The 144,179-nt window shown below is 46.1% G+C and overlaps 3 protein-coding genes and 1 long non-coding RNA gene across 5 annotated transcripts; 2 read left to right on the top strand and 2 right to left on the bottom strand.

Moving 5' to 3' along the window:
* Window positions 1-40,253: 40,253 nt before the first annotated feature.
* Window positions 40,254-42,483, top strand: LOC138670859 (uncharacterized). The gene is made up of 2 exons (XM_069758590.1): window positions 40,254-41,253; window positions 41,693-42,483. The coding sequence occupies exons 1-2, from the start codon at window positions 40,843-40,845 to the stop codon at window positions 42,221-42,223; spliced, it is 942 nt and encodes a 313-aa protein (XP_069614691.1). The 5' UTR covers window positions 40,254-40,842; the 3' UTR covers window positions 42,224-42,483.
* An 881-nt stretch (window positions 42,484-43,364) lies between these two features.
* On the bottom strand, window positions 43,365-47,963 carry LOC138670857 (uncharacterized). The gene is made up of 2 exons (XM_069758589.1): window positions 47,857-47,963; window positions 43,365-44,825 (listed from the first exon to the last, which is right to left on the bottom strand). The coding sequence occupies exon 2, from the start codon at window positions 44,817-44,819 to the stop codon at window positions 43,560-43,562; it is 1,260 nt and encodes a 419-aa protein (XP_069614690.1). The 5' UTR covers window positions 44,820-44,825; window positions 47,857-47,963; the 3' UTR covers window positions 43,365-43,559.
* On the top strand, window positions 46,923-47,411 carry LOC138670858 (uncharacterized). Its single transcript, XR_011319383.1, has 3 exons — window positions 46,923-46,996; window positions 47,074-47,148; window positions 47,286-47,411. It is a non-coding gene; the product is annotated as an uncharacterized lncRNA (long non-coding RNA).
* Window positions 47,964-52,322: 4,359 nt separating the features above from the next.
* Window positions 52,323-139,158, bottom strand: OS9 (OS9 endoplasmic reticulum lectin). Of its 2 annotated transcripts, XM_069758587.1 has the most exons (15): window positions 138,939-139,158; window positions 136,431-136,607; window positions 136,247-136,310; window positions 134,833-134,909; window positions 125,991-126,089; window positions 124,746-124,947; window positions 122,562-122,711; window positions 110,815-110,951; window positions 110,103-110,148; window positions 105,858-105,946; window positions 101,381-101,599; window positions 75,216-75,417; window positions 73,992-74,153; window positions 67,684-67,793; window positions 52,527-53,061 (listed from the first exon to the last, which is right to left on the bottom strand). In XM_069758587.1, the coding sequence occupies exons 1-15, from the start codon at window positions 139,089-139,091 to the stop codon at window positions 52,921-52,923; spliced, it is 2,028 nt and encodes a 675-aa protein (XP_069614688.1). In that variant the 5' UTR covers window positions 139,092-139,158; the 3' UTR covers window positions 52,527-52,920. The 2 variants fall into 2 exon arrangements, with proteins under 2 accessions (XP_069614689.1, XP_069614688.1); XM_069758588.1 differs by lacking the exon at window positions 73,992-74,153 and having other exon boundaries at window positions 52,323-53,061.
* Between the last annotated feature and the right edge of the window lie 5,021 nt (window positions 139,159-144,179).

Raw genomic sequence — 144,179 nt, 5'->3', positions numbered from 1 at the left:
GGAGAATTAACATCTTAGCCATCCAGGATAGACGAGAGCAGGCAAGCTGGTCAAATTCTTTTTTAATTTCGTGGAGGGTTGAATCACAGTTAAGGCGAACAATGTTTTTAATATGGTTAATTTGAATACCTAGATAAGTGAATCCGAGCGGAGACCATATGAAAGGGTAAATATTTTGGATTTGAAGTTGGAGAGAGGAAGAGATAAATAGGGGAAAAATTGTGGACTTGGACAGATTTAGCTTATAATAGGAGGCTTCAGCAAATTGAGTGAGAATGGAAGACACTGCAGATAGTGACTGTAGAGGAGCAGAGCAAGACAACACCACATCATCGGCGTAGAGGCCAATTTTGTGTTCCTGACTTCCCACCATTACCCCCCTAATGTCAGGGCATTGCCTCACCGCAGCCGCCAGGGGCTCCATGACTAAAGCAAAGATGATGGGGGAGAGGGGGCAACCCTGCCGGGTCCCATTTGAAATAGAAAATATACGGGATTTAAAGCCGGCTGAGCGAACTGAGGCACAAGGATTGGAATACAAAGCCATAATAGCTGAAAAAATCTGGCCAGTAAGACCAAATTTGTGCAAAGTTGATGCTATATAACCCCAGTGCACCCGATCGAACGCCTTTTCCGCGTCGAGAGACAGGAACACACTGAGGAGGCTTCCCCTCTCCACCACATCCAGCAGGTTGATCAAGCGTCTCGTACCATCTCTAGTTTGCCTACCCGGGACAAACCCAACCTGGTCTGAGTGAACCAAGGATGGGAGCACCGACAATAACCTATTGGCCCAGACCTTAGCATATATCTTTACATCACAATTTAGAAGGGCGATGGGACGAAAATTGCCAGGAGAGGTCATAGGTTTCCCAGGTTTAGGAAGTGTCGAGATACAAGCCTCCAAACCCTCTCTCTCAATAGTACCCATAGAGCGCCAGTAGTTAAATAAACGAATGAGAAAAGGAGAGAGGATAGTGAGAAATAGAGAGTAGTATGAGGAGGAAAAGCCATCCGGACCCGGGGCAGAGCGTTTTTTGGCCTCTTTGATTATTTGGGAGATTTCAATTGCTTCTATAGGGCCGTTAAGGAGCGACAACTGCTCCGGATTAACAGTAGGGAGATTCGCTTTATTCAAAAAAGCGTTAATTGAGTCCTGAGAAGGTTGAGGAGTATTTACATCAGAATCTAGGTTATATAATGAGGAGTAGTATGAGGCAAATTCTTCAGCGATATGGATTGGATTGTAAATCCGAGAACCATCCAACTTAAGAAGATAAGCAATTTTGGTTTGGGCTTCTTTTTTTTTTAACGCGCTTAGCTAGTAAGGCGCCTGCCCTGTCCCCCATGGAGTAGAATTTGGCTTTCGATTTTCTGAGCAAATTTTCTGCTCTATGGAGGAGGAGCTGGCGAAGGCGCAGGCGTGCATCAGAAAGATTGGAAAATAATTGAGGGGAGGGGCAGGCTTTGTGGCAAGACTCCAGCCGGGCCACTTCGGCTAAGGCAGATTGAAGGTTTAGGTTATACTTGCGTTTAGCTGTCGCAGCCATCTTAATGAAAAGGCCACGAGCCACTGCCTTGTGAGCGAACCAGAGGGAGTCCTCACACACATCCGCCGAGTCATTAAAGGCAAAGAATTCCTGCAAAGAGTTTTCAATTAGTGTAGAGTTCGCTTGCTCAGAGAGAAGGTGGTCATTAAGGCGCCAGTGTGAAGGGGGTCTGATTGCAAAAGGATCTTCTAGGGAGACTGACACAGGTGCATGATCAGACCAAGTGATATTACCTATATTTGCAGATATGCAGTGGGGAAGGGCGACGTCATCTACTAAGATATAATCAATTCTACTGTAAGAACCGTGACGAGGGGACCAAAATGTGTAGTCTCTTTCATTACAATGGAGATATCTCCAAATATCGTGTAAATTGTAGGAGCTAATCAGCTGGGCCGCATCACCCCTAGCCACAGCAGCCGACGAACAGTCCAGATTCTTGGATACTGGAATGTTAAAGTCTCCAGCAACTAATTTATGACCATGCTGATAATTACCTAAGATTTGAAAAAAATTATTTAGAAATTTAACCTGACCAAAATTCGGGCCATACACAGAGGCAATGGTGTAAGGGGTATTATTAATTAAACATAAAATTATAATGTATCTGCCCGCGGGGTCGGCTGTAGAGCTAATTAGCTGGAAAGAGTTAGCCTTGCTAAAAAAAATTGCCACCCCAGCCTTTTTGGTCTTCCCATTCGCAAAAAATTGGTGGGGGTATAAATTCGAATACATTCTTATATTATCCCGTTCTAGTAAATGAGTCTCGTGTAAGCATATAATATCGTGTTTGGATTTAGCGAGCTGACGCCAGACAATCGATCTCTTACCGGGGGAGTTAAGGCCGTTAACATTAATAGAATATAAAGAAACACTCATTGTAAAATGTTATACAATTTGCGGAAGAAGATATGCAAACCCATTACCCACAAAAAAAAAGCACAAACATGTCGTGGGGTACCTCGCAAACTCAATTTGAAACGAGGGGGGGGGGGGGGGAAGAGGGAAAGGAGGGGGGAGAGGGAGGGAAGGGGGGGGAAGGGAAAAACAAACATATAAAATCCAAACATTTAAACAAGGGAACATCCAGGGAAATCCTGAGTCCGAGGTGAAAATAGAAAACAGTTCACCAATGGGGCAATATGCTGAGGGGAGTCCTGCCAGGAACCAGCCTCAGCAAAAAAATCAGCAAGCAAAAAAAAAAAAAAAAAAGAGAGGAAAAAAAAAAAAAGAGAACTAAAACTGAGCGGGTAAAAGGAAAAAATAAATTCTTCCAGCCAGGAAATGGACAATAGAGACACTTCAGGCGACCTTCCAGTCAGGGGTAATACGGCGCCTCCGGGGACCAGATCCTCCAGGTTTGGTGGAAGCAGAGGCAGGCGTGAGCGCAGGAGGGTCAAAACCCCATTGGGACAGGGTCTTGGCTGCTTGCGACGGGGATAGGCACGTGGTAAACGAACCACCTTTACGAATGCAAAGCTTGGTGGGGAAACCCCAGCGGTATAATATACCCTTTTCCCTCAGGATTGAGGTGTATGGTGCAAAAGCCCTGCGGAGGGCTAGAGTTCCCGGAGACAGGTCAGAGAAAACTGCAATGGTAGCAAATCGTTCAGGTAGCGACGGCTTCGATCTTAGTGCTTGCAGAAATTCCTCCTTCATAACAAAAAAATGGATGCGAGCTAGTACATCTCTGGGGACCGCAGGGTCAAGGCCTGAGGGCTTAGGGATCCGATGAATACGGTCAATCACAACGTCATCTTTGGAATAAAGTGGGAGAACAGATATGACAAAGTCTTGTAGAAAGGCTCTGAGATCATCAGCCCCAATTGATTCAGCAATGCCTCTTAGTTTCACATTATTTCTCCTGGATCTGTCTTCCAAATCCAGGGTTTTAGCATGAGTTTTGGTAACAAGCAGCTGCAGGTTATCATGAGCTTCCCACAAATCATTGTGAGAAGCTACCAGTTCGGACATTTTATTTTCAAGATGATCCGTGCGGCCTCCCAGCTCCTCCACCTCCCCCCTGAGCTCTGCCATCATGGAACGCATATCCTCCTGCAGGGAGGCACGGAGGTCACCAAGCATGTCCTTAAGCAGCGCTGCTGTAACTGGAGCCTCTGAGAGATCAGCCGCTGCTGTGCTTGAAGACTGAGAGCCTCGGCGTGCAGCTCTGGAGGATCTAGGAGAAAGCGGCGCCATCTTGGGCCTCTGAGGCTGCTGAGGGGTGGCTGCAAAGAAGTCCACAATGCACCTGGAAGGGTCCCCTGCGCCAGCTTTAGATTTCCCCATGCACTCACCGAATGGTAAGGAGCAGGAGTGGGGAGTTCTGGAGGAGAAAGCGCCGTCTGTGCGCTGCTGTATGCCGCTTTATGAGTCCTGGGAACGGAGCTCCCTATTGTGAATTCTGTGGCAGAGCTCCCTCCTGTGGTCACAAGTGGTACTTCGGCTGATTCTCTCTGTGAGCTTCCGTTGGTGGAGGAAAGTGGTACTGCGGCTTCTGAGTTTCCTTCCTCAGGTGATGTGGTGAAGTCGTTAGGTGCTGCTCTATTTAACTCCACCTAGTGCTTTGATCCTGGCCTCCAGTCAATGTTCTAGTATTGGACCTGTTTCCTCCTGGATCGTTCCTGTGGCCTGCTGCTCTGCATAGCTAAGTTCTGCTTTGCTATTTTGTTTGCTGTTTTTTCTGTCCAGCTTGTCTATTTGTTCTTTCCTGCTTGCTGGAAGCTCTGGGACGCAGAGGGTGTACCTCCGTGCCGTTAGTTCGGTACGGAGGGTCTTTTTGCCCCCTTTGCGTGGTTTTTGTAGGGTTTTGTGTTGACCGCAAAGTTACCTTTCCTATCCTCGCTCTGTTCAGAAAGTCGGGCCTCACTTTGCTAAATCTATTTCATCTCTACGTTTGTCTTTTCATCTTACTCAGTCATTATATGTGGGGGCTGCCTTTTCCTTTGGGGTATTTCTCTGAGGCAAGGTAGGCTTATATTCTATCTTCACGCTAGCTAGTTTCTCAGGCTGTGCTGAGTTGCATAGGGAGCGTTAGGCGCAATCCACTGCTGCCTCTAGTGTGGTTGGAGAGGATTAGGGATTGCGGTCAGCAGAGTTCCCACGTCTCAGAGCTCGTTCTATGTTTTTGGGTTATTGTCAGGTCACTGTATGTGCTCTGACCTCTATGTCCATTGTGGTACTGAATTACCTTATCACAACAGTACTGGAGGCCGAAAGTACTAATGATTCTCAATAGAGGGAAAAAAGAAGTTCTTAGACCATTTTTTTTCCTCTGCACTGTGTTTTGCCTTTTTTTTCCCCTAGACATTTGGGTGGTTCAGGACACAGGTGTAGCAATGGACATTAAAGGTCTGTCTTCATGTGTGGATCAGCTCACGGCAAGAGTACAAAATATTCAAGACTTTGTGGTTCAGAATTTTATGTTAGAACCGAGAATTCCTATTCCTGATTTGTTTTTTGGAGATAGAACTAAATTTCTGAGTTTCAAAAATAATTGTAAACTATTTCTGGCTTTGAAACCTCACTCCTCTGGTGACCCAGTTCAACAAGTTAGGATCATTATTTCTTTTTTACGTGGCGACCCTCAGGACTGGGCATTTTCTCTTGCTTCAGGAGATCCTGCATTAAGTAATATCGATGCGTTTTTCCTGGCGCTCGGATTGCTGTACGATGAACCTAATTCAGTGGATCAGGCAGAGAAAAATTTGCTGGCTCTGTGTCAGGGTCAGGATGAGATAGAGGTATATTGTCAGAAATTTAGAAAGTGGTCCGTAATCACTCAATGGAATGAAGGTGCGCTCGCAGCTATTTTCAGAAAAGGTCTCTCTGAAGCCCTTAAGGATGTCATGGTGGGATTTCCTATGCCTGCTGGTCTGAATGAGTCTATGTCTTTGGCCATTCAGATCGGTCGACGCTTGCGTGAGCGTAAATCTGTGCACCATTTGGCGGTATTACCTGAGCTTAAACCTGAGCCTATGCAGTGCGATAGGACTTTGACCAGAGTTGAACGGCAAGAACACAGACGTCTGAATGGGCTGTGTTTCTACTGTGGTGATTCCACTCATGCCATCTCTGATTGTCCTAAGCGCACTAAGCGGTTCGCTAGGTCTGCCACCATTGGTACGGTACAGTCAAAATTTCTTCTGTCCGTTACCTTGATCTGCTCTTTGTCATCGTATTCTGTCATGGCATTTGTGGATTCAGGCGCTGCCCTGAATTTGATGGACTTGGAGTTTGCTAGGCGCTGTGGTTTTTTCTTGGAGCCCTTGCAGTGTCCTATTCCATTGAGAGGAATTGATGCTACGCCTTTGGCCAAGAATAAGCCTCAGTACTGGACCCAGCTGACCATGTGCATGGCTCCTGCACATCAGGAGGTTATTCGCTTTCTGGTGTTGCATAATCTGCATGATGTGGTCGTGTTGGGGTTGCCATGGCTACAAGTCCATAATCCAGTATTAGATTGGAATCCATGTCTGTGTCCAGCTGGGGTTGTCAGGGGGTACATGGTGATGTCCCATTTCTGACTATTTCGTCATCCACCCCTTCTGAGGTTCCAGAGTTCTTGTCTGATTACCGGGATGTATTTGATGAGCCCAAGTCCGATACCCTACCTCCGCATAGGGATTGTGATTGTGCTATCGATTTGATTCCTGGTAGTAAATTCCCAAAAGGTCGACTGTTTAAATTATCTGTGCCTGAGCACGCCGCTATGCGGAGTTATGTGAAGGAGTCCTTGGAGAAGGGGCATATTCGCCCATCATCGTCGCCATTAGGAGCAGGGTTCTTTTTTGTAGCCAAGAAGGATGGTTCACTGAGACCTTGTATAGATTACCGCCTTCTAAATAAGATCACGGTTAAATTTCAGTACCCCTTGCCGTTGTTATCTGATTTGTTTGCTCGGATTAAGGGGGCTAGTTGGTTCACCAAGATAGATCTTCGTGGTGCGTATAATCTTGTGCGTATTAAGCGAGGCGATGAATGGAAAACTGCATTTAATACGCCCGAGGGCCATTTTGAATACCTGGTTATGCCATTCGGACTTGCCAATGCTCCATCAGTGTTTCAGTCCTTTATGCATGACATCTTCCGAGAGTACCTGGATAAATTCCTGATTGTGTACTTGGATGACATTTTGATCTTCTCGGATGATTGGGAGTCTCATGTGAAGCAGGTCAGAACGGTGTTTCAGGTCCTGCGTGCTAATTCTTTGTTTGTGAAGGGATCAAAGTGTCTCTTTGGTGTTCAGAAGGTTTCATTTTTGGGGTTCATCTTTTCCCCTTCTACTATCGAGATGGACCCTGTTAAGGTCCAAGCCATCCATGATTGGACTCAGCCGACATCTCTGAAAAGTCTGCATAAGTTCCTGGGCTTTGCTAATTTTTATCGTCGCTTCATCTGCAATTTTTCTAGTATTGCTAAACCATTGACCGATTTGACCAAGAAGGGTGCTGATGTGGTCAATTGGTCTTCTGCTGCTGTGGAAGCTTTTCAAGAGTTGAAGCGTCGTTTTTCTTCTGCCCCTGTGTTGTGTCAACCAGATGTTTCGCTTCCGTTCCAGGTCGAGGTTGATGCTTCTGAGATTGGAGCAGGGGCTGTTTTGTCGCAGAGAAGTTCTGATTGCTCGGTGATGAAACCATGCGCCTTCTTTTCCAGGAAGTTTTCGCCTGCTGAGCGAAATTATGATGTGGGCAATCGAGAGTTGCTGGCCATGAAGTGGGCATTCGAGGAGTGGCGTCATTGGCTTGAAGGAGCTAAGCATCGCGTGGTGGTCTTGACAGATCATAAGAACTTGACTTATCTCGAGTCTGCCAAGCGGTTGAATCCTAGACAGGCTCGTTGGTCGCTGTTTTTTGCCCGTATTGACTTTGTGATTTCGTACCTTCCGGGCTCTAAAAATGTGAAGGCGGATGCTCTGTCTAGGAGTTTTGTGCCCGACTCTCCAGGTTTATCTGAGCGCGGGTATCCTCAAAGAGGGAGTAATTGTGTCTGCCATCTCCCCTGATTTGCGGCGGGTGCTGCAAAAATTTCAGGCTAATAAACCTGATCGTTGCCCAGCGGAGAAACTGTTTGTCCCTGATAGGTGGACCAATAAAGTTATCTCGGAGGTTCATTGTTCGGTGTTGGCTCGTCATCCTGGAATCTTTGGTACCAGAGAGTTAGTGGCTAGATCCTTTTGGTGGCCATCTCTGTCGCGGGATGTGCGTACTTTTGTGCAGTCCTGTGGGATTTGTGCTCGGGCTAAGCCCTGCTGTTCTCGTGCCAGTGGGTTGCTTTTGCCCTTGCCGGTCCTGAAGAGGCCTTGGACACATCTCTATGGATTTTCAGATCTTCCCGTCTCTCAAAAGATGTCAGTCATTTGGGTGGTCTGTGATCGCTTCTCTAAGATGGTCCATTTGGTACCCTTGTCTAAATTACCTTCCTCCTCTGATTTGGTGCCATTGTTCTTCCAGCATGTGGTTCGTTTACATGGCATTCCAGAGAATATCGTTTCTGACAGAGGTTCCCAGTTTGTTTCGAGGTTTTGGTGAGCCTTTTGTGGTAGGATGGGCATTGACTTGTCTTTTTCCTCGGCTTTCCATCCTCAGACTAATGGCCAGACCGAACGAACCAATCAGACCTTGGAAACATATCTGAGATGCTTTGTTTCTGCTGATCAGGATGACTGGGTGTCCTTTTTGCCTTTGGCTGAGTTCGCCCTTAATAATCGGGCCAGCTCGGCTACCTTGGTTTCGCCGTTTTTCTGCAACTCTGGGTTCCATCCTCGTTTCTCTTCAGGGCAGGTTGAGTCTTCGGACTGTCCTGGTGTGGATACTGTGGTGGACAGGTTGCAGCAGATTTGGACTCATGTAGTGAACAATTTGACCTTGTCCCAGGAGAAGGCTCAACGTTTTGCTAATCGCAGACGCTGTGTGGGTCCCCGACTTCGTGTTGGGGATCTGGTTTGGTTATCTTCTCGTCATATTCCTATGAAGGTTTCCTCTCCTAAGTTTAAACCTCGTTTCATTGGTCCGTATAGGATTTCTGAGGTTCTTAATCCTGTGTCTTTTCGTCTGACCCTTCCAGATTCTTTTTCCATACATAACGTATTCCATAGGTCATTGTTGCGAAGATACGTGGCACCTATGGTTCCATCTGTTGATCCTCCTGCCCCGCTTTTGGTGGAGGGGGAGTTGGAGTATATTGTGGAGAAGATTTTGGATTCTCGTGTTTCAAGACGGAAACTCCAGTATCTGGTTAAGTGGAAGGGTTATGCTCAGGAAGATAATTCCTGGGTCTTTGCCTCTGATGTCCATGCTCCCGATCTTGTTCGTGCCTTTCATATGGCTCATCCTGGTCATCCTGGGGGCTCTGGTGAGGGTTCGGTGACCCCTCCTCAAGGGGGGGTACTATTGTGAATTCTGTGGCAGAGCTCCCTCCTGTGGTCACAAGTGGTACTTCGGCTGATTCTCTCTGTGAGCTTCCGTTGGTGGAGGAAAGTGGTACTGCGGCTTCTGAGTTTCCTTCCTCAGGTGATGTGGTGAAGTCGTTAGGTGCTGCTCTATTTAACTCCACCTAGTGCTTTGATCCTGGCCTCCAGTCAATGTTCTAGTATTGGACCTGTTTCCTCCTGGATCGTTCCTGTGGCCTGCTGCTCTGCATAACTAAGTTCTGCTTTGCTATTTTGTTTGCTGTTTTTTCTGTCCAGCTTGTCTATTTGTTTTTTCCTGCTTGCTGGAAGCTCTGGGACGCAGAGGGTGTACCTCCGTGCCGTTAGTTCGGTACGGAGGGTCTTTTTGCCCCCTTTGCGTGGTTTTTGTAGGGTTTTGTGTTGACCGCAAAGTTACCTTTCCTATCCTCGCTCTGTTCAGAAAGTCGGGCCTCACTTTGCTAAATCTATTTCATCTCTACGTTTGTCTTTTCATCTTACTCAGTCATTATATGTGGGGGCTGCCTTTTCCTTTGGGGTATTTCTCTGAGGCAAGGTAGGCTTATTTTCTATCTTCAGGCTAGCTAGTTTCTCAGGCTGTGCTGAGTTGCATAGGAAGCGTTAGGCGCAATCCACGGCTGCCTCTAGTGTGGTTGGAGAGGATTAGGGATTGCGGTCAGCAGAGTTCCCACGTCTCAGAGCTCGTTTTATGTTTTTGGGTTATTGTCAGGTTACTGTATGTGCTCTGACCTCTATGTCCATTGTGGTACTGAATTACCTTATCATAACAGCTCCCGCACTATGCGACCTGCACCATCAGAAGTCAGGCCACGCCCCCCAATTCTTTCCAATTTGAAGAACACACCAGCTCTGCCTGATTCCAGGTGTTTTGGACCAGACTATCTTCCATATGTGCACCCCAACCCACAGGGCTGGCATCAGTGATAATTGTTTTAGAGGGATTTATCATCCATGGTACACCCCTTGAAAGGTGATCCATGTCTAACCACCAGCTTAGGGATTCAATCACGTCTCTGGAAAGAGTAATTTTGCTCTCTAAATGTTGTACTTTCTCTTGGATAGACAATATTTCATACTGCAATTGACGGGTATGATATTGAGCCCATGGCACAGCTGGTATACATGAGGACAATGATCCTAGCAAGGACATGGCCTTCCTCAGGGTCATGCAGGGTTTTGATATTGCCTCTGACACCTTTGATTGTATGATTATTCTCTTTGACTGCGGAAGAAAACTTTTCTGACTTACTGAATCTAGTTGGATTCCCAGAAATATCTGGATGGTGTCTGGATTCAACCTGGATTTTTCGTAATTCACGATCCAACCTAGATCCTGCAGGGATGAGATCGCATTAGATAACCGCATTTCACATTGGGTTATGGAATTTCCTATAACAAGAAAATCATCCAGGTAGGGTATTATGAGAGTGTTCTGCTGGCGTAAGTGAGCCATCACTTCTAGGATCACCTTTGTAAAGATGCGGGGAGCCATAGAAAGCCCAAAGGGCATTGCTACATACTGAAAGTGACGAACCTGTCCTGCCAGGATGACCGCTACCCTTAGGTACTGCTGGTGTTTGGTATGTATGGGAAGATGATAATAGGCATCTTTTAGGTCTATTCCGGCCATGACACACCTAGGAAACAAAAGCTTGATGGCAGAACTGATGGATTCCATTTTAAAAGTATGATTATGCAAAAAGGAATTTAATTTTTTGAGATTTATGATGGTTCTGAATGAACCATCTGGTTTTTTTTTTATCAAAAACAAAGGGGAGTAGAATCCCCTTCCTTTTTGATCTTGGGGAACCTCCACCAACACCTTTTTAGATAGAAGAGATAGGATCTCGGACTCTAGAGCCTCTTGTTGTTCTTGTCCCTTTGGTGATGTTATTATAAAAGAATCCCAAGGGATTCTAATAAATTCTAATTTTAGACCATCTCTTATAATGTCCAGAATCCAACGGCTGGATGTTATATGTTCCCATTTGAACAGAAAAAATTTTAGCCTGCCGCCCACTTCAAGGTTAGCGGTACTTGCCACGTTTCGAATTGTAGGATCGGCTAAACAGAGCTCCTTTTTGCTTAGGATCTTTCGCTTCCCAGCGATCCCTTTGCTCAAACGGTTTCCTGGTAAAGGGTCGTCTCTTGAATGCTCTCCTGTAAGACAGAAGATATTGATTAGGAAAACCCTTCTTCCGTTCTCCCGCTTTATTTAAGAGCTCATCCAGAGTCCTTCCAAAAAGGAACTCACCCTGGCAGGGGAGCGCACAAAGTTTTGCCTTTGCCTGTGCGTCCCCTTTCCAGTTCTTCAACCAGAGTGCTCGCCGGGCTGTATTCACTAGGCCGGCTGACCTGGCTGCTAGGCGTAGCGAATCCACTGAGGCGTCCGCTAGGAATGCTACAGCCTCCTTCATTAGAGGGATCTTTGGTAGAATGGAGTTCTACCTTGCAGTTCTACCTTTGATCTGCTCCTCCAGTTGTTCCATCCATACTAGCAGCGATCTCGCCGTACAGGTAGCAGAGATGGCTGGCCGGAATGCCCCTGTATTGGCCTCCCAAGATTTTTTAAGCAAGGCCTCTGCTTTTCGGTCCAATGGGTCAGTTAGCATCCCCGAATCCTCCACAGGCAAGACCGATTGCCTGGAGGTTGAGGCTACAGCTGCATCTACTTTTGGCACTTTTGACCAAGAATTCAGCTCCTCGTCACTGAAGGGATATAGTCTTTTAGAGGATGATGGTAAAAATCCTCTTGTGCTCTGTTTATCCCACTCCTTCTTAATTAACTCTTTGACGGTGGTAACTACGGGGAAGGACCTACATTTCCTTTGTCCTAACCCCACGAACATGATGTCCTGAGCTGATTTTTTCCCTTTTTCATCTGGACACCCCATCGTGTTTCTGACCGCTTTCACCAAGTTGTCCACACTGCTGTTAGGCAGACACAGCCCTCCTTCATCTTCGGATGAACTCGGCCGAGATTCCGATTCATCTGAGGACTTATGCATCCCCTCTGACTCTGGACTTTCTGGAGATGGGGACTTGCTAGGTTGGCGGGAACTGGTGCTACTAGCCTGCGTTAATCCCTGCATCTCTTCCCGAATCATGGCTCTGACGTCAGATGGAGTCATTATGTTTTCCTGACGTAGGGTCAGCATGATGCAATCCGAGCATAACCTCTTCATATAAGAATCTGGTAGGGGCTGTATACATAAAGCACATTCTTTGTGCTTGGATTTGTGTGCCTTTTTCCTGGACTAAAGGAAGGGGACATAGGAGGAACATACATCAGCATATGGGTAGAGAAGTCTTTAAACTCACCCAGAGAAGCTGACAGGTTCCGGATCTTGAGGGGGATTCTTTGAGGGATCTTTTGGTTTAGTGGAAGATCGCTCCTGTCGACCACCATCTTTAGTGCTGCTCCTGGCACTTTTCTCCTTACTAGGAGAGCGCTCTGGTACAGCAAGGTGCGTTTCGTCGGCCGGTGAAGCCATACTAACATCCACACACCGGCCGACAGTAGCGCTGCAGCTTTTGAATCTGGCGCCGAATCTCCTGCCTCCCCGGCCCGAACCCGGAAGTGCTCCAGCGACTTCCGGGTTAGACGCGCCGCTCCTCTCTCCATGCGGCGGCTGTGTTCATGTAGCCGGCCGCTTGAGCGCGCGCATGCCCTCATGGAGCCGGGCGGACCAGCGGTGACCGGACCCGGACCATGGCGACTGACCAGAGGAGGGGGGAGGCTGAACACAGTGGCTCCCCCGCCGCTGCTTCTGGACCGCAGCCCCTGCCGTTCCCACAGAGACCGACGCAGGCGGGTGCATGGCCCAGGGATCCTTCATCTGTAGGGTAAGCTGGGATTCCTATAGGAACAGGAAACCTAAACTGAGGAGGAGAGGGGACCGCCTCCTTTTATTCTGTAGGTTTCCTGTTCCTATGGGTGGATCCCTATCTCATGTGGGGTGCTGTCGTGGCGAAGAGTAAAACAAGCAATTATACAGTGTGAAGGTTTGTGCGGGGTCTATAACACTGTGTGGGTGCCATTTGCAGTGTGGAGAGGTGTGGGGTCATTATACAGTATGTAGGCCCATTATACTGCATGGAGGGCTGGGTGGGGATCACAGTCAGGGGATTATATTGTGTTGGGATCACCATGCTTTTCTGGTGGAGTTGAGTGGTTTCAGTACAGTAAAGAAATATAATATTTTGTAAGGTAATATTTTGTGAGTGTAATGTAAAGGAAACCAAGGGCTTCAGTAGGAGGAAAATTAGAGGGCACACAGTAAGTGCATTAATAAGGAAACATATGGCAGCAGTGGCTCAGTATTGGGGTATCAGCAAGATGAGGAGTTTGTGCAGGTTGGGGATAGATAGAGACAGCATAGGAAATGTGAGAAGTCAGATGTGTCTTTGTTGTAACCTCTGTAAATGAGTCATGGCTGGAAGAAGTTGCCATGTCGGTCTGGGCCAGATGGAAAAGACTGACTCCATCAGAAATAACGCCAGCTGTAAGTCACCAATTATAACTGTACTATAATCTCTTACATGTTCTGCAGCACTAAAAGGAACAGAAATCCAGTCTGGTGCCGGCGCTCCCAAAAACTGTAACATGTGATAAATTGGCTTTAGTGATGAGCGAATATACACGCTCGGGGGTCCTTCATCATTCAGCTGCGGCAAGAAAAACTAAAACTCAGAGCATTAAAAAATACTCGAAGGACCCCTGAGCATGCGCGAGGAATCTCGAGTAACGAGTATATTCGCTCATCACTAATCAGATTATTTAAAAAAAAAATTTTTTTAAAGATTTTTATTTTTAAATGTATGTATGTTCTGCAGCACTGATATCTACAACTACTGTATATGGTCACCATATGGCAGTAATATCAGTGTTTTGTACAAAGATTTTTTTTTTTTAGTAACAGCACGGTCACCTGCTGAGGTTCTCCTACATGCATTATTAGGGTGCGCCACCATAGTTGTAATCAGGGTTACCTGGTTAGGGTCGACTCAGAAGTTTCGCCTCTCTGAAACAAACGACTAGCTACGCCTCTGCTTGTTTCTATTCTTTTTATATATTCTATATCAGTCTATTTTATATACTCATTATTACATTTTCTGTAAAAGATGTCTGAAAAGGCATCACATAAAATGCTTAAGGAAAAAGATGCCACACGATCCTTCCCCTACCGTGGTAACAGAACTACTAGCATAGGAAGCCCTATCAATTGTTTTGTTAGGAAAAAGCATCTTATTCTTACTAAGAACAAAGAAAAATACATTAACCATTGGTGTACTTTGCAGTATTTTAATTTTTGCTCAAACTTTCAAGCAAAATATGAGGATAAGAACTGTAACTCAGGGAATTGCTGAGTTCATTAATATCACACACAGGGCAGGGTCACAATGACATTTATAGAACAGTACAAAGATTAATATCTGAATTAAACAATGAACAATTATTGCTGAATGAATGGACAGATTAAGCGCAGTCCCCATATTGTTGTAACATAGTAACATAGTAACATAGTTAGTAAGGCCGAAAAAAGACATTTGTCCATCCAGTTCAGCCTATATTCCATCATAATAAATCCCCAGATCTACGTCCTTCTACAGAACCTAATTGTATGATACAATATTGTTCTGCTCCAGGAAGACATCCAGGCCTCTCTTGAACCCCTCGACTGAGTTCGCCATCACCACCTCCTCAGGCAAGCAATTCCAGATTCTCACTGCCCTAACAGTAAAGAATCCTCTTCTATGTTGGTGGAAAAACCTTCTCTCCTCCAGACGCAAAGAATGCCCCCTTATGCCCGTCACCTTCCTTGGTATAAACAGATCCTCAGCGAGATATTTGTATTGTCCCCTTATATACTTATACATGGTTATTAGATCGCCCCTCAGTCGTCTTTTTTCTAGACTAAATAATCCTAATTTCGCTAATCTATCTGGGTATTGTAGTTCTCCCATCCCCTTTATTCATTTTGTTGCCCTCCTTTGTACTCTCTCTAGTTCCATTATATCCTTCCTGAGCACCGGTGCCCAAAACTGGACACAGTACTCCATGTGCGGTCTAACTAGGGATTTGTACAGAGGCAGTATAATGCTCTCATCATGTGTATCCAGACCTCTTTTAATGCACCCCATGATCCTGTTTGCCTTGGCAACTGCTGCCTGGCACTGGCTGCTCCAGGTAAGTTTATCATTAACTAGGATCCCCAAGTCCTTCTCCCTGTCAGATTTACCCAGTGGTTTCCCATTCAGTGTGTAATGGTGACATTGATTCCTTCTTCCCATGTGTATAACCTTACATTTATCATTGTTAAACCTCATCTGCCACCTTTCAGCCCAAGTTTCCAACTTATCCAGATCCATCTGTAGCAGAATACTATCTTCTCTTGTATTAACTGCTTTACATAGTTTTGTATCATCTGCAAATATCGATATTTTACTGTGTAAACCTTCTACCAGATCATTAATGAATATGTTGAAGAGAACAGGTCCCAATACTGACCCCTGCGGTACCCCACTGGTCACAGCGACCCAGTTAGAGACTATACCATTTATAACCACCCTCTGCTTTCTATCACTAAGCCAGTTACTAACCCATTTACACACAATTTCCCCCAGACCAAGCATTCTCATTTTGTGTACCAACCTCTTGTGCGGCACGGTATCAAACGCTTTGGAAAAATCGAGATATACCACGTCCAATGACTCACCGTGGTCCAGCCTATAGCTTACCTCTTCATAAAAACTGATTAGATTGGTTTGACAGGAGCGATTTCTCATAAACCCATGCTGATATGGAGTTAAACAGTTATTCTCATTGAGATTATCCAGAATAACATCCCTCAGAAACCCTTCAAATATTTTACCAACAATAGAGGTTAGACTTACTGGCCTATAATTTCCAGGTTCACTTTTAGAGCCCTTTTTGAATATTGGCACCACATTTGCTATGCGCCAATCCTGCGGAACAGACCCTGTCGCTATAGAGTCCCTAAAAATAAGAAATAATGGTTTATCTATTACATTACTTAGTTCTCTTAGTACTCGTGGGTGTATGCCATCCGGACCCGGAGATTTATCTATTTTAATCTTATTTAGCCGGTTTCGCACTAAATCTCATCTAGTGTGGTCTGACTGATTAACAGGTATAATACACTCATAAAGTACTCTAATCTTATATTCAGGGTCGGACTGGCCCACCAAGGAGCCGGAGGATTCTCCAGTGGGCACAGGCACTGACCTGCTGGCATACAGGGCCAGCAGCAGTCTAGGGCCCCCGTTGCTCCAGGGTCCCCCAAGCAGTGGCGTGTCACTAATGGCATACAAAGGAATTTTGTGGATATCATCCGCGCTGCTAAATAGAAGCCTGAACGTATTGAAGAAAAGGAATGGTGGCTTTATTCAACGCGTTTCAAAGTCTATATATGACTTCTTCCTCAGGAATTACCACATACATTTGAAATGGTCTGAAACACTGAATTCCAGCCTATTTCATAGGCTGGTGCTAGGAAGAGAGGGGGGAATATTTCAATGTTCGGTTCGGATTAAGATCACCGAATTTGCAATATTCGCAGATTAATTTATTGAATATTCACCGAACGCCATTCAGGTCAATGGGAGGCAAAAACAAACACATGCACAACTCCTTATAACAGCCCCATATGCTGCCAAATGCATCAAATGAGGGACAGACACCTGGAAAGTGGCCTCAATTCACCCACAGTACAAATTGTAGCATGGCACTGCAGCAATCAGCCAGGCGTGAGGTATCGGGGTCTGGGACAGCATTTACAGCTTTCAATTGAATGTCACAGTAAGACGAGGTTGGTGAGGGATCGGTGTAGGCCTCCTGTGCTGGGAGTCATGATACCACATGCAACAGCTCAACCTGCTTTCATACTCAGCCACACTCAGTTGGAACAAATATCATATAGTTGTGCTCAAAAGTTTACATACCCTGGCAGAATTTTTGCTTTCTTGTCCTTTTTTCAGAGAATATGAATGATAACACCAAAACTTTTTCTCCACTCATGGTTAGTGGTTGGGTGAAGCCATTTACTGACAAACTACTTTGTTTTCTCTTTTTAAATCATAATGACAACCCAAAACATCCAAATCGCCATGATGAAATATTCACATACCCTGGTGATTGTGGCCTGATAATATGCACAGAAGTTGACAGAAATGGGTTTGAATGGCTACTAAATGTAGCATCCTCACATGTGACCTGTTTGCTTGTAATCTGTGTGTGTGTACTTAAAAGCTGAGTGAGTTTCTGGGATCCAGACAGACTCTTGCATCTTTTATCATGCCACTGCCATTTCTGGATTGTGATTCATGGGGAAAGCAAAAGAATTGTCAACAGATCTACGGGAAAATGTAGTTGAACTGTGTAAACCAGGAAAGTGATACAAAAAGATATCCAAGGAATAGATAATGCCAGTCAGCAGTGTTCAAACTGTGATTAATAAATGGAAAATCAGGGGCTCTATAAAAACAAAGCCACGGTCAGGTAGACAAACAAAAAAGTCGTCCACAACTGCCAGGAAAATTGTTCGGAATGCAAAGAAAAACCCACAAATAACATCAGCTGAAATACAGGACTCTCTGAAAACTAGTGGTGTGGCTGTTTCAAGATGCACAATAAGGAGGCACTTGAAAAAAAATGGGCTGCATGGTTGAGTCGCCATAAGAAAGCCATTACTGCGCAAATGCCACAAAGTATCTTGCCTACTATATGCAACACAGCACAGCAACAAGCCTCAAAACTTCTGGAACAAGGTAATTTGGAGTGATGAGACCAAAATTGAACTTTTTGGCTACAGCCATAAACGTTACATTTTGAGAGAGGTCAACAAGGCCTATGATGAAAGGAACACCATTTTAACTGTAAAGCACGGAGTTGGATCGCTGATGTTTTGTGGATGTGTGAGCTACAAAGGCACAGGAAACTTGGTCAAAGTTGAAAGGAAGAGGAATGCAGCACGTTATCAACAAATACTGGAGGCAAATTTGCACTCATCAGCCTGGAATCTGGCTTGGGACGTACTTAGACGTTCCAACATGACAGCGATCTAAAACACAAGGTCCTGTCATTGGCTACAGCAGAAGAAAGTGAAGGTTCTGGAGTGGCCATCTCAGTCTCCTGACCTCAATATTATTGAGCCACTCTGGGGAGATCTCAAGCACTCAGTTCATGCTAGACAGCCCAGGAATTTACAGGAACTGGAAGCTTTTTGCCAAGAAGAGTAGGCAGCTGTACCATCTGAGAAAATAAAGAACCTCATCCACAACTAACACAAAAGACTTCAAGCTGCCATTGATGTTAGAGGGGGCAATACACGGTATTAAGAAATGGGGTATGTGAACTTTTGATTAGGGTCATTTGGATGTTTTGAGTTGTCATTATGATTTAAAAAGAGAAAACACAATAGTTTGACAATAAATGGCTTCACCCAACCACTAACCATGAGTGGAGAAAATGCTTTGGTGTTATCATTCATATTCTCTGAAAAAAGGCCACGGGGTATGTAAACTTTTGAGCACAACTGTATAAATTTTGTAAACTACTATTGTCAGAAAAATATAAGGATAGTTACAGGGGTAGTTGACTCCAAGGAAGTAGAGGCCTGAAGGTCTTGGGGGCCTACTGCTACAGGCAACACACATGAAGACGACCCAACCAGGAGTCTACATATTTACGAAAATTAGTGGCAGACACCAACAATGTGGCATCAATTGCAATAGAATAGAACTAGTATAGTTCTATACCTCTTCCACTACAGCCACCCCAGCAGATCCAGAATGTAATAGGCAAGGTGGTGAAATCACTTTTCCATATCTCTCTGAAAGCCTGGATGGGGCGTAACTAGGTGGCATACCCAATCCCTACTCGGACAAGTAGCAGCAGGCGAAAACTGCGACTCAAGGAGGGACAAAGTGGTGGCACCTGGTGCTACTCCATGGCTGACCTACAGAAGGTGGCAGGTGACCCCCTACAGTGGGTAAGCTCCTACAGCCCAAAGGGGGGGACGAAAAATACAGGCAGGCACCTTGGGAACTTTGGAACCATGGATGAAGATGGGACTGGCCAAGGAACAGAAAAGCACTGGCAGGTGTGGGCTGGGTCAGGTGTTGGACAAATGGACACTGGCAGGTGCGATCTGGACCAGCTGATAGACAGAAGAGCCCAGACAGGTAGTAGTAGATGGGCACAGACAGGTAACTGCAGATGGGTACAGGGTGGACAAGAAACAGGTGGACCTGGGGAATCTGACAACTAGCAAACATTCAAGGCAAACTAGGAGAAGCCTTAAATAGAAGGTGTCACCCAGCTATTGGCTGGGAATACCTTAGAGTGATGCGGGCGGTCTCTTTAAGAGGGAGTGCGCCATCTAAGCATAGTTCCCGATCCTACAACTAAACCTTGGTGGACACTGACACATAGGGGGCTAAGATGAGGAGGTTGTGTGTGAGTGGGAGACACAATATCCTGTCTGTTAGGTACAAGGAGATCCAACAAAGGGCCAAGTCTGTAATGTCAACAGGTCTGATAGTCTGTCGTAAGAAGAAATGGCCTACTGTATCAAAGACAGATGTCAGGTCCAGGAGGAGGACAAACTTGCGTCGCTTTAATTTGGTGGTTAGTAGGTTGTTGTTTAGTCAGGGCAGTTTCAATGGAATAGTATGGCCTGAAGCCAGATTGTAAGCAGACTGTAATGGAGTTAAAGGGGAGGTGTGAGGCAGTGACCTGTGTCACATGCGAGGGCCACTATGTGTCCCCCCAGGATGTGCACAGAGGTGTATTGAGGCCGTGGGAGTGCATTGCAGTCACAGGCATACAGTTGTGGCCAAAAGTATTGACACCCCCGCTATTCTGTCAGATAATACTCAGTTTCTTCCTGAAAATGATTACAATCACAAATTCTTTGTTATTATTATCTTCATTTAATTTGTCTTAAATGAAAAAACACAAAAAGAATTGTCCTAAAGCCAAATTGGATATAATTCCACAAATTGTGAGGAAGCATGAGCAATCTCAAGGCTACAAGTCAATCTCCAAAGACCTGAATGTTCCTGTGTCTACCGTGCGCAGTGTCATCAAGAAGTTTAAAGCCCATGGCACTGTGGCTAACCTTCCTAGATGTGGACGGAAAAGAAAAATTGGCAAGAGATTTCAACGCAAGATTCTGCGGATGTTGGATAAAGAACCTTGACTAACATCCAAACAAGTTCAAGCTGCCCTGCAGTCCGAGGGTACAACAGTGTCAACCCGCACTATCCGTCGGCGTTTGAATGAAAAAGGGACTGTATGGCAGGAGACCCAGGAAGACCCCACTTCTTACCCTGAGACATAAAAAAGCCAGGCTGGAGTTTGCCAAAACTTACCTGAAGAAGCCTAAAACGTTTTGGAAGAATGTTCTCTGGTCAGATGAGACAAAAGTAGAGCTTTTTGGTGAAAGGCATCAACATAGAGTTTACAGGAGAAAAAAAGAGGCATTCAAAGAAAAGAACACGGTCCCTACAGTCAAACATGGCGGAGGTTCCCTGATGTTTTGGGGTTGCTTTGCTGCCTCTGGCACTGGACTGCTTGACCGTGTGCATGGTGATATGAAGTCTGAAGACTGTCAACAAATTTTGCAGCATAATGTAGGGCCCAGTGTGAGAAAGCTGAGTCTCCCTCAGAGGTCATGGGTCTTCCAGATATATATATATATATCTGAGTGGACTGTATGTATGTGTGTTTGTGTGTGTGTGTGTGTATGAATGTATATATCAAACCTCGCCCACTCCGCATAGCCACATTCACTCCACATACAAGGCCCTGTTCCCACGTCCACATTGTTAGTGCACATGGGCGGAGACACATTCACATCAAAAACCACCCTGCAAAACTCACTGGCTGTGACATCCTAAACGCTGCGAGTTCCTATCAGGGCTGTCGCCTTCAGAGCATCAGTGCATGGCAGGGACAGGCCACATGTAGCTTTGTCGTGTCTGGAAAGGAGTTGCTCCTGTGAGGCATGACATCACGGGAAAGGAGGAGCCTCATGGATTATACCACTGTGCATTGCAGCATGGACGTCTGGGTGACGGCTGGCACACAGAGGAGAACACGCCGAGTGAAGCCGTGCAAAGCAGTCATTCAGGTGCAGGCGGCTGCTCAGAGAGACATGTGCAGAATTAAACTTTGTGGAGAGCTTCATCCTTTTGCTCGGCAGTAATATGGACTAGGGGCTCAGCGGGTAAAACTGGAGACCACCCACTGCCACCAGACGTGGCATTGTGTATAGGGCAAAAACGCCTGAAGACGCCTTGTTGACCGCCGCCGGCATACCAATACTCTTGGGACTCCCAGCAAGTGACAAGCTGAGAAGTCACAATAAGTGAAACTGTTAACAAAAGACTGTATACTTAACCACTTGTTATAACGTTTAACTGTTGCATTTCCATTTTTGTTGCCAGTTATCTCCATGTGAGCAAATCCTTACTGTTAAGAGATTAAATATAGTTAAACTCTGTTCTGCAGCATTTGTGTTACTGCATCCCAGTACCCCAGCACCTGCTTACATCACCACAGCACAAAATGACAAGGTGGGATAAAGCAGGCTGTTTCACATTTAGCTAGTGAAAAAAAAAATATTTAGAATGCTATACTCGTGCATGGAGCACAATAGAAGCGGTGCACAACACACTTGTAGGACATGTGCCCTGCTGGCTTTGTCTGTGGACCTCAGTAATGGCAAAAAAAATCCTGAAAGGTAAATTTAACAGCCACACTGGACACTAGCTAGCTACACTATCTGACTGGTATGCAACTGCCTAGCTAACTAGCTAAAATGTTGCTGCCAATAGTGACAGCGTCAGGAGCAGCCTCTCTGCGCTGTAACAGTGTCAAATTGGCGCTAAATCAAAATGTCTGCAATTTATGTGGTGATGGACATGTGATTTCAGCAGCCAATGACACAAGACATGTCAGGACATTGTGGGTGTTTCCTGCGCCCTGATTGGCTAGCCGCAATGTGCACACAAAGTTAGAAGAAAGAAAGTGACTGTTTACAAGAACGCCGCGCCTCTGAACTCTGCAAACCCCCTCCCCTCATCAAATACGTGCCAAACGATCAGGATACACCACCATTATTGTTGCTAAGCTGCAACGCAAATATTTTCACGCACTTTTTACCGAATGTTACCGATTTTTTTCAGATTTTATAAAATTTTGTTTGTGTTTCTGATCACGAATACGAATGTGTCATATGTGTGCCAAATTTATGTTTGATGATCGTTTACTGAACAAATTCACTCATCACTAGTGCTAGGCAACGGCAGCATTATCAGCCCCAGCACTGACTGGACAATGACATCCCATTGCGCCAATCAGTGAGCAGAGACGTGATCTGAACTCACAGTGATCGCTCTACACTTCCTCATTCCAGCTTGGTGACATTGCAGAGTACACTGTCCACTGTCATTCTATTGCACATATGCTGGGCCTTGTGGTGCCACAGACTTTTTGAAGCCTGTGACATCACTGCTGCTGAAAGAAGGAATTCCTGACCTGTCCCCTGTTTTTTCCTAATCCATCCAAATCCCTCTCTCCCTTTTCTACCCCATCACCCCTTATGCCACCGAGTGCTTATGAGTACTTGATCACCAAAAATACTTGATCGCTTGTTTTTTTCAGTCTTTTTGTGCGTACTGCAGCCGCTGAGCTTTTATCAGTGACGCACATCACTGATCAGCATCTGTGCTCATTTTTGGTCAGGACTTTTTATCCCGTACATATTTCTCCCCATTTTGCAATACCTATCTGCATTCGTCCTGCAGCCACAGATCAGGGGTGCATGTTTTTTATCAGCATCTGTGCTTGCTTTTGTCCATTACCTTTTTATTGTTCAATTACACCCCCCACCCCCCCTTTTTGCACCACCTCCATGCCTGCATCCTCCAGCCACTGAGCTGCAGAACAGTGATGCACAGCACTGATCAGCATCTGTGCTCGCTTTTGGCCAGGGCTTTTTTTCTGTTCATTTTTCACCCCCTTTTGCATCACATTTGTGCATGCATCCTAATGCCATCGATTGTCATCCGGTTGTAGGTTTTTTTCTTTTTTTTTTTTTTGTGAAAAAAACATTTTTTTAGATTAGTTGATAGGGATAAAATAGGGACAGTGAAAATATTCCGTAAAAATCAGCACCTACTGCAGTATTTTTACTGAATATAGTCAGGATTAATGTCAGATAGTAAAGTGTAAAAAAAAAAAAAAAAAAATACAAAAAACTAGTTAGATTAGTTGATATGGCTAGATTAGAGACAGTAAAAATATACTGGAGTACTTAGCATCTACTACAGTGTTTTTTGCTGAATATAGTCAGTATTAGCGTCAGATATTTGCGGGCACTCAGTAAGTTTTCTTTTATTGACGTTGTTTAGTAAGTTTGTTTTTATTTTACCACATTTTTAAATTCTTTCCATTTTATTTTTATCTTTATCCTTCTATTTTCCTCTACTCATTTTTCTATTCTTTTGTTCTAATAATTAAAAATGTTTGCACCAAATACACACACACCTGAATACAATTTGGTTACTTTGCACACACACATCATGCATGTGAAAAAATGTCCCAATCACAGTATTCAGCCGATGAGACATACACCTTCCTTGCCTTCGACACTGAAAATGAGGGAGAAGATGCCACCTTCCTTTATTTTGCCTCCTCCTCAGTTCTTCAAGTAATACCAAACCGCCACGCAGATGCTCCAGAACAATAAACGAGACAACACCCATCGTTAGTGACCTCCAATGGACCTCACCTCCCAAAGATTATGAGCCATAAATTCCTGATTTTGTGGCGCAATCAGGAATCCAATTTGACGCTATTGGCTTCACAAAAATTGACTTTTTCAAAGTCCTTTTCTCTGTGGATTTTGTAAACCTCATGGTGGCAGAGACAAATTTGTAGATCCAACAATTTTCAGCCCCAAACCCCACTTCATTATTTTCTAACTGGACTCGCGTAGATGCATTAGAAATTATTGGGTTTTGGGGCCTTCTTCTTCAAATGGTGATAGTGAAGAAGCCAGAGCATCGGCAATATTGGAGTGTTGATGCTTTATATAACACTCCAGTGTTTCTGCATAGCTATGACCCATAAACGTTTTGAGGCCATCCACAAATTTTTGCATTACAACAATAATGCATAGTGTCCTCACTGAAATTACATCAACTTTGACCAAACTTTCAATATTTGGCCGCTCACTGACCACTTCAGCAACAATTTGAAATGTACATTCCCCAAAGGGACATCTGCATGGATGAGTCTCTATTACATGTAAGGGGAGACTCACATTCCAACAATACCTGCTCAGTAAGAGGGCCAGGTACAGAAATAAACTCTGCAAGCTGTACAAGAGTACCTCAAGGTACACACAGATTTAAGGTTTATGAAGTGGACACCAGGATTCCACCCCCTGAATGCCCCCCCAGTACTGGGAGTGAGTGGGAAAATTGTGTGAGATTCGGTTCACTCACTGCTAATTCAATGTTATGACCTCTCTGTAGATAACTTTTATACCAGCATCCCACTCTTCACGACCCTCTCTGCCAGAGAGGCAAATCAAAATCCCTGCTTGACTGCAAAAGACATTCAAAAACTCTGGAGTTGTGGTACATTGTTCTGTTGTTCAGAGACACCTGCACAATTGCCTTCATGGAAGAGTCATTAGAAGAAATCCTCTTCTGTTTTCATCACCACAAAATTCAGTGTCAGAAATATGCAAAAGAACATCTAATCAAGCCTGATTGATTTTGGAAACAAGACATGTGCACCGAGGTTAAAATAGAAGTCTTTGGCCACAACGATCAAAGGTATGTATGGAGAAAAAAGGGCAATAGAATTTCAGAAGAAGAACATCTCGCCAACGATTAAGCATGGGGGTGGATCAATCAATGCTTTTGGGTTGTGTGGCAACCAATGGCACAGGGAACATTTCATGTGTAGAGGGAAGAATGGATTCAATTAAATTTAAATTCTTGACTCAAACATAGCACCATCTGTAAAAAAGCTGAAGTTGAAAAGATGATGGCTTTTACAAATGGATAATGACTTCAAACACATGTTAAAATCTACAATAAACTACCTCCAAAAGTGCAAGCAGAAAGTTTTACAATGGCCCTCACAGTCCCCATATTATTATAATTATTATTATTTATATAGCACCAATGATTTCATTGTGCTGTACATGAGAAGGGGTTACATACAAATTACAGCTATCACTTACAGTAAACAAACTAACAATGACAGACTGATAGACAGTGCCGGCGTTAGGGGCAGGCAGACTAGGCAGCTGCCTAGGGCCCCCGCTCCCCTAGGGGCCCCCAGCCATGGGCGGACATACCACTGGTGCCACAGGTCTGGAGCCGAGAGGTGGAGGGTGGTCTCTGCAGGCAGGCTCCTTTCACTCCCTCCTGTAATCATGCTAACACCAAGTGCCAGGGAGAGCGCGGCACGCGTAGTGCAGGAGTTCAAAATGGGGGCGTGTCATGCAGGGAGAGACGCTGGCCAATGAACATTTTCCTCACCGGACTGAGGAGAGCGCTCATTGGCTGCTGTCTCTCTGTTCTCCTGCATGGCACGTCCCAAAGGAGACTGGTGAGTACTCACCTACAGTCAGGGGCCTCGCCGCACAGCACACAGGGAGTCAGGGACAGCAGTGGAGGAAGAGCTGGACTTAAGTTGTATCTTCTGCTCCCTCCACTGTTCTGTTCCCAGCAGGCTGTGGCATCCTTACTGGGGGTGAAAAGATGGGGGAGGAGGCCCACTGCAGGGGACAACACGGCAGCACCAGGGGGCTGATATCAGTGCTGTCTGCTCTGTGCCCCATCCCCCACAGTGGGTTCTGCAGCCCTCCCCAACTGAGCTGACCTCCTCCAGGGCTCATCTGATCACCTGATATACAAGATTAGTATGTGTGTATGTATATGCTTGTAGATGTATGTATGTGCATCTGTGTATGTACAGTGTGTGTGTGTATCTATGTGTATGCATGTACAGTATATGTGCATGTCTGTGTGTATAATGTGTGTATCTGTATATGCGATATATTTGTATATATACGTATGCTTATGTGCATGTATGTACAGTATATGTATGTGTGTACGGTATGTGTATACAACTGTGTATGTATGTACAGTATATGTGTATGTATATATGGTATATGTGTGTATGTACGGTATGTGTATATGTATGTACGGTACGAGTATATGTATGTACAGTACGAGTATGTGTGTCTATGTTTGAACAGTATGTGTGTATGCATGTACGGTATATGTATGTGTATCTATGTGTATGTACGGTATGTGTGTATGTACAGTATATGTATATATGATGGTATATGCATGTGTATCTGTGTGTATGTATAGTAAATGTGTGTATGTTCAGTATATGCATGTGTGTATGTATAGTATGTGTATGTATGACGGTATGTGTATCTGTGTGTATGTATGGTATATGTGTGTTTGCATGTATGGTATATGTATGCGTATCTGTGTGTATGCATGTTGTACAGTACGTGAATGAATATATGTACAGTGTGTTTGCATGTACAGTATATGTATGTGGATCTGTGTGTGCGTATGTATGTACAGTATGTGTGTTTGCATGTACGGTATATGTATGTGTATCTGTGTGTATGTACAGTATGTGTGTGTTTACATGTACAGTATATGTATGTGTATCTATGTATGTATGTATGGTGTAACGCATATATATGTTTATTACAAACACAGTATTATATTATGTTGGGACTGCATTATATTCTATGGGGGGTGCATTATATGCTATAGGGGTTGTGTTATACTATATGAGGTCAGAATCATATTCTATATGGGGACTGCATTATACTCTATGGAGGACTATGGGAGTGTATTATACCCTATGGAGGACTATGGGGCGTGTATTATACTATATGGAGGACTATGGTGAGTCTATTATACTATATGGAGGACTATGGTGAGTGTGTTATACTATATGGAGGACTAGAGGGAGTACATTATACTATATGGAGGACTAGGGGGAGTACATTATACTATATATTGTACTATATGTAGATTGCTCTACTAGTGATTATTCTGTCCCAATCATTATTCCTCAGCCAGTGTAAAGGGGCCGGAAACAAGCGGCGAATGACTTCAATATTGTTAATCACACACGTTTAGTGGCCTGAAATCGGCGCATGTAACTACAACCGAAATGTTTCTGTGTGATGGTGCAATTTGTTAGCATTTGGGGACCCATTTTAACCCCTTCATGACCTAGCTTATTTTGACCTTAAAGACCTGGCCGTTTTTTGTAATTCTGACCAGTGTCCCTTTATGAGGTAATAACTCAGGAACGCTTCAACGAATCCTAGCGGATCTGAGATTGTTTTTTCGTGACATATTGGACTTCATGTTAGTGGTAAATTTAGGTCGATAATTTTTGCGTTTATTTGTGAAAAAAATGGAAATTTGGCTAAAATTTTGAAAATTTTGCAATTTTAAAATTTTGAATTTTTATTCTGTTAAACGAGAGTTTTATGACACAAAATAGTTAATAAATAACATTACCCACATGTCTACTTTACATCAGCACAATTTTGTAGCCAAAATTCTTTTTTGCTAGGAAGTTATAAGGGTTCAAATTTGACCAGCGATTTCTCATTTTTACAGCAAAATTTACAAAACCATTTTTTTTTAGGGACCACCTCACATTTGAAGTCAGTTTGAGGGGTCTATATGGCTGAAAATACCCAAAAGTGACACCATTCTAAAAACTGCACCCCTCAAGGTACTCAAAACCACATTCAAGAAGTTTATTAACCCTTCAGGTGCTTCACAGCAGCAGAAGCAACATGGAAGGAAAAAAATGAACATTTAACTTTTTAGTCACAAAAATGATGTTTTAGCAACAATTTTTTTATTTTCCCAAGGGTAAAAAGAGAAACTGGACACCAAAAGTTATTGTACAATTTGTCTTGAGTACACCGATATCCCATATGTGGGGGGGGGGGAACCACTGTTTGTGCACACGGCAAGACTTTTAAATGAAAAATTAGCTCCAATCATTAGCGGCCACCATGTCGCGTTTGGAGAGCCCCTGTGTGCCTAAACATTGGAGCTCCCCCACATGTGACCCCATGTTGGAAACTAGACCCCCCAAGGAATTTATCTAGATGCATAGTGGGCACTTTGAACCTCCAGGTGCTTCACAAATTGATCCGTAAAAATGAGAAAGTACTTTTTTTTCACAAAAAATTTCTTTTAGCCTCAATTTGTTCATTTCTACATGGGCAACAGGATAAAATGGATCCTAAAATGTATTGGGCAATTTCTCCCGAGTACACTGATACCTCACATGTGGGGGTAAACCACTGTTTGGGTACACGGTCGGGCTCAGAAGGGAAGGAGTGTCATTTGACTTTTTGAATGAAAAATTAGCTCCAATCGTTAGCTGACACCATGTTGCGTTTGGAGAGCCCCTGTGTGCCTAAACATTGGAGCTTCCCCACATGTGACCCCATTTTGGAAACTAGACCTCCCAAGGAACTAATCTAGATGTGTGGTGACCACTTTAAACCCTCAAGTGCTTCACAGAAGTTTATAACGCAGAGCCGTGAAAATAAAAAATCATTTTTCTTTCCTCAAAAATTATTTTTTAGCCCACAATTTTTTATTTTCACAAGAGTAACAGGAGAAATTGGACCCGAAAAGTTGAGGTCCAGTTTGTCCTGAGTACGCTGATACCCCATATGTGGGGGTAAACCACTGTTTGGTTACACGTCGGGGCTCGGAAGGGAAGTAGTGACTTTTGAAATGCAGACTTGATGTAATGGTCTGCGGGTGTCATGTTGCGTTTGCAGAGCCCCTGATGTGCCTAAACAGTAGAAACCCCCCACAAGTGACCACATTTTGGAAACTAGACCCCCCAGGGAACTTATCTAGTTATGTGTTGAGCACTTTGAACCCCCAAGTGCTTCAAGAAGTTTACAATGCAGAGCTGTGAAAATAAAAAAGCATTTTTCTTTCCTCAAAAGTGATGTTTTAGCAAGCAATTTTTTATTTTCACAAGGGTAACAGGGGAAATTGGACCCCAATAATTGTTGCCCAGTTTGTCCTGAGTATGCTGGTACCCCATATGTGGGGGTAAACCACTGTTTGGGCGCACGTCGGGGCTCGGAAGGGAGGGAGCACAATTTGACTTTTTAAATGCAAGATTGACTGGAATCAATGGTGGCGCCATGTTGCGTTTGGAGACCCCTGATGTGCCGTAACAGTGGAAACCCCTCAATTCTAACTGCAACACTAACCCCAACAGACCCCTAACCCTAATCACAACCCTAACCCCAACACACCCCTAACCACAACCCCAACACACCCCTCACCCTAATCCCAACCCTAATCCTAATCCCAATCCTAACCCCAACACACCCCTAACCATAACCCTAAGCACAGCCTAATCATAACCCTATTTCCAACCCTAGCCCTAATTCCAACCCTAACCCTAAGGCTATGTGCCTACGTTGCGGATTCGTGTGAGATTTTTCCGCACCATTTTTGAAAAATCCGCAGGTAAAAGGCACTGCATTTTACCTATGGATTTACCGCGGATTTCCAGTGTTTTTTGTGCGGATTTCACCTGTGGATTCCTATTGAGGAACAGGTGTAAAACGCTGCAGAATCCGCACAAAGAATTGACATACTGCGGAAAATACAACACAGCGTTTCTGCGCGGTATTTTCCGCACCATGGGCACAGCGGATTTGGTTTTCCATAGGTTTACATGGTACTGTAAACCTGATGGGAAACTGCTACGAATCTGCAGCGGCCAATCCGCTGCAGATCCGCAGCCAAATCTGCTGCAGGTCTGCAGCCAAATCCGCACCGTGTGCACACAGCCTAATTCTAACCCTAAACCTAGTTCTAACCCTAATTCTAGCCGTAACCCAAACCCTAAGGCTAGGTTCACATTGCGCTAGCAGCAGCCCGTTCAGCACATACGCTAACGGGCTACTGCTAGCGCAAGTGCCGACGTTTGCATCGCGCTAGCGTAGATAGAGCATCTGCTAGCTCTATCTGCGCTAGCAGTGACGGACCCAGAAATGCTGCAGCCCGCGTCTCCGGGTCCGTCACTCAATGACGGCACATCCCTAGCGTACGCCCATTGTGGGCGTGCGCTAGTGATGCGTCCGACATTGCTGTCAATGGCGGCCGTAACGGACTACGTTACACCGCGTTTATGCCGGAAGATGCCATTTTGGAAGATGGCGGCGCCCATCGAACAGATGGACGGACACCGGGAGGGAGGATTACAGGACGGAGGACAGGAGGGGAGGCGATCGGTGGCGGTGGGGGGGTCAGATCACGATCTCCAGCCATGGCTGATGCTGTTGCATCGGCCATGGCTGGATTGTAATATTTCACCTATTTTCATTGGTGAAATATTACTATCGCTCTGATTGAAAGTGAAACGTCACTTTCAACAGCCAATCAGAGCGATCGTAGCCACGGGGGGGGGGGGTGAAGCCCCCCCCCCCCCTGGGCTAAAGAAACACTCCCCCTGTCCCTGCAGGCTTACATTCTAGAGCAGGGGTCCCCAACTCCAGTCCTCAAGGCCCACCAACATGTCATGTTTTCAGGATTTCCTTAGTCTTGCCCAGGTAATAATTGCATCACCTGTGCAATGCAAAGGAAATCCTGAAAACATGACCTGTTGGTGGGCCTTGAGGACTGGAGTTGGGGACCCCTGTTCTAGAGGATGCACATATCTGATCATCATTGAAATTCTGTGGCTACACCTCAAAATAGCAGTGCATGCAAGACGACCCGGGAATCTCACACAACTGGAAGAATTTTCCAAGGAATAAGGGATGAAAATCCCTCAAACAAAAATTGAAAGTTTCTTGGCTGGCTGCAAAAACCTGTGATACTTTCAAAAGTGGGTGCTACTAGGTACTAACCATGCAAAATGGCCAAACGTTTGCATTGGCTCATTTTCATTTTTGTAATTTTTAAAATGTAAAAGATGAAGGCTTAAAATGTAAAAGATGTTTGTTTTGCCTAAGGTACAAAGGAAATGTGTCATTTAACTTTAGTCTTTTAGAGATTCAGCTTCACATTTTATCTTCAACTTGCTTAACCCCTTAACATCCAATGATGGAGAGTCCGCCATTGGACAACTCCCCTGTTTGGTGCAAGCTCCGGCAATGAGCCCACACCTATTCCGGCACATGACAGCTTCCGGCACATGACAGCTTCCGGCACATGACATGCACGCGCAGGAAGCGCATCAGTACCCCCATGTTAGGCTACTTTCACACTAGCGTCGGATTCGGCCCGTCGCAATGCGTCAGGCCGAGATTCCGACACTAGCGTTTGATGCGCTGCACAACGGAGGCAGCGGATGCATTTCTCCGGCGTATCTGCTGCCCCATTGTGAGGTGCGGGGAGGTGGGGGCGGAGTTCCGGCCGCACATGCGGTGTCGGAAAAAGCGGTCCGTCGGCAGCAAAAAACGTTACATTTAACGTTTTTTGCTCCCGGCGGTCTGCCAAAACACGGCGCAACCGTCGCACGACGGTTGCGACGTGTGTCAATACGTCGCAATGCGTCGGTAATGTTACTCTATGGGGCAAAAACGCATCCTGCAAACAACTTTGCAGGATGCGTTTTTTCCCCTAAACGACGCGTTGTGACGTATTGAAAACAACGCTAGTGTGAAAGTAGCCTTACTTGACTGCGGGTCGCCGATGGGTTGGTGCTCATAGAAAGTGAGGTATTCTGCTACAAACAGCTGATCTGATCATTGCTTGTATGTAGCAGAGCCGATCGATTTATGGCAGCTTCTAGTCTCCCATGGAGACCATTGTTGAAGCATGCCAAAAGTAATAAAAAAAAAAAAAAGTATTTAAAAATATAAAAAAAATAGAAAAAATAAAAAATTCAAAGCACCCCCCTTTCGCCCCATTCAAAATAAAACAAAAAAAATACACATATTTGGTATTGCTATGTTAAGAATCACCCAATCAATATAAAAAAATAATTAATCCAATTGGTAAACGGTGTAGCGAGAAAAAAAAAAAATCGAAATGCTAGAATTACGTTTTTTTGGTCTCTGCAACGTTGCAATAAAATGCAATAACAGATGATCAAAAGATCGTATACACACCAAAATGGTATCAATAAAAATGTCAGATCGGCTAGCAAAAACAAGCACTCACTGGCCCCAGATCCAGAAATAATGGAGACGCTACGGATCTCAGAAAATGGCAACATTTTTGGCAACATTTTTTTGTTTTTGCAAACATTGGAATTTTTTCCCCCACTTAAATAAAAAAAGAACCTAGACATGTTTAGTGTCAAGGAACTCGTAGTGACCTGGAGAATCATAATGGCAGGTCAGTTTTAGCATTTAGTTTTTAAAAAATCCAAAAAACAATTGTGGAATTGCACTTTTTTTTTTTTTTTTTTACAATTTCACCGCATTTGAAAGTTTTTTCCGTTTTCCAGTACACGGTATGGTAAAATCAATGATGCCATTCAAAATAACAACTCGGCCTGCAAAAAAACAAGCCCTCACACGGTCATATTGACGGAAAAATGAAAAAAAGTTATGGCTCTGGGAAGGAGGGGAGCAAAAAATGGAAACGCAAAAACGCCCCTGGTCCTTAAGGGGTTAACAGTTCACAATAACAATTATTTTGACCAAAGTTTTACATGCCGCTGTAACCCCAAACAATGTACGGTACCTTCCTGGAAATCAGTGGTGATCCGGGATCCCAGACTTAGGAGTCTGATGAAACATAAGGACATACCGTGCAGTGTACACGTGTTGCACAATCCAGGTGTAGAATAAATGATGTAGTTAAGAGGTCGCTTTGTGCCATGGATATTGCACAATGAAACAAAGGCAGAGCAAACATGACTCATTGTAGACGGAAAGGTTCTACAAACGTACTGTCCACGTGTAGAATTTATTAGACAAAAAAAAATTAACTACGCCAGAGTTGCCACACAAATACTGATAACAACTGGTTCTACCTGCTGTGTTTTGTCATTGAAGTCAGCAGAAAAAAAATCCTAAAATTAATCTGTATTTTACATTTGTATATGTTAGGGATCTGTTTCTGTAATATTGGAGCAAAATTAAAATGTTCCCTGCCAATCTCTGCTGCCCACGGATTCTCAATATCTGGGAAAATACCTGGTGGTCTTGATGAAGTGGTTAACGTAGCAATAATGTTACTTCTTTTGTTTTGAATTTATTAATTAGAGATATTTATTTTATATCTGCATGGTGGTCAGAGCTTTCTAGTAATCCCTATTCCCTAGAATCAGCCCGCGTTAAAGGTTATGTACGTGCAGCAAACTGCATCTAAAATGAAGACAGTAACTTGCTTATATTCTTCATGCTATAATATTCTTATGTAAATGCAGGAGTGAAAGACGCTTGTGTCGTCATTTTCTGAGACTCGTAATGCTTTCCATTTTCGGGATCTAGGACTGTATGAGGGCTGATGTTTTTACCGATACCTTTTTGGGCTAGATCGTGTTTTGATCGCCTTATTGTATTTTACTGAAATGTTGCGGTGGCCAAAAAACATAATTCTGGCATTTCAATTTTTTCTCATTACGCCGTTTACTGGCGAGATTACTTTATTTTATATTTTGATATATTGGGCGTTTATGAATGCACTAGCTGAAGAGCCCGGCATTGCCTGGGCATAGTAAATATCTGTGGTTAGTTATAGCACCTCACTTCTCTTATTTTCCCATCACGCCTCTCATTTTCCCCCTCACATCTCTCATTCCCCCTAACACTTGTCATTTCGACCTCACATCTGTCATTTTCCGATCACTTCACTATTTTCCCTCAGTCCTCTCATTTTGCACTCACACCTTTTCATTTTCACCTCACACCTCTCATTTTCACCTCAGTATATACATGTTTGTCATCTCCCTTATATATAGTATACACCTGTATGTTATCTCCTGTATATAGTATATACCTGTATGTCATCTCCCCTGTATATAGTATATACCTGCTGTGTGTCATCTCCCCTGTATATAGTATATACCTGTATGTTATCTCCTCCTATATCTAATATATACCTGTATGTCATCTCCTCCTGTATATAGTATATACCGGTGTGTCATCTCCCCTGTATATAGTATATATCTGTGTGTCATCTCCTCCTGTATATAGTATATACCTGTATGTCATCTCCTCCTATATATATCATATACCTGTATGTCATCTCCTCCTGTATATAGTATATACCTGTAGGTCATCTGCTCCTGTATATAGTATATACCTGTGTGTCATCTCCTCTTGTATATAGTATATACCTGTATGTCATCTCCTCCTGTACAGGTCCTTCTCAAAAAATTAGCATATAGTGTTAAATTTCATTATTTACCATAATGTAATGATTACAATTAAACTTTCATATATTATAGATTCATTATCCACCAACTGAAATTTGTCAGGTCTTTTATTGTTTTAATACTGATGATTTTGGCATACAACTCCTGATAACCCAAAAAACCTGTCTCAATAAAATAGCATATTTCACCCATCCAATCAAATAAAAGTGTTTTTTAATAACAAACAAAAAAACCATCAAATAATAATGTTCAGTTATGCACTCAATACTTGGTCGGGAATCCTTTGGCAGAAATGACTGCTTCAATGCGGCGTGGCATGGAGGCAATCAGCCTGTGACACTGCTGAGATGTTATGGAGGCCCAGGATGCTTCAATAGCGACCTTAAGCTCATCCAGAGTGTTGGGTCTTGCGTCTCTCAACTTTCTCTTCACAATATCCCACAGATTCTCTATGGGGTTCAGGTCAGGAGAGTTGGCAGGCCAATTGAGCACAGTAATACCATGGTCAGTAAACCATTTACCAGTGGTTTTGGCACTGTGAGCAGGTGCCAGGTCGTGCTGAAAAATGAAATCTTCATCTCCATAAAGCATTTCAGCCGATGGAAGCATGAAGTGCTCCAAAATCTCCTGATAGCTAGCTGCATTGACCCTGCCCTTGATGAAACACAGTGGACCAACACCAGCAGCTGACATGGCACCCCACACCATCACTGACTGTGGGTACTTGACACTGGACTTCAGGCATTTTGGCATTTCCTTCTCCCCAGTCTTCCTCCAGACTCTGGCACCTTGATTTCCGAATGACATGCAAAATTTGCTTTCATCAGAAAAAAGTACTTGGGACCACTTAGCAACAGTCCAGTGCTGCTTCTCTGTAGCCCAGGTCAGGCGCCTCTGCCGCTGTTTATGGTTCAAAAGTGGCTTTACCTGGGGAATGCGGCACCTGTAGCCCATTTCCTGCACACGCCTGTGCACGGTGGCTCTGGATGTTTCCACACCAGACTCAGTCCACTGCTTCCTCAGGTTCCCCAAGGTCTGGAATCGGTCCTTCTCCACATTCTTCCTCAGGGTCCGGTCTCCTCTTCTCGTTGTACAGCGTTTTCTGCCACATTGTTTCCTTCCAACAGACTTACTATTGAGGTGCCTTGATACAGCACTCTGGGAACAGCCTATTTGTTGAGAAATTTCTTTCTGGGTCTTACCCTCTTGCTTGAGGGTGTCAATGATGGCCTTCTTGACATCTGTCAGGTCGCTAGTCTTACCCATGATGGGGGTTTTGAGTAATGAACCAGGCAGGGAGTTTAGAAAAGCCTCAGGTATCTTTTGCATGTGTTTAGAGTTAATTAGTTGATTCAGAAGATTAGGGTAATAGGTCGTTTAGAGAACCTTTTCTTGATATGCTAATTTATTGAGACAGGTTTTTTGGGTTATCAGGAGTTGTATGCCAAAATCATCAGTATTAAAACAATAAAAGACCTGACAAATTTCAGTTGGTGGATAATGAATCTATAATATATGAAAGTTTAATTGTAATCATTACATTATGGTAAATAATGAAATTTAACACTATATGCTAATTTTTTGAGAAGGACCTGTATATAGTATGTACCTGTATGTAATCTCCTCCTCTATATAGTATATACCTGTGTCATCTGTTATGACCTGGTGGTCAGGACAATAATGGACCTGGTGGTTAAGAGCACACGGAATGACCTGATAGTTACAGATAATAAAGGACGAGCTCTGGGACGTGGGAACTCTGCTGACCGCAATCCCGAATCTTATCACACACACTAGAAATAGCCGTGGATTGCTCCTAACGCTCCCTATGCAACTCGGCACAGCCTAAGGAACTAGCTAGCCCTGAAGATAGAAAAATAAAGCCTACCTTGCCTCAAAGAAATTCCCCAAAAGAAAAGGCAGCCCCCCACATATAATGACTGAGTAAAGATGAAAATACAAACACAGAGATGAAATAGATCTAGCAAAGTGAGGCCCGACTTACTGAACAGACTGAGGATAGGAAAGGTAGCTTTGCGGTCAGCACAAAAACCTACAAAAAGACCAACGCAGAGGGTGCAAAAAGACCCTCCGCACCGACTCACGGTGCGGAGGCGCTCCCTCTGCGTCCCAGAGCTTCCAGCAAGCAAGACAACAATAAAAATAGCAAGTTGGACAGAAAAATAGCAAACAAAGAAAATACAAGCAGGAACTTAGCTTCTGCTGGGAAGACAGGTCACAAGAACAATCCAGGAGTGAACTAGACCAATACTGGAACATTGACAGGTGGCATGGAGCAATGATCTAAGTGGAGTTAAATAGAGCAGCCAGCTAACGAATTAACCTCGTCACCTGTGGAAGGAAACTCAGAAACACCCACCAGAGGAAGTCCATGGACAGAACCAGCCGAAGTACCATTCATGACCATAGGAGGGAGCCCGACAACAGAATTCACAACAGTCATCTCTCCTGTATATAGTATATACCTGTGTGTTATCTCCCCTGTACATAGTATATATCTGTATGTCATCTCCTCCTGTATTAGACCTCGTTCACACGTTATTTGGTCAGTATTTTAACCTCAGTATTTGTAAGCTAAATTGGCAGCCTGATAAATCCCCAGCCAACAGGAAGCCCTCCCCCTGGCAGTATATATTAGCTCACACATACACATAATAGACAGGTCATGTGACTGACAGCTGGCGTATTTCCTATATGGTACATTTGTTGCTCTTGTAGTTTGTCTGCTTATTAATCAGATTTTTATTTTTGAAGGATAATACCAGACTTGTGTGTGTTTTAGGGCGAGTTTCGTTTGTCAAGTTGTGTGTGTTGAGTTGCGTGTGGCGACATGCATGTGGCGACTTTTGTGAGATGAGTTTTGTGTGGCGACATGCGTGCAGCAACTTTTTGTGTGTCGAGTTGCATGTGACAGGTTAGTGTAGCAAGTTGTGTGCAGCAAGTTTTGTGCATGGCGAGTTTTGCGCGTGGCGAGTTTTATGTGTGGTGCCTTTTGAGTATGTGCAAGTTTTGTTTGAGGCAACTTTTGCATGTGTTGCAACTTTTGTGCATGTGGCAATTTTTCCGCGGGTCCAAGTTTTGCGTGAGCCTAGTTTTGCATGTGGCGAGTTTTGTGCGTGGCGAGTTTTGAGCGGCGAGTTTTGTGTTTCGACTTTTATGTGGCGAGGTTGGTGTATGTGTGATGAAATGTGTGCTGAGGGTGGTATATGTGTTGTGAGTTCCGTTCTGGAGCTCCCTCCTGTGGTTGCTAATGCTATTTTTGCGAGTTCTGCCCTTGGGCTTCCTCTGATGGTTTCAAGTGGAACTGCTGCTCCGTTAGGTAGTTGTAGCAGCTGCATTCACCAATCGCCTTGCCTGGGTTTGTTATTTAAACCTGCTCTGGGCTTTAGTCCTGGCCTGCTGTCAATGTTCTTGGTTGGATTTGATTCTTCCCTTGGATTTCTCATATGGCCAGTCCTTGTCTGCAAAAGATAAGTTTTGCTAGTTTTGTTTGTCCATTTGCTTGGACTCTATTGCTTTGCATTTTGTCTCTTTTGTCCAGCTTGTCACTATGTCTTAGTCAGGCTAGCTGGAAGCTCTAGGAAAGCAGATTTGCCCCTCCACACCGTGAGTCGGTGTGGAGTTCATTTTTGTAAACTCTGCGTGGATTTTGTAGTTTTTAATACTGACCGCACAGTTTCCTTTGCTCTCTGTCTATCTAGTTTAGTTTTGGCCTCCCTTTGCTGAAATCTAATTTCATTTCTGTGTTCGTCATTTCCCTCTCCTTTCACAGTCAATATTTGTGGGGGGCTGTCTTTCCTTTTGGGGGTTTCCCTGAGGCAAGATAGCTTTCTATTTCCTTCTTTAGGGGTAGTTATATCTGAGGCTGTGACGAGGTGGCTAGGGAGAGTCAGGAACATCCCACGGCTATTTCTAGTTGTGTTGTTAGGATTAGGGACTGCGGTCAGTAGAGATACCACCTTCTCAGAGCTCGTTCCATGTTGCGTTTTAGCCACCAGGTCATTTCAGTGTGGCCTCTTAACCACCAGGTCATAACATATATGTGTTCAAGCACGTGGTAGTGTGTGGCGCATTTTGTATGTGTGTTCATATCCCCGTGTGTGGTGAGTATCCCATGTCAGGGCCCCACCTTAGCAACTGTACGGTATATACTCTTTGGCACCATCGCTCTCATTCTTTAAGTCCCCCTTGTTCACATCTCGCAGCTGTCAATTTGCCTCCAACACTTTTCATTTCACTTTTTCCCCATTATGTAGATAGGGGCAAAATTATTTGGTGAATTGGAAAGCACGGGGTTAAAATTTCACCTCACAACATAGCCTATGACGCTCTCGGGGTCCAGACGTGTGACTGCAAAATTTTGTGGCTGTAGCTGCGATGGTGCAGATGCCAATCCCGGACATACACACAGACACATACAGCTTTATATATTAGATTGATACCAAATGTGTGCATTTTTCATCTTTTCTAATCGTTTTACTTTTAATGTATCAAAAAGGGGGTGATTTGAACTTGTGTTTTTTTATTTTTTCATGTTTTTAAAAACTCACTTTAACATTTTTAATAGTCCCCCCTTTGAAGATGCAATCGTCTGATCATTTGTACTATACATAGCAGTGCATCAATACTGCTTAGTATAGAGAATATAATGATCTCCTATGAACACACAGGAGGATCGTAATGACAGGCATGGGGGTCATCAGCAGACCCCTGGCTGTCATTGTGACCCATCAGCGCACTGCAATCACGTTATGGGGCGACAATGGACAGGTGGAGTGATGCTTCCCCCTGACTGCGCATGATAAATGCTGGTTTCAGCAGTTGACAGTGACATTTAACAGGTTAATAGACCCAGGCGGAACTCCACTCCACCCGTGGCTGTTAAGGTACCGTCACACTAGACGATTTTACAACGAGAACGACAACGATCTGTGACGTAACAGCGTCCTCGTTAGCGATATCGTTGTGTTTGACACGCAGCAGCGATCTGGATCCCGCTGTGATGTCGCTAGTCGGCGCTGAAAGTTCAGAACTTTATTTTGTCGTTCGATTGGCGTGTATCGTTGTGTTTGACACCAAAAGCAACGACGCCAGCAACGATCATAGGGGCCGTCGCAGCGTCTTGCTCTAGCCAGGTAGGCGTTGTACATTAAAAAGGAGACGCCTTTACAATACATTGCAGTGACGCCCGTAATAGATTTAAATTTTAAACGTTTTCGTGGAAAATATCAATTTACCACGATCACATAAACTTCCCATACTATGATAGCCTAGGTCCAATACATATCGCCTGATTAATACAATAAAATATGCAATTACAAAAGGATAGGGGACCGCCAAGTGATAAAGTATTACCTAAAATAAAAAAAAAGGATACGCTATTACAAAAGGTGACTCCCTCTGTCCTGATAAAGCCTGGGAGGTGGTGTGTACATTCCATAAAGGAGGTCTTTACAATACATAACAATTACAAAAGGAGACGCCTTTACATTACATTATAACATTAAAAAAGTGACCTCAGAACATGACTTTACAAAGGAGATGCCATTGTGTCGCAATAGTCTGTGATGTGGTGTCTACATTATAAATAAAGGGGGTCTTTATAATACATTACAATGACAAAGGGGAGGACATAATGACATTAAAAAAGGTGACGCCATAACATGACTTTACAAAAGAAGATGCCATCTGTCGCCACAGCCTACATGGGGATTACAACAGCCATTACAAAAAAAGGCTTTTACTTTATTTAATAAAAAAAAATGGTGACGCCATAACGTTATACAATGTAGTGGGTGTGATGTCTCCCTGTGAACTGTGATAGGCCACAGCGGGATCATCTATAGGTAGGTTCTATAGCAAAGTTCCGATATAAAAAGCTTGAGTCAACTGTTCAATCACTTGTGCGTATTTCAACTACGAGCATCTTGCAATAGGTTGGAAATCCACAACTCTGCATCGTGTTCATTCTCCATCTCGTAAGCGTACTGGTTGGAAATCAAGATCTTTGCAGCGTCTTTGTTTTATAACCTCTCGTGAGCGTCTTGTTTTGAAATCTGGAATTCTGCTCCGTATTGATTTAACATCTCGTGAGCGTCGTGGTTGTAAATCGAGACCTTTACATCGTTCTCTAGCTTCTTGTGAGCGACCTGGTTGGAGATTTTGAACTCATCAGCGTTCTTATTAAATCTTTCATGGTAATTTTTTTTTTTTTTTTTTTAATCTGCCATTTTCAAGCCCCAAAATTGGTATTAATAATATAAAAAAAGCATACGAACCATTCCATCCCTAAAATGGTGGCTACCAAAAGGAAAGAGCGCACGGCCCATCCCATACAAGAGAAGGCTGCTCACATTAGGAAAGGCACAGGGGCCACAACTTTCTTGCTTGATGTTGCTTCATTTTTTTTTTAGATGTCTGCCAATGAACAAGACTGTGTTCGGGCACTCATAGAGATGTACCGCTCCCTGCCCTGCTTGTGGAAGATAAAGTCGGCGGATTACAGCAACCGCTACAAAAAGAAAGATGCGTATGAGAACCTGGTGGCCATCTACAAGGAGCATCATCCCACTGAGACGGTGGATGAACACATTGTGCGTAAAAAAATCCAGGCTCTCCGCACAGTCTACAAAAAAGAGTTGAACAAGGTGGAAAAGTCGCTGAAGTCTGGGGCCGGAACTGACGACGTCTATGTGCCCAAGTTGTGGTACTATGACCTGCTGGCGTTCACTCGGGACCAGGAAATTCCTCGTCCGTGCCAGACTGTCACAAGCATATGTGCACCATCGCCTGAAGAGAACCTGCCCGAGTCTCCGGACGAGCATGTAAGTACCCCCTAGCTTCCCTTCTAGTAGCATGCCGTGTGTCTTGTAGGTTTATGAGACTGCATGGTTTCCAATAATAATGATTCACATTTTTCATGTTTAATCCCCCTGTTAATAACAGTTGTCACTTCCTGTTCTGAGAAGTATGTCCAAACAGTACTCCCCCCTCCTTTAAATGCATTTTTAATAATTTCCAAAGTCTATAACATAAAGATAAATACATTAACATATTGTGTCTTCCGCACATTTGTACGTACTGTATTGCTGCCCAATGTAGTTCAGCCCAGCTCTGAAAGCTCTGTAACCCCTGTGGTTTGCTACCTAGTTCCTCATAGCTTCCCATGAACAGGAATAGAGGTGTTGGAGAGGTGGGGCTCTAGGCTGAGTTGTTTGTATGTTATTGACTTTTAATTTTTTTTTCTTTTTGCTTGAATCGCAGGTGCCTCTTCAACAGCGGGAAAGACCAGAAGGGAACGATGTCCAGTCCCATCAGTCCTCCAGAAGCCCGTGTCTCGAGGATCAGACACGTCCACAGCGGCCATCTCGCAAAAGAAAGTCGACAGCGGGGACACCTGTGGATCTCCTGGCAATGGCTAACAACATCTTGTCCAAGCATGCGGCAACCCAGCTCTCCGCATTCCCAACCTTGGTTGAGGAACGGTTAAACAAATTGGACGTTACCCAACGATCTCACGCGGAGCGATTGATGTTTGACGTTCTGAACGCGGCAGCCGCTGGAAAACTGAGCGACACATCTATGTTGAACATCACCGAGCGTCAGCCCAGTAGCCAGTTTTATTTGGGACCACCACAGGAGCCCATGCACAGCACTCCTGTCCGCAGACCAGGCCCACATCATTCTCAGTTCTGGACACCACCTGCACCTCCTTCTTTTGCAGACTTTTCACAAGGACCTCCTACGTCCACGGACCGGTACAGCGAGATGGGCACCTACTATCAAAATTTGTAGGGATCTTGTCTTGAAAACACTAGAGACTTCAGTTTTATAACGTCCATAATCCACTCTGCCTACTGCCCTGCAGTCATTGGCCTGACGCCCGGTAATTAATCCTTGTGCCTATGCATCATCAATAGTTTAAAAAAAACTTAATTTAAGATAAAAATTAAAAAAAAGGCTATCACACCTGCTATACTCACCCTCCGTCGCCTTTGCCACTCCCAGGACCACTCCATTGAAAGCGGCAGCTTACGGTCCCTGGGAAAGGTGGCGTAGGGTGAGTATAGGACTGCTTCAACGGGACTTCGGAAGGTGAGTATACAAATATATTTATATGTTAATAAACTCGGCCAATTTATCCCTCCCCTACTCCGTAATCCCCTATGGATCATCAACAGTGAAAATGTCATGTGAAAACAAATAAAATATATATATTTTTCAAATTTGTCTCCATACTACGTGGCTCTCTGGATGGGCAAAATACTATGTGGGTGGGCAATATGCAAAGTGGACATGCTTACTGTACAATACCAAATGCATTTTAATCGGGATATATATATATATATATATATATATATATATATATATATATATATATATATATATATATATATATATATATATATATATATATATATATATATATATATATATATATAGATAGAGAGAGAGAGAACAGCACAATGCTCACCAATAGCGGGTGCCTAGCCCCCTGGATAGAATGGTCCAAGCATTTATCCAACATATATACAAAATAGGAAAAAGAAGGCAGCACTCCCAAAGTTTCATGTGAAAAAAATATGGAGATTTAATCGACCCACATCACTGCGCGACGTTTCGGCTCCCTGAGCCTTTTTCAAGCCTTGAAAAAGGTTCAGTGAGCTGAAACGTCGCGCAGTGATGTGGGTCGATTAAATCTCCATATTTTTTTCACATGAAACTTTATGAGTGCTGCCTTCTTTTTCCTATTTTGTATATATGTATATATATATATATATATATATATATATATATATATATATATATATATATATATATATATATATATATATATATATATATATACATACACACACACACACATCATGAAAGCGCTAGGGCAGAAGAGGTTGTTGATTCCCATGGTTCATATGTTTGATACAGAAGTAGAGTATTTTCATAGTTCAATATTTTAATTGGAATGGAATAAAAAGAACAAGACAATGTACATAAATCAATATATCGTTATGTTGACATTGTTACTTGACAAAGAAATTGGTTGGGTTCTAAAAAGAATGGTACACGAGAGCGGATGAACAAAAACAAATGTAATCCATAATAAATGGTAAAAGATATGCCTACAGTTGCGCTACAATTGTTGGTGCTGCCATGAGACAGCCCCTGGACCATTGAAAAAGTCACAGTATTTTTCCCTGCAATTTGTCGCGTCATCATTGTTCCTTCCGGATCCCAGACTTTCCAGGCCAGAAACCGTGTGATTGTCTAGACGCCATTCTCCCTGGGTTATATCCCCGTTTGCAGGGTCAACAGAGTCTACATACTGTGGAGGGCTGTATGCAGTGGCATCACGGCGGCGCAAAAAGTTGTGGAGGACGCAACAAGCAAGAACCACAGAGTCTATAGACGATAGTTTCATGTTCATTGCAGTGTGGAAAACACGAAATCGGTTTGCCATGATTCCAAACGCATTCTCCACAACGCGTCTAGCTCTCGAAAGCCGGTAATTAAATATGCGCCGCTCAGGTGTCAGAGTTTTCTGGGAGAATGGCTTCAAAAGGTTGGGATGCAGTGGGAACGCCTCATCTCCGACAAACACAAAGTTCAGGTTTTCAGTAGTGTCACTGTTGGGAGGCAAGGCCAGTTTGTTTTCTTTCAAGCGGTCCCCAAAATCGGTTAGCTCCAAAACTCCGCCATCAGATAATCTCCCATTGATCCCTACAGACACACTTACAAATTCGTAGTTCGCATTAACGAGGGCCATCAGAATTACGCTGAAATAACCCTTATAGTTATAATAAAAGGAGCCGGAGTGTGGTGGTTGGGTGATGCGGACATGTTTCCCATCCAAGGCACCCCCGCAGTTAGGGAACTGCCATTGCTCATGAAATCCCCTTGAAATCTCTTTCCAATCATCCGGGGTCTCCGGGAAAGGCATGTAATTTTGGTGTAAAGCAGAGATAATTGCTTTACATGTCTCCGGAATTATGACGCTGAGTAGGGTTCGGGAAATCGCAGCGCAGTAATGCAAGTCTTGCATAGACCTGCCAGTCGCCAGGAACCGGAGCGTAACAGCCAGTCTCTCATCCACAGGGACAGCAGCTCGCATCCTTGTATTTTGCCGCCTAATATAAGGTTCCACAGCTTCAAGTAGGAAATTAAATGAATCCTCGGACATTCTCAGGTAGTTCTTGAAATCATGCGGGTTGTTCTCCTTCAGTTCCCTGATTAGGCCCATGTGGGACAATTGATTCCTCTTCTGCAGCCACTGTCTGGTCCACATGCGGCGCTGTCGCTTTGCACGATTGTTTCGCGCTTCAGCCTCCAGCTGGTTCTGAGCTTCTAACAGCAATGCAGCCGCTACAATCGCAGGTACATCCGAAAGAGACATGGCAACCTGAAAAAGCACAATAAAAAATAATTATTACATATGATTTGCTAAAGTGACACAAGACAACCAATACTGTTAAATAGTGTTCACACATCTTTTTTTTTTTTTTTTTTGGTTAGAAGGCAAAGTTCACATTAGCGTTTTGTTCGGTGCAGCCACGGCAATGCATGTGCCACTATATTTTACCTAGGGGCCTGAAATAACATGTGTTGCCCTATCGTTTTGTGAATCATGCGTCAGGACACAGAGGACGATGCATGATGTTTTTTTTTCTGACCCTAAAACCATGGAAAAGTTAATGCATGGGTCACAAAAAGCGGCGTTGGGCATGTGCTCACATATCTGTTCAGCGTTGCATCTCAGACGCTGCCCTGTTCTACAGAAATGTGAACATAGGATTTAATGGAAATTTATATTTACATGTGTAATAAGCAGCGTTTAACACTACAGCCGCACCTCATTAACATCCCAAAATTACGATACAAGCTACTACAAAACTGAAAGCAAGACAATAAACGCTGTGACTTGGTAACAGGAACGCCAAAAAAAAGGATGTCTGGAGCCGGCGTCACAAACGCGACGCTGTGCATAATCAGAGACGCTATAGCGATGCCGATCGCGCCGCAGCTAGGACCTCCTCTGGGCGTGGTTAGGCGGTGCCGTACAGCGTCTATCTTTAGAAAATGGCGGCGAGACAGCGCTGTGCTCCTCTGGGGCAGGCCGAGGTGCGTTTTTTTGTGGACAAGATGGATGCCCTCGACTATGAGGGAAGGAGGAGCCGGCCTGCCCACCCAAATTTGCACAAGAATGCAGTGCTGGGCCGCATTGCAGAAATGATGGAGAGGAGGTTTAGCATCCGGCGCAGTGCGCTGCAACTGCGCAAGAAGTGGGCCGACCTGCGCTATAAGCAGCCACTCCATCTGGCACACTTGCGAGCGGAGGCAAAGCAAGGCAAGTATCAGAATGGTGGAATTGGAAGACGCACGGTACCGAGCGGGGGGAAATGGGAGACTCGTGCCCGTGGTTGCCAACTTGTCCGGGACTTACGAGGACAAAAATTTAATATTTTCTTTTCAAATTTCTATAATGTCCAAGCGCAAAAATGCGTTGTCGCGTAAAAATTGGTCAGGTCATGAATTCCATAATCTCCACCCCCCATATTTAATTTATACGGATGTCCGCAATTGTAATCACGATTGTCCTGAAATCATTACGTGGAGGTTGGCAACCCTGCTCGCACTGCCAGTAGGGGGAAACAGGAGACGTGCACTGCCGTGAGGTGCTTCCTATGTTCTATATATGTAATTACATTTAGCTTGTCAAAATTGATTTTTACTCCTTCCCGCAAATGGCCTCTTTTTTTTTTTTTTTTTCTACAGCTCTGTACTTTTGTTGTCTAAACATGGCGATTTCTTTTTTTTTATTTTTTTGTGTAGAGAGACGCCGCCGGCACCAGAGGGCACTGGCCTCCACCACAGCGGCCAGCAGCAGGCCACAGCCTGGACCGTCACGTAAGTTATCCATCATTCATTTCAATTTTATAACTGCATATGGGACTTTACAGGGGAGCAGAAATATAGAATACATTACAGATGCTGCCGAATTTCGATAGGCTCCTAACTTTTGCTGTCAATGTTGTCTAGTTTTATTGTGATGTCTACAGCTCTGTACTTTTGTTGTCTAAACATGGCGATTTCTTTTTTTTATATTTTTGTGTAGAAAGACGCCGCCGGCACCAGAGGGCACTGACCTCCACCACAGCGGCCAGCAGCAGCCCACAAGCTGGACCGTCACGTAAGTTATCCATCATTCATTTCAGGCTCCTAACTTTTGCTGTCAATATTGTCTAGTTTTATTGTGATGTCTACAGCTCTGTACTTTTGTTGTCTAAACATGGTGTTTCTTTTATTTTTGTGTAGAGAGACGCCGCCGGCTACAGAGGATACTATCCTCCCCCACATCTTCCAGCAGCAGCAGCAGCAGCCCACAAGCTGGACCGTCACGTAAGTTATCCATCATTCATTTCAAAATTATAACGGCATATGGGACATAAGAGGTGAGCTGAAATATTGTATACATTACAGATGCAGTAACCCCACCACTGGCCACTACTCCGCCCTTCCGCTACCCATCTTCCTCCCCCGGCTCGGCATCATTCTCCCCAGAGGCGAGCATTCGTAAGTGACGATAAACTGCGAGCGGTTCCCCACAGCGAGTTCAATTGTTAAACAGATATGATTTTGATTCCTTTTAGCTCCGGGAACTCTGGCCCGAGACAGGGGATGGGTGGTCAGCAGCTCCAGTGATGGACAACAGGCGTCCCTTTTCCGTAAGTATACAGACAGTGGGAGGGGTTATCGGTGGGATGTCACATTTGACAGCGACTAATAAAATGCAACCAAAAAAAAAAAAGACCTCTGGGACAGGACAAAAAAAAAAGACTTTTATTCTATCTTCTATCTACAGAACCGGACACTGTGAGAGAGCTGCTGGCCAAACAAGAGGGACTGGAGCGGACAGTAGCGCTCTTGGAGCGCACAGTAGTGCTGCTGCAGCATCAAGTGCAGCAACATGGACGCACGCTGCGACACCTTTTGGCGCGCGGGCGTTAAAAATGTTTTTTTTCTGTTTTTCTTGACAGATGTTAGTGTTTTGTTGAAAACAAAAAAAATCAGTTCAGTTTCTAAAAAAAAAAAATTTCGTTCCTTTAAGTTGTGTGCTGTTTTATTTACTAGCGGAGCACGCCAGGGCCAGCCAAGGCAGACACAAGAGAATTAGTTAACCTTTCCATATAGTGTGTGCAAAATTGGCAGACAGCTAGTTTACCTTTCCATATGGTGTGTGCAAAATTGGCAGACAGCGCAACTGAGTTTGCAAACCGCATAGTAATGCCTCCATCTTGTGCGTCTGCTTGCCAGATGCACAAGATGGCTGCCGGAGGTGTTTTATCCATCATTACACCATATACATAGATAAACATTATTGAATAGCCATAACTATACACAAAAGAAACAAACAACTGAAAGACATTTCATACCGTTGATGAGCAAGAAAAGAAACGATGAAGACGCCTGCAGCAGAATACGTTCTAGACAGAACGTCCACGGGAGAAGAGGATCGTAGCTGGCGAAGGATCGTTCCGAACAGGACGCTGTAAAGGCAGAAGACCGTGAAGACACAGCGCTCCAACAATATGAATCAATCGCTGTAGAGTTGCGGTTTATATTCCGGGACGCCGTAACGTCACATCCTGGGTGTCTCCCTGTGCATAAAACACACCTATCTGGCTACGTCTGCATCGTTAGATCGTTACACTCTTGCTGTGTGACACTGAGCAAACGACTAGCGAGGACGATCTGTGAGTCGCTGTTACGTCACTGTATCGCTCCAGCATCGTTCGTAGGTTGGTGTGTTTGGCATCTCTGCAGCGACCTAAACAGCGACGTTCCAGCGATCTCATTTTGGTCGGATCGTTGTCGTTCTCGTTGTAAAATCGTCTAGTGTGACGGTACCTTTAGACTACTGTGAAGGATGGATGGATGGATGGATTTATTGACAGCTTACCATCCTCCTGAAAATGTGCAGCTGTAACAAGACACCTGGCTCAGCAGGGGGGCAGCTTTTCAGCTTCAAAGAAGGAAATCAGACCCCTGCCAACTAGCCAGTACAGGAAGACCGTCTGTGGATCCATATCATGTAGTCTATTCAATGTTCTGTTACATCTGAAAGTCGGCAGGCTAAAATCCAGAATCTTGTCTCCAAATCCGACCTCAAAGAAAAGATTTGCAAACTTTAATTTCTCTTAACTGCATAATTATAACAGTATTTTCTTATAACCAACGCGGGCAATTCTGTGCTGCTCAGATGTGCCCTCATTTCTGCTGGTTTCTGAACACCTGCAGCAGCATTCCCCTCCTCCCCCGATTCACAATTTCATACATTTATTTATCCATTTCAAAGCTAAATATTATTGCATAAACCTTTTATCCTCTACATTTAACTTTACACATACTTGTAATGTCAACTAGCATTTACAAAGGGCTAAAAAAAAGAATGTATATGTAAAAGCATTTTTATTGTAATAAATATTTCTATTTGGAACACAGAATTTTCATAAATTATTCACAACCTTAGGGCAGCAAAAACACCATTTCATGTGAAAAAACCCCCCCTCAACACACAAAATTTGCACGTTTTTTTCCAGCAGTAGTGCAAAGATTTTTTCATTTCTCTCCATCTATTATAAGCGCACTATGTCCAAGTCAATTAATGGCTCTCAATTAGTGATGAGCCCACGAGCTCAGATAAGGTGTTATCCGCGTATGCTCGTGTGTTACCGAGTGATTTAAGCGTGCTCGAAAAATTTGTTAGGGTCTGCGCACCTGCATGTCTCATGGCTGTTCGACAGCTGCAACACATGTAGATATTACCTAACAAACAAGGAATCCCTGCATGTGTTGCGGCTGTCGAGCAGCAGTGAGACATGTAGGCGCCAGGACTCGAATATAGTTTTCGAGCACGCCGAAGTCACTCGGTAGCACACGTTCACTCATCACATCTCTCAATACATTTCTTAGGAGACTTCTGTAACAGTTTTAATGCACCACATATACCCCCGGTCTTCGGTAAGTCTTTGTAAAATCACAGAAAATAAAATTCCTGAGCTATACAGCAGCAAAGCTTACATTCTCCACTGATCAATAGCTGCAGTTTCCTCAAAGGAAAAATATTTTAACGGATAAAGGATTTTGCGGTGATCAAGCTTTATCTCAATAAAATATGATGAAGAATAGTGAAATTGCCCAAAAAGTAAACTGGAACATAGGAAGCAGTCGCAATAACATCTTCATACCTATAATCTGGTTACCGGGGACAGCAGTTTAAGTTCTCCAGTGCAAAAGTCAGCACTTATTCTGAACAATCTTAATTGTGGATAGAACTAAAAATGGAAATGTCAAGGTTATAGAGAAAGTAAAAAAAACAATTACGTTTAAAAGCTCTATATATGCCTTCAGTGAATGGAAATGGATCTACATTCAGAGGCTGACTATCTGTACAGAGCGGTCACTACCAATTTCCAGCTTGTGCTGATGCTTTGCTACATAATGTCTAAGAATGTACAGATTCTCCTTGAAGATCCAGCAAGAAATGGCAAAATATAGAGAAAATGCTTAATTGGCTCTAAACTAAACTATTTTGTATTTCATGAAAGGCAGCAATATAGTCTAATTAGCATAGCTAAACTGTATCCAGCTGGTGTGCAAACTATAGAAGTAGAGCAGTGGTTCTCAACCTTTCTTACCTTGAGAGCCACATTCAGTGACCCTCCCCCATCATTTCCCTTCCTACTCTCCACTGTAGTACCACACCCAGAGATCCTCCCCATCCCCTCCCTTCCTACTCTCCACTGTATTACCACACCCAGAGACCCTCCTCCATCCCCCTCCCTTCCTACTCTCCACTGTAGAACCACACCGAGATCTTCCCCATCCCCTCCCTTCTTACTCTCAACTGTAGTACCACGCCCAAAGATCCTCCCCATCCCCTCTCTTCCAACTCTCCACTGTAGTACCACGCCCAAAGATCCTCCCCATCCCCTCCCTTCTTACTCTCCACTGTAGTACCACGCCAAGAGACCCTCCCCATCCCCCTTTTTTACTCTCCACTGTAGTACCACGCCCAGAGACCCTCCCCATCCCCTCCTTTCTTACTCTCCACTGTAGTACCACACCCAGAGATCCTCTCCATCCCCTCCCTTCTTACTCTCCACTGTAGTACCACACCCAAAGATCCTCCCCATCCCCTCCCTTGTTACTCTCCACTGTAGTACCACACCCAGAGATCCTCCCCATCCCCTCCCTTATTACTCTCCACTGTAGTACCACGCCCAGAGACCCTCCTCCATCCCCTCCCTTCTTACATTCCACTGTAGTACCACGCCCAGAGACCCTCCTCCATCCCCTCCCTTCTTACTTTCCACTGTAGTACCACGCCCAGAGACCCTCCTCCATCCCCTCCCTTCTTACTCTCCACTGTAGTACCACGCCCAGAGACCCTCCTCCATCCCCTCCCTTCTTACTCTCCATTGTAGTACCACGCCCAGAGACATTCCTCCATCCCCTCCCTTCTTACTCTCCACTGTAGTACCACACCCAGAGATCCTCCTCCATCCCCTCCCTTCTTACTCTCCACAGTAGTACTACATCCAGAGATCCTCCTCCATCCCCTCGCTTCTTACTCTCCGCAGTAGTACCACACCCAGAGACCCTCCTCCATCACCTCCCTTCTTAACTCTCCACAGTGGTACCACATCCAGAGATCCTCCCTCATCCCCTCCTTTATTACTCTCCACAGTGGTACCACACCCAGAGAACCTCCTCCATCCCCTCCCTTCTTACTCTCCACAGTGGTACCACATCCATAGATCCTCCCCATCCCCTCCCTTCTTACTCTCCACAGTAGTACCACATCCAGAGATCCTCCCCCATCCCCTCCCTTCTTACTCTCCACAGTAGTACCACATCCAGAGATCTTCGCCCATCACTTCCCTTCCTACTCTCCACAGTAGCACCACATCAATAGATCCTTCCCCATGCCCTCCCTTCTTACTCTCCACAGTAGTACCACTCAGAGCCCACTATTACCGGTATCTTGCAGCCAAAAGTTCGCCACAGAAAGCACAATGAGACTTTTTGGCCAATCCTATATAGGCAGTATTTCGATATCAGGTGTTCCCACTGTACCTCCATTAGGTATTCCCGTATCAAGCACCCCTTTAACAGTATCATCCTATCTCTAGCTTACAATATTAATTCTCTCCTCCCTTCCCAGCCAAATATATGTAAATCCATATCTGCTCTCCTGTGTGAGGCGCAGTCACCATCTGGAGACTTTCTTCATAGCTGGTGCTAAACTCATCAAGCTTGGAGAGCTGTGAGCCACATAACGTGGGCCCACGAGCGACATGTGGTCCCTATAGGTTGGGGACCCCTGAGTTAGAGGATAAAATAAAGCACTCTGGAAAAGAAGGTCCTGGTGCTCCAGAAGGGTCCCAATAGGGGATATCCTATACAGTAGAAATAACTGCATTCAGTAGAGCATAGAGTTCCTGCAGTGTATTCATCTCACAGTGGGCTTTCAAAACAAGACACAATCAATTTCAGAAAAAGGCAGCACTTTTTTCCTGCAGACCTAATAAAATCCCTTTAAGCACTTTTTTTTAAGCATTTACAAAAGCTGAAAGAATTGATGAAGACCCAACAGTAAATCTCACTTGTTGGTGGAAGAGGAGCAGTCACAGTATCTGTCAATTTTATATTCCTCAAGTTCAGCAAAGCTAAAGGAAAGACTGAAATATACAGCTCTGGCAAAAATTAAGAGACCACCACATCAAAACCCTGTCAATCTCCAGACCTGAACCCCATTGAAAACCTCTAGAATGTAATCAAAAGGGTGATGGATCATCACAAGGCATCAAACAAAGAAGAACTGCTTTCCTTTTTTGCGCCAGAAGCAGTGTGAAAGACTGGAGGAAAGCATGCCAAGATGCATGAAAGCTGTGATTAAAAATCATGGTTATTCCACAAAATATTGATTCCTGAACTCTTCCCGAGTTAAAACAATCGTATTATTGTTTCTAAATGATTATGAACTTGTTTTCTTTGCATTATTTGAGGTCTGAAAGCACTTTTTTTAAAATTTTATTTTGACCATTTCTCCTTTTCAGAAAAAAAAAAAAAAATATTGCTTGGAAATTCGGAGACATGTTGTCAGAAGTTTATAGAATAAATGAACAATTTACATTTTACTCAAAAATATACCTATAAAGAGAAAAATCAGACAAACTGAACATTTTGCAGTGGTCTCTTCATTTTTGCCAGAGCTGTATAAACACTTTTATTCTCCTAGTTGGACTTTGCACATATCCAGCGTCTCATCTAACACTGCTTTAAACTATTGCAGGCGAAGCAGAGTCCTCTGCTGATCTTTCTAGGTTTGCAAACCACAATTTTCATGAAGTAGCGGTCAGACAAAAAGATTTGTTACAAAAGCTCGAATCCATAGGGCAAGATGACGGGTCTGGTTTGTATGTCAGTTCTTATTAAAAATCCACATCATCAGAGTCTGTGGACGCGCTGGAGCTTTTAGAATCGTCATTGTTCTGGTTCCAGACGAAACGGTAATTGTCCTCTAGTTGCTGTTGTCGCTTCTCTTCTCTGTGCGCATCTTCTGACCCCTGTATCTAGAATAACCAAACAAACACTGAGGTATACGCACAGCAGAGCTGATTTTAATAGGAAAAAAACAAAACAAAACACACCTTTGAAATAATTATTAATGTAAGAATGTACTGAAAATTATCACTGCAGAGGCTACATTTACATATGTTGAGAGATTTTGGAAATTGTGTGTTTCACCAGTTCAAGACAGGGGCGTTGACCGAGCACTTTTTTTTTTTTCAGAAATACGATTTAAAGAGCTATATATTTTTCTCTTGTGCGGATAGTCAAATGGTTCTGGTGTTTTTTTTCATGAGACACGGGGAATAATTTGTTATGTCGCTGACATATTCTGTTTTCTGGCAAAGCACCAGAATTGGCGCATATAATAGATGTGCCTTTTCTGGGCTGCTATTTTTAGGCTGGGGGGGGGGGGGGGGGAGGGAGTCAATATCCATGGCCCCTTACCAGCGTGAGAATATCAGCCCCCCCACAGGCTGCCTCCGGTGCACGAGAATATCATTAACTCAAAACCGAAAATAAAGATTACACAACTACAAGATGGATTTCATCAACCAGGTGTCATTTTCATCAGTATAACAGCGCCGGCCTGACACTGTGTGTAGGTTATTGTGCACAATCCTGCTGACCGGTTCCCTTTTACGTGATCGCGCCGGAAGAGCATCACTAATTCCGCCCATCTGTGCCAGTGTCCCATAACCTCAGGTCGCCATGACAACCCAGGGTCTGCAGACCCCTGTGGTTGTCATTGCTGGATTGCTATGAGCGCCACCCAGTGTTTGGCGCTCATAGCAAGGGAACATTTCTGCTATATAGAGCAGGGGGTAGGACAAGCGATCGGATGATCACAGCTTCTAGTCTCCCATGGAGACTATTGAAGAAAGTGTAAAGCAAAAAAAATGGTTTGGAAAAATATATAAAAATAAATAAAAATATTAAAGTTCAAATCACCCCCCCATTGGCCCCATTCAAAATATATATAAAAAAAAATTAACAGATTTGGTATCGCCAAGTCAAAATGCCAGAATTACGGTTAATTGGTCACTGCAACATTGCATTAAAAAGCAAAAAAAGGGCAATCAAAAGATTGTATCCGTACCAAAATGATATCAATAAAAACGACACCGAGCCCCAGACCCCCCAAAAATAAGACGCTACGGGACTTGGAAAATGGCGCAATTTATTTTATTTTTTTTAACACCACTTTGGATTTTTTTTTTCACCACTTAAATAAAAAACAACCTATACATGTTTGGTATCTACAAACTAGTAATGACCTGGAGAATCATGATGGAAGGTCAATTTTAGCATTTGGTGAACAGGGTAGAAAAAAAACAAAAAAAAAAAACAATACAGTTGTGGAATTGCACTTTGTTTTGCAATTTCACCGCACTTGGAAATCCCCACCCCCCCTGTTTTCGATTACACGATACGGTAAAACCAATGATGTCGTTCAAAAGTACAACTCGTCCAGCAAAGAATAAGCCCTCACATGGCCATATTGACAGTAAAATAATAAAGTTATGGCTTTCAGATACCGGTAGCGGCTCAATTTTTTGTGATCTGGGGTTGGGTGAGGGCTTATTTTTTACGCGCCGAGCCGATGTTTTTAATGATACCATTTTGGTGCAGATATGTTCTTTTGATCACCTGTTACTGCATTTTAATGCAATGTCGCAGATACCAAAAAGAACTTAATTGTGGAGTTTGTTTCTTTTCTCGCTACGCCGTTTAGCGATCAGGTTAATCTTTTTTTTTTTTATTGATAGATCGGGTGATTCTGAACACGGCGATACCAAATATGTGTAGGTTTGATTTTTTTTATTGTTTTATTTTGAATGGGGCGAAAGAGGGGTGATTTAAACTTTAACTTATCACATTTTTGTTAAAACTTTTTTTATTTTTTTTTTTTTATTTAAACTTCTGCCATGCTTCAATAGCCTCCATGGGAGGCTAGAAGCTGGCATAGCCTGATCGGCTCTGCTACATAGCAGCGATGCTCAGATCGCTCCTATGTAGTAGATTTACTGCATTGCTATGAGCTCTGACCACAGGGTGGCGCTCACAGCAACGCGGCATCGACAACCATAGAGGTCTCAAGGAGACCTATGGTTATGCCGAAGCATCGCTGATCCTCGATCACGTGACGGGGGTCAGCGATGCGTTCATTTCCGGCCCGATGGCCGGAAGCGGTAGTTAAATGCCGCTGCCAGCGTTTGACAGCGGCATTTAACTAGTTAATAGCGGCGTGCGGATCGCGATTCCACCCGCCGCTATTGCGGGCACATGTCAGCTGTTCAAAACAGCTGACAAGTCCCGGCTTTGATGCGGGCATCAAAGCGGGGGTTCAGACCTCAGACGTACTATCTAGTGAGGAGCGAATATACTCGTTGCTCGGGTAGTCTCCGAGTATTTATTACTGCTTGGAGATGTAGTTTTTCTTACCTCAGCTGGAGGATTTATGGCTGTTAGCCAGCCTGAGTACATGTGGGGGTTGCCTGATTGCTAGGGAATCCCCACATATAATCAAGCTGTCTAGTAGCCACAAATCATCTAGCTGCGGCAAGGAAAACTAAATCTCCGAGCAGTCACAAATACTCGGAGATCACCCGAGCGTGCTCGGGAAAACCCGAGCAACGAGTACACCCGCTCATCACTAGTACAATCCTGTGTGAGGTCAGTAAGGGGTTAAAGACTATCGCCAAAAATTGTTTTTTGTAAAAAAAAAATAAAAAAATTTCTAAATATAAATTTATAAAAAAATAAATAGGTGAGGCACATAGATCTTTATTTTAACCCCTTTACCCCCAAGGGTGGTTTGCACGTTATGGACCGGGTCAATTTTTACAATTCTGACCACTGTCCCTTTATGAGGTTATAACTCTGGAACGCTTCAACGGATCCTGGTGATTCTGACACTGTTTTCTCGTGACATATTGTACTTCATGATAGTGGTAAAATTTCTTTGATATTACCTGCGTTTATTTGTGAAAAAAACGGAAATTTGGCGAAAATTTTGAAAATTTCGCAATTTTCCAACTTTGAATTTTTATGCAATTAAATCACAGAGATATATTTCACACAAAATACTTAATAAGTAACATTTCCCACATGTCTACTTTACATCAGCACAATTTTGGAACCAAAATTTTTTTTTGTTAGGGAGTTATAAGGGTTAAAAGTTGACCAGCAATTTCTCATTTTTACAACACCATTTTATTTTAGGGACCACATCTCATTTGAAGTCATTTTGAGGGGTCTATATGATAGAAAATACCCAAGTGTGACACCATTCTAAAAACTGCACCCCTCAAGGTTCTCAAAACCACATTCAAGAAGTTTATTAACCCTTCAGGTGCTTCACAGGAATTTTTGGAATGTTTAAATAAAAATTAACATTTAACTTTTTTTCACAAAAAATTTACTTCAGCTCCAATTTGTTTTATTTTACCAAGGGTAACAGGAAAAAATGGACCCCAAAAGTTGTTGTACAATTTGTCCTGAGTACGCTGATACCCCATATGTGGGGGTTAACCACAGTTTGTGCGCATGGCAGAGCTCGGAAGGGAAGGAGCGCCATTTGACTTTTCAATGCAAAATTGACTGGAATTGAGATGGGACGCCATGTTGCGTTTGGAGAGCCACTGATGTGCCTAAACATTGAAACCCCCCACAAGTGACACCATTTTGGAAAGTAGACCCCCTAAGGAACTTATCTAGAGGTGTGGTGAGCACTTTGACCCACCAAGTGCTTCACAGAAGTTTATAATGCAGAACCGTAAAAATAAAAAAAATTTTTTCCCACAAAAATAATTTTTTAGCCCCCAGTTTTGTATTTTCCTGAGGGTAACAGGAGAAATTGGACCCCAAAAGTTGTTGTGCAATTTGTCCTGAGTGCGCTGATACCCTATATGTGGGGGAGAACCAGCGTTTGGGCGCATGGGAGGGCTCGGAAGGGAAGGAGCGCCATTTGGAATACAGACTTAGATGGAATGGTCTGCAGGCGTCACATTGTGTTTGCAGAGCCCCTAATGTACCTAAACAGTAGAAACCCCCCACAAGTGACCCCATATTGGAAACTAAACCCGCCAAGGAACTTATTTAGATGTGTTGTGAGAACTTTGAGCCCCCAAGTATTTCATTACAGTTTATAACGCAGAGCCGTGAAAATAAAAAATCTCTTTTTTTCCCCCAAAAATTATTTTTTAGCCCCCAGTTTTGTATTTTCCCAAGGGTAACAGGAGAAATTGGACCCCAAAAGTTGTTGTCCAATTTGTCCTGAGTACGCTGATACCCCATATGTTGGGGTAAACTCCTGTTTGGGCACACGGGAGAGCTCGGAAGGGAAGGAGCACTGTTTTACTTTTTCAATGCAGAATTGGATGGAATTGAGGTCGGTCGCCATGTCGCGTTTGGAGATCCCCCTGATGTGCCTAAACAGTGGAAACCCCCCAATTATAACTGAAACCCTAATCCAAACACACCCCTAACCCTAATCCCAACGGTAACCCTAACCACACCTCCAACCCAGACACACCCCTAATCCTAATCCCAATCGCAAATGTAATCCAAACCCTAACCCTAACTTTAGTCCCAACCCTAACTGTAGCCTTAACCCTAACCCTAGCCCTTACCCTAGCCCTAACCCTAGCCCCAACCCTAACCCCAGCCCTAACCCTAGTCCCAACCCTAGCCCTAACCCTAGCCCTAGCCCTAACCCTAGCCCTAACCCTAGCCCTAATCCTAGCCCTAACCCTAACCCTAGCCCTAACCCTAACCCTAATGGGAAAATGGAAATAAATACATTTTTTTCATTTACTTTTATAGCGGGTTTTTTAGCGGATTTTTATGATTGGCAGCTGTCACACACTGAAAGACGCTTTTTATTGCAAAAAATATTTTTTGCGTTACCACATTTTGAGAGCTATAATTTTTCCATATTTGAGTCCACAGAGTCATGTGAGGTCTTGTTTTTTGCGGGACGAGTTGACGTTTTTATTGGTAACATTTTCGGGCACGTGACATTTTTTGATCGCTTTTTATTCCGATTTTTGTGAGGCAGAATGACCAAAAACCAGCTATTCATGAATTTCTTTTGGGGGAGGCGTTTATACCGTTCCGCGTTTGGTAAAATTGATAAAGCAGTTTTAATCTTCGGTTCAGTACGATTACAGCGACACCTCATTTATATCATTTTGTTATGTTTTGGCGCTTTTATACGACAAAAACTATTTTATAGAAAAAAATAATTATTTTTGCATCGCTTTATTCTGAGGACTATAACTTTTTTATTTTTTTGCTGTTGTCGCTGTATGGTGGCTCGTTTTTTGCGGGACAAGATGACGCTTTCAGCGGTACCATGGTTATTTATATCCGTCTTTTTGATCATGTGTTATTCCACTTTTTGTTTGGCGGTATGATAATAAAGCGTTGTTTTTTGCCTCGTTTTTTTTTTTTTTTTTCTTACGGTGTTTACTGAAGGGGTTAACTAGTGGGCCAGTTTTATAGGTCGGGTCGTTACGGACGCGGCGATACTAAATATGTGTACTTTTATTGTTTTGTTTTTTTTATTTAGATAAAGAAATGTATTTATGGGAATAATATATATATTTTTTTTCATTATTTAGGATTTTTTTTTTTTTTTTTTTTTTTTTACACACTTGGAAATTTTTTTTTTTACTTTTTTACTTTGCCCCAGGGGGGGGACAATACAGATCGGTGATCTGCCAGTTTGCACAGCACTCTGACAGATCACCGATCTGTCTGAGAGCAGTGCAGCGTTACCAAGTGCCTGCTCTGAGCAGGCACTTGGTAAGCCACCTCCCTCCCTGCAGGACCCGGATCCGCGGCCATTTTGGATCCGGGACTTACTGCAGGGAGGGAGGTAGGAGTCCCCCGGAGCAACGCGATCACATCGCGTTGCTGCGGGGGTCTCAGGGAAGCCCGCAGGGAGCCCCCTCCAAGCGCGATGCTTCCCTGCACCGCCGGCACATCGCGATCATCTTTGATCGCGGTGTGCCGGGGGTTAATGTGCCGGGGGCGGTCCGTGACCGCTCCTGGCACATAGTGCCGGATGTCAGCTGCGATAAGCAGCTGACACCCGGCCGCGATCGGCGGCGCTCCCCCCGTGAGCGTGGCCGATCGCGCTGGACGTAATATTCCGTCCTTGGGAATTAAGGCCCACCCCACATGGACGGAATATTACGTCCAATGGCAGAAAGGGGTTAAACACTATTATTCATATCTTCTCTGCAGCAAATGCTGCTGCAGGGAAGATATGAATTGCAGCTTCAGCACCAGATGCTGGTACGTGTGGTACCCAGCACGGTGCGTGTGGTATCCAGTGGGCACACGGGCGGCACACGTGTGCCACAAACGTAGGGGCACACGGACACGGATAATTCCGGTACCGATTTCTTCCGGTACCGGAATTATCTGGACGTGTGAAACCGGCCTTATGGAGTGCAGGATCACAACTCCTGGGGACACACTGCTGCCTGTCTGCTGCTTCATCATCTATCATTGTCAAACTGGTCTGTGACTTGAGGGAAACCGCTCTTATCAGAGCAAAGACCAGTGTGATGGCGATAGAGAAGCTGCCGACAGGCAGGGAGCACTGTAATCTACATATCACTGTATCAATGTCCCCGGGAGCCGCTTGTATGATAATACTAGATGGTGGCCCGATTCTAACGCATCGGGTATTCTAGAATATGTATATATGTATGTATGTATGTATGTATGTATGTATGTATGTATGTATGTATGTATGTATGCCGTGCTGTGAGTGGGGGTTAAATTCCACGGCAATATCGCTGATTGGTCGTGCCCGGCTGGCCGATCAGCGAAGTGTGGATCAAATCTGGCGCCAATTCGCGGCCAAACTGCGCCTGTCGCTGATTGGTCGCAGCCGGCCGGGCACGACCAGTGACCGAAGCGGTGTTTAAATACCACACCAATATCGCTGATTGGTAACTCACAGCCGGCCGCAACCAATCACTGAAGCGTTGTTTAAATCCGTGCCAATATCGCTGATTGGTCGCGGCCGGCCAGGCGCAACCAATCAGCGAAGCGTGGTTTAAATCCTGCGTCAATTCGCGGCTGGACTGCGTCTGTCGCTGGATGTTGGGGGTTCAGGATATAGTACAGCCACATAGTATGTAGTATATAGCACAGCCACGTAGTATATAGCACTGCAGTCTCGCGAGACCGCCAAGTCATCTGGGTAATTTCGCAATGCATCTCTGGGAACGGAAACTGGCGACAGCCTTGCCGCTTGCACGCATCAGTGGACGGCGGAAGGTCAGAACAGCACCATTTTTTATTTTATTTTTTTTATTTTTAACATTATATCTTTTTACTATTGATGCTGCATAGGCAGCATCAATAGTAAAAAGTTTGTGACACAGTATTAACAGACTGCGTTACACCGCGTTATGCCGTGGTGTAACGCAGTCAGTTTAACGGACTGCTAAAACGCTATGTGGGCCGCGGGCGTTGACTGGGAGGGGAGTATGGCGGGGGCACTGACTGCAGGGGAGTAGGGAGTGGCCATTTCGTGGCCGGACTGTGCCCGTCGCTGATTGGTTGCGTCCCGCCGTCTGCGACCAATCAGCAACTTGGCAGCTGAATGATTTACAGCTATTAGCCAGCATAAGTACATGTGGGGGTTGCCTGGTTACTAGGGAATCCCCACATGTAATCAAGCTGGCTAGTAGCTGTAAATCATTCCGCTGCCGCGATGAAAACCATTTCTCCGAGCACTAAAAAATACTCGGAGGTCACCCGAGCGTGCTCGGGAAAACCTGAGCAACAAGTACACTCGCTCATCACTACTTGTGACATCTCAGTGAGAGACCAGCAAGCGTCATCGTACGAGCGGTTCCAGAAGACATCGCTGCACTTGTTCAGATGACCGATCACTGCCGCTCCAGCAGCCATAAGTCTATTATCACACTTGTCCCTGCCTATCATCAGCTTTATTAGCCATCTCTACCACACCGGTCTTACTGGAGTGTTTTCACACCGATCACATATAAACCGGTGAGACAACGATAGATAGTGACAGAAGACTTTTCCCTGCGTGTGACAAAGCAGCACTGTGGCCCTGGGAGCAGCATTGTTCTGGCCTCTCTGCCTGCGCTTGCACATTATAAGCATGTGTGGGGCAGTGGGATAATTGAAAAACAGGATTTTTGGTTGCTTACCGAAAAATCTGTTTCTTGAAGCCTCCATTGGGGGACACAGGAACCATGGGTGTATGCTGCTGCCACTAGGAGGCTGACACTATGCAAATAAAAAAGTTAGCTCCTCCTCTGCAGTGTACACCCCACCGACTGGCATTATACTCTTCAGTTAGTGAGAAAGCAGTAGGAGATAATGAAACAAGGTTGAAAAACCATAAACACAAACTTGAGAACTGTAACGTGAGAACAGTCATAGAACAGATAACAGCAGAAAACATTGGGAGGGAGCTGTGTCCCCCAATGGAGGCTTCAAGAAACAGATTTTACGGTAAGCAACCAAAAATCCTGTTTTCTTTATCGCCTCTCATTGGGGGACACAGGAACCATGGGACGTCCCAAAGCAGTCCCAAGGGCGGGAAAACAGACTTCCATCAGGTCAGAGGACTCACCACTGCCGCCTGCAGGATCCTTCTGCCTAGGCTGGCGTCCGCCGATGCATAGGTATGGACCTTGTAAAATTTGGCGAACGTGTGGATGGAAGACCAAGTTGCCGCTTTGCAAAGCTGTAGGGCGGAAGCCCTGTGGTGCACCGCCCAGGAGGCGCCGACTGCCCGGGTAGAGTGAGCCTTAATCCCAGGAGGGGGCACTCTGTTCTTGACCCGGTAAGCCTCCAAAATTGCCATTCTGATCCATCGAGCAATAGTCGCTTTAGAAGCCGGCTGGCCTCTGCGCGTGCCATCGGGAATGACGAAAAAGGAATCCGTCTTCCGGAAAGAGGACGTTCTGTCCAGATAAATCCTCACTGCCCTGACGAGGTCTAGCTTGTTCAACGATCGCTCCAGAGGATGAGTCGGAGCTGGACAAAAGGAAGGTAGAACGATGTCCTCGTTGAGGTGGAAGGTGGAAACCACCTTAGGAAGAAAAGAAGGAGGGGGTCGGAAGACCACCTTGTCCTGGTGAATGACCAAAAACGGAGGGCGGCAAGACAGTGCCGCCAGCTCAGAAACGCGGCGAATGGACGTGATGGCCACAAGAAAAGCCACCTTCCAAGATAAAACTGATAAAGGAATCTCCCTAAGAGGTTCAAAGGGAGAAACCTTTAAAACGTCCAGTACCAGGTTTAGGTCCCATGCCTCCACAGGGGCCCTGTACGGCGGGACGGCATGGGCTACCCCCTGAAAGAAGGTCTTAACCTGTGGCCGAGAGGCCAAGGTCTTCTGAATGAGGATGGAAAGCGCCGAGACCTGACCCTTCAGGGAACTAAGAGCCAGGCCCGAATCCAGCCCTGCCTGAAGGAAGGCCAAAAGAGAAGGCAGGGAAAAAACCATAGGCGGAACGCGGTTGGACTCGCACCAACGGAAGTAGGCCTTCCAGGTGCGGTAGTAGATCCTGGAAGAAGAAGGCTTCCGAGCCTGAATCATGGTGTGAATCACCCGGTCCGAAAGGCCGGACGCTCTTAGAACCGCGGTCTCAACAGCCACGCCGTTAAACTGAGCGACCGAGAATTCGGGTGGCAGATCGGACCCTGGGACAGCAGATCGGGCCTGTCTGGAAGGCGCCAGGGAGCGTCCGCGAGAAGGTTGACGAGCTCCGCGAACCAAGCTCTCCTGGGCCAATCCGTGGCGATCAGAATGACCGGCACCCCTTCCGCTTTGATCTTCTTCAAAAGTTTGGGAAGTAATGGAAGGGGTGGGAACAGGTAGGGCAGCTCGAACTGTGACCAGGGAATGGCCAGAGCATCGACGCCCACTGCGAGAGGATCGCGGGACCTGGAGACGAACTGCGGAACCTTCCTGTTGATTCGAGACGCCGTGAGATCCACATCCGGAGTTCCCCATCGAAGACAAATCCGATGGAAGACCTCCGGATGCAAGGACCATTCCCCTGCCGCGAGACCCTCGCGGCTGAGGAAGTCTGCGGCCCAGTTTTCCACTCCGGGGATATGCACCGCGGATATCACCGGAACCGTTGCCTCTGCCCAAAGGAGGATCTTGGATACCTCGGCAAGGGCCAAGGAGCTCCGAGTCCCCCCTGATGGTTGACATATGCCACAGCCGTGGCGTTGTCCGTCTGGACCCGGACTGGAAGGCCCCTGAGGATCCTTTCCCAATGGCGGAGGGACAGAAAGATGGCCCGAATTTCGAGGACGTTGATCGGCAGAGAAGACTCCTGCGGCGACCAACGGCCCTGAACCGTCAGGTGGCGAAAAACCGCACCCCAGCCGATCAGGCTGGCGTCCGTTGTCACCACCTGCCAGTGAACCGGAAGGAAGGACCTGCCCTGGGAGATGAGAGGTGACGTCAGCCACCAGTTGAGAGACCGCTTGACCCGAAAGGAGAGTCTGATCGGCCGATCCAGGGAGAAGACCGACCTGTCCCACTGAGACAGAATGGCTTGCTGAAGGGGTCGAGAATGGAATTGTGCGAAGGGAATCGCTTCCAAGGTAGCTACCATCCTCCCCAGAACCTTCATGGCCGATCGGAGGGAGGGAGGCCGAGGACCCTGGAGCAAGCGTATGTCCCGACAAAGGGTGGATCTCTTGTCCTTGGGAAGGAAGACTCTGGACTGATGAGAGTCGAAAAGCATGCCCAGAAAGATGATGCGCTGAGAAGGAATAAGGCAGGACTTCTTCCGGTTGACCAGCCACCCGAAACGGGATAACGTGTCGAGAACTATGGACAGGCTTTCGTGGGCCTGAGCAAAGGACAGAGCCTTGATGAGGATGTCGTCGAGGTATGGAAACAGGACCAAGCCTCTGACTCTCAAGATGGCCATCAGTGCCGCCATGATTTTCGTGAACACCCTTGGCGCGGTTGCGAGGCCGAACGGCAGGGCGATGAACTGAAAATGATCTTGTTGCACTGCGAAGCGCAGGAAACGGTGATGTCCGGGAAATATCGGAACATGTAGGTAGGCGTCCTGGATATCTATAGAGCATAGAAATTCCTGAGCCTCCATGGAAGCAATTACTGAACGAAGGGATTCCATCCTGAAGTGTCTCAGGTGAACCCTCCTGTTCAGCAATTTGAGGTCCAGAATGGGACGAACCTTGCCGTCTTTTTTCGGTACCACAAAGAGGTTCGAGTAGAAGCCCGTGTACCGTTCCTTTTCTGGGACGGGAACGATTACCCCGGATTTGAGCAGAGAAGCGATGGCTGCGAAGAAGCCCGGAACCAGAGCGGGATCTTTTGGAGGACAGGATTGGAAGAAACGATCCCTGGGTCGGGAGGCGAACTCTATCTTGTATCCCGAGGATACAACTTCCCTGACCCATGCATCCTCCACTGCGGAAATCCAGACGTCCCTGAAACGGAGAAGACGGCCCCCCAACCTGGGAGTTGGGCTGGAGTCTTGCCAAGAGTCATGCGGAGGTAGATCTTCCAGTCCTGGGCCTGGATGATCTACCCTGGGAAAAGCGAGGACGCCAGGACGGAGTGGGCCTGAAGGACACCGCCTTCCTCTCTTGACGTGCCTGTGGCCTCTGTTGCTGCTGGGAAAAGGAGTTCGACGCAGCGAAGCGACGAAAAGGCCGAAAAGAGCTAAACTGTCGTCTAGGAGGAGGGCGACAAGGTTTAGCCTGGGGGAGAAGAGAACTTGTACCCCCGGTGGCGTCCTTAATGATTTGGTCCAGCTGGGAACCAAAGAGACGAGAGCCCTGGAAGGGCAGACTAGTGAGGGACTTTTTGGAGGACAAGTCCGCCTGCCAGGCCTTGAGCCAAACGGTCCGGCGGATGGCAACGGCATTGCTGGAAGCCTGAGCCGCACAAGAGGCGACATCCAGGGAGGCGGAAACCAGGTATTCACCAGCGTGGGAAATCTGGTTGGCAAGTTCTGCCAATTGCGCAGGAGGTGCCCCGTCAAGGATACCTCGCCGTAGATCCTTGGCCCATTTTGAGATGGATTTTGAAGCCCAGGTGGAAGCAAAGGCTGGGCATAGCGCTGCTGAAGCCGCTTCAAAGGCAGATTTCGCGAAGGATTCTATAACTCTGTCGTTAGAATCCTTCAGAGACGCTCCGCCGGACAGTGGAAGCACCGTGTTGGTGGACAGCCTGGAAACAGGGGGATCCACCGAGGGAGAAACCGTCCAATTGGCGGTAAGTTCTGGTGAAAACGGATATAACACCCCCAGGCGTTTTCCCCTCTGAAAACGTCTGGTTGGATTCTCTCTCTCTCTGGACAAGATTTCCTCGAATTCCGGATGAGGAGCGAAAAATTTAGAAGGTGGTTTGGCCCGTCTAAACGAAACCGCCTGATCTGCGAGTTCCGTAGAGGGATCCTTGATGCCACAGGTTTGGTTTATTGCCCCAATGAGGTTCTGGACTGTCTCACTCATGGTGGCGATTTGGTTAGGATCCAGCTCCGAAATATCCTCCGAGGGCGCATCAGATAATGCCTCGCCTGACTCAGGGGAGGAGGATCGGTGGGACACCAACCGCAGGGGAGGGCCGAGCGGCGAGATGGAGCGCGAAGAGGACTCAGACCGACGTTCCTGTCTGGACCTTTTGTGGCTTATCAAGGAGGGCTCGGGCGGCGGTTCCTGCGACCCGCTGGCCACTGCAGGGGTCTGCAGGGGTAACCGATCCAGCGCGGACACTAGGGTTTGAGATACCCGTGTTAAATCGGCCACCGATTGTGACAGAGAGGCGGCCCAGCCTGGGATGGGGGGATCACTCTCGGGCGGAACAGCCGGGGGATCCTGGGCGGTGGGAACAATTGGGTTGCTGCAGGACTGACACAGCGGGGAGGACTGACCTGAGGGAAGTTTGCTGTTACAGGATGAACATGCAAAGTACGTGACTAAGGCAGTAGATGAAGAAGAAGTAGGGGGGCGAGAGCGGCCCCGTTTAGAGGTAGACATTTTGAGGGACCCTGAAGATGCCAGTGGGTTAGGGGACAGTGGGCAGAGGGGGGTGTCAGTCTGCAGTGCAGCTACTCACGGACCCGGTCCTGGGAGATGTCCCACTTGTCGATGAAGTGCCCTGAGGAGCTGAATTCAGCGCAGATAGAGCTGCCCACAGAGGATGGGACTCCTGCGGCGTACGAAGGTGCGGGTGCGCTTGCGAGGGCTGGTGCTGCTGCCGGTACAAAGCGGTGCTCACACCAGACGAGTGTCCCAGGAGGAAGGGGGCGGAGCCAGACGCAGGGGCGCCGGTAGGCAGGGCACAGTAAGTCGGGCGGGAAAAAGCCCGCCCGCAGAGCCGGAAGTGAGGGGCCCGAAAACCGGAAGTAGGCCCCGACAGAAGCCGGGGCCTAAATTAGGGGCCGGCGGCCGAGGAAAGGAGCCAAGGCGCCGGAATAGAGCGCCCTAAGAGACAGCTAGCGGCGCGGTCGCCCACCAGGCTGCGCCGCTGAGGGGCGCCCAGAGAAAGACCTCCTGCGGCGCCGGGGCAGAGCGCCGCAGGGAGAAGCGGCGCGACAGCCTGCAGGGCTGCCGCGCTGTGGATGGTGCCCCATGAAGAGCCGCAGCACCGAGTGGTGCGCCGCAGGGGGGAACGTATGGCAGCCCAACGTGCAGGCATACAGAAGAACGGCGCAGCAGCCTGTAAGGGCCCAGCGCCGGAAAGAAGGCAGAGGGCCCCCGTATCTGAATTGGACGAAGAGGTGCTGTGGGGGAAGAAAGCGCACCTACGGATGTCGCAGCGCGACACAACAATCCCGGCCGCGTCACTGTATGGACGCATCATGGTGTTGACAGGTATGAAAGGAGGCTGGGAGCCCCTAACAAGACCCCCCCCCTATAAAAGATGTGGGATGGGACTGGGGAAAATACTCACCTAAAACATCCCACGCCGAAACTAACCTGACAGGAAGGGTATGAGACGTCCAGGGAGCTGATGGACGTCCTCGTCTCCGCAACCGACAGGCTCTGGTGGGCGAGTGGGTGGGGGACGGAGCCAGGACCGGACTTCTGAGCACGCTTGTGTGCTAGGATCTTGGGCCTGGAGAGGGATCTATGAGGATACGGGGTGGCAGTACACGCCGTACTCATAGTCCGCTTGTGGGACTACAGGTGTGACTGCTCACCCTGTATCCCTCCGGAAAAACCTGAAAAGAAACGATGCACATTGAGGTAGATAAGGGTCTAATGAAAGACCCGTGTCCACCTCCTACTGACACTAAGCTAAACTGAAGAGTATAATGCCAGTCGGTGGGGTGTACACTGCAGAGGAGGAGCTAACTTTTTTATTTGCATAGTGTCAGCCTCCTAGTGGCAGCAGCATACACCCATGGTTCCTGTGTCCCCCAATGAGAGGCGATAAAGAAAGCCGTGCGTTTAGCTACATAAGAGAGATACTGACTTTGAAAGCAGTCAGTCTAATAATGAAAGTTTTTATCTTTAAATAAATCTAGATTTTTGGTGATCGCTCGTCTTTACCATATCTCTTATGCGTTAAAAATATACTGCATATCAATGACACACATGAGCGAAATACATACCAATATATTTAAAAAAATATCTTTCAAGTTCCTGGTGTCCTCCTCTGAAAGCCAGTGTCCATCATCATCGTCACCAAACCTCCCGGTAAGTATCTTGATCTCTATTTTACCTAATTGAGAAGAAAAATAAAAAACACAATTGCAGCTTACATTTAGACACTGGGGAGGGGGGCAGGAAGAAGTCATACTATTTCTTGTCAGTCTTTCTACTTGTATTCATAGTCTGCCACTCCAAAGTCAGTCCTGCTGTACAGGCACAGTGCCCCCTGCAGTATAGTGCCCAATCACATGAGCACAGTGCCCCATGCAGTATAGTGCCCAATCACATGAGCACAGTGCCCCCTGCAGTGTGGTGCCCAATCACATGAGAACAGTGCCCCCCCTGCAGTGTGGTGCCCAATCACATGACCACAGTGCCCCCTGCCGTGTAGTGCCCCATCACATGGGCACAGTGCCCCCTGCAGTGTAGTGCCCTATCACATGAGCCAAGTATACAGTGTCCGTCTTCATCAGGTGGATGACGGTTTAACCGTTGAAACGCGTTGTGGTTCAACACTAAAATCCTTGTTTTGGTCTCATTTCCAGCGCTCCTAGGACAGTTATTACTATTCTTTACGGCATTTTGTATCCTCCCAGAAGGTTAACGGCTGGAGCTGCGGTGGACCTTTTGCTTTCAATTTTAACTGTGACCCTCACAGCGCTCCCTAGTGACCGCTTTCTTTTCCCTTGAATTTCAATTTTGACCCTAATGACCAGGCCAAATTTTACAATTCTGAGCAACATCACTTTATGTGGTTATAACTCTGGAACGCTCCAACGTGTCCCACTGATTCTGAGACTGTTTTTTTGTGACACATTGTACTTAGGGATAGTGGTAAAGTTTCTTCAATATGACTTGCGTCTATTTGCAACAAAAAAAAAAAAAACAGACATTTGGCAAAAATTTTGCAATTTTCATGCCCTAAAATCAAGAGGTTAAGTCACACAAAATAGGCAATGAATAACATTTCTCACACGTCAACTTTACATCAGTACAAATTTTCAAACAATCATGTTTGTTAGGAAGTTAGAAGGGTTAAAAGTTGACCAGCGATTTCTAATGTTTCCAACAAAATTTACAAAAGTGACATTCAATTTTTAATTATTAATCAGACTTGGAAAAGCTATGAATTTTTGTAATATGTTGCATTCTTACTTTGCCTCCTCTCCCAAACACAATGCTTCAATCCTGTTGTAACTGCCCAGTTTAAATGGGCTTTCTGACAAAAAGTACATTTAATAACTAGATCTTGGAATAATAAGTTCCACAAATAGATGTACAAAAAAAAAATGTTCCTGTGCTGAGATAATCTTACATGTGCCCCTGCTGTGTACTGTATAATGACTGTTCAGGAACATGGACTGATCATACCACATCTCCTGCGAAGGGGAGGACACAAAAGAGTAAACAGATATTACAGCGGGTGATCACAGCTGATGCTTTCTAGGAGATACAGCATGTTTTTCAATAGGCAGGGAAACTCATCTCACAGCAACAAAAAGAAAAAAAAAAAACAAAACAAAAAAAAAAAAAAATCAGCTGCAATCCCTTGCTGCCCCTGTCTGTATACTCCATTTTGATTCCCTCGCCCAGGAGCTGTGGTATGATCAGACCATGTTCCTGTACAGTGAGACACAGTCATTACACAGTGCACAGCAGGGGCACATTTATAAGATAATCTCAGCACAGGAACATTTTTTATTTAACATACATCCAATCGTGTAATTTATTTTTTATCTCTAATCTGGTCTTTAAAATATACTTTCTCTATCACTTCATTTGGGGAGACAGGAAACAATGGGTGCATGCTGCTCCCCACTAGGAGGCTGACATTATGCACACACAAAAAAAAGTTAGCTCCTCCTGAGCAGTATATACCCACCAACTGGCACCAAGTTAGTCAGTTTAGCCTTAGTGTCAGTAGCAGGTGGACATGGGTCTTTCACTAGTCCCATATCGGCCTCGGTTTTCGTAATTTTTCAGTAACGATTTCCCTTTTTGTCAATAGGATTCCTCTTCTATGTCTTGTAGGCATACAGTGTGAACAGTCATTCTGTAAGTCCCACTTATACACCGTGAATATGGGTGGACTGACACCCCGCATCCTCATCTGTCCATCAGGCAGAACCCAGTCACCAACACATCAAGAGTGTTCAGGTGATTCGAAGATTGGTCCTGGCCCCCCTCCTGCCCGCTCACCCACCAGAGCCTGACGGCATAAGGAGGTACACACATCCCGCAATTCAGTGAAGTTTTGACTTATGTTTCTTACATCTGAGACATCTCCAGGGACGAAGAGGTACTCCCCCACAGATTTCCCCAACTCCAAGATTGCTTCAGCAATGGAGTGGAGCGTCTGGCCAGATCCCAGAATTAGAAGAGGTTTTTCCCGAAGGAGTTAACAGCGTCCCAAAGAATCTGACAGCATTTTCTATTTAAATCAATGTTCATATATGTGTGGGACTCTGTATTAGGGGGACATGTGTGTGGCGCTCTTTATTATGGGTGATTTTGAGTGTTATTTACTTTACCGGGCCTTAGGCCCGCTTTTCACCTACTCCCCTCTCAATCACCGGCCTCTTTTCATACTCTAGGACCGACTTTCGTGCGGTGCTCTGTTTCACCCCCTCACTTCTTCTATGCCGCGAAGACCTCATTCTCCCGCTGGCAGAGTCCACGTCCCTTCTGTGGAGCAGGAATCTGCGCACCCTTTTCTTTCCGAAGCCCTCATCTTCCACCTCCCGTGATCGCCATTTTTGGAGATACGGACACTGCATCACAGGAGCCTCTCCAGCCAGCCTTCCTGACGCAGAACGCTTTGATCAGCTTGTGGGATCAGTATTCCTGTGCGATGTTTCCCTGCGAGTAAGCTCTGCAGACTGACATTATCTTTTTTCTGTCCCCTTACCTCTGGCATTTTGTTAGTGAACCGGTCTCTCTCTTCTATCATGCCTAAATCTTTCTCTCCCAGAAGAGGCAAGCAGCATTCCAAAGGGTCAGAATAGGGATTGCTCTGGCCTTCACGTTGGAAGGCCTTCCCCACCCAGATAATTTAAATGCACACCCCAAAAGGGCTGTTTCCAGATCCTGGGCAGAGAGGGCGAATGCCTCTCTGCAGAGGGGAATGGGAAAAATAATGATTACTTACTGGAAATCTGATTTTTCAGAACCCACAACAGAACCCATTTTTATTCCCTCCTCTGGTGTATTGTGCATAGAACAGCGCGTGGGAGTCCAATGTATTGCCAAACTTGTATATATTTGTGTCTACTAAACTAACCAAATGGAGTTCCTCTCCTGCTATGTAAATCAAAGAAGTGTACTAGAGGACTTGGCCTTTTAAAGCTGTAGGGTTTCCTGTCCTTTGGGGGAGGATCCTCTCTCCATGGTGCGTTCATGGGTTCTGGAAAATCCAATTACATCATTTATACCGCACGAGGAATGGCATAAAAAATAAAACCAATTCTTTACCTGCTTTTTTTTTTTTTCATTCTGCCTCACAAAGATCGCAGTAAGGCTCGGCGCACATTTATCCTGCGCTCTGCACTGAGCGCTAACAACGGGATTTCTGTGTAAATCTCTGAAATACGTGATTCAGACAGAACTGCTGGCGGAAGATTCCCTATATTGAGGCAGATGGAGGCACTGTGGAACCCGTCTGAACTGTGACCCGGCAGGGACCGTCTTTTTAGAATTGCATAAAAGTGCCATCGGCCACAGTTTTGTTCACTTCTGAAAAGGACACCATAGAACAGAGGCCAGACGGAGTCCAGAGTAACTCTGCTGCCTCATTATAATGAATAGATCCCTTGGGGGTTTCATCTGAATCACGTCACTCAGAGATTTAGATGGTGGTCAGCATAGAGCCCCCGATAAATGTGAACCCAAATGTAATGTAAAATGTTCCCAACTAAAGCTTCAACTCAATCCACAAAAAAAAAAGCAAGTCCTCACTCAGAAATATAGGGGGCATCCAAGTTACCGGTAGTACAAAGGCTCTGGAAAAGCGAACTGGCTCCTCACCCGCCAAAAGAAATTTAGCAAATTCTGCACTCTCAAATCCAAATGCTGCTTTCCTTCTGAGCCCCACAGTGTATCTAAACCACATAATGCGTCCACGTTTGGCATTTCTGAAGCGATGAGAACCCGCCTAACTTACAGGTGCATATCTCCATAAGTACGGGCTGGGCATAGCGTACTGGTGACTGCAACGTACTGGTCACAACAGCGGCAGCATTCATTGCTGCTCGTTTCTGGAAAATACCCATGGTGTCAAAATCATCACTACACCTCTAGATAAATTCCCCAAGGGGTATAGTTTCCAAAATGGGTTCACTTCTGCTTTTCTAACAATTAGGGGCTCTGTATATGGAGTATAGGAAAATCTGCACTCCAGGAGGCAAATAGCGCTCTATTCGTCCCGAGTCTTTCCGTATGGCTAAGTAGTACTGTACAGCCACATATGGGGTATTGCCAAGTTCAGTTGAAATTGTGGGACAAATTTTGGTGCCATTTTTCCCCACTTGTGTGAAAATGTAAAATCTGGGGCTAAAACAAAATTTTGGTGGTAGAAACTTAATTTATTCTTTCTTCACCGCTCAGTGGTATAAAATTCTGTGATGCACATGTGGTGTCAATATGATCACTAACTTTCCTATGTTTACATCCAACCAGAGTCATGTTAATTACAGTGGTAGGTTTTCAACACAAAAATGTGACCTTTTTCGGTGAAGAGGAGGGAAATCTACAGCAAAATCCTTATGTTAGACATGCTGACAATAGAGATAATCAAATACATATTCAAGACCCTCTTCTGATTAGTAGGTCTGGTGCGATGCCATGTTTACTAACGAAAAGAGATGTTGGGGATTCTCTGCCGCATGTCCGCCTTTTCATACTCTACATACTAATATTGGCAGCCACTTGGTAATTCTGGCACATGTAGAAGTATATTCTGCTTTTCATATTGTATTTTTCTATGATCATTGACCTCTTCAGTGCCTTTAAATATACCTTTTCTTTTCCATAAAGGGCCCATTATCCTATTAAACGTTTGAAGCAGCTTGAAACTGGAGCTTCATGAAGCCTTGTGGTGAAACCAGTTGTAGTTAAAGCAGTGAAGCCATTACTATACTGATGTCTATAGATGAGAATGGTTAAAGAGGTTGTCCACAACTTTTTCACTGATGACCTATCCCTAGGATAGGTCATCAATGTCTGCTCGGTCAGGGTCCGACACCCCACACGGTCAACTATTATCGGTATCGGTGGCCGTCCTTGACCAGAAATTCTAACTTGAGGAGCTGGCTGGTTTTTTGTAGTGGCCGCGGAAGGGTACTGTACATCTGCCTCCTGTTCTTTTGAATAGGAGACGATGTTGAGTACCCTGTGGTGGCTTCTACTAGATTCTAGTAACTAGAAGACGGCCAGCTCTGCAAGTGAGCATTTCTGGCCAGCGGTCGCCACTTCCGACACAGAGAACAGCTGATCGTCAGGGGTGAGGCATGTCAGAGCCCGACCGATCAGACACTGATGATCTAGCCTAAGGATAGGTAATTAATGCTAAAGTAGTGGACAACCTCTAAGGGTACCGTCACACAGTGCAATTTTGATCGCTACGACGGCACGATTCGTGACGTTCGAGCGATATAGTTACGAGATCGCAGTGTCTGACACGCTCCTGCGATCAGGGACCCCGCTGAGAATCGTACGTCGTAGCAGATCGTTTGAAACTTTCTTTCGTCGTCTAGTGTCCCGCTGTGGCGGCATGATTGCATGGTGTAACATATATCGTATACGATGTGCGCATAGTAACCAACGGCTTCTACATCGCACATACGTCATGAAATTATCGCTCCAGCATCGTAGATTGCAAAGTGTGACAGCAGTCTACGACGCTGGAGCGATATTGTTACGACGCTGGAGCGTCACGGATCGTACCGTCGTAGCGATGAAAATTGCACTGTGTGACGGTACCCTAAGTTCACAATTTGCATGCCAATACTGGTTCCTGCAGACTTCGACTTAACGGTGTTAAGATGATCTGTGTAAGGTGAGATAAAAGTGAAGTTTACAACAATCAGTAATTTAGAAGGAGATTACATCCGCAAGATTACATCGAGCAAGGCGATAGCCAAGATAAGCAGTCATCTCACTATTCATAACATTCACACCTTATGCTACCTGGAAGCATAAAAAGCCACGGCACCAGGATATTCTACTAAATGCCAAAAAGCCAGCTCTTCACTCATCGGCACGAGGAGCCTACCTTCTGCCTTCAGGCCTTCCTTTTCAAGCAGGTCTTTTACAATATTCTCAATGTGTCTCAGTTGTGGATTTTCGCTGCTCATTTCCTTTGTCTCGGGATGCTCAGAGCTGCCCCGTCGTATCTTTGTGACCCTGACTTTTACACGGCCATCCGAACGGTCATCTGATGTGAAGAAGGCGATAGGAAAATATAACCCACCATCAATGTACTAGTATAAATAACAGCTAAAATCGAGTGGGTCATGGCCGTTCGGGTGAGTAAAGGTGACGTTACATTGCACAACATAAGACACGTAAAGACAGAAGAAACACTGCCAGCAAACAGAAGCAGTAGGAAAGGAAGACCTGAAAGCGCAAAGTGTCCAACATTCTAGGTATGAAGTCAAACTCATGGATTCCCTGTACAACGCAAAACAAGTCATCTATCAACAATCATCTCATTTACACCACTGCTCACCAGCCTACAGCAGTGCCATAATACAAGAACTCTAAATACCTTAATGGTTATCACCATATACCAGATAAGAATATATAAAAAAAAAACGCTACATGATGAGTGAGCGGTGTCCATTATTCAGAAATTCATTGGGTATCCCCAAAAACTAATCCAGAATTTTAGAGTAAAAACTTCCACTATTTGTGAACTGAACTTTACGGGTAGACCCTCAGAGCAGATATCCCAATGTTTTTTTTTTTTCAAATCTGCACTTCAGTCAGTAACTGGAGAAGAGGACAGTGAGCGGACGCAGAGATCGCAGAATTATAAATGCAGCTCTGGGCTAAAATATAGACTGCAGCGCAGGCCTGGTAGAAGGGAAATAATACAAGTTTCAGCTGCTCAACATTTTTCTTCATATTATATAAAAATGACACCCGTTTCAGGACGAAGATACACTTTACCGAAAACCATCTTATGAATTTAACCTAAATTTAAGGGGACCGCACAACTTTTCCATCGTACTACTGTAAATATTAGATCTGCAGCATGTATTAGTACTCGCTGTGCTGCCATTACTGTTCATATTCCTAGAAGTGTATGAATACTCCACAACTGGTCAATAAAAAAAAAAAAAGATTGTATATTCCCCAGGTCAATGGAGTGCGTTCCTACAGTCTGGTGACGTCCGGTGAGTGCTGACGGAGTAAATACAGAGTTTCAGATTTTACAGCATGTTAACCAGATCTGACCGCCCACATCCTGCACATTTGTGTGTAGACCACGTACCCATTGGAGCTTTGGCGGCAGGATCGCTGTGGTCATTAGTCGGGATCTCATCGCTCTCAGCGGCCGGGGTCTCTTCTTCTGTCTCCATGGCAGTACTGTCCAGTTTATCAATCAGCTTATTTAATGTTGTGGCCAGTGATTTAGTGGCTTGTTTCCTATCGAATTCTCCCTTCAGACCTTCAGTCTCCAACTCTTCCTGAGCCTACAACATCCACATTGCAATAGTATCAGTATAATATAATGAAAGACCCTGGACGTGGCAGTCATACCAAATACCGATGGTCAAGTCTGATCACATGCTCCCAGTGAAAAACGCTGGTGCCCCTGGTCCTGACTGGTCCTGGTCCCAGCTCTAATGCTGATACAGCTGTCAGTCAGTGTCAGGGGCACGGTTACAGCTGCCATTCTATATACACAGAGCAGTGACTGAACTGGCGCCAGCCCCGTGACTGAAACCTGAACTCTAACAGAAGGAATAAAGTTAAATTTTCTGCCGGCAGCGGCGAAGTAAGTGCAGACACCATGGAGGTTCAGAATGCCATCATCATGCAGATTAACCCCATATCTGCAGGTCAATAGCGTTTTTTTTCAAGTGACGGGTTCTATATAATGTATTAACAATGACAATTTTCTAATTAAAAGTATTCAAAAACCCATTTGAAGCATTTTTTATCTGGGTTCTGAGGCAGATGCACTAGGATTTATAAACTAGAACCCTCCATCCTTGTATCTGAGTGACAAGGTTGTATTCTCGCTAGATTGTCATGTGAGAGCCCTGCTCCAAAATGGCGAGAAACAGCGCAACCTACTGTATAGGTGGCACTACAACATTTTAAAAGTACACCCACCCGTATATACAGTAACGCCTCGAAGACAAATTCTGCAACTCTGTTTCAGAGACATCAGTGATTATGTATTTGGAGAAATAGTATTCCTATTTCAGACATTTATGACATCAAATATTTTTAAAATGGGAGTCCACGGCCGTCTTATTGAGGCGGCACTTTCTATTCGGTAATGTGGGAGCCACAGACACACTCAAACACGTACTAACGTCCCACCCATTCTCTGCCCACATGTGATGGTCGGCAGTACTTCATTCACAGTGTAGGGGCAGGACCCTCACCCTTCAGACATGTCTAGCATTGTCTGCAGATACCTCAAAAACATCCAGGACAAAAATTCTCCTACTGAAAAGTGAAAAAAAAAAAGCTCAAAACTGTATAAAGGGATGAGGGCTGGAGGGGAAAACACAATGAAGAATGATATTATAAGTAGGAAACTTAATGTTCCCATTAATAGAAGTTTCGTCAGCAGGGCCAATATCAGATCTTACTATTTATAATGTCTGCTACAAAACATTGTCAGAGTTGGGTCAAATAGATTCACACCACTTAGTAACATCGGCCCCGTCAGTAATCTGTGGTGGTCAGAGAGCAGCCCCAAGAATGGCCTCATACTTGGCTACATCTCCAGCTCTGCTTTTGATTAGAGAGCCTGGCAGTCACGTGACGTCATGTCAGGTTGCCTAACCTAAGAAGAACCACGGATGTTGGCAGCGGCTTACAACAAGTGGCCACAGATTACCAATGTGGCCCATGGACAAGGTCCAGCACCAACTCTAGGTGACAATAACAGGATTTTTGGTTGCTTACCGTAAAATCTGTTTCTTGAAGCCTCCATTGGGGGACACAGGAACCATGGGTGTATGCTGCTGCCACTAGGAGGCTGACACTATGCAAATAAAAAAGTTAGCTCCTCCTGTGCAGTGTACACCCCACCGACTGGCATTATACTCTTCAGTTAGTGAGAAAGCAGTAGGAGATAATGAAACAAGGTTGAAAAACCATAAACACAAACTTGAGAACTGTAACGTGAGAACAGTCATAGAACAGATAACAGCAGAAAACATTGGGAGGGAGCTGTGTCCCCCAATGGAGGCTTCAAGAAACAGATTTTACGGTAAGCAACCAAAAATCCTGTTTTCTTTATCGCCTCTCATTGGGGGACACAGGAACCATGGGACGTCCCAAAGCAGTCCCAAGGGCGGGAAAACAGACTTCCATCAGGTCAGAGGACTCACCACTGCCGCCTGCAGGATCCTTCTGCCTAGGCTGGCGTCCGCCGATGCGTAGGTATGGACCTTGTAAAATTTGGCGAACGTGTGGATGGAAGACCAAGTTGCCGCTTTGCAAAGCTGTAGGGCGGAAGCCCTGTGGTGCACCGCCCAGGAGGCGCCGACTGCCCGGGTAGAGTGAGCCTTAATCCCAGGAGGGGGCACTCTGTTCTTGACCCGGTAAGCCTCCAAAATTGCCGTTCTGATCCAGCGAGCAATAGTCGCTTTAGAAGCCGGCTGGCCTCTGCGCGTGCCATCAGGAATGACGAAAAATGAATCCGTCTTCCGGAAAGAGGATGTTCTATCCAGATAAATCCTCACTGCCCTGACTAGGTCCAGCTTGTTCAACGATCGCTCCAGAGGATGAGTCGGAGCTGGACAAAAGGAAGGTAGAACGATGTCCTCGTTGAGGTGGAAGGTGGAAACCACCTTAGGAAGAAAAGAAGGTGGAGGTCGGAAGACCACCTTGTCCTGGTGAATGACCAAAAACGGAGGGCGGCAAGACAGTGCCGCCAGCTCGGAAACGCGGCGAATGGACGTGATGGCCACAAGAAAGGCCACCTTCCAAGATAAAACTGATAGAGGAATCTCCCTAAGAGGTTCAAAGGGAGAAACCTTCAAAACGTCCAGTACCAGGTTTAGGTCCCATGCCTCCACAGGGGCCCTGTACGGCGGGACGGCGTGGGCTACCCCCTGAAAGAAGGTCTTAATCTGTGGCCGAGAGGCCAAGGTCTTCTGAAAGAGGATGGAAAGCGCAGAGACCTGACCCTTCAGGGAACTAAGAGCCAGGCCCGAATCCAGTCCTGCCTGAAGGAAGGCCAAAAGAGAAGGCAGGGAAAAAACCATAGGCGGCACGCGGTTGGACTCGCACCAACGGAAGTAGGCCTTCCAGGTGCGGTAGTAGATCCTGGAAGACGAAGGCTTCCGAGCCTGAATCATGGTGTGAATCACCCGGTCCGAAAGGCCGGACGCTCTTAGAACCGCGGTCTCAACAGCCACGCCGTTAAACTGAGCGACCGAGAATTCGGGTGGCAGATCGGACCCTGGGACAGCAGATCGGGCCTGTCTGGAAGGCACCAGGGAGCGTCCGCGAGAAGGTTGACGAGCTCCGCGAACCAAGCTCTCCTGGGCCAATCCGGGGCGATCAGGATGACCGGCACCCCTTCCGCTTTGATCTTCTTCAACAGTTTGGGAAGTAATGGAAGGGGTGGGAACAGATAGGGCAGCTCGAACTGTGACCAAGGAATGGCCAGAGCATCGACGCCCACTGCGAGAGGATCGCGTGACCTGGAGACGAATTGTGGAACCTTCCTGTTGATCCGAGACGCCGTGAGATCCACATCCGGAGTTCCCCATCGAAGACAAATCTGATGGAAGACCTCCGGATGCAGGGACCATTCCCCCGCCGCGAGACCCTCGCGGCTGAGGAAGTCGGCGGCCCAGTTTTCTACGCCGGGGATATGCACCGCGGATATCACCGGAACCGTTGCCTCTGCCCAAAGGAGGATCTTGGACACCTCGGCAAGGGCCAAGGAGCTCCGAGTCCCCCCCTGATGGTTGACATATGCCACAGCCGTGGCATTGTCCGTCTGAATCCGGACTGGAAGGCCCCTGAGGATCCTTTCCCAATGGCGGAGGGACAGAAAGATGGCCCGAATTTCGAGGACGTTGATCGGCAGCGCGGACTCCTGCAGCGACCAACGGCCCTGAACCGTCAGGTGGCGAAAAACCGCACCCCAGCCGATCAGGCTGGCATCCGTTGTCACCACCTGCCAGTGAACCGGAAGGAAGGACCTGCCCTGGGAGATGAGAGGAGACGTCAGCCACCAGTTGAGAGACCGCTTGACCCGAAAGGAGAGTCTGATCGGCCGATCCAGGGAGAAGACCGACCTGTCCCACTGAGACAGAATGGCTTGCTGAAGGGGTCGAGAATGGAATTGGGCGAAGGGAATCGCTTCCAAGGTAGCTACCATCCTCCCCAGAACCTTCATGGCCGATCGGAGGGAGGGAGGCCGAGGACCCTGGAGCAAGAGAATGTCCCGACAAAGGGTGGATCTCTTGTCCTTGGGAAGGAAGACTCTGGACTGACGAGTGTCGAAGAGCATGCCCAGAAAGATGATGCGCTGAGAAGGAATAAGGCAGGACTTCTTCCGGTTGACCAGCCATCCGAAACGGGATAAGGTGTCGAGAACAATGGACAAGCTTTCGTGGGCCTGAGCAAAGGACGGAGCCTTGATGAGGATGTCGTCGAGGTATGGAAACAGAACCAAGCCTCTGACCCTCAAAATGGCCATCAGCGCCGCCATGATTTTCGTGAACACCCTTGGCGCGGTTGCGAGACCGAACGGCAGGGCGACGAACTGAAAATGATCTTGTTGCACTGCGAAGCGCAGGAAACGATGTCCGGGAAATATTGGAACATGTAGGTAGGCGTCCTGGATATCTATAGAGCATAGAAATTCCTGAGCCTCCATGGAAGCAATTACTGAACGAAGGGATTCCATCCTGAAGTGTCTCAGGCGAACCCTCCTGTTCAACAATTTGAGGTCCAGAATGGGACGAACCTTGCCGTCTTTTTTCCGTACCACAAAGAGGTTCGAGTAGAAACCCGTGTACCGTTCCTTTTCTGGGACGGGAACGATTACCCCGGATTTGAGCAGAGAAGCGATGGCTGCGAAGAAGCCCGGAACCAAAGCGGGATCTTTTGGAGGACGAGATTGGAAGAAACGATCTCTGGGTCGGGAGGCGAACTCTATTTTGTATCCCGAAGACACAACTTCCCTGACCCATGCATCCTCTACTGCGGAAATCCAGACGTCCCTGAAACGGAGAAGACGGCCCCCCAACCTGGGAGTTGGGCTGGAGTCTTGCCGAGAGTCATGCGGAAGTGGATCTTCCAGTCCTGGGCCTGGACGATCTACCCTGGGAATAGCGAGGACGCCAGGACGGAGTGGGCCTGAAGGACACCGCCTTCTTCTCTTGACGTGCCTGTGGCCTCTGTTGCTGCTGGGAAAAGGAGTTTGATGCAGCGAAGCGACGAAAAGGCCGGAACGAGCGAAACTGCCGTCTAGGAGGAGGGCGTCTGCAGGGGTAACCGATCCAGCGCGGACACCAGGGTTTGAGACACCCGTGTTAAATCGGCCACCGATTGTGACAGAGAAGCGGCCCAGCCTGGGATGGGGGGATCACTCTCGGGCGGAACAGCCGGGGGATCCTGGGCGGTGGGAGCAATCGGGTTGCTGCAGGACTGACACAGCGGGGAGGACTGACCTGAGGGAAGTTTGCTGTTACAGGACGAACATGCAAAATACGTGACTAAGGTAGTAGATGAAGAAGAAGTAGGGGGGCGAGAGCGGCCCCCTTTAGAGGAAGACATTTTGAGGGACCCTGAAGATGCCAGTTGGTTAGGGGACAGTGGGCAGAGGGGGGTGTCAGACTGCAGTGCAGCTACTCACGGACCCGGTCCTGGAAGATGTCCCACTTGTCCTTGGTGGAGAAATCCCCTGGTGCTGAGCTCACAGAAGTTGCGGGCGAAGGAGCGTGGCGCGCTGTGTGAGGCACTGCAAGGGCTGCTGCTGTGGTGTGAAGCGATGCTCACACCAGACGAGTGTCCCACGAGGAAGGGGGCGGAGCTAGACGCAGAGGCGCCGGTGGGCAGGTCATAGTATGTCGGGCGGGAAAAAAGCCCGCCCGCAGAAGCGGAAGAGACAGATCCGAAGACCGGAAGTAGGCCCCGGCCGAAGCCGGGGCTTAAATTAGGAACCGGCGGCCGGGAAACGAGCCGCGGCGCCGGTATAGAGCGCCGGAGCTATGCGCCGCGACGGGAGGCTGGCGGCACAGGCGCCGCAGCCTGCTAGGCTGCGCCGCTGAAGGGCGCCGCAGATCCACCTCCTGCGGCGCCGGAGCAATGCGCCGCGACGGGAGGCTGGCGGCACAGGCGCCGCAGCCTGCGCCGCTGAAGGGCGCCGCAGATCCACCTCCTGCGGCGCCGGAGCAATGCGCTGCAGCGATAAGCAGCGCGATAGACTGCAGGGCTGCTGCGCTGAGGACTGTGCCCAGTGAAAAACCGCAGCGCTGATAGTGCGCCGCGGAAAGGAGCGAACAGCAGCCAAGAGCTGTCAAGAAAGAAGGTGCTGGTCACGGGTGAGAGCGCTGCGGCCAGAAAACAGGCGCCGCAGCCTGCTCAGAATGGGGAAAATGCTGGAGCTCCAGGATCACCGATAAAATATCGACCGCGCCGCAAGGTTACAGGCGATGACCGGGTAAGAGAGGGTCACCGTCTGGGAGCCCTTAAAGGGAACCTGTCACCCCGTTTTTTGAGATTGAGCTATAAATACTGTTAAATAGGGCCTGAGCTGTGCGTTACTATAGTGTATGTAGTGTACCCTGATTCCCCATGTATGCTGAGAAATACATTACCAAAGTCGCCTTTTTCGCCTGTCAATCAGGCTGGTCTGGTCAGGTGGGCGTGTTCACAGCGCTCTTTTCTTCCCCAGCTTTCCGTTGGTGGCGTAGTGGTGTGCGCATGTCCAGAGTTCCGACTTCCCTGCGCCCACGTGAAGACACAGCGCGCGATCTGCGCTGTAATCCCTTGCATCGGTGGGGGCGGCGCGTGCGCAGATGGAGTGCTCTGCTGCACGGGGCTTCAGGAAAATGGCCGCGGGATGCCGCGCGTGCGCATTAGAGATCGCGGCGGCCATTTTCCCAAAGCCGAGATGCAAACTCGGCTTTGGGAAAATGGCCGCCGCGATCTCTAATGCGCACGCGTGGCATCCCGCGGCCATTTTCCTGAAGCCCCGTGCAGCAGAGCACTCCATCTGCGCACGCGCGGCCCCAGGAAGATGGCCGCCCCCACCGATGCAAGGGATTACAGCGCAGATCGCGCGCTGTGTCTTCACGTGGGCGCAGGGAAGTCGGAACTCTGGACATGCGCACACCACTACGCCACCAACGGAAAGCTGGGGAAGAAAAGAGCGCTGTGAACACGCCCACCTGACCAGACCAGCCTGATTGACAGGCGAAAACGGCGACTTTGGTAATGTATTTCTCAGCATACATGGGGAATCAGGGTACACTACATACACTATAGTAACACACAGTGCAGGCCCTATTTAACAGTATTTATAGCTCAATCTCAAAAAACGGGGTGACAGGTTCCCTTTAACAAGAATCCCCCCCCTAACAAGGATCTGGGATGGGATAGGGGAAATACTCACCTAAAAAACATCCCACGCCGTACTAACCTTAAAAGAGGGTGAGACATCCAGGGCTGATGGACGTCCTCGTCTCCTCCAACCGACAGGCTCTGGTGGGCGAGTGGGTGGGGGACGGAGCCAGGACCGGACTTCTGAGCACGCTGGTGTGTCAGGATCTTGGTCCTGGTGAGGGATCTGTGAGGATACGGGGTGGCAGTACACACCGTACTCATAGTCCGCTTGTGGGAATACAGGTGTGACTGTTCACCCTGTATCCCTCCGAGGAAAACTGAAAGAAAACGACGCACATTGAGGTAGATAAGGGTCTAATGAAAGACCCGTGTCCACCTCCTACTGACACTAAGCTAAACTGAAGAGTATAATGCCAGTCGGTGGGGTGTACACTGCAGAGGAGGAGCTAACTTTTTTATTTGCATAGTGTCAGCCTCCTAGTGGCAGCAGCATACACCCATGGTTCCTGTGTCCCCCAATGAGAGGCGATAAAGAAATACACGCCGTCTGCACCATTTTTGATCAACTTTGCCACAACTTTTGATACTGGAGCTCCGAGCAAGTCTAGAGGAGTAAGACAACACGAGAAATCGTGGGATGCAATCATTTTTCTAACAAAGTGGCCTACCTGACCACTGGACTGTGCAGGGATCTGCATCTGGCCATGGTCACTAAAGAGGTCATGCTGGGAGAAAAAAAACAATGAAGAAGATGCAGCCACACTACGTTCTCTTCATTCTCCGTCTCGGTGAGCGCCCCCAGAGCATTTCACTTTAGGAATAACTCGTAAAGGTCACTGGTGGCACATGGCAATGTATTGCTGCTGTAATGGTATATGCACACATAGTTAAAGACGGTGGACATGCCAAGGTTTTCATAGGTTTTACTTCTTTTAAAGGGAACCTGTCAGCAGGATTGTGCACAGTAACCTACAGACAGTGTCAGGTCGGCGCTGTTATACTGATTACAGTGATACCTTGGCTGATGAAATCCGTCTTGTGGCTGTTTAACCCCTTTCTGACCTCGAACGGGATAGGAAGTCTGAGGTCAAAACCCCCGCTTTTGATGCAGGCTACGGCAGTGAGCCCACATCAAAGCTGGGACACCTCAACTGTTTTGAACAGCTGACATGTGCCCGCAATAGCGACGGGTGGAATCGCGATCCACACGCCGCTATTAACTAGTTAAATGCCGCTGTCAAACGCTGACAGCGGCATTTAACCGGCGCTTCCGGCCATCGGGCCGGAAAGGAGCGCATCATCGACCCCCGTCACATGATCAGGGGTCAACGATGCGTCTGCATAGTAACCACAGAGGTCCTTGAGACCTCTATGGTTACTGATGCCGGCTTGCTGTAGTCGGCGCTCATAGCAATCCTGCAATTTAGCTACATAGCAGAGATCTGTTGATCGCTGCTATGTAGCTGAGCCGATCCAGTTGTGCCAGCTTCTAGCCTCCCATGGAGGCTATTGAAGCATGGCAAAAGTTAAAAAAAAAAAAAGTTAAAAAAAAAAGTGAAAAAAATATAAAAGTTTAAATCACCTCCCTTTCGCTTCATGCAAAATAAAACAAAACAAAACAAAACAAAACAAAAAAAAAAAAATCAAACCTACACATGTTTGGTATCGCCGCGTTCAGAATCGCCCGATCTATCAATAAAAAAAGATTAACCTGATCGGTAAATGGCGTAGCGAGAAATAAATTTGAAACGCCAGAATTACTTTTTTTGGTCGCCGCAACATTGCATTAAAATGCAATAACGGGCAATCAAAAGAACGTATTGGCACAAAAGGGGTATCACTAAAAACGTCAGCTCGGCACACGAAAAATAAGCCCTCACCCGACCCCAGTTCACGAAAAATGGAGACACTACGGGTATCGGAAAAGGGTGCAATTATTTTGTTTTTTACCAAAGTTTGGAATTTGTTTTCACCACTTCGATAAAAAAGAACCTAGACATGTTTGGTGTCTGTGAACTCGTAATGACCTGGAGAATCACAATATCAGGTCAGTTTTAGCATTTAGTGAACCTAGCAAAAAAGCCAAACAAAAAACAAGTGTGGGATTGCACTATTTTTGCAATTTCACCGCACTTGGAATTTTTTTCCCGTTTTCCAGTACACGACATGGTAAAACCAATGATGTCGTTCAAAAGTACAACTCGTCCCGCAAAAAATAAGCCCCCACACCATATTGACGGAAATCAAAAAAAGTTATGGCTCTGGGAAGGAGGGGAGCGAAAAACGAACACGGAAAAACCTAATGTCATGAAGGGGTTAATCTTTATTTTCAGTTTTGAGTTCATGATATGCTCGTGCCCTGGGGTGGTCTGTGGGGAGTCTTCATGTGGTGATATTGCTTCCCTGAAAAATGCCCATGCGAAAAAATTGCAAATTGAAGCATCACAAAGTTTCAGATCTATGATATTTGAGGTGCAAGGTGAGGATGTTCACAATATGTGATCAACTTGTGATTTACAGCTGACCTAGTGCAAAACTGCAAACATGCTGAAGAGCTGTGGTTTGTAGCAGTCTGTCATTACCAGCAATAGATAGATCTAGTCTGCTCTTATCTCTCACTGATTCTGCCTTACTCCTCCCACTAGCCCAGAACAGCAGCACATGCAGAACCAGCAGCAGTGGGATCCAGAGGAGCCATCACTGCTATCAGTGTCCACAAAAGAATCACTGTATTATCTATGGAGTTACATGGGACTGCAGGTCAGCTCTAGTACATCATCTCAGTGGGTGCCCACCAAAAGCAGGGTGCTAATGGCTGAGATAGATGGTACTGGAAGTCCAGAAGGCACCACAGAAAATACGTACGCTACTCACCTGGTAGCAGTGTTTTTTCAGGAGCCATGACAGCACAACGAGAGAGGGGATCCGCCCTTCAGGGACAGGAAACCTCAGACATAAAAGGGCGGCACCTCACTCACCCGCCAGTTGGTTTACAGAGTATGAAAGGACCTTCTAGGTTAGTAGCACATAAACAATATTAATATATGGTACAATTCACCCAGTGAATAAACTTAGGAATTTTTCTAAAGGAAGTGTTGAACCCATAAACAAAAGAGGGTAGGGAATATAAGGGTGCTGTCATGGCTCCTGAAAAAACACTGCTACCAGGTGAGTAGCGTACGTATTTATTCAGTCGCCATGACAGCACAACGAGAGACTTTCAGAGAAGTGAAAAAGTGACTAGGGAGGGATAATAGCTTCCAGCACCCTTCTCCCAAACGTGAGGTCGGAGGAGCCACCTAGATCTAATCTATAGTGTCTAAGAAAGGTGGATGGAGAAGACCATGTGGCCGCCTTACAGATGTCCTCAATCGATACTTCTGCTCTCTCAGCCCAGGATGTGGCTACCGCACGAGTGGAGTGTGCCTTTATACCTTCTGGAATTTCCACGCCACCTGCGGTATAAGCAAGAGATATCGCCTCCCTAATCCATCTGGCTAGGGTATTTTTTGATACTCTAAGTCCCTTCCTAACCCCCTGGTAGGATAAAAATAAAGCGTGGTCTTTTTTCCAGGTGTCTGTTACCGAAATGTATTTGAGAAGGCACCTACGTACGTCCAAACAATGAAATCTCTGCTCCTTATTGTTAGAGGGATTAGGACAAAATGAAGGTAGGATCACCTCCTGGGATCTATGAAATTTTGAGGCAACCTTTGGAAGATAAAGAGGGTCAGGCCTCATCACCACTCTATCTTCCAAAAATTGCATATATGGACGTTGCCTGGATAATGCCTGAAGATCACTAACCCTTCTTGCCGATGTAAGGGCAACTAAGAGGGCTGTTTTGACCGACAGGATCTTGATTGGAACAGAGTCAATAGGCTCGAACGGAGCTTGTGTTAGAGCCGAGAGCACAAGATTTAGATCCCATGGCACTATCTTTTGTTTAACAACCGGCCTGGATCTGGTGACCGCTTTGAAAAACCTTGTTATCCAGTGATTACTGGCTATGTTGGAATTATATAGTGCCCCTAGAGCTGAAACCTGAACTCTAAGGGTGCTGGTGGCTAAGCCTAACTCTAGGCCCTTCTGTAAAAATTCTAGGATTTGAGCAATATCAGGTTTTTGATTGATTTGTGCTCCTGAACTTGATAGGAACTTCCTCCATACCCTAACAAATGCTAGTCGTGGAGGCTTTCCTACTTTTAAGTAGAGTATTTACAAGATTTTGGGAGAATCCCTTTCCTTTCAGAAGTGACCTCTCAAGTTCCACGCTGTCAGGTGCAAGTTGGTTACTCGTGGATGCAAGACTGGACCCTGGGAAAGGAGGTCCGGTATTTCTGGGAGGATCCATGGCTGGGAAATGGACATGCTTCTCAACCATGGGAACCATGACCTTCTGGGCCAGAACGGGGCTATTAAAATCACTCGGGCTCCGTCTTCCCGAATTTTCCTCAGAACTATAGGAATGAGATTCAGAGGAGGGAAAGCGTAGGCGAGACTGAAATTCCAGGGGATCAGAAGAGCGTTGACTGCGTACGGGTTGTCCCTTGGGTCTAGGGAACAGAATTGATGGAGTTTCTTGTATCCTCGACTGGCAAACAGATCTATCTCTGGACATCCCCACAACCGTACGATCTGATTGAAGACAGCCGGTTTTAGAGACCAGTCCCCTTGTTTGAGCTCGTTGCGGCTTAAGTAATCGGCCATGGTATTTAGATTTCCCTTTATATGAAGGGCCGTAAGGGAGAGCAGGTGATTTTCGGCCATCTGAAAAATATGATTTGTAACGTTCATTAATGACCTAGACCGTGTACCTCCTTGGTGGTTCACATAAGCAACGGTCACCTGGTTGTCAGAGAGTAGTCTAACCTGTCTACCCTGCAGAGGTATAAGGAACCTATCTAAGGCGCGTTCCACCGCCATCAATTCCTTCAAATTGGAGGACGTGTCTCGCTCCGATTGGGACCACAGACCCTGAATGTAATTGTCTTCCCAGTGTGCCCCCCAACCCGTGGGGCTAGCATCAGTTGTTATCACCCGTGTTATCTGATTTGTCCAAGGTACACCTCTACGAAGATTAGGGATGTGCGTCCACCAACTTAGGGAACCCGTGGCGTCTACAGATAGGGAAAATTTTTTATCAAGGTTAGCGCCCAGCCGCCGAAAATTATGCAGAACATCCCATTGCAGAGACCTGGAGTGAAACTGTGCCCACATCACCGCCGGAAAACAAGAAGTGAACCTAAGAGTGACATAGCATTTCTTAAGGAGACTACGGGATTATTAATTGCTCTGGAGGCCAGCCGACGAATAGAATCGACTTTTGAGTCTGGCAGGCGACATTCCTGCTGACCCGAATCCACCGTAAGACCCAAAAACTGCTGTGACGTTGAGGGCTGAAGACGCGACTTTTTGAGATTGATAATCCATCCTAAGTTGTGTAATGCTGCTATCACTTTCTCCAACTGCTCTTTACAGTGTGACTCTGAACGCCCAACAATCAATAAATCATCCAGGTAGGGAATTATTAGTATGTTTTGCTCATGAAGGTGTGCCATAACCTCTACCATAATCTTAGTGAAAACCCGAGGTGCGACTGCAACACCAAAGGGGAGTGCCTGATATTGAAAGTGCTCTACTGTGCCGGCAAGAGAAACCGCCACCCTGAGAAAGCGCTGATGAGTTGCATGTATCGGGACATGGTAATAGGCGTCTTTCAGATCTAAGACAACCATGAAGCAATTGTGAAAAAGAAGCTTTATTGCCGACTTCACAGATTCCATTTTAAAGGATGGGACCCGCAGGAATACATTCAGGCCCTTTAGATTGATGATGGTACGATATGATCCATCTGGCTTCTTTATCAGGAATAAAGGGGAGTAAAACCCCGTACCTTGTTCCTTCGTAGGTACTTTAACGAGAACCCCCTTTCTTTGGAGATCTCGAACTTCTGACTCCAACGCCAATTGTTCTGCGGGAGAAGAACGGATAGGGGTTAATTTAAATTTGTCCTGGGGGGTATGGTGGAATTGGAACTTTAACACCTCTTTAATGATACTGAGTATCCATGGACTATTGGTGATTTTCAACCAGGCTGGGTAGAAGGCCAACAGCCTACCGCCCACCTGGTCCGCCAGTCATTGAGGCTTTTTAGAGTCTCTAGAGGAGTTAAACATATAACCTCTACCTCTTCTTCTATAAGAGTTATATCTGGTCGAATCTCTATTTGAATCTCTGTCCGATCTTCGGCGATACAGCCCTCCTCTGTTGTAGTCTCGTCTATAGAAGGGTCTTGTTAGAAGAGGGAATCGCTTTTTATTGTCACCTGCTTTTTCTAGAAGCTCATCCAGGACTGGGCCAAACAAATGAACCCCCTCACAGGGGATGCCACATAGTTTCGATCTGGCCTGTAAGTCTCCTGGCCAGCATTTTATCCAAAGAGCTCTACGGGCCGCATTAGACAGTGCTGATGACCTTGCAGCTAGCCTAACGGAATCGGCTGACGCATCCGAAAGGAAGGCTGCTGCATCCTGAATCATAGACATAGATGATAGGATCTCGCACCTAGGAACCTTATCCTTGAGCTGGTCTTCTAGATTACCCAACCATACCATCAACGACCGGGCAGTGCAGGTGGCCGCAATCGCCGGTCTCAGGGAACCTGCTGATGCTTCCCAAGCTCCTTTAAGGAATACCTCAGCTTTCCTATCAAGCGGGTCCTTTAGGTTTCCCAGATCCTCAAATGGGAGAGATGTTTTTTTACAAGCTTTGGCCACCGCCGCATCCAGCTTCAGGACCTTGTCCCAGGAGGAAGAAGCCTCTTCCTCAAAGGGATATCTTCTTTTGAATGCTGGTGGGAGTGACCCCTTCCTTTCGGGTTTCTTCCATTCTCTCGTAATCAGTGATTTAACTTTATCAACTACCGGAAATACTCTTTTGGATTTGCGATCTATGCCTTTAAACATTATGTCCTGAATGGAACATTCCGCCTGGGTCTCCTCAATGCCCATGGTGTTGTTGACAGCTTTGACTAAGCGGTTAATCCTATCAAGTGATAGACAGGCTCGACTAGATTCCATGTCCTCTGATGATGATGACGGATGAGAATCCGAGCTTACACCACCCGTGTCTGAATCCACATCTGAGGCTGGGGATAATATCTCCTTCCTCTTTTTTGAAACTGACTTCTGAGACCTCATGGAATCTCTGACCTCCTGTCTAACCAGATCCCTAAGAGTAGACGTAAGGTCAGGGGCCTCGTCCTCAATTAACCGTTGAATGCAGATGCTACACAATTTCTTTTCATGTCCATCTGGAAGTGGCTCCGTACAGATGGCACACTCCCTATGTTTGGATTTGGACACAGATTTCCTCCCCTAATAAGGAGAGAGGGAATACAAGGAGGGACAGCTATCAGAAACGTACTTTCACGAAGCTCACTTACCCATCCCTGCAGCGAAAGGTACCGTGATCGGGGGGTCCTTCTTAGCCGGAGATCTCTTACGGCCCGAGGACTTAGTTGGTTTCTGAGCCTCTTTAGCTCTACCAGCGCGACTACTGCCACTAGAACGCCGCTGGGAGCTGCTCAAAGGCTGTTCAGGTTGCTGCTGCTGCTCACCGCCCAGCTGCGGTGTTCCTTCCAGAGACTCCATATTGGAAATGGTGGACAGGAACAAGCTGTGGCTTCAGTACGCCGTTTAAATTCCTCCCCCTGGGTACCACCCCCGGATGGGGGCCAGCAGGGAAATCATTTGCCGACGACCGGTACTGCGCTGGTAGGGTCGTGACCGCTAGGCGTCCGCTTAAAGCGCTGGACCCCTCGTGGCCAGAAAATCCCTCCCCAGACGCCGGGCGCCGCCATTAGCCAGAAGAAGTCGCTACCGCGCATGCGCGGCCGCGTCATCGCCCCGCGCCGCTCGCGACGTCATCCGGACACGCCTCTTCCGGACGCCGCTGCGGCGCTGAGAGCGGACCCGCCGGACAAGGACGGCAGCTCTCCCTAGCCACCGCAGACCCCGGCGCAAGCGGCGGACCGACCCCGGAGGCCCCAGCAGAAGCGGCACCCTGGAGACCCCCAGGTAAAAAGCAGCTGTCGTAGAAGCAAGGCCCTTAATGCCTCGGGCCGCTTCCTCCTGCCGACACCTACACCAACAGTACCCCTGCCGTGTGGTGCTTCCATCTACCTGACCAGGCCGAGGTAGGGGGACTCCGCTACCTGCATCGGTCTGTCAGGCGTGGGATAAATTCTTTCTTCGACCCTCTTCTCGGGGCCTGTCTGAAGAGGTTCCACTGTCAGGGACAGGAAACCAACTGGCGGGTGAGTGAGGTGCCGCCCTTTTATGTCTGAGGTTTCCTGTCCCTGAAGGGCGGATCCCCTCTCTCGTTGTGCTGTCATGGCGACTGAATAAAGTGAGATTCCGTCACTTGTACTACCTTGTATTGTTGCTGAGAATGTATGATATGGTTTTGCAGTGGCGTAACTGGAGTCTGATGGGCCCCAGTGAGAAATTTGGACCTGCTTCCCCCACACACACACACACAAGTTGGTCAGATGTATGGGCCCCTGTAGCGTTCTAAATTCTATACTTATGAATTGCCCCCCTCCCCCTTCATAATGTAGTAATGTCCACCATCCTGGTATATATGCCCATCATCCTGGTGACTATATCCGCATCCTGGTATACATGTCCCAATGCTGGTATATATGGTCCCCATCCTAGTATGTATGGTCCACATGGTCTCAATCCTGGTATATATGCCCATCATCCTGGTGACTATGTCTGCATCCTGGTATACATGTCCCAATGCTGTTATATATGGTCCCCATCCTGGTATGTATGGTCCACATGATCTCCATCCTGGTATATATGCCCCCTTCCTGGTATGTCTGTCCCCCTTCTGATTTACATGGTCCCTAATCCTAGTGTGTCCCCGTTTTGCCATTAATGCATAATTAAAAACAAAACCATTCTCCTCCCCTTTCCTCTGCTCCCACATTGCCCCGTGTCTTTTGTAGCCACTGCACAGCCCGGCAGCTATCTTAGTGTGCGCCAGTGTCATGCGCTGCTCCCTTTGGCTGCACCGCCGACGTCAGCTCACAGCCACTGCGCCGGCAGCATGTATCGCAGTGCAGGGACCCGACAGGTCTCTGCACCATGATGCATGCCATACTTAAGGAGAATAGCTAATCTGCAGTAAAATGGCTAATGTGCAGGTGTGCAATGATTGTTTACTAAACCGGAGATATAGTTATTAGACCTCCTTAACCCCTTAGTGACAGAGCCAATTTGGTACAATTCTGACCACTGTCAATTTATGAGGTTATAACTCTGGAACGCTTTAACGGATTCCACTGATTCGGAGAATGTTTTTGCGTGACATATTGTACTTCATGTCAGTGGTAACATTTATTCGATATTACTTGCGTTTTATTTATAAAAAAACGGAAATATGGCGAAAATGTTTAAAATTTTGCAATTTTCAAACTTTGAATTTTTATGCCCTTAAAATCACAGAGATATGTCACACAAAATGCTTAATAAGTAACATTTCCCACATGTCTACTTTACATCAGCACAATTTTGGAACCAAAATTTTTTTTTGTTAGGGAGTTATAAGGGTTAAAAGTTGACCAGCAATTTCTCATTTCTACAACACCATTTTATTTTAGGGACCACATCTCATTTGAAGTCATTTTGAGGGGTCTATATGATTGAAAATACCCAAGTGTGACACCATTCTAAAAACTACACCCCTCAAGGTGCTCAAAACCATATTCAAGAAGTTTATTAACCCTTCTGGTGCTTCACAGGAATTTTTTGAATGTTTAAATAAAAATGAACATTTAACTTTTTTTCACAAAAAATTTAATTCAGCTCCAATTTGTTTTATTTTACCAAGGGTAACAGGAGAAAATGGACCCCAAACATTGTTGTACAATTTGTCCTGAGTATGCCAATACCCCACATGTGGGGGTAAACCACTGTTTGGGCGCATGGCAGAGCTCGGAAGCGAAGGAGCGCCATTTGACTTTTCAATGCAAAATTGACTGGAATTGAGATGGGACGCCATGTTTCGTTTGGAGAGCCCCTGATGTGGCTAAACATTGAAACCCCCCACAAGTAACACCATTTTGGAAGGTAGACCCCCTAAGGAACTTATCTAGAGGTGTGGTGAGCACTTTGACCCACCAAGTGCTTCACAGAAGTTTATAATGCAGAGCCGTAAAAATAAAACAAATTTTTTTTCCCACAAAAATTATTTTTTAGCCCCCAGTTTTGTATTTTCCCGAGGGTAACAGGAGAAATTCGACCCCACAATTTGTTGTCCAATTTGTCCTGAGTACGCTGATACCCCATATGTGGGGGGGAACCACTGTTTGGGCGCATGGGAGGGCTCGGAAGGGAAGGAGCTCCATTTGGAATGAGGACTTAGATGGAATGGTCTGCAGGTGTCACATTGCATTTGCAGAGCCCCTAATGTACCTAAACAGTAGAAACCTCCCACAAGTGACCCCATTTTGGAAACTAGACCCCCTAAGGAGCTCATCTAGATGTGTTGTGATAGCTTTGAACCCCCAAGTGTTTCACTATAGTTTGTAACGCAGAGCCGTGAAAATTAAAAAAAAAATCTTTCCCCGCCAAAATTATTTTTTAGCCCCCCGTTTTGTATTTTCCCAAGGGTAAGAGGAGAAATTCGACCCCAAAAGTTGTTGTCCAATTTGTCCTGAGTACGCTGATACCCCGTATGTTGGGGGAAACCACCGTTTGAGCGCATGGCAGAGCTCGGAAGGGAAGGAGCGCCATTTGGAATGCAGACTTAGTTGGAATGGTCTGCAGACGTCACATTGCGTTTGCAGAACCCCTAATGTTCCTAAACAGTAGAAACCCCCCACAAGTGACCCCATATTGGAAACTAGACCCCCCAGGGAACTAATCTAGATGTGTTGTGAGAACTTTGAACCCCCAAGTGTTTCACTACAGTTTATAACGCAGAGCCGTGAAAATAAAAAATCTTTTTTTTTCCCCACAAAAAATATGTTTTAGCCCCAAGTTTTGTATTTTCCCAAGGGTAACAGGAGAAATTGGACCCCAAAAGATGTTGTCCTATTTGTCCTGAGTACGCTGATACCCCATATGTTGGGGTGAACCCCTGTTTGGGCACACGGGAGAGCTCGGAAGGGAAGAAGCACTGTTTTACTTTTTCAACGCAGAATTGGCTGGAATTGAGATCGGACGCCATGTCGCGTTTGGAGAGCCCCTGATGTGCCTAAACAGTGGAAACCCCACAATTATAACTGAAACCCTAATCCAAACACTCCCCTAACCCTAATTCCAACGGTAACCCTAACCACACCCCTAACCCTAATCCCAACCCTATTCCCAACTGTAAATGTAATCCTAACTCTAACTGTAACTTTAGCCCCAACCCTAACTGTAGCCCTAGCCCTAACCCTAGCCCTAACCCTAATCCTAACCCTAACGGGAAAATGGAAATAAATACATTTTTTTAATTTTTCCCTAACTAAGGGGGTGATGAAGGGGGGTTTGATTTACTTTTATAGCGTTTTTTTTAGCGGATTTTTATGATTGGCAGCCGTCACACACTGAAAGACGCTTTTTATTGCAAAAAATATTTTTTGCGTTACCACATTTTGAGAGCTATAATTTTTCCATATTTTGGTCCACAGAGTCATGTGAGGTCTTGTTTTTTGCGGGACGAGTTGACGTTTTTATTGGTAACATTTTCGGGCACGTGACATTTTTTGATCGCTTTTTATTCCGATTTTTGTGAGGCAGAATGACCAAAAACCAGCTATTCATGAATTTCTTTTGGGGGAGGCGTTTATACCGTTCCGCGTTTGGTAAAATTGATAAAGCAGTTTTATTCTTCGGGTCAGTACGATTACAGCGATACCTCATTTATATCATTTTTTTATGTTTTGGCGCTTTTATACGATAAAAACTATTTTATAGAAAAAATAATTATTTTGGCATCGCTTTATTCTCAGGACTATAACTTTTTTATTTTTTTGCTGATGATGCTGTATGGCGGCTCATTTTTTGCGGGACAAGATGACGTTTTCAGTGGTACCATGGTTATCTATATCTGTCTTTTTGATCGCGTGTTATTCCACTTTTTGTTCGGCGGTATGATAATAAAGCGTTGTTTTTTGCCTCTTTTTTTTTTTTCTTACGGTGTTTACTGAAGGGGTTAACTAGTGGGCCAGTTTTATAGGTCGGGCCGTTACGGACGCGGCGATACTAAATATGTGTACTTTTATTGTTTGTTTTTTTTTATTTAGATAAAGAAATGTATTTATGGGAATAATATTTTTTTTTTTTTTCATTATTTTGGAATATTTTTTTTTATTTTTTTTTTTTACACATTTGAAAATTTTTTTTTTTACTTTTTTACTTTGTCCCGGGGGGGGGGGGGCATCACAGATCGGTGATCTGACAGTTTGCACAGCACTCTGTCAGATCACCGATCTGAGAGCAGTGCAGGCTGCTTCACAGTGCCTGCTCTGAGCAGGCTCTGTGAAGCCACCTCCCTCCCTGCAGGACCCGGATCCGCGGCCATCTTGGATCCGGGGCTCGAGCAGGGAGGGAGGGAGGTGAGACCCTCGCAGCAACGTGATCACATCGCGTTGCTGCGGGGGGCTCAGGGAAGCCCGCAGGGAGCCCCCTCCCTGCGCGGTGCTTCCCTGCACCGCCGGCACATCGTGATCATCTTTGATCGCGGTGTGCCAGGGGTTAATGTGCCGGGGGCGGTCCGTGACCGCTCCTGGCACATAGTGCCGGATGTCAGCTGCGATAGGCAGCTGACACCCGGCCGCGATCGGCGGCGCTCCCCCCGTGAGCGCCGCCGATCGCGCTGGACGTACTATCCCGTCCATGGTCATACGGGCCCACCCCACATGGACGGGATAGTACGTCCGATGTCAGAAAGGGGTTAAGGGACCACCTCACATTTAAAGTCACTTTGAGGGGTGTTCCTGACAGAAAATACCCAAAAGTGATACCATTCTGAAAACTGCATCCCTTAACCCCTTTCTGCCAGCTGACGGAATAGTACGTCAGCTGGCAGATCCCCTGCTTTGAGGTGGGCTCCGGCGGTGAGCCCACCTCAAAGCCGCGACATGTCAGCTGTTTTGTACAGCTGACATGTGCGCGCAATGAGCGCGAGCGGAATCGCGATCCGCCCGCGCCCATTAACTAGTTAAATGCCGCCGTCAAGCGCTGACAGCGGCATTTAACTAGCGCTCCCGGCCGCGCGGCCGGAAGTGCTCGCACTGCGGACCCCCGTCACATGATCGGGGGTCAGCAGTGCATCGCTATAACAACCAGAGGTCTCCTTGAGACCTCTATGGTTGTTGATGGCCGATTGCTTTGAGCGCCACCCTGTGGTCGGCGTTCAAAGCAACCTTGCATTTCTGCTACATAGAGGTGATCTGTACTTCACCTCTATGTAGCAGAGCCGATCGAGTTATGCATGCTTCTAGCCTCCTGTGGAGGCTATTGAAGCATGCCAAAATTTAAAAAAAAAAGTGATTAAAAATATAAAAAAAAATAAAAAATATATAAAAGTTCAAATCACCCCCCTTTCGCCCCAATCAAAATAAAACAATTAAAAAAAAAATCAAACATACACATATTTGGTATCGCCGCGTTCAGAATCGCCCGATCTATCAATAAAAACAAAGGACTAACCTGACTGCTAAATGACGTAGCGAGAAAAAAAATCAAAACGCCAAAATAACGTTTTTTTGGTCGCCGCGACATTGCATTAAAATGCAATAACGGGCGATCAAAAGAACGTATCTACACCAAAATGGTATCATTAAAAACGCCAGCTCGGCACGCAAAAAATAAGCCCTCACCTGACCCCAGATCACGAAATTTGGAGACGCTACGGGTATCGGAAAATCGCGCATTTTTTTTTTTTTTTTTTTAGCAAAATTTGGAATTTTTTTTCACCACTTAGATAAAAAATAACCTAGACATGTTTGGTGTCTATGAACTCGTAATGACCTGGAGAATCATAATGGCAGGTTAGTTTTAGCATTTAGTGAACCTAGCAAAAAAGCCAAACAAAAAACAAGTGTGAGATTGCACTTTTTTTGCAATTTCATCACACTTGGAATTTTTTTCCCGTTTTCTGTTACATGGCATGGTAAAATCAATGGTATCTTTCAAAAGTACATCTCGTCCCGCAAAATATAAGCCCTCACATGGCCATATTGACGGAAAAACAAAAAAGTTATGGCTCTGGGAAGGAGGGGAGCAAAAAACGAAAATGAAAAAGCGGAAAAAGCTCCGGGGGTGAAGGGGTTAAGGTGCTCAAAACCACATTCAAGAAGTTTATTAACACTTTACGTGCTTCTGGAAGGAAAAAATTAACATTTACCTTTTTTTTTTTCCCCAAACATTTTACTTCAGAACCAAAAAAGAGAAAATGAACAACAAAATGTGTTGTGCAATTTTTCCTGAATAAGCCAATACCTCATATGTGGGGGTAAACCACTGTTTGGGCGCATGGCAGAGCTTGGAAGGGAAGGAGCGCCGTTTGACTTTTTCAACGCAGAATTGGTTGGAATTGAGATCAGATGCCATGTCGCGTTTGCAGAGCCCCTGATGTGCCTAAACAGTGGAAACCCCTCACAAGTGACACCATTTTGGAAACTAGACCCCCTAAGGAACTTCTCTAGATGTGTGGTGCGCACTTTTAACCCCCAAGTGCTTCACAGAAGTTTATAATGTAGAGCCGTGAAAATAAAAAAATGTTTTAGCCCCCCAATTTTAATTTTCACAAGGGTAACAGGAGAAATTGGACCCCAAAAGTTGTTTTCCAGTTTGTCCTGAGTACGCAGATACCCCATATGTGCGGGGACCACTGTTTGGGCACACAGCAGGGCTCGGAAGGGAAGCAGTGACGTGTTAAAATTCAGACTTTGATGGATTGGTCTGCGGGCATCATGTTGCATTTGCAGAGCTCCTGATGTACCTAAACAGTAGAAACCCCCCACGAGTGACCCACTTTTGGAAACTAGACCCCCCCCCTCCAAGAAGCTTATCTAGATGTGTGGTGAGAACTTTGAACGCCCAAGTGCTTCACAGAAGTTATAACGCAGAGCCGTGAAAATGAAAAATCTTTCTTTTTTCCCACAAATGATTTTTTAGCCCTCTTTTATTTTCCCAAGGGTTGCAGGAGAAATTGGACCGCAAAAGTTGTTGTCCAATTTGTCCTGGGTACGCTGAAGCCCCATATGTGGGGGTAAACCACTGTTTGGGTGCATGGAAGAGCTCAGAAGGGGGGGGGGAAACACCATTTGACAAATTCAACGCAAAATTGGCTGGAATCAATGGTGTAGCCATGTTGCATTTGGAGACCTCTGATGCACTAACCCCAACGCACCCCTAACCCTCACCATAATCCTAATCACAACCCTTACCCTAATCCCAACACACCCATAACCCTAATCCCAATCCTAACCCTAATTCCAAACCATAACCCTAATCCCAAACCATAACCCTAATCCCAAGCCATAACCCTAATCCCAAACCATAACCCTAATCCCAAACCATAACCCTAATCCCAAACCATAACCCTAATCCCAAACCTAACCCTAATTCCAACACTAAGGCTTCTTTTACACTTACTGTATTGTGGGCCTTTTTTGCGGGCTGTATTGCTGATATTTTCATGGTCTGCCGCAATAACTGACAGCAAAAAACTTGCGGATTGACGTTTTTCGGGTTCCTAATACTATGGCAAATGTATTGGGAAAAAAATGTCAGTCCGCAAAACTGGAAGTCACGGTGCACAGCAAAAACAACCGTCCGTTATTTTTGCGGCCCCATTGAATTACAATGGGGCTGTGTCTGTAAGCCGTGAAAAATATCGAGCAGGCTCGATATTTTTTCACAGCCATAAATAGGGCCCTCACGGCCATACGGCGCTCCGTGGAATTATTGCGGCCCGTTTTTGCGGCCCCATAGAAATCTATTGGGACTGCAAAAACAGGACGCAAAACCATGGTAATTGTAAAAGAAGCCTTACCCTAATCCTAGCCCTAATTTTAGCCCCAACCCTAACCCCAATTTTAGCCTCAACACTAACTTTAACTTTAGCCCAACTTTAACCCTAATGGGAAAATGGAAATACATTTTCTTTAATTTTATTATTTTTCCCAAACTAAAGGGGGTGATAAAGGGGGGGGGGATTATTTACTACTTTTTTAAATTTTGATCACAGCGATAGGGTTTATCACAGTAACCAAAATGAACCAATAGAAAAAAATCTTCCTATTGCTGCCGGCCGGCCGACCTCAGCGGGCACACTGCGCATGCGCCCGCCATTTTTTTCCTGGATGAAGATGTGGCTCCCACTAGAAGCAGGAGGGCTGCCTGGGGAGCACAAGGAGGTACGGTGGGGAAGGGGGGGGGGTTAAATCAGGGACCCCATTTCACTCTTCTCTGATGTGCGATCACATCAGAGGAGAGAGAAATTAAATGGCACATTGGCCTTTTTTTTTGCGGTCGCCGGTAAACGGTTAATACATGCGATAGCAAAACCGGGGTCGGTAAAAACCAACCCAAATCATGTTCTCAGCCGAGACTCCGGAGATAACCAGACTCTGGGGGACGCTATACACTTTTTCCACAGCGCTGTCAATGAATGGCGCTGTGGTTTAAGTACCATTAACTATCGCTGTTAAAAGTAGTATCGGCGGTAGTTAACGGGTTAATAAAGTGTTCTTAAACTTGTGGGTAATTTTATCTGTGGAAAATTTTCCCCGACATTCTTCTGTGCTGCAGAGCATCTCACCTATAACTATACTATTCTCCTGCCCGGCAGAGCATCTCACCTATAATATACAGTACAGATCAAAAGTTTGGACACACCTTCTCATTTAAAGATTTTTCTGTATTTTCATGACTATGAAAATTGTAAAATTCACACTGAAGGCATCAAAACTATGAATTAACAAATGTGGAATTATATACCAAAAAAAAAAAAAAAGTGTGAAACAACTGAAAATATGTCTTATATTCTAGGTTCTTCAAAGTAGCCACCTTTTGCTTTGATGACTGCTTTGCACACTCTTGGCATTCTCTTGATGAGCTTCAAGAGGTAGTCACCAGAAATGGTTTTCACTTCACAGGTGTGCCCTGTCAGGTTTAATAAATGGGATTTCTTGCCTTATAAATGGTGTTGGGACCATCAGTTGTGTTGTGTAGAAGTCTGGTGGATACACAGCTGATAGTCCTATTGAATAGACTGTTAGAATTTGTATTATGGCAAGAAAAAAGCAGCTAAGTAAAGAAAAACGAGTGGCCATCATTACTTTAAGAAATGAAGGTCAGTCAGTCTGAAAAATTGGGAAAACGTTGAGTGTCCCCAAGTGCAGTAGCAAAAACCATCAAGCGCTACAAAGAAACTGGCTCACATGAGGACCGTCCCAGGAAAGGAAAACCAAGAGTCACCTCTGCTTCTGAGGATAAGTTTATCCGAGTCACCAGCCTCAGAAATCGCAGGTTAACAGCAGCTCAGATTAGAGACCAGGTCAATGCCACACAGAGTTCTAGTAGCAGACACATCTCTACAACAACTGTTAAGAGGAGACTTTGTGCAGCAGGCCTTCATGGTAAAATAGCTGCTAGGAAACCACAGCTAAGGACAGGCAACAAGCAGTAGAGACTTGTTTGGGCTAAAGAACACAAGGAATGGACATTAGACCCATGGAAATCTGTGCTTTGGTCTGATGAGTCCTAATTTGATATCTTTGGTTTCAACCACCGTGTCTTTGTGCGACGCAGAAAAGGTGAACGGATGGACTCTACATGCCTGGTTCCCACCGTGAAGCATGGATGAGGTGTGATGGTGTGGGGGTGCTTTGCTGGTGACACTGTTGGGGATTTATTCAAAATTGAAGGCATACTGAACCAGCATGGCTACCACAGCATCTTGCAGCGGCATGCTATTCCATCCGGTTTGCGTTTAGTTGGACCATCATTTATTTTTCAACAGGACAATGACCCCAAACACACCTCCAGGCTGTGTAAGGGCTATTTGACCAAGAAGGAGAGTGATGGGGTCCTACGTCATATGATCTGGCCTCCACAGTCACCAGACCTGAACCCAACTGAGATGGTTTGGGGTGAGCTGGACCGCAGAGTGAAGGCAAAAGGGCCAACAAGTGCTAAGAATCTCTGGGAACTCCAAGATTGTTGGAAGACCATTTCCGGTGACTACCTCTTGAAGCTCATCAAGAGAATGCCAAGAGTGTGCAAAGCAGTCATCAAAGCAAAACGTGGCTACTTTGAAGAACCTAGAATATAAGACATATTTTCAGTGGTTTCACACTTTTTTGTTAAGTATATAATTCCACATGTGTTAATTCATAATTTTGATGCCTTCAGTGTGAACTTACAATTTTCATAGTCATGAAAATACAGAAAAATCTTTAAATAAGGTGTGTCCAAACTTGTGGTCTATACTAATTAAGACCCCCACAGGCCGCCCCAGAGGATGAGCATATCATTAACTCAAAACTAAAAATAAAGATTAAACAACAAGCACAAAACGGATTTTACCAGCCAAGGTATCATATTAATCAGTATAACGGCGCCTACCTGTCACTGTCTGTAGGTTACTGTGCACAATCCTGCTGACAGATTCCCTTTAACTGCTTCACGGTTACAAAAAGTAACAAGACTGAAAATGTGAAGCAGTATCATTTTGACATGGCTGCACATTATGTACATTTTTTGTGGAGTTTTTTATGCTTTTTTGGACAGAGTTGACCTGAGAAAGACGCAGTGTGCACATACCCCAAGAAGTATCTAGTTGGAAGAAGCACAGTATGGGGCTCACCTCATCAATAATGTTATCAAATTCTTTCTCCATTTCCGCTTTCACATTTTCCTTTATCTGCGAGGCCTCAGACTTGGGAAGGAGAATATTTTCCAACTCCTTCTCAAACTCTTGCATAAGGGCCCGCTCATCTTCATCCTCGGGATCCCGAGTATCAGACACATGGGTTGAGTCTTCTTCGCTGTGTAATTCTTTATCCTCAGCATCACCTTTATCATCCTGTAAGATCAAGAAATCTGATAATATAACCCTTATAAAGTGCCCACAATGATTACCACCGGATACGGCGAAATTAGTGCAAGACCACCAAGCTGAAGAAAAAAAATGGAATGTCCGAATCGAGAACTATAAAGGTAGGATCTACAACAATCCTCTTAACAGGATTAGTCTCAGGATCTTATCTTCAGGAGCACCCAGCTCCCTGGCGGTGGGGCACCCCAAAGATTGTCATTTTTTGCCGGCTGTATGGCCGAGGAACACAGACCTCCAGACCAGCGTGCTTGCATGCTGCCTAGCGACCAGATTGAAAGCATGTGCTACTTGCCTCAAAAACTGGCCACTTCTGACAGACTTCAGAGGTGGCTGATAACCCTGCCAACAATTAGTAAACTTAGTATATTACCGGTCTCATCATGCTCACCCTGCCAGACTCGTGGTACAGTCCTGCATCTTCTTGTACCCAATCTGCCCATTCTCCTAGCCCCTCATTCCCTGCTGCTATAATAGAAGGATGTTGTGGCGCCAACATGTAACCTCGCCTCAAACACGGTAAGGACAAGGTCACACGTTGCGTTTTTTTCTGCAGTAGAATATGCTGCAAACTTCGCCTGTTTGTACAGACTTCGTTGCAGACTTGGTGCAGAAGTCAGTATCCATGAAGAAATTTTCTGCGAAGTGTAGATTTGTTGAAATCTCATTCCTTAGTCTGCACGGTGACTCGCTGCAGACTTTTTGCACGCAGATACACACCAAATACGCCATGAGTGATCGCGTCTCCACTGCGGACGTCCACCGATGTATCCACACGAGTTTAGCAGTGAGAATAGCCTAGAGAAAGAGCGGGCGAGCCGTACATATCGCCCAATGAATTGCAAATGCGAAATTTGTGCCTACATGCTGCTGATCTCAGCCCCTTCCCTCTTGTCAAATTTATGCTGCAGATATATTTCGCAGCATGTGCACGATATTTCATAAAGGGAATCGATCAGCAGGTTTGTGCTACCTCATCTGAGAGCAGCATGATGTAGGCAGAGACCCTGAATCCAACGATGTATCACTTAGATTAGTGGGTGCAGCTGTTCGAACAGCGTTTTTAGACTTGGCAATGCAGTAGAGCTGAGAAAGCTGCCCCCGCCCACACCAGGGTCTGTATATACAATGGATAGACAGTGAGCTGCTTATCACAGGAGGGGCGGAGTCAGACTTGAACTCACATGCTGCTGTATCCAGTAATGGTAAGCTCCTGATGCCACAACAATCGTTGCACATAAACAACATAACGGACCCCTACAGAATGCCATCTTCAGAATAGGTAGCAAAAACCTGCTGACAGGTTCCCATTAAAATGTGATGGGACCGTAAAATGCAGTGTTTTTTCTGCCGTGTGGGAACATAACACAAAGGTTTGCACTGGCAATTAATTAAGGATAATCAAGCACACACACACACGGCCTCCTGCATCACCACGGCCCGATGACGTATGTCTGCTAGATACACACGGCCACTTGTGCAGGTTCCTCTACAATAGGACATTTGTTCTGTGCAATCTAAATCTATGAAGGGATTTCTACATATACATCAACCCAATGGCCCTAAAAAACAGTGCAGGCTGGGAACTTAACCCCTTAATGACCTGGCCAGATTTTTTAAGTGTCAATTTATGTAGCAATAACTCTGAAATGCTTCAACATATCCCATTGATTTGGAGACTTTTTTTCGGGACATATTATACTTTATGATAACGGTAAATTAAGGTTGATATGTTTTGTTTAGCTTTTAAAAACATCATACAAAAATGGCAAAAAAAAATGCAATTTTCACACTGAATGATTATCCCTTTAATCCATATACCGTATATACTCGAGTATAAGCCGAGATTTTCAGCCCATTATTTTAGGATGAAAGTGCCCCTCTCGGCTTATACTCGAGTCATTGTCCCAGGGGGGGGCGGCAGGGGCTGTGACATACTCACCTGCTCCCGGCGCGGTCCCTGGCAGCTTCTCTGATGGTCTTCTCCGGGCGCTGACAGCTTCGGGCAGTCACATGGTACCGCTCATTACAGTAATGAATATGGACGTAACTCCACTCCCATAGGGGTGGAGCCGCATATTCATTACTGTAATGAGTGGTACCAGTGACCGCTCAAAGCTGGAAGAGCTGCCGCGCCCGGAGAGGCCATCAGAGAAGCTGCCAGGGACCGCGCCGGGAGCAGGTGAGTATAATGGGGAGCATAACTGCGCTATATTCACCAGTCCTCGTTCCACCGCCGGGCTCGGTCTTCCGCGTCATCTGCCTGTGACGTTCAGATCAGAGGGCGTGATGACGTGGTTAGTGTGCGCCCTCTGCCTGAGCCTCAGTGCGGAGGATGGGGAAGACACAGCGGCGCCCGGCGGTGGAATGGGGAAAGGTGACTATAGCAAGTGCCGGGGGCCTGAGCGATGAGAGGCGAGTATGTCATTTTTTTTAATCGCAGCAAAAGCATATGGGGCATAATAGTCTATGGAGCATCTTATGGGGCCATAATCCGCATTTGTGGAGTATTATACGGGGCAAATGTGTCTATGGAGCATCTTATGGGGCCATAATCAACATGTGTGCAGCATTATATGGGGCAAATGTCTCTATGGAGCATCTTATGGGGCCTTAACCAGAATTTGTGCAGCATTATATGGGGCATATTTTAATATGGATCATCTTATAGGGTCCATCATAAACTTTATGGAGCATTATATGGGGCATATTTTGTATGGAGCATCTTATGGGGCCCATCATCAACTGTATGGAGCATTATATGGGGCTCCTGATTCAATATGGATATTCAAAAACACTTAACCTACTGATGTCTCAATTAATTTTACTTTTATTCGTATCTAGTTTTATTTTTGACATTTACCGGTAGCTGCTGCCTTTTCCACCCTAGGCTTATACTCGAGTCATTAAGTTTTCCCATTTTTTTGTGGCAAAATTAGGGGTCTCGGCTTACACTCGAGTATATACAGTAGTTATATCAGACCAAAACATTAATAAATAATGCGATATAAAGAAGAAAAGAGCCGGCACTCACCGATCGTCCGGAACAGGTACCTTTATTGAAGTGCGGTTAAAACATCTTCACGGCCGGGGGTGCTAAACAAGGAGAGCGGCAAGCATGACGACGGCCGTTTCGCGTCTAGTGTGCGCTTCTACGGGTCAAACCCATAGAAGCGCACACTAGGCGCGAAACGGCCGTCGTCATGCTTGCCGCTCTCCTTGTTTAGCACCCCCGGCCGTGAAGATGTTTTAACCGCACTTCAATAAAGTTACCTGTTCCGGACGATCGGTGAGTGCCGGCTCTTTTCTTCTTTATATCGCATTGACTGTCTGCTGCTTCTGCCAATGCACCCGTGATCAGAAGTCTGAACCTCCATTGCAGGTGAGCAGTTCACACTGTGTTTGAGAGCGGTGGTGCCGTCCAGCAGTCTCTACATTTTGTACATTAATAAATAACATTTCAATCATCTCTGCTTTACATCAGCACCATTTGTAAAATGAGGTTTTATTTTGTTGACATTTAAAAGGGTTTAAAATTGTAGCAGTAATTTTTCATTTTTTTTAAGGAAATTCACAAACTTATTGTTTTAGGGACCAATTCAGTCTTGAAATAACTTTGGGGGGTCATATTGGAATCCCTCAAGAGGTACAGTTTTAAAATCAGCGCCCCTCAACGTGTTCAAAATTGCTTTCAGGTCGTTTATTAACCCATCAGATGCTATTCAGAAATTAATGCAAAGTGAAAATATATATATATATATATATATATATATATATATATATATATATATATATATATATATATATATATATATATATATATATATATATATATATATATATATATATATATATATATATATATATACATATATACATACATATATACACACACACATACATGCATACATACATACACACACACACACACACGTATTAGCTAGGGACGCTACTAAAGGAAGAGGAGGCGGCGCCAGGCGTGCAGAGGCCATGAGTGACAGATGTGAGACGTCTGGATTAGGGGGAGAGACCTGCCCCCCGGACGATTTCACAGGTATGAGGGACAAATTTCAAAAGCGATTATCGCAGCAGTGCCAGGGAACCGAACTAACAGAGCCACATTGTCAGAATGCAGCATTAGTGCAGCACAAGGTGGCTCTTTTAGTTACAAACGCCTGAGGGGGGGACAGGTTCCCTTTAAAGCTGTATCAAGTATGGCGTCCAATACCTTTTTATGAGTTTTCTTTAGATCTGCTATAAACTTTACGAGGTCTTCTGGGTTCTTGATTATTCTAAAGCGGGGCGTCTTGGAAGAACCTAAGGCACAAAACTGATGAGTGAATTATAGTAGATCACACACTGGTCTCTACCATGAAGCCCAGCAATAAAGACACAATAGACACCAAAAATATGGTACCCACTGGATAATTTCTTACATGTCTGTCTGCTCTGGGTGAAGTTGCAGATCCTCCAGTGCTGGCCATATAACCACTAAACTATATTTCCCACAACCCCGTGCTCTAGGATCTGCTTGTGGCCACCTAGGCAGTGCTGATTGGAGGATACATGGTGCAGTGCATAGTTTCTAATAATACAACAATAAATTTAATTCTTGGCTGTCCCCAGCAACCTATGTAATGGTTTCCAGTCCTCCATCCTCCAGTTCTCTTTGCGTCGAGAAGGTACAGTGAGGATGGCGCAATCACTGCACAGAAAGGGGACGCCCATTACAGAAGAATAGAAGGTATCTACTGAGCATGTGTCAAACACTACAGAACGTATCCATGGGCAACCAGGTAGGCAAAAGATTTTGACATGTGGGTTTTTAGGGGCCATATCCATAGCAGCGTGTATTTTTTGGACATTGATTGAAGTTTGCTTTTTCTTTCATTTTGGAATTTAAGCTCCTGAGCCATGATGGATATTTTGTGAATAACCCTTTAAAAGGGGTGCCCTAAGAATGAGATAAAATGGTGTCCCCGTTATAATTCAGACTGCAGCCCGACCTAGTCACGTGTCAGTATGGGCTGAAGACTGAAGACATACAGCTCCAGAAACCTGCGTCTCAACTGACCAGAAATATATCACACACACTGCAGCCAGAATCGTCCGGGAGCACAGCTGTGATATGTGAAGAGATACACTGCTCAAAAAAATAAAGGGAACACTAAAATCCCACATCCTAGATATCACTGAATGAAATATTCCAGTTGTAAGTCTTTATTCATTACATAGTGGATTGTGTGGAGAACAATAAAACCTAAAAATGATCACTGTAAATCACAACTAATATCCCAAGGAGGTCTGAAGTTGAAATGATGCTCAAAATCAAAGTGGAAAATGAAGTTACAGGCTGATCCAACTTCAGTGGAAATGCCTCAAGAAAAGGAAATGATGCTCAGTAGTGTGTGTGGCCTCCACGTGCCTGTATGACCTTCCTACAAAGCCTGGGCATGCTCCTGATGAGGCGGCGGATGGTCTTCTGAGGGATCTCCTCCCAGACCGGGAATAAAGTATCCACCAACTCCTGGACAGTCTGTGGTGCAACGTGACGTTGGTGGATGTGAGAGACATGATGTCCCATACGTGTTCAATCCGATTCAGGTCTGGGGGAACGGGTGGGCCAGTCCATAGCTTCAATGCCTTCATCTTGCAGGAACTGCTGACACACTCCAGCCACATGAGGTCTGGCATTGTCCTGCATTAGGAGGAACCCAGGGTCAACTGCATCAGCATATGGTCTCACAAGGGGTCTGAGGATCTCATTTTGGTACCTAATGGCAGTCAGGCTACCTCTGGAGAGCACATGGAGGGCTGTGTGGGTCTCCAAAGAAATGCCACCCCACACCATTACTGACCAACCGGTCATGCTGAAGAATGTTGCAGGCAGTAGATCACTCTCCATGGTGTCTCCAGACTCTGTCACGTCTGTCACATGCGCTCAGTGTGAACCTGCTTTCATCTTTGAAGAGCACAGGGCGCCAGTGGCGAATTTGCCAATCCTGGTGTTTTGTGGAAAATTCCAATCGTCCTGCACGGTATTGGGCTGTGAGCACAACCGCCATCTGTGGACGTTGGGCACTCAGATATCCTCATGGAGTTGGTTTCTAACCGTTTTGCAGACACATGCACATTTGTGGCCTGCTGGAGGTCATTTTGCAGGGCTCTGGCAGTGCTCCTCCTTGCACAAAGGCTGAGGTAGCGGTCCTGCAGCTGGGTTATTGCCCTCCTACGGCCCCCTCAACGTTTCTTGGTGTACTGGCCTGTCTCCTGGTAGCGCCTCCAGCCTCTGGACACTATGCTGATCGACACAGCAAACCTTCTTGCCACAGCTCACCTTGATGTGCCATCCTGGATGAGCTGCACTACCTGAGCCACTTGTGTGGGTTGTAGAGTCCGTCTCATGCTACCACGAGTGTGAAAGCACAACCAACATTCAAAAGTGACCATAACATCAGCCAGAAAGCATTGGTACTGAGATGTGGTCTGTGGTCCCCACCTGCAGAAACACTCCTTTATTGAGTGTGTCTTGATAATTGTCAATGATTTCCATTTGTTGTCTATTCCATTCGTACAACAGCATGTGAAATTGATTGTCAAACAGTGTAGCTTCCTAAGTGGACAGTTTGATTTCACAGAAGTTTGACTTACTTGGAGTTATATTCTGTTGTTTAAGGGTATGTGCACACGTCAGGATTTTCTAGCAGAAATTTCCTGACAAAAACCGGACATTTCTGCCAGAAATCCGCATGCGTTTTTTTTTTTTGCGTTTTTTTTTTTGCGTTTGACGCTTTTTTGCGTTTTTTTCCCAAAGCATAGAATAGCGGGGAAAAAAGCGAAAAATCCGCAAAATTAATGAACATGCTGCTTTTTTGACCGCAATGCGTTTTTTTGCGGAAAAAACTGCATCATTTGCACAAAAATTGCAGAATGCATTCTAAATGATAGGATGCATATGTCTGCAGTTTGTAATGCGTTTTTATCGTGAAAAAAACGTGAAAAAACCTGAACGTGTGCACATACCCCAAGTGTTCCCTTTATTTTTTTGAGCAGTGTATATCTCTTCCTCACAGAGCACAAAGAGGTTTATCTCCAGCTTCATCCTCCTCTGTTTATTTGTTTAACAGTTGGGCACAGTCAGTCTCTGTGCACTAATATAAAAGCTGTCTGACTGATGGAGGAGGAAGGAGCTGGAGATCTCCTCACCAAACACAACGTGCGTTAACCTTTTCGTGCCACATTGTACTTTATGATAGTGGTAAAATTTGTGCGATATGATTTAAGATTATTTGTGAAAAAAAATGGAAATTGTGAAAATTTCAGTTTTCAAACTTTGTTTATGCCCTTAAACTACAGAGATGTGGCATACAAAATAGTTATTAAGTAACATTTCCCACATGTTTAATTGACTTCACATTTTTCAAAAAACACAATTTTTTCTCGTAGTAAGTTAGAAGGGTTAAAAGTTGACCAGCAATTTCTCATTTTTGCAACAAAATTTAGAAAACTTTTCTTTTTTTAGGAACCACATCACATTTGAAGTGACTAAAAACTGCATTCCTCAAAACCACATTCAGGAAGTGTATTAACCCTTTAAGTGCTTCACAGGAACTGAAGCAATGTGGAAAGAAAAAAATGAAAGTTTTACTTTTTCCCACAAAAATTTTACTTTAGCCCCAAATTTTGCATTTTCATTATGATAGCAAGAAAAAAAATGGAACCCCAAATTTGTTGTGCAATTTCTCCTGAGTTCATCGATATGTGGTGGGAAAACTACCGTTTGGGTGCACGGCAGGGCATTTTGGAAACTGGACCCCTCAAGGAATTAATCTAGATGTGTGGTCAGAACAAGGGTTTCACAGAATTTTATAATGTTGAACTGTGAAAATGATAACACATTTTTCCCCACAAAAATGCTATTTTAGCCCCAATATTTTTTTTTCACAAGGTTAGCAAGAAAAAAAATGCACCCCAAAATTTGTTGTACAATTTCTACTGAGTAAATAGATACCTTCAGATGGGAAGGAGACACTGCTCACTAAGCTGACAGTATATGCCATAGTTTTTCCCAACATATACTTTAACAATATCATTATGATCCTATTTATCAGGCAAATGCCACAAGTGTGCTTCTTCGGCCTCCATCTGGCCGGTATGAATGGGCATATTGTAATTTAACTGTACAGGAAAGCTCAGAAGACAGCACCATCCCATATAGATGGTGACATTAAAGAAAAACCTTACATCATGCACCACATTTTTTTTTATATCCAGACTGTGGCTACTGCTGGGTGTATACATTCTGAGCATATGCCCAATTGTGGCCATAGACACAATGTGCACCAAGACAACCATATGGCAAGTGCGCGGGAGCAAGGACCGTTAGAAAAAATCCACCCCATGTTAACAGCACTAACTTCAAGAGCCAGGATCAAACGTAACACAGATGAAATGTATCTAAAGAAGCACAAACCTTCTGTTCTTCCATCTGGAGCACTGAGACTGGGAACTGTTCCTTCCTTAAAAAGAAAAAGCAGCATGTAATTACATATTAGACAAAAAAAAAAACTAGAATAAAAGCCCTAATTACTCTCAAAAGTAAAGAGAGCAGAGGTTCGCTTTTTTTTTTTTTTTTTTTTTTTTTAAACCAGTCTTAGTTTTATCTGTATTTTTAAGGCCCCCGTCACATGCCCATGTTTGCAGTACGTGAGTCTCTGCAAGCCGCAGAGAAATGTCCATGTTTTACCATCAGCATGGATGACAAATCCATGCAAATTGTCTCTTCAGAGAGTAAGAGGACTGGAGCTCTAGTGCCACCTATAGGAAGTAGCAATCCTAAAAGTCAATATCGACCCTCTAATGAGTCACATGACAGAGGATAAAAGCCAAAACCAAAATCTCAATTTGCAGGCACTGTGCTTCGGCGTACTGCCCCTCATCAGTGCAAAGTGTGAGATCTCTTTTGGCTTTGTGAGAGGCGTCTGACCGGGATCCAAAAGGTAACGTTTCTCCTTATTGAGCAGAAATCACGAGTCCAGAAGCGTCATAAGCATCAAGAATCATGAGCTCATACTGAGCTGTGCGGTGACATTTTGTGACCAATATATTCCTACATTTGTATAGGATGGAAAAGAATATCCTGAAAGAACACAGAGCACAATCCACTGGAGAAGTCAGAGACTTACTGTGGTGTCTGCATCCTGGGTGTCCGTGCCTTGTGGGTGCACTATTTTATTCCAGAGATCGTTCTCAGTTTCTTCCGGTTCGGAATTTACCGCAGTTTCATCTTCAGTGCTCTCAGCTTCTAGACGAGATTCAGATTCTGAAAAAACAAAAACAAAACAGAATAATATTAGGATTATCCTTTGAGATTTGATAGCCATCAGAATAAGTACACAGATCACAATATACCGCTATGCTTAGCAGGTTTGTTCTTTTTAAAACAGGAGTCCATCAACACAAAATGACTGCTCAAACCAAGCACAGGCGCTCGAAGCACCCTTGGCGTGACCAAACAGTGAATCTTCCAATGCCTTCATCTTTGATTGACAGCTGACTTTAAAAGGAGTCATAAGAGGCATAGATTGATGGAAAACAAGTAGGTGGGAAGATTGCACCAAACTGCTTGGTCACACCGAGGGTGCACTGAGCGCCTGTGCCTGGTTTGATCTGTCATGGAGTAAAATACAGCATGCATCTTCTGCTGCAAAAATTCAAGGTTGTTCCACTTACTCTTTTACAGGACACACACACATATAGACACACGTGGTTAAAATTGTTGGTACCCCTCATTTAATGTCAGAAAGTAAAAATAAATAAATAAATAAAAAAAATCTATGAAAATGAACAAATGAATTAAAACAAATAAAACTCATGAAATAGGCCTGGACAGAAATGATTTAAGCCTTAATATTTTGTTGCACAACCTTTTGAGGCAATCACTGCAATCAAACGATTCCTGTACCTGTCAATGACACCTCTGCTCCTCTCGACAGGTATTTTGGCGCATTCCTCAAGAGCAAACTGCACCAGTTGTCTCGTGTTTGAAGGTTGCCTTTTCCAGACAGCATGTTTCAGCTCTGTCCAAACATGTTCAATAGGATTTAGGTCAGGGTTCATAGAAGGCCACTTCAGAATAGTCCAATGTTTTCCTCTTAGCCATTCTTTGGTGTTTTTAGCTGTGTGTTTTGGGTCATTATCCTGTTGCAAGACCCATGACCTGTGACTGAGACCAAGCTTTCTGACACTGGGCAGCACATCTCTCTCCAGAATCGCTTGATAGTCTTGAGATTTCATTGTACCCTGAACAAATTCTAGACACCCTGTGCCAGATACAGTAAAGCAGCCCCAGAACATAACAGAGCCTCCTCCATGTTTCACAGAAGGGACAGTATTCTTTTCTTGATGTGCTTCATTTTTCCGTCTGTGAAAATAGAGCTGATGAGCCTTGCCAAAAAGTTCAATTTTTGTCTCATCTGTCCATAGGACATTCTCCCAAAAGCTTTGTGGCTTGTCAACATGTAGTTTGGCAAATTCCAGTCTGGCTTTATGATTTTTTTTTTTTTTTACAACAATGGTCTCCTCCTTGGTCGTCTCCCATGAAGTCCACTTTGGTTCAGACAACGACGGAAGGTGTGATCTGACACTGATGTTCCTTGAGCTTGAAGTTCACCTTTAATCTGTTTAGAAGTTTTTCTTGGCTCTTTTGTTACCATTCATATTATCTGTCTCTTTGATTTGTCATCAATTTTCCTCCTGCGGCCACATCCTGGGAGGTTGGCTAAAGTCCCATGGATCTTAAATTTCTGAATAATATGTGCAACTGTAGTCACAGGAACATCAATCTGCTTGAAGATGGTCTTATAACTTTTACATTTAACATGTTTGTCTATAATTTTCTTTCTAATCTCCTGAGACAACTCTTTCCTTTGCTTCCTCTGATCCATGTTGAGTGTGATACACACCATGTCACCAAACAGCACAGTGAGTATCTGTAGCCCTATATACAGGCCCACTCACAGATTCCAAGATTGTAGACACCTGTCATGCTAGTTAGTGGACACACTGCGATTTAACATGTCCCTTATGTCACATTTTCAGGCGAACCATCTTTTCAGTCCAGGCGTATTTCATGAGAATATTTTAATACTTTTGTCAGACTCAAGTTATCACAGTGGGGAAAATAAATATTCGTTTTCCCACCTACAAAGATTAAATTGGTCTATAACTTTTATTGTAGGAACACTTCAACTGTGAGACAAAACCTAATACAAAATCCAGAAAATCACATTGTATGATTTTTACATAATTAGCATTTTATTGCATTAAATAATTATTTGATACAATAGAAAAACAGAACTTATTATTTGGTATAGAAACCTTTGCTTGTAACTACAGAGGTCAGATGTTTCCTGTAGTTCTTGACCAAGTTTGCAGACACTGCAGCAGAGATTTTGGCCCACTCCTCCATACAGATCTCCTCCAGATCTTTCAGGTTTCAGGGCTGTCACTGTGCAACATTTGAGTTTGTTCCCTCCAAAGATTTTCTATTGGGTTTAGGTCCATAGACTTTATAGGCCACTACAGGACCTCAAAATGCTTCTTACGGAGCCACTGTTTAGTCGCCCTGGCTGTGTATTTCGGGTCATTGTCATTCTGGAAGACCCAGCCATGACCCATCTTCAACACTTTTACTGAGGGAAGGAGGTTGCTGGCCAAAATCTCACAATACTTGACCCCATCCATCCTCCCTTCAATACTGTGCAGTCATCCGGTCGCCTTTGAAGAAAAGCACCCCCAAAGTATGATGTTTTCCCCACCATGCTTCATGGTTGAGACGGTGTTCTTGAGGTTGTACTCATCCTTCTTCCTCCAAACACAGCAAGTGGAGCGGATACCAAAAATTTCTATTTTGGTCTCATCTGACCACATGACCTTCTCCCATGCCTCCTCTGGATCATCCAGATTGTCATTGGCGAACTTCACACAGGCCTGGACATGTGCTGGCACAAGCTTGGGGCCTTGCGTGCCCTGCAGGATTTTAATCCATGATGGTAATTGACTGGTCGTCCTGTGTAGTTCTGGCCCGATTCCTGACCTTTCTCAGAATTATCCTTACCCCACGAGGCGAGATCAGGCATGAAGCCCCAGATCAAGGAAGATTGGCAATCATCTTCTGTTTCTTCCATTTTCCAATAATTGTGCCAACAGTTGTTGCCTTCTCACCAGGCTACTTCCTATTGTCCTGTAGCCCATCCCAGACTTTGCAGGTCTACAATTTTGTCCCTGGTGTCCGTAGACAGCTCTTTGTTCTTGACCATGGTGGAGAGGTTGAGTGTATGGACAGGTGTCTTTTATACAGGTAACAAGTTCAACCTGGTGCAATTAACACAGGTAATGAGTGCAGCGTAGGAGGGCTTCTTAAAGAAAAACTAACAGGTCAGTGAGAGCCAGAATTCTTGCTGGTTGGTAGGTGAACAAATACTTATTTCATGAAATAAAATGCAATGTAATTATTATTAAAAAAAAAAAATCATACAATGTGATTTTCTGTTTTTTTTTTAAGATTCTGTCTCTCAGTTGATTTGTACCTACAATAAAAATTACAGACCTCTCCATTCTTTGTAGGTGGGAAAACTTGCAAAATCGGCAGTGTATCAAGTACTTATTTTCCCCACTGTATTTTACATTGAGCAGCCAGTTTTTTTTCCTACATTATGAAAAAAAATGAAGTTCAGAAGAAATCCTTCATAAGTAGTAAACATAAAATTTTTTAGATTTTTTTTTTTTACAAATTATATGTTATGATAACAGTAAATTTAGGTCGAAATGTTGTGTGTTTATTTATAAGAATATCAAAAATTTGACAAAATTTAAATTAGCCATTTTGAAACTTTGAATGACTACCCCTTTAACCCAAACAGTCATACCACATAAAAAGTTAACGTTTCCCTCATGTCTGCTTTACATCAGCACAATCTGTAAAATGTCCTTTTTACTTTGACAATTTTAAAGCTTCTAAAATTTTAGCAAAGCAATTTTTCATTTTTTTTTCAAGGAAATTTACAAAACATATTTTTAGAGACCTATTCAGGTTTGAAGTGACTTTGTTGGGCCTATATACTGGAAACCCCCCAAAGGAGATATTTTAAAAACAGCACCCCCAGCATATTCCAAGCTGCTGCTCATGTAGTTTATTAACCCTTCAGGTGCTTTTCAGGAATTAATGCAAACTGGCATAACAGGAAAGAAAAAAAATATTTTTACTAACTAAATGTTGCCAACATTTGAACTAGCGATGTGAAGTCAGTCAGTGTCGCTGTACATTTTTTCACACACATTTGGGAAAGTTATGAAATGTCCTATAAATGTCTGTTCTGTTCCTGATCTAAGGATCTCTGATTTTAGCTGAGATGAATCTTTGCTGTACTTTATGTCCATGCTCAGTAGTGACCAGTGCTCTGGAGTCAGAGGTGAGATGAATCTGTGCTGCACTTTATGTCCATGCTCAGTAGTGACCAGTGCTGTGGAGTCGTAGCGGAGATGAATCTGTGCTGCACTTTATGTCCATGCTCAGTAGTGACCAGTGCTGTGGAGTCGTAGCGGAGATGAATCTGTGCTGCACTTTATGTCCATGCTCCGTAGTGACCAGTGCTGTGGAGACAGAACTCAGGGAAATTGAGGAGTCGGAGGTTTGGCTTACCGACTCCACAGCCCTCTGGTCTGAACAGGTCACTATTGAGGCAGACCACAAGGCCGTCATTTGGCCGTGAATTGCCATGGCAACCATCAGGACCACCCATTATGATTTCAGGGTGCTGATGGGGGTTTAAAAAGGGAGCCCCCACACATCTAGATGCAATAGTCACTATTGTCACCAGCATCTAAGGGGTTAAACGGCCATGGTCAGTGCCAACACTGATTGAGGCTGATGCAGCGGGGTCTCAGCTATAGTGTACTGCCGACAACTGCTGCATTTTCACCCGTCGGGGGATGCGATTTGCTATTTACTCATCTCAGGTCACTTAAGGGGTATTATGGGTGCTTGAGTGGCATGTTGGGAGTCCCCGTGCCCGCATGTTTCTTGGCTGTGTGACAGCCACAAAACATGCAGAAATTACCTGGCAATGCCTGAATGTTTTGTGGCTGTCAAAGAGCCACGAAATATGCAGGCGCGGGGACGCCAATATGCCACTTGAGCACCCATAATACTTTGCGCATACCCAATCACCCTAGGCAAACTTGAGTAGTGAGCGCTTGCTCTCATCAACCCCAGTCTAGTTGTGTTCGGTGGTCCGGCGATATGACTCATCCCAGACTGGTGCGGCAGGATCGCCGGTACTAATGGTGCGGGGGTTGCGCCAGCATTTTGTGGAAGCCTGGAGGCACCCGCACATCTATTGCTGCGCTGTGGTAGCCTCCGGGAAAATGGCCACCAGGGGGTGGTGCATGCTCAGATTAAGATATTTAGATTGTGAGCCCGAACGGGGACAGCGACGATAATGTGTGTAAAGCGCTGCGAAATATGTTAGCGCTATATAAAAATAAAGATTATTATTAAAGATTATTATTAAGATCTCGGCAACGAACCGGCTGCACCAGCCTGGGAAAGGAGAGTCATCACCCTGGGGCGTCGGACCGCAGAATCGCCCAACTCCTGCTGCTGCCACACTACTTGTAAGTATATTCCGACTATAAGACTCACCCCCATTTTCAAACAAAATTTTTTGGGAAAAAAAGTGCGACTTATAGTCCGAAAAGAGGGATTTTTGGTTCTTACCGTAAAATCTCTTACTTGGAGCCTTCATTGGGGGACACAGATAAACATGGGTGTATGCTGCTTTCGCTAGGAGGCTGACACTATACAAATAAGGAAACGTTAACTCCTCCTCTGCAGTATACACCCTCCGATAGGCACAATGCAATTCAGTTTGGTGCGAAAGCAGTCTTAGGAGTAAGTATAAGGAACTTAACCTATGTACCAAGCCAAAACAACAGCACGTTGACCAACACGGTACAAAATAAAGGGAGGGTGCTGTGTCCCCCAATGAAGGCTCCAAGAAAGATTTTACAGCAAAAACCAAAAATCCCCTCTTTCTTTCTCGCTTCATTGGGGGACACAGGTAACCATGGGACGTCCAAAAGCAGTCCCAAGGGTGGGGAAAAAAAAAATAGTCCGAGAAAAGAAGACTTATGTCGGCCGATGGGAAACCGCCACCTGCAGTATCTTCCTACCCAGGCCTGCGCCCGCAGAAGCCAAAGTATGCACCTTGTAGAACCTTACGAAGGTGTGAAGGGACGACCAGCTTGCAGCTTTGCAAACCTGCAAAGCCGAAGCCTGGTGACGAAGGGCCCAAGAAGCTCCCACAGCCCGGGTAGAGTGAGCCCTCACCCCGGGAGGAGGCTGTTTATCCTGAATGCAGTATGCCTCCAGAACCGCCAAACGAATCCAACGAGCAATAGTGGATTTAGAAGCGGGGAGCTCTTTTCGACGACCTTCACAGACGACAACCAGAGGATCAGACTGGCGAAAAGAAGCAGTTCTGGTAAGATAGACTCGGATAGCCCTGACCAAATCCAGCTTGTGGAGAGATTTCTCCAAGGGATGGACTGGGGAAGGGCACAAGGAAGGACGATGTCCTCGTTGATGTGAAAAGCCAAAACTACTTTTGGTAGAAAGGAAGGGACAGGCCGCAGGACTACCTTGTCCTGGAGCAGAATCAGGAATGGAGAACGGCAGGATAATGCCGCCAACTCTGATATCCTCCTAATAGAGGTGATGACGACCAGGAAGGCCACCTTCCAAGATAGGAGAGAAAAGGAAATGTCCTGGATTGGTTCAAAAGGCACGAGTTGGAGGGCGCCGAGAATGTGGTTGAGATCCCATGGCTCAATCAGGGAATGATAAGGGGGTGCTATGTGGGCAACACCTTGGAGGAAGGTCCTGACTTGGGGAAAGGAAGCTAGGTCCTTTTGGAAAAGGATGGACGGGACAGAAACCTGGCCCTTAAAAGTACTCAAAGAAAGGCTCGAATCGAGACCCGCTTGAAGGAAGCCAAGGACTGAAGGGGAAAAAACCATAGGGAACAAGCTGTTGTCGTCGCACCATCGGAAAAAGGCCTTCCAACATCTATGATAGATGCGAGAAGAAGCCAGTTTCCTAGCTTATATCATGGTCTGTATGACGCTGTAAGAAAAACCTGCATCCCTTAGGACCGCGGCCTCAACGGCCATACCATTAAATTCAGAGACCAAGAATTCGGGTGGAAGAGGGGCCCCTGCGATAAAAGATCCGGACGGTCTGGGAGTCTCCCTGGAAAGGTCCGACAGTATATTTACTAGCTCAGCGTACCAGGCCCTGTGAGGCCAATCTGAAGCTATTAAGAGAACGTGGGCCCTCTCTGCCTTTATCTTTTTTTACGACCCTTAGGATCAAGGGAAGAGGAGGAAAGAGATAGGGTATGTGGAACTGGGCCCACGGGATCACCAGGGCCTCGCAACCGACGGCCATCGGGTCCTGAGACCTGGCTACATACTGGGGAACCTTGTGGTTCGTTCGGGAGGCCATTAGGTCAACGTTCGGAACTCCCTATCTCTGACATATTTGGTTGAAGATGGTGGGATGGAGAGCCCACTCTCCTGACGCGAGGCACTGACGGCTGAGGAAGTCGGCTTCCCAGTTGTCCACACCTGGAATGTGGACAGCTGAGATAGCAGGAACGTGCCCGGAGTAGAATGTTTGACACCTCCCTCATGATCTGCTTGCTGAGAGTCCCTCCCTGATGGTTTATGTAAGCCACCGCCGTGGCGTTGTCAGACTGAAAGCGGACCAGATTTCCTGCGAGGAGGATGGCGAGGAAGATCACCCTGATCTCCAAGAGATTGATGGGGAGAAGGGTCTCCTGAACCTTCTAGCGACCGTGCGCTGTGTGATGGAGAAAGACCGCACCCCACCCCTGAAGACTGGCGTCGGTGGTGACTATCTGCCAGCAGAGGGGGAGAAATGACCTCCCGCGCAGGATGGAGGTGGAAAGCTTCCACCAAGTGAGAGACTGTCTCACATTGAGAGGAAGGCGAATTGGGCGATCTAGGGGAAGTGGGTTCTTGTCCCAGGCAGACAGGAGAACCAGTTGGAGAGGGCGAGAGTGGAATTGAGCGTAAGGTACTGCTTCTATGGAAGCGACCAACTTCCCTAGAACTTTCATACAGAGATGTAGAGGCAGAGGAAGAGGGCGCTTAAAAGGCTTTGAGGCCCTGGCGGAGAGAGAAGAACTTCTCTTTCGGGAGGAAGACCCGAGCTTGGATGGTGTTGAATTCCATGTCCAGGAACTCGAGGCGTTGAGTTGAAATCAAGGTCGACGTGTCCCTATTGATTATCCAGCCGAGGTGGATCAGTGTGTCCAGAGTGATCTGGAGACTCTGGTCGCAGTCCTGGCGAGACGGACCCTTGACCAGGAGGTCGTCGAGAGAGGGGATTATGAGGATCCCCTTTGAACGAATGATGGCCATGACCGCTGCCATTACTTTCGTAAAGACCCTGGGGGCGGACGCTAGGCCGAATGGGAGAGCTTTAAACTGGTAATGTTGCTCCTGGATCATGAAACGAAGGAACCTCTGATGCTGCTGACAAATAGGAATGTGCAGGTAGGCATCCTGAATGTGCAGGTAGGCATCCTGAATGTCCACAGAGCACAGATATTCCCCCGTTCCATGGAAGCGATCACCGAGCGCAGTGACTCCATCTTGAAGTGTCGAACCCAAAAGGTGGCGGTTCAACTGTTTGAGATCCAAAATCGGGCAGAGAGAACCTTCTTTTTTTGGAACCACAAACAGATTTGAGTAAAAACCAAAAAAAACGCTTGCGGTAAGGAACAGGAACGATCACTCCTGAGGCGAGGAGGGCATCGACGGCCTGGAGGATCCCTGGGGCATGGGACGGCTGCTTGGGTGGACGGGACAGGAAGAAACGTCTTCCTGGGGGGCGAAGAAAATTCTATTTTGCAGCCTGATGTGACGATCTCCATGGCCCAGGCGTCGTCGACTACCGATAACCAAGCCTCTGTGTACAGAAGTCTGCCTCCCACCCTGGAAAAATTTCCAGGTGGGGGTGACCTGTCATTTTGAAGAGAATCTGTGGCCGCAATATCCAGAAGGTTTAGAGGAGCGCCTCTTAGCCCTCCAGTGAGGGGTAGGCCCGAAGGAAGGTTTTCTCCGTTCCCCCCGAGCGGAAAAATGCTCCCGCTGGGAGAAACCGCCAGAGAAGGGCCAGAAAGGACGAAAGGACTGGGGTTCCCTACGATTAAAGGGGCGCTTAGGCTTGGATTGAGGGAGAGAGGTGCTCTTTCCACCTGTAGCGTCGGAGATGATCTGGTCTAGCTTACTGCCGAAGAGCCTGGAGCCCTGGAATAGAAGGCCAATGAGAGACTTTATAAAAGCGGGGTCAGCGTTCCTCACCTTCAGCCAAAGAACACGGCGAATGGCAATGATGTTGCTCTTTGCTCTTGCGGAACAAGCAGCTGCATACAAGGAGGCATTTAACAGATATTTCCCCGCCTGTGCAATCTGGTCCGCTAAATCAGCTTGTTCCTCCAAAGGAGACGAAGAAACGATGCACCTGCAAAGTATCTTAGCCCAGACAGACACAGCCTTCGCCAACCAAGAGGAGGCGAAATTGGGGCAAAGAGCTCGCCAGACGCCTCAAAGGCTGATTTGGTTAAAGCCTCAATTTGCCTATCTGTAGCGTCCTTAAGAGACGCTGCATCTGGGATAGACAGAACTGTGTGCGAGGATAGACAAGAGACCGGCGGGTCTACCTTAGGGGAATCAGACCACTTGTTGACTAGGTCTGGATTAAAGCGGTACAAGATATCCACACGCTTTCTGCCTGGAAAACGTTTTCTCGGTTGTTCCCAGTGGCTAGAGGTAGTATCACAAACTCTTTGTGATTGGGAAAAACTCTAGAGGGCCGTTTCACCCGTTTGGAAGAAACAGAGTCCTCCTGGGAGATGGAATCCTCCTCCTTAAGCTCAAGGGTTTGAATAATAGCCGAAATAAGGCTGGGTTCACATTGCGTTGACAGCAACACGTTCAACACATGCGTTAATGGGCTGCTGTTATCTGCACTTGCGTTATGTCACATCGCTAGCGCAGATTGAGCTAGCAGAAGCTCCATCTGCGCTAGCAGTGATGGACTCGGAAGCGTGTGGGCGTGCGCTAGCGATGCGTCCGACATAGGACTTAATGGCGGCGTTAACGGACTACGTTACACCGCTTTATGCTGCGGTGCAACGTAGTCCATCTAACGTGCCATATAAACGCAATGTGAACCCAGCCTAAGGCTATCTACCATGTCCTGCGTGCCAGAGGTTTGATCTGTATCTGAATCATGCAAGTTGTGTTCAGGTGCGAGCGAATCGCCGTGGGAGGCGTTTGTGGCACTGGTGGCAGAAGATAGAAGCGGCAAGTGTTCCAAGACCTGAACCAGGGACTGCGACACTTTTGTCAGGTCTGAGACTGACAGACATAGCAACAGCCCACTCCGGGGGAGTGCACTCATCCCGAGCAATAGGAGCTTCCTGAGGGACGGACATGGTGGAAGGACTGCAGGACAGACAGAAAGTCGACGGCTGGCCTGAAGCTGACTTTCTCTTACAGTGGGCACAAGCGCAATGGGTCACCGTGGGTTTGTAGCTGGAGGCCTGTGTGGGGTTGGGCATAGGTAGAGCCTGAATGAGGACTGCAGCAGGACGCTATAAAGACGATACTGCTGAAGAGGACTGCAGCAGAACTCTAAGAAGGCGATGCTGCTGAAGGGAGTAAAGCCATGGAAGGAGGCAGGGTATGCCGAGCCTACCAGACACCCAGCGATTGCAGAGGCAGCGCAGGTACTGTGTCCCCCTCCAAATTCTGAAGACGCTGCAGGAGCCCGCCAAGATGGACGCAGTTCTCTCTGGCCATGTTACGCTGGAGAGAGCAGTGGACGGGCAAGGCTGTGTTCGGGTGCGCAGAAGAGTGGGCGTACCCAGGGAAAAAAAAAACAGTGTCCTGATAGGCTGACGCGCCTGAGGAGGCGTGTCGGAGTGGAGAGCCGAGGCAGTGCACAGTGTGGCGCTGATAGGCCTGGACCAGCCAGGGATCGTGGCCTAATGAGGGCGGGGGGGAAGGGGGAGTTGAAAAAGTGGGCTCCTGTCCCACTTCTACCTTGCTTGAATCCGGCTCCTTGGTGTCTGAGGATCGCATCAGAATCCCTCGGAGAAGAAGAGGGTCCTGGGAGTAAGATCCTCCTTCCAGCACCATCTCCGGACGGTGAAGACGGCGTCAACCCCTTACGAGAAGGGGGGAGGTCACCACAGATGACAACCGTCCTCCTCTCAGCCCTCTCCAAGGAGAGGGGTGAGGAGGGGAAAAGGTGAGGACTGGCAACCAAGTCCTGCCAGCGGGTCCGAGAGTGGGCAATGTGGGGAGTACCACACTGCTCTCTCGGTCGTTTAAATGTGGGAAAAACAGGGTGAGAAGCTGCACCCTGTTACCCGAAGAAGTGAATCTGAAAGAGAAAGCGAAATGATTAATAAAAAACACAAAAAACCCAGTAAAAGAAAATAATGCAGATCTGGTGTTAGATCCAGGTCCACCTCCTACAGATACTAAGAAAAACTGAGTTGCATTGTGTCCATCGGAGGGTGTATACTGCCGAGGAGGAGTTAACGTTTCCTTATTTGCATAGTGTCAGCCTCCTAGAGATACACCCATGGTTACCTGTGTGCCCCAATGAATCGAGAAAGAAAATGTGGTATGTCCTTGTGCCAGAACAGTGACATGATTTTAGATGGGATGAAATACAGTACTATACAACATAATAAAGAACAAAACTGTTATATTGTGTTTTCTATGAAGTCCAAATAGTGATCTGTATCTCCACGGAAATAATACCTACCAGCCTCTACTTGCTGATGCTCATCTTTGGTTTCGGTTGTCATCACTGGTTCTCTGTGATCTAAAGAGCCTGCCCTTTTGGATGCTAACGTTTTAAGATCAAGGGTCTTCAGTTCTTCGGAAAGTTCCTCCACTATCCGCTTTGTGTCATCTGTAAAGAGAATGTCATTTGCGTAATGTAAGATCAAAGCTGCAACTAAACCTTTGTCTGAAATATAGGGGCTCTGAAATATAGGGGCAGACAAATGGATTCCCATTCTGCGTAGACATGGTTACTGTTCATTAAATCATCAACATACACCGCTATAGCCAATTATTTGTTTTCCAACAATGTATCTAAAATAAATTTAAAAAAGCAGGATTGCATGAGGTTTTGAGGAAAAAAAAAAAAAAGTAGTATTTTTTCTTCTACTTCTATACAAAATTCAGTGTCTTCATAGTAACAGACCACAAAAGTACCCAATATTGTCAGATCCTGTGGTTACTTTCATTAGTTCCCTACTTTTTGCAACACTATCAAATGTAAGCAGGGAACAATTCTATGAGGCTGCCATTTACTGTGATTACAAGGTGTGTCATTACAACCACCTATTGCAGCTCTTCTCTCACGACACTGTCAGTGTGTGTAGAGGGAGTAGAGCAAAACTTAAAGGGACACTGTCACCTGGTTTTGGAGGGAACAATCTTCAGCCATGGAGGCGGGGTTTTTGGGTTTTTGATTCACCCTTTCCTTACCTGCTGGCTGCAATATTGGATTGAAGTTCATTCTCTGTCCTCCGTAGTACACGCCTGTGCAAGGCAAGATTGCTTTGTGCAGGCGTGTACTACGGAGGACAGAGAATGAACTTCAATCCAATATTGCAGCCAGCATGCAGCCAGCGGGTAAGGAAAGGGTGAATCAAACACCCGAAAACCCCGCCTCCATGGCTGAAGATTGTTCCCTCCAAATCCAGGTGACAGTGTCCCTTTAAAGGGGTTTTCCCACAAAGTATATTTAAATTAATAGATCTAGGAATAATAATAATTTCCACAACTGGATGGGTTTAAAAAAATAAAATAAAAATGTTCCTGTGCTGAGATAATCTTATAAATGTGCTCCTGCTGTGTAATGGCCGTATCTGACCGTGCAGGAATATGATCTGATCATACCGCAGCTACTGGGCAGGGGAGGGAGCAAAAGGTATACACACAGGACTGCATGGGATCGGAAATGATGTTTTTTTTTGTGAGGCAAATCCCCTGTTGTCCTGTCTGTATCCTCTCTTTTGCTTCCTCCCCTGCCCAGGAGCTGTGGTATGATCAGGCCAGGTTTCTGCATGGTCAGACACAGACACTACACAGTAGGGACACATTTATTAAATTATTTATGCACAGGAACATTTGTTTAAACACATCCAATTGTGTAGAGTACTGTTATTCAAGCTATATTGATTAAAATTAACTTTGTTCTTGGGAAAACCCCTTTAAAGCACCTGGAGAGGAAAGCTGCAAAAGAGGGTTGTAATGACACAGCTCTGCTCTACTCGCCTACCCCACTTGTCATCAGAGTGGATGATGGCAATGAGACCAGTGAGGAGAACTGGGCTGTGTGTCAGTAGATGTCTTAGGGCAGGTGGCAGAAGACTTATCGGGCCCAGTGTGATTCGACAAAACATTGGATAGCACCCCAACCAATATTAGTCTATGAGGCTGTGCAGAATTCTACATTTTTCAGGACAAATCCATGAAAAAAAAAAAAAAAAAACAAAACAGAATGCCCGCGTTTTAATGAATATTCGGATCACACGCGTACTGCACACGGATGACAACGTCCAATCAGAGCTTGATCACACTGTCATTTGCATTCTGATGAGAGAATCTACAGTCATCACATGAGCCGGGTGTGACCTTCGCTACGGGCACGTTCTTTTTTATTTTTTCCCTTGCATGACACCTCTTGCTTATGATTGGTCCATGTCATGCAGGGGAAAAAAAATCCATGGCCCAGAGAAGAATCTTTGCCATCACCTCCTGATTGGATAGGGAAATTAGAATCTAAACTTTATAAGCCAATATCTCCGCAACAAAGATAAGAAATATAAAGATATACATTAATCAGCTCAGCAATCACTATTCCGTAATGTGGCCAGTTTAAACTGCTCAAACTGGTGAAAGTATGGAATAGACTGATCAGGGCTATACTTACACACTTGTGCCTTTACATATTCTACATACTGTTCCGGGCTCAGAGCCGGATGACATTTTATGGGCTGTGGTGATCCAGTGGAAGGAGGACGTAAGAAGGGATGATTGCAGATCCGAGTGGTGTGAATGGTCAGCACGTACGTACAAGACTGAGGTTCATCCACCCGAGCGATATAGTCTCCTGAGCCGTCTTCACACAAGAACTGCAACGACAACAGAACAATTACACATCACTAACATTCGCAGAACCATTCTACAAAGCACAACTCTATACAGAAAATATATATATTACACATACACCAACAGCACTCTGCAAATTATTACATAAACTCCACAATAGCTACACACGAGGCACTTACACAATTTTTATCAAAATAACAAAATACGGTAAGTCCACCTACCAACAAGAACATGACCTAAACCTCACATGGGAACCTGACTTTACAGAATGGAAAATTCCACTGCATTGGGATTTTTTTACTCCCTTTTCAGTACTTTGTACTCTGCAAAGAGTTTGTATGTTCTCTCCGTGTTTGCGTGGGTTTCCCCCTGGTTCTCCTGTTTCCTCCCACATTCCAAAGACATACTGATAGGGATTCTAGATTGTGAGCCCAATCGGGGACAGTGATGATAATGTGTGCAAACTGTAAAGCGCTGCGGAATATGTTAGCGCTATATAAAAATAAAGATTATTATTATTATTACTTTATATGGTAAAGTGTTACGGTTCATGAAACAAGGTTACAAAAAATACAAAAAACATGACCTTATAGGGTTAACAACTAATGAAGAGAGAGGCTAAACTACTGGTGCACGGACATAGATCTCCATAACTTTGTGTATTAGGGTAGGTACAGATGACCGCTTTATCTCCATTCAAAAGAAAAAAAAAAAAAAGAAGAATTAGAATCGGTCTGACTATGCTAAACAGACTGATCAGAACTTAACCAAAGTGAGATCTGATTTTCTTGAAGGTGGAAAAAAAAAAAAAAAAAATTACCACCTTCTCCATTAGGTCAGTCCAGGAAAATAGGACCCACAGACATGAATGGGCGAATGCTGCCCAATTCTCGGAGGCAAATCGTGCACGGTGCGATTTTATTTCCCCTTGGTTCGAGAAAAAAAAAAATTGTACATGTGCACGGTCCCATAGAATAACATGGGTATGAGCAATATCGGTCAAAACAATGAGCAGCAATCGTCTGATTAGAATAGTCGCCTGCACGAGCACAAATCATAGTCTTACTCGGACTTCGGTCTCTCGCAGCTGGCCGTTCAGGTCACACTTGGAGCCGTTCACGTACATCTGGCTGTGGTAACGCTTTAGTCTGTGGTGTTTTGATGCCTTAATAGAAGAAAACGGCAAGTCAGCAGAGGGATGAGAGGTATTACACAGATTTGTAGTGCAGACGCGACAGCATCTACGACATGATGACCCTGGATGGCATTTCCCACTGTGGTGTCTGTAAATGACATACGGAGCCGTCACATCACGTGCAGAGCAGCGCTCCTCTGTGTAAATGAGAAAACCGGAGAAAAGTCAACAAGACCGCACAGGGAGGGTACATTAAGCCCCTACACAAGCGAGGAATTACTGCATTATTGTACGAAAAAATACCATTGAAATTCTTTATATTTTAACCCCTTCCCTATCCTCCAGCAGGCCAGCTATTCCAAAAGGGTCCCCACAACAGAACAGCTGACATGTGCCCGCAATAGGCGTGGGTGGAATCGCGATCCGTCTTAACACACTAACTAGTTAAACGCCGTTGTCAAACTGACAGCGGCATTTAACTTGCGCTTCCGGCCATCGGGACGGAAATACGTGCACCGCTGACCCCCTCCCCCCCCCCGTTATGTGTCCGGGGGGGTGGGGGGGGGGGGTCATCGGTTCGTTGGCATAACAACCAGAGGTCTCCTTGAGATCTCTATAGTTGTTGAGGTGGGAGCGCCACCCTGTGGTCGGAGCTCATAGCAATGCAGTAGTTCTGCTACATAGAGGCGATATGAGCATCACCTCTATGTAGCAGAGCCGATCAAGTTACGTTATGGCAGCTTCTAGTCTCCCATGGAGGCTATTGAAGTATGCCAAAACTTAAAGAAAAATAGTTTAAAAAATATTAAAAGAATGAAAAAAAAAAAAAATTATATAAAAAGTTTAAATTAACCCCCTTTCGCCCCATTCAAAATAAAAACAAACAAAAGAAAAAAAAAATCAAATATACACATATTTGGTATCGCCGTGTTCAGACTCACCTGATAAAAAAAAAAAAAAAAGATTTACCTAATCGCTAAACGGCGTAGTGAGGAAGAAGAAATAAATAAAATCGAAAAGCCAGGATTGTGGTTTTTTGGTCGCAGCGACATTAAAATGCAATAACGGACAATCAAAAAATCGTATCTGCACAAAAGTGGTATAATTAACCCCTTTACCCCCAAGGGTGGTTTGCACGTTAATGACCGGGCCAATTGTTACAATTCTGACCACTGTCCCTTTATGAGGTTATAACTCTGGAACACTTCAACGGATCCCGGTGATTCTGACACTGTTTTCTCGTGACATATTGTACTTCATGATAGTGGTAAAATTTATTTGATATTACCTGCGTTTATTTGTGAAAAAACAGAAATTTGGCGAAAATGTTTAAAATTTCGCAATTTTCCAACTTTGAATTTTCATGCCCTTAAATCACAGAGACATGTCACACAAAATACTTACCTATATACTCGAGTATAAGCCGACCCGAGTACATACCTCCCAACCGTCCCGGATCCAGCGGGACTGTCCTGATTTTGACAGTCAGCCCCGCGATCCCGGGCGGGACATTAATTGTCCCGCACTGGTTGGGAGGTATGTGAATCACCCGGTCGGTCAGCTGAGAGCTCTGAGTCCCTGCACCCAGCCAGCACAGCAGCGCATAATGGCTGCTCTGTGCACAGGACCTGTGATGAGGTCACAGGATGGGAGGAGTTAGGGGTCACATGATCGGATTCGGGAGGAGGACCTCCGTGTACAAGACTTTGCTGGTTGCCATGGCACCGGAGGAGGGTAAGGCAGCGTATGTGTGAGGTCAGGAGGTGTTTACAGGGTGGATGTAGCAGAGCCGTGTGTGTACGAGGTGTATGGAGCTGAGCCGTGTGTGTAAGGGGTGTACGGAGCCGTGTGCATGAGGTGTACGGAGCGCAGCCGCGTGTGTACGAGGTGTACGGAGCCGTGTGCATGAGGTGTACGGAGCACAGCCGCGTGTGTACGAGGTGTACGGAGCGCAGCCGCGTGTGTACGAGGTGTACGGAGCCGTGTGCATGAGGTGTACGGAGCGCAGCCGCGTGTGTACGAGGTGTACGGAGCCGTGTGCATGAGGTGTACGGAGCGCAGCCGCGTGTGTACGAGGTGTACGGAGCGCAGCCGCGTGTGTACGAGGTGTACGGAGCCGTGTGCATGAGGTGTACGGAGCGCAGCCGCGTGTGTACGAGGTGCACGGAGCAGAGCAGCATGTGAAAGGTGTACGGAGCGGAGCCGTGTGTGTAAGGGGTGTACGGAGCACAGCCGCGTGTGTACGAGGTGTACGGAGCGCAGCCGCGTGTGTACGAGGTGTATGGAGCGCAGCCGCGTGTGTACGAGGTGTACGGAGCAGAGCAGCGTGTGAAAGGTGCACGGAGCGGAGCCGTGTGTGTAAGGGGTGTACAGAGCACAGCCGCGTGTGTAGGAGGTGTACGGAGCACAGCCGCGTGTGTGCGAGGTGTACGGAGCGCAGCCGCGTGTGTGTGACGTGTACGGAGCGCAGCCGCATGTGAAAGGTGTACGGAGCGGAGTCGTGTGTACGAGGTGTACGGAGCCATGTGTATGAGGTCTACGGAGCACAGCCGCGTGTGTACAAGGTGTACGGAGAGGAGCTGCATGTGAAAGGTGTACGGAGCGGAGTCGTGTGTACGGAGCACAGCCGCGTGTGTACGAGGTGTACGGAGCGGAGTCGTGTGTAAGAGGTGTTCGGATGAGAGCAGAGTGTGAAAGGTGTATGGAGTGGAGCCACGTGTGTACGAGGTGTACAGAGCAGAGCCACGTGTGTACGAGGTGTACGGAGCAGAGCCACGTGTGTGCAAGGTATACGGAGCGGAGCAGTGTGTGCAATGTGTATAGAGCGGAGCCGTGTGTGTACGAGGTGTACGGAGTAGTGCCGTGTGTGTACGAGATGTATGGAGAGGAGCCGTATGTGTATGAGGTGTACGCAGCGGAGCCGTGTGTGTGCGCAAGGTATACGGAGCGGAGCAGCTTCTGCAATGTGTATGGAGCGGTGTGTGTATGAGGTGTACGGAGTGTCGTGTGTACGAGATGTATGGAGCGGAGCCGTGTGTGTATGAGGTGTATGGAGCGGAGCTGAATGTGTACGAGGTGAACGGAACGGAGCCGTGTGTGTTTGAGATGTATGGAGTGGAGCCGTGTGTATGGAGCGGAGCCGTGTATGCAAAGTGTACGGAGTGCAGCCGCGTGTGTAGGAGTAGCTATGTGTGGCCATTATACGGTACGAAGTATCATGTGCGGCCAATATACAGTATGGAGCATCATGTGCGATCATTATACAGTATGGAGCATCATGTGTGGTCATTATACAGTATGGAGCATCATGTGTGGCCATTATACAGTATGGAGCATCATGTGTGGCCATTAAACAGTATGGAGCATCATGTGTGGCTATTATACAGTATGGAGCATCATGTGCGGCCGTTATACAGTATGTAGCATCATGTGCGGTCATTATACAGTATTGAGCATCAAGTGTGGCCATTATACAGTATGTAGCATCATGTGCGGCCATTATACAGTATGGAGCATTATGTGTGGCCGTTATACAGTATGGAGCATCATGTGGGGTCATTATACAGTATGGAGCATCATGTGTGGCCATTATACAGTATGGAGCATCATGTGTGGCCGTTATACAGTATGGAGCATCATGTGTGGCCATTATACAGTATGGAGCATCATGTGCGGCCATTATACAGTATGGAGCATTATGTGTGGCCGTTATACAGTATGGAGCATCATGTGGGGTCATTATACAGTATGGAGCATCATGTGTGGCCATTATACAGTATGGAGCATCATGTGTGGCCGTTATACAGTATGTAGCATCATGTGTGGCCATTATACAGTATGGAGCATCATGTGTGGCTATTATACAGTATGGAGCATCATGTGTGGCCGTTATACAGTATGGAGCATCAAGTGTGGCCATTATAACGTATTGAGCATCAAGTGTGGCCATTATACAGTATGTAGCATCATGTGGGGCCATTATACAGTATTGAGCATCATGTGGGGCCATTATACAGTATTGAGCATCATGTGCGGCAATTATACAGTATGGAGCATTATGTGTGGCCGTTATACAGTATTGAGCATCATGTGGGGTCGTTATACAGTATTGAGCATCATGTGCGGCCATTATACAGTATGGAGCATCATGTGCGGCCATTATACAGTATGGAGCACTGTGTGGCCATTATACAGTATTGAGCATCATGTGTGGCCATTATACAGTATAGAGCACTGCGGCCATTTTTTTTGTTTATAATTATTCTTTATGAACAGTGTGATCAGCAGTGCTAAATGGGTGTGGTTGAGACGTGGATATGGGTGTGACTAGTGAATGGGTGTGGTCAGAGGCGTGGCCTAAAATTTGCCGCGGCGCACTTTGTCCCTCTTTCCCAGCTTCAAAAGTTGGGAGGTATGCGAGTATAAGCCGACCCCCCTAATTTTGCCACAAAAAACTGGGAAAACTTATTGACTCGAGTATAAGCCTAGGGTGGAAAATGGAGCAGCTACCGGTGAATTTCAAAAATAAAAATAGATGCTCTATACCGTTCATTATTGCCCCATAGATGTGCCATATAAAGCTGTGCCATATAGTGCTCTGCACCATTCATTATTGCCACATAGCTGCCATATAGTGCTCTGCACCGTTCATTATTGCCCCATAGCTGCCATATAGTGCTCTGCGCCGTTCAGTATTGCCCCATAAGCTGCCATATAGTGCTCTGCGACGTTCAGTATTGCCCCATTGATGTGCCATAGAAAGCTGTGCCGCTGCTGCAATAAAAAAAAAAAAACGCCATACTCACCTCTCTTGCTTGCAGCTCCCGGCGTCCGGTCCCGGCGTCTCTCCGCACTGACTGATCAGGCAGAGGGCGCCGCGCACACTATATGCGTCATCGCGCCCTCTGACCTGCACAGTCAGAGCGGAGAGACGCCGGGAAGATGGAGCAACGCCCGGCGTGTGGAACGAGGACATGTGAATATTACATACTTACCTGCTCCCGGCGTCCCGCTCCCTCTGCCTGTCACACGGTCTTCGTTGCCGCAGCCTCTTCCTCTATCAGCGGTCACCGGCACCCCTATGGGAGGTGGAGCCGCGTATTCATTTCTCTAATGAGCGGTCCCACGTGACCGCTGAAGAGAAGAACTGCAGCGCCGAAGACCGTGTGACGGGCAGGGGGAGCGCCAGGACCGCCGGGACTAGGCGAGTATGCCTCAGCGCCCTCTCCCCCTCACCCTCCGACCCTGCCGCCCACCGTGACTCGAGTATAAGCCGAGAGGGGCACTTTCAGCCCAAAATTTTGGGCTGAAAATCTCGGCTTATACTCGAGTATATACGGTAATAAGTAACATTTCCCACATGTCTACTTTACATCAGCACAATTTTGGAACCCAAATTTTTTTTTTTGTTAGGAAGTTATAAGGGTTAAAAGTTGACCAGCCATTTTTCCAGCAAAATTTACAAAACCTTTTTTTTTTTTAGGGACCACATCACATTTTAAGTCACTTTAAGGGGTCTAAATGAAGTGACACCATTCTAAAAACTGCACCCCTCAAGGTGTTCAAAACCACATTTAAGAAGTTTATTAAACCCTTCAGGTGCTTCACAGGAATTTTAGAAATGCTTCACAGAAAAATGAACATTTAACTTTTTTTTCACAAAAAAAAAAAAAAAACTTCAGATCCAATTTGTTTTATTTTACCAAGGGTAACAGGAGAAATTGGACCCCAAAAGTTGTTGTACAATTTGTCCTGAGTATGCCGATACTCCATATGTGGGGGTAAACCACTGTTTGGGTGCATGGGAGAGCTTGGAAGGGAAGGAGTGCCATTTGACTTTTCAATGCAAAATTGGCTGGAATTCAGATAGGACGCCATGTCACGTTTGGAGAGGCCCTGATGTGCCTAAACACTGAAAACCCCCACAAGTGACACCATTTTGGAAAGTAGACCCCCTAAGGAACTTATCTAGATGTGTGGTGAGCACTTTGAACCCCCAAGTGCTTCACAGAAGTTTATAATGTAGAACCGTAAAAATATATATATATATATTATTTTTTTTTTATTTTTTTTTTTTTTCACAAAATGATCTTTTCGCTCCCAATTTTTTATTTTCTCAAGAGTAACAAAAGAAATTGGACCGCAAAAGTTGTTGTGCAATTTGTCCTGAGTACGCAGATACCCCATATGTGGGAGAAAACTACTGTTTGGGCGCACATCAGGGGCGTTTTGGAATGCAGACTTTGATGGAATAGTCTGCAGACGTCATGTTGCGTTTGCAGAGCCCCTGATGCACCTAAACAGTAGAAACCCCCCATAAGTGACCCCATATTGGAAAGTAGACCCCCAAGGAACTTATCTAGATGTGTTGTGAGAACTTTGAACCCCCAAGTGTTTCACAGAAGTTTATAACGCAGAGCCGTGAAAATAAAAAATCATCTTTTTCCCACAAAAATGATTTTTTCTGGCCCCTAAATTTTTATTTTCACATGGGTAACAGGAAAAATTGGACCGCAAAATTTGTTGTCCTATTTGTTTTGAGTACGCTGATACCCCATATGTTGGGGTAAACCACTGTTTGAGCGCACAGCAGAGCTTAGGAGGAAAGGAGCACTGTTCCACTTTTTCAGCGCAGAAATGGCTGGAATTGAGATCGGACGCCATGTCACGTTTGGAGAGCCCCTGATGTGCCTAAACAGTGGAAACCCCCCCAATTCTAACTCCAACCCTCACCAAAACACACCCCTAACCCCAACCACACGCCTAACCCCAACACACCACTAACCGTAATTCCAACCCTAATCCCAACCGTAAACGTAATCCAAACTCTAACCTCAACTTTAGCCCCGACCCTAACATGGAAATAAATACTTATTTTTTTATTTTATTATTTTTCCCTAACTAAGGAGGTGATGAAGGGGGGTTTGATTTACTTTTATAACGGTTTTTTAGCGGATTTTTATGATTGGCAGCCGTCACACACTAAATGACACTTTTTATTGCAAAAAATAGTTTTTGCATAACCACATTTTGAGACCTATAATTTTTCTATATTTGGGTCCACAGAGTCATGTGAGGTCTTGTTTTTTGCGGGACGAGCTGACTTTTTATTGGTAACATTTTCGGGCACGTGATATTTTTTGATCGCTTTTTCTTCCGATTTTTGTGAGGCGGTATGACCAAAAACCAGCTATTCATGAATTTCTTTTTTTTTTTTTTTGGGGGGGGGGGGGGGGCGCGTTTATACCATTCTGCATTTGGTAAAATTGATAAAGCAGTTTTATTCTTCGGGTCAGTGCGATTACAGCGATACCTCATTTATATCATTTTTTATGTTTTGGCGCTTTTATACAATAAAAACGTTTATATAAAAAAATAATTTTTGCATCGCTTTATTCTGAGGACTATAACTTTTTCTTTTTCACTGATGATGCTGTATGGCGGCTCGTTTTTTTGCGGGACAAGATGATGTTTTCAACAGTACAAAGTTCATTTATATCCATCTTTTTGATTGCGTGTTATTCCACTTTGTTTGGCGGTATGATGTTAAAGCGTTGTTTTTTGCTACTTTTTTTTTTTTTTTTTTAGTGTTCACTGAAGGGGGTTAACTAGTGGGACAGTTTTATAGGTCGGGTCGTTACGGACGCGGAGATACTAAATGTGTACTTTTATTGCTTTTTTTATTTACATAAAGAAACATTTATTGGAACAATGTTTTTTTTTTATTATTTATTTTGGGAATTTAAAAAAATATATTTTTACACAGGATTACATTTTTTTGTTACTTTTTTTACATTGTCCCAGTGTGGGACATCACTGCAAAAAGTCAGATCGCTGATCTGACACTTTGCAGAGTACTGTGTCAGATCAGCAATCTGACAGGCAGTGCAGGAGGCTTGCCGGCACCTGCTCTAAGCAGTCACTGACATGCCACCTCCCTGCAGGACCCTGTGGCCATCTTGGATCCGGGGGCCTGCAGGGAGAACGGAGGAGACCCTCGGAACAACGTGATCACATCACGTTGTTCTGAGGGTCTCAGGGAAGCACGCAGGGAGCCTGTGATGCTTGTTTGATTGCAGTGTTCCGGGGGTTAAAGTGCCGGGAGCGGTCCGTGACCACTCCTGGCACATAGTGCTGGATGTCAGCTGTGATAATCAGCTGACACCTGGCCGCGATCAGCCACGCTCCCCCCGTGAGAGTGGCTGAACGCGTTGGATGTACTATTCCGTCCATGGGAATTAGGGCCCGGGTCACATGGTCGGAATAGTACATCCAATGGTAGAAACGGGTTAACAACGTCAGCTCGGCACGCAAAAAATAAGTGCTCACCCGACCCCAGATCACGAAAAATGGAGACGCTACGAGTATCGGACAATGGCGCAATATTTTTTTTTCCCGCAAAGTTTTGAATTTTTTTTCACCACTTAGATAAAAAAAGAATCTAGACATGTTTGGTGTCTATGAACTCGGAATGACCTGGAGAATCATAATGGCGGGTCCGGGGGTTAATGGGTGCAAAAAATCTGCAACATGAAATACTCCCCAAAAGTTCATCATGAGAACATAGAATAAAACATTTTGCTGTAATTTTTTTTTTTTTTTAAACAAAACACAAAAAACTCAGAAAGATTTAAGACGGGCAGATTTTTCCTGCAGACACATGCACTTGGCCACTAATGAGTACAATGGCTTTTGTGGTGCACAAACCCTTGAAAATATGCACAGACACTATAAATAAATGACCGGACACTGATGTGGGGGAGACACTACTCACCTTTGCGGTTTCATTATTCCAGTCAAATTCAGACTGATAGTGCCCCAGGTAGAGAATATCCCCCTTCAGTTCAGATTCTAAAGAAAAAAAGAAAAAACCTATATAAAATTCATTGTCGTTAATGCTCCCAGTACTAATTTATATCACAAGTGTCCGTGTTAAGACAGTTACGTTATACCAGACTCACACAAGCAAGTCGCAAAAAGCAAGTTGTAAAAAGTCTATTTTTTTGTGACTGGACTGTCACAGTCGCTATAACCTGTGGAGCACAATGGAACCCTATTCATGAGCAACCCAACACTGCCAGAGCCTTCTTTGGCTGTGCAACTGGTGTCAGGGCGAAAGTCATCGTTTCGATATGATAGAAAACACAATATATGACTATCATCATGAGCCATAGAAATGTCATGGATGAACGCTCTGTAGTAAGACATATGTCATGTCCCTGCCTTTGATGCGGGCTTGCACAATATTATATGGAGGACTATGTGGTTCCCGTAATACTGTGTGGAGGACTATGTGGTGCCCGTAATACTGTGTGGAGGACTATGTGGTGCCCGTAATAATGTGTGGAGGACTATGTGGTGCCCGTAATACTGTGTGGAGGACTATGTGGTGCCCAGAATACTGTGTAGAGGATTATGTGATGCCCGTAATAATATGTGGAGGACTATGTGGTGCCCAGAATACTGTGTAGAGGACTATGTGGTGCCCGTAATAATATGTGGAGGACTATGTGGTGCCCAGAATACTGTGTAGAGGACTATGTGGTGCCCGTAATAATATGTGGAGGACTATGTGGTGCCCAGAATACTGTGTAGAGGATTATGTGGTGCCCGTAATAATACGTGGAGGACTATGTGGTGCCCAGTATGCTGTGTGGAGGACTATGTTGTGCCGGTAATACTGTGTGGAGGACTATGCGGTGCCCGTAATACTGTGTGGAGGACTATGCAGTGCCCGTAATACTGTGTGGAGGACTATGCGGTGCCCAGAATACTATATGGAGGACTATGTGGTGCCCGTAATACTGTATGGAGGACTATAGGTCCCGTCTAAAATGATAAGTCTGCAGTCACTCTGTGCACTGTGTGCTGCGAAGATTCGCCGGTTTCTGAGCTATTGTAGAATTTACAATAGATATCACTCGTGTAGTGTAAGTAGTAAATGAAGTATTTGGCAGTGTACTATACCTATATTATCTGTGCATCATGAATCGTGGTATGTGTTCAAGGGGCCCACAGACTCTTTTGCCCGAGGCCCACAAAATCCTGAAGCCGGCTCTGCCCGGATTATCTGTACATGTGCTCCCATGGAGAGCGGCTAGGCAGGGGGAGGCTTGTGAGCCATGCGATTCCTGAGTCACTGGCCACAAAGAATAAAATCATACCAAACACTGCATCCGCCAACACACCTTCTATATGGTACTGCTGGATGTGCTTTCCATAGCAGAACTCGTACGTCCACCAGTCTTTGGTCTGAAAAACAAAGTCATTTACCAGCAGATCATCAGCGTTTAATGATCGCACACACTCATAGGACGGCAAGTGACTGTATGAGAGCACATATAGCAGCCCCCGCTGGGCTGCCAGCTTTACCTTTGTGAGACACGGTGCAGCCTCCATGGGCTTCAAAAGCTCCGCTATCCCGAGCCCAACGTACGCCAGAGGGTCGTCATCCTTCTCCTGCTGAAACTGCACAGCAACCGCAGGAAGCTTGCACTCGTAATTCTGCTTGTACTTGGAGGCGATGGTAACTATGTCGCCAGCTTTACTCTGCAAGAGATAAAATGACACCAACTAGAAAGACCAAATATTAAATAAAGGTTACAGTGTGTCTGGTGTCATTAAGTGTAGTGAGTGGTGTCGGCGGGAACGTGTGCATCGCAGCATCCACGGCAGCAGATGAATCATGGCCTCTGGATCCAATAATAAATGTAAAAAAAAAAATTGTATTTAGTGAAGATTAAGAGGCACAATGTGGTTTCCACGGGTGTTAGGTGAGGAATGAACATTGGAATATAAACAAATTATAGCAGAATGAACACGTCCCATATAACAAGTGCTAACGCATCTCCTCTGCTGGAGCACGTCACATAGAATATACACGGGTCAATACATCAGCATTATTAATGTATGAGTGGCCGACAGCACTGACGGCGGGTGGGGACGGACCGGGATCTGACTCACGGTGCAGGATGCTGCGGTGCAGGATGCTGCGGTGCAGGATGCTGCGGTGCATCTGTCACATGATCTGCTTCACCGCTTCTCTGCCCCAGATGTCAGGGGTTGTCCTGTCGGGTGCATGGTAGGTATCAGACCAGTGCCCATCCCTGCCCACAGTGCTGCGAATATACAAGGGATCCATCATTCACCAGTGGACGTTACATGGAAGAACGTTCATTCCGCTGTAATCTGCACATACTCCGTCCTTCCCAGTCTCAGACTGTAGACCTGTGATCAGGGCCCTCCCTGCGCTCGGTAAAGAGCTAGGATTCTGCTGAAACGTAACAACCAACCTAGTCACACTGACGTTTATGGCAAGTGGGCACCCTGCACAGGTGGGTCACCCGACAAGCTGCCGCATCACAGGTGGGGGGGAGGTAGTCGCCCGACAAGCTGCCGCATCACAGGTGGGGGGGAGGTAGTCGCCCGACAAGCTGGCGCACCGCGGGGGGAGGTAGTCGCCCGACAAGCTGGCGCACCGCGGGGGGAGGTAGTCGCCCGACAAGCTGGCGCATCACAGGTGGGGGGAGGTAGTCGCCCAACAAGCTGGCGCACCGCAGGGGGGAGGGGGAAGTAGTCACCCGACAAGCTGGCGCACCGCGGGGGAGGTCGGCACCCAACAAGCTGGCACACCGCGGGGGGAGGTCGTCGCCTGACAAGCTGGCACACCGCGGGGGGAGGTCGGCACCCAACAAGCTGGCACACCGCGGGGGGAGGTCGTCGCCTGACAAGCTGGCACACCGCGGGGGAGGTCGTCGCCTGACAAGCTGGCGCACCGCGGGGGAGGTCGGCACCCAACAAGCTGGCACACCGCGGGGGGAGGTCGGCACCCAACAAGCTGGCACACCGCGGGGGAGGTCGGCACCCGACAAGCTGGCACACCGCGGGGGGAGGTCGTCGCCTGACAAGCTGGCACACCGCGGGGGAGGTCGGCACCCGACAAGCTGGCACACCGCGGGGGGAGGTCGTCGCCTGACAAGCTGGCACACCGCGGAGGAGGTCGGCACCCGACAAGCTGGCACACCGCGGGGGGAGGTCGTCGCCTGACAAGCTGGCACACCGCGGGGGAGGTCGGCGCCTGACAAGCTGGCACACCGCAGGGGAGGTCGGCACCCGACAAGCTGGCACACCGCAGGGGAGGTCGGCGCCTGACAAGCTGGCACACCGCAGGGGAGGTCGGCGCCTGACAAGCTGGCGCACCGCGGGGGAGGTCGGCACCTGACAAGCTGGCACACCGCGGGGGGAGGTCGTCGCCTGACAAGCTGGCACACCGCGGGGGAGGTCGGCACCTGACAAGCTGGCGCACCGCGGGGGAGGTCGGCACCTGACAAGCTGGCACACCGCGGGGGAGGTCGGCGCCTGACAAGCTGGCACACCGCAGGGGAGGTCGGCGCCTGACAAGCTGGCACACCGCGGGGGAGGTCGGCACCCAACAAGCTGGCACACCGCGGGGGAGGTCGGCACCCAACAAGCCGGCACACCGCGGGGGAGGTCGGCACCCAACAAGCTGGCACACCGCGGGGGAGGTCGGCACCCAACAAGCTGGCACACCGCGGGGGAGGTCGGCACCCAACAAGCTGGCACACCGCGGGGGAGGTCGGCACCCAACAAGCTGGCACACCGCGGGGGAGGTCGGCACCCGACAAGCTGGCACACCGCGGGGGAGGTCGGCACCTGACAAGCTGGCACACCGCAGGGGAGGTCGGCGCCTGACAAGCTGGCACACCGCGGGGGAGGTCGGCACCCAACAAGCTGGCACACCGCGGGGGAGGTCGGCACCCAACAAGCCGGCACCCTACTCTCCCATACCGGCTGCTGTTCCCCGGAGCTGCACTCTCCCACACCGCCGCCCCGGGTGACAGCTGTTCTCGCCGGCATTACCTGGCCTCTGATCACCGGTTCGGACAAGATCTCTATCCCGTATTTCATCTCCGTCAGCTCCTCTAGGTTCAGGAAGCCTATGGAGGCCGATGCCAACCCGAACAGCAGCCACAGGGCTCCGAGCAGCACAGCACAACCCCCGGGCACCGCCATCTTCTCTACCCCTTCAGCTGCAATCAGCACAACATGCACCTTCCTCTAAACTCCCATGCCCCAGCCACTCGCCATCCGCCTTGTGCTGATTGGCCAGAGCTGTGACAGAAGAGGCTCCTATTGGCCCTCACACGTGTCTTTCACAGTTAGCCTCTCACAAAACATTTCCTTATCTATGTCCCGCCCATAGAGAGAACACGCGCATTACTCTGTGCGCGCACTGGCCAGATGGGCTGTCAATCACTCCACTCTGTCACTCCTGATAGGCTGAAGCAGAGCCGGCGTTTTGGCTCACCAAGACTAAGACGTTGATAGGCTATGATAGCCGGTGACGTGAACCAATAGGAAGCGACCGGCAGGGCGAAGCGTAACATTCGCGCTAGGAGAATTTAGTGGACAAATCAGTGACCGGAAACGATTCCTTGTATGTACGTTGCTGTAGCAACAGACGCCAGGGATTGTAACATTCAGTCTATGGCTGTCACCAATCGGCTGTGGTAAAGCATCGTCACTAGGGGGCGCTCTGAACACCGAGTTGTAGGGAAAAGTATAAATGCCCATAGGGTGAAGTGAGCTGACATTACAGCGGGAAGCTGCAGGACGCAGCGCCGCTCCTGGTCTGTGGCCGTTTGGCAGAATGCAGCACTGGGGACAACAGTCTATTGCTTTGCTCACATAACTGCATGAGGGCTCGTTTCTTATGGCGTGAGGCGCGGCTCCCCACTGGTGCACTGAAGCTGTGTGCAGTACCCAGGTTCACTGTGCTGCCCGAGCCCTCGTCTTGGCGCCAGTGCTGCTCACTGATCGACCCGGTGTCGTTCAAAACTACGAATTGTCCTGCAAAAAACAAGCTCTCACATGGCCATTTTGGCGGAAAAATAAAAAAGTTATGGCTCTGGGAAGAAGGGGAGCGAAAAACAAATGGAAAAGGGCCGCGGCGTGAAGGGGTTAAAGTGCAGACTCTCAGCTTTAATTCGGGGGTATTAATGGGAGTTAGGGGATCGGAATTACAGCTTTTCAATTTGTGGCTGCCTCATTCTAAAGTGACCAAAGGTAATTGGACAATTATTTCAAACTAGATGGTGGCCCGATTCTAACGCATTGGGTATTCTAGAATATGCATGTCCACGTAGTATATTGCCCAGCCACGTAGTATATTGCCCAACCACGTAGTATATTGCCCAGCCACGTAGTATATTGCCCAGTCACGTAGTATATTGCCCAGCAATGTAGTATATTGCCCAGCCACGTAGTATATTGCCCAGCCACGTAGTATATTGCCCAGCCACGTAGTGTATTGCCCAGCAATGTAGTATATTGCCCAGTCACGTAGTATATTGCCCAGTCACGTAGTATATTGCCCAGCCACGTAGTATATTGCCCAGCCACGTAGTATATTGCCCAGCCACGTAGTATATTGCCCAACCACGTAGTATATTGCCCAGCCACGTAGTATATTGCCCAGCAATGTAGTATATTGCCCAGCCACGTAGTATATTGCCCAGCAATGTAGTATATTGCCCAGTCACGTAGTATATTGCCCAGCCACGTAGTATATTGCCCAGCCACGTAGTGTATTGCCCAGCAATGTAGTATATTGCCCAGTCACGTAGTATATTGCCCAGCCACGTAGTATATTGCCCAGCCACGTAGTATATTGCCCAGCCACGTAGTATATTGCCCAGCCCACGTAGTATATTGCCCAGCCACGTAGTATATTGCCCAGCCACGTAGTATATTACCCAGCCACGTAGTATATTACCCAGCCACATAGTATATTGCCCAGCCACGTAGTATATTACCCAGTCACATAGTATATTGGCCAGTCACGTAGTATATTGCCAAGCCCACGTAGTATATGCCCAGTCACGTGGTATATTGCCCAGCCACGTAGTATATTGCCCAGTCACGTAGTATATTGGCCAGTCACGTAGTATATTGCCCAGTCACGTAGTATATTGCCCAGTCACGTAGTATATTGCCCAGCCACGTGGTATATTGCCCAGTCACGTAGTATATTGCCCAGCCACGTAGTATATTGCCCAGTCACGTAGTATATTGCCAAGCCCACGTAGTATATTGCCCAGTCACGTGGTATATTGCCCAGCCACGTAGTATATTGCCCAGTCACGTAGTACATTGCCAAGCCCACGTAGTATATTGCCCAGTTACGTGGTATATTGCCCAGCCACGTAGTATATTGCCCAGTCATGTAGTATATTGCCCAGTCACGTAGTATATTGCCCAGCCCACGTAGTATATTGCCCAGTCACGTGGTATATTGCCCAGCCACGTAGTATATTGCCCAGTCACGTAGTATATTGCCCAGTTACGTAGTATATTGCCCAGCGACATAGTATATTGCCCAGTCACGTAGTATATTGCCCAGTCACGTAGTATATTGGCCAGTCACGTAGTATATTGCCCAGCAATGTAGTATATTGCCCAGTCACGTAGTATATTGCCCAGTCACGTAGTATATTGCCCAGCGACATAGTATATTGCCCAGTCACGTAGTATATTGCCCAGTCACGTAGTATATTGGTCAGTCACGTATTATATTGCCCAGTCACGTAGTATATTGCCCAGTCACGTAGTATATTGCCAAGCCCACGTAGTATATTGCCCAGTCACGTAGTATATTGCCCAGCGACATAGTATATTGCCCAGTCACGTAGTATATTGCCCAGTCACGTAGTATATTGGTCAGTCACGTATTATATTGCCCAGTCACGTAGTATATTGCCCAGTCACGTAGTATATTGCCAAGCCCACGTAGTATATTGCCCAGTCACGTGGTATATTGCCCAGCCACGTGGTATATTGCCCAGTCACGTAGTATATTGCCCAGTCACGTAGTATATTGCCCAGTCACGTAGTATATTGCCAAGCCCACGTAGTATATTGCCCAGTCACGTGGTATATTGCACAGCCACGTAGTATATTGCCCAGTCACGTAGTATATTGCCCAGTCACGTAGTATATTGCCCAGCCCACGTAGTATATTGCCCAGTCACGTGGTATATTGCCCAGCCACGTAGTATATTGCCCAGTCACGTAGTATATTGCCCAGCCACATAGTATATTGCCAAGTCACGTAGTATATTGGCCAGTCACGTAGTATATTGCCCAGCCACGTAGTATATGGCCCAGTCACGTAGTATATTACCCAGTCACGTAGTATATTGCCCAGCCACGTAGTATATTGCCCAGTCACGTAGTATATTGCCCAGTCACGTAGTATATTGCCCAGCGACATAGTATATTGCCCAGTCACGTAGTATATTGCCCAGTCACGTAGTATATTGGCCAGTCACGTAGTATATTGCCCAGCGACGTAGTATATTGCCCAGTCACGTAGTATATTGCCCAGTCACGTAGTATATTGCCCAGCGACATAGTATATTGCCCAGTCACGTAGTATATTGCCCAGTCACGTAGTATATTGGCCAGTCACGTAGTATATTGCCCAGCGACGTAGTATATTGCCCAGCAACGTAGTATATTGCCCAGCGACGTAGTATATTGCCCAGTCACGTAGTATATTGCCTAGTCACGTAGTATATTGGCCAGTCACATAGTATATTGCCCAGCGACGTAGTATATTGCCCAGCGACGTAGTATATTGCCCAGCCACGTAGTATATTGCCCAGCCACGTAGTATATTGCCCAGTCACATAGTATATTGCCCAGCCACGTAGTATATTGCCCAGCGACGTAGTATATTGCCCAGTCACGTAGTATATTGCCCAGTCACGTAGTATATTGCCTAGTCACGTATTATATGCCCAGTCACGTAGTATATTGCCCAGCGACGTAGTATATTGCCCAGCTATGTAGTATATTGCCCAGCCACGTAGTATATTGCCCAGTCACATAGTATATTGCCCAGCCACGTAGTATATTGCCCAGTCACGTAGTATATTTCCAAGCCCACGTAGTATATTGCCCAGTCACGCGGTATATTGCCCAGCCACGTAGTATATTGCCCAGTCACGTAGTATATTGCCAAGCCCACGTAGTATATTGCCCAGTTACATGGTATATTGCCCAGCCACATAGTATATTGCCCAGTCACGTAGTATATTGGCCAGTCACGTAGTATATTGCCCAGCCACGTAGTATATTGCCCAGTCACGTAGTATATTGGCCAGTCACGTAGTATATTGCCCAGTCACGTAGTATATTGCCCAGCCACATAGTATATTGCCCAAGCACGTGGTATATTGCCCAGCCACGTAGTATATTGCCCAGTCACGTAGTATATTGCCCAGCCACGTAGTATATTGCCCAACCACGTAGTATATGGCCCAGTCACATAGTATATTACCCAGTCACGTAGTATATTGCCCAGCCACGTAGTATATTGCCCAGTCACGTAGTATATTGCCCAGTCACGTAGTATATTGCCCAGCGACATAGTATATTGCCCAGTCACGTAGTATATTGCCCAGTCACGTAGTATATTGGCCAGTCACGCAGTATATTGCCCAGCGACGTAGTATATTGCCCAGCAACGTAGTATATTGCCCAGCGACGTAGTATATTGCCCAGTCACGTAGTATATTGCCTAGTCACGTAGTATATTGGCCAGTCACATAGTATATTGCCCAGCGACGTAGTATATTGTCCAGCGACGTAGTATATTGCCCAGCGACGTAGTATATTGCCCAGCCACGTAGTATATTGCCCAGTCACATAGTATATTGCCCAGCCACGTAGTATATTGCCCAGCGACGTAGTATATTGCCCAGTCACGTATTGCCCAGCCACATTGTATATAGCACAGCCCACCTAGTACGGTATATTGCCCAGCCACATAGTATATAGCAGAGCCACGTAGTATATTGCCCAGGACAGAGCCACGTAGTATAGAGACTTAAAAAAAACCAAAACATATATTCACCTATAGCCCGTTGAAGTCCTGCTATACTTACCCTCTGCCGCCTTTCTCGCTCCTCTCCACGCTCCTGGGATCACTCCATTGGCAGCGGCAGCTTGCGGTCCCAGGCCTGGTGTGAGCAGGACCTATGATGACGTCGCGGTCACATGACCGTGACGTCACGGCAGGTCCTTGTCGCACACCAG

This window comes from Ranitomeya imitator, chromosome 3 (assembly GCF_032444005.1).
Source record: "Ranitomeya imitator isolate aRanImi1 chromosome 3, aRanImi1.pri, whole genome shotgun sequence".
Classification (NCBI taxonomy): Eukaryota; Metazoa; Chordata; class Amphibia; order Anura; family Dendrobatidae; genus Ranitomeya; species Ranitomeya imitator.
This window is presented reverse-complemented; position numbering and strand designations above follow the sequence as displayed.

Excerpts from the sequence above, each read along its gene's own strand:
- LOC138670859 (XM_069758590.1), top strand. The coding sequence starts at position 40,843 with ATGTCTGCCAATGAACAAGACTGTGTTCGGGCACTCATAGAGATGTAC. Across the intron at positions 41,254-41,692 it reads CCGAGTCTCCGGACGAGCAT|GTGCCTCTTCAACAGCGGGA; the intron begins GTAAGTACCCCC and ends CTTGAATCGCAG.
- OS9 (XM_069758587.1), bottom strand. The coding sequence starts at position 139,091 with ATGGCGGTGCCCGGGGGTTGTGCTGTGCTGCTCGGAGCCCTGTGGCTG. Across the intron at positions 136,608-138,938 it reads AACCGGTGATCAGAGGCCAG|AGTAAAGCTGGCGACATAGT; the intron begins GTAATGCCGGCG and ends TATCTCTTGCAG. Across the intron at positions 101,600-105,857 it reads TAAAGAAAACTCATAAAAAG|GATGATAAAGGTGATGCTGA; the intron begins GTATTGGACGCC and ends TTGATCTTACAG.
- LOC138670857 (XM_069758589.1), bottom strand. The coding sequence starts at position 44,819 with ATGTCTCTTTCGGATGTACCTGCGATTGTAGCGGCTGCATTGCTGTTA.